We start from the raw sequence: 144,179 nt of genomic DNA on the forward strand, positions 1-144,179 counted from the left end.
CGCCAGCCCCAATTAAATGTTTTCCTTTAGAAGCGTTGTTATGGTCATGTTGTCTCGTCATAGCAATAGAACACTGACTAAGACAGGGTTTCAAGACTAGATTCCAACAGCTATCATGGTTTTCGAGTGAAACTGGGACCAGTGATCGTTCATAGCACACCAGATTCCTTGAGCTCAATCGTAGTGGTTAAGGCTGATTTTCAATTGGATAGAGTCTAGGCTCACCCAGGAGACAAACCTCAGAGCAGATCTGTGGGTCAGCTTTTGTAGAGGTGGGTGTCTTAGTGACTTTTCTGTCTTCATAATAAAGGATGACCAAGGTAGTTTATAAAGAAGGCATTTAACTGGGGGTTCACAATTCCAGAGGATTTGAGTCCATAACTCTGTTGGAGAGTTTTATGTCCACTTGACACAAGCCAAAGTCATCTGAGAAGAGAAAACCTCAGTTAAGAAATGCCTCCATAAGATTGGGCTGTAGGCACTTTCTTAATTAGTAATTGATGACTCCTAGTCCATTGTGGGTGGAGCCATCCCTGGGCTGGTGGTTCTGGGGGTTTTAAAAGAAAGCAGGTTGAGCAAGCCAGTAAGCAGCACTCCTCCAGGGCCTTTGCATAAGCTCCTGCATCCACATGCCTGCCCTGCTTAAGTTCCTGTCCTGACTTCCTTTGATGACGAACAGTGATATGGAAGTATAAGCCAAATAAGCTCCTTGCTTCCAACTTGCTTTTTGGTCATGGTGTTTCATGACATCAGTAACAACCCTAACTAAGACAAAGACCACCACGGTGGGGAACATGGCAGCAGGCAGCACGCAGGCACAGCACTGGAGCGGTAGACGGAAGCAGAAAGCTCACTCTGATTCACAAGCATGAGGCAGAGGAAGAGAGAGCTAACTAGGAACGGCATGGCCAAAGCCCACCGCCAACGACAGATCTCCTTCAGCCAGGCCACACCTCCTAATCTTTCCCAAACACTTTCACTAACTGTGGACCAAGCATTCAAATATATGAGCCCACGGGGGCCATTTTCATTCAAAACACCATAGTAACTGTAGGTGGCACCATACCATAGGCTGAGGTCTGGGAGAAAAAGAAAAGGGAGAAAGCCAGTTGAGCATCAGTGCTCATTGCTGTCCCCTTGCAGGCTTTGGATGCGATGCCACCAACAGCCTTATTCCGGCCCCATCAGGCCTTTACTGCCTTAACAGGCACTTCCTGTTCAAAGTAAACTTTTCTTTGTGTAAGCTGGTTTTGTCGGGGTCTCTTCTGGTGGAGCTGGGGTGCTGCTGGTGAGCCATCAGCATTGCATGGAGGGGAGCAGTGTCCCCAGGCTTGTGGAGACAGGGGTATCAGTTGTTCCCAGCTGTGCAGAAGAGGGAACCACAAGCCACAGCTACTTGGTGTCACTTCCTTCTCTGTTTGCTCAGTAAGGAGAACTCCAGTCCACTGAGGAACTCCAGAAAAACACATTCCAAGTGTTGCGCAATGCCAGACTCTGCAGCTCCTGAAGGCACAGCACCAGGCAAATCCCCCTGGATGTCCTTAAGACATTCACCGCCTGAGAGAAATGCAAGCTCTAGCTGCCCAGCTCTAAAATCACCAGTGGATGCCTGTGTTAGTGGCCAGGATAAGGTGTCTGGGGGCACACAGGGGGAATAGGATGCTATGGGAGGGATGACAAAAAAGCTTCCTGGAAGAGGTGACATTGGAAATGAGCTGAGTAGGATAGGGATTTTGCTGAAGCACCAGCAGAGATTCTGGCTTTAGGTCAGAGGCATTTAAAAAGCGCGGGGCTATGAGTTCCTGAAGATGTGCTTTGGAGATTATTATAAGTGTCTGGCTCCTTTCTTCGTCTCCAAGCAGGTTCTTTCTTTCTCCTTTCTCTCCCACCCCACCCTACTTGCACCTAGGACATTTATCATTCTTTGCTCCTTATTCCCCGCCCTCCCTTCTTTCCTTTCTTCCTCCCTCCCTCCCTCCCTCCCTCGTTTTTGAGAGGGGGTCTCAGGTAGCTCTGGACTTGGTCAAAGACGACCTTGAACCCTCATCCTCCTGTTTCCCCCTTCCATACTGCTGTGGTTACTACCACTGCGGTTTCACTATGTGCAGGGGATGGAACCCAGGGCTTCCTGCAATGCTAGGCAAGTCCTCAGCCAACCAAGCAGGTCCCTGGCCCCTCCTTGTATGTAAATTTCTTAAAAGATTCTTTCTACTCAGGTGGCCTTGTTTTCCAATGCAGTTTCTCAGAAAAGTTTGTTCCACCAATCAGCAAAATCAGAACTATCAAGATTCCGAGTAGAAATGCCAGTTCCTGGACCCCAATCCAGACTGACTGAACCCAAAACTTGGGATTTCATCTGCAAATTCAAGCCAGGCAGAGGCAGATTCAGAAACTGGGAGCCCTAGGGGTTGTTTCAAAAGTTCTGAGCCAAGAGGGGTAGCCCACGGGGTTCCTGTTTCAGGCTCCAAGCCCACAGTGGGGCACACAGCTCGGACAGCTCTGCAGCCTTCAGGACCGAGCGGTCTCGCTGACCTCTTGAGAGATTTCAGTAAGATTCTTTCCCCTCCCTCCCGAGGGAGGGAGGTCAGAGACACGGATCAAAGATCACCCTCGGGTTTTTTTTTTTTTTTTTTTTGTCTCACAGCAGACACACCCGGAGTCTTGGCTAAGCAGATCAGGTCTGGCTGGGAAACAGAACCAGGGCCGGTAAAATGCCATGGCTGGCTAGTAACGGACTTCCTTAGTAGTGCACCTGAGTGAGGCAACCTTCTCGGGGGTCCTTAGGCAATCAAAATTCACCAGACCCAGCCACGCCCAACTCCCCGGTGCCCACAACCGTCAGTCATCTGACCATTCTGGTCTTGGTCAGGTGACAGGGGCGGAGCACATTTGACAGAAGACGGAAGACCGGGAAGTGCTACGCCAGCCTCCGACGGAGGCAAAGAAAGTCAGGGGCTGTCCTGGTGTCACGCGGGTCCCAGAGGTTCCCCCATGCTAATGCGCGTGCGCCTGGCACTCCTGCTGCCGCTCCTGCAGCTGCTACCGCTCCTGTCACAATGCAGGACCACGAGTCCCCCGCGGTACGACCCCACGTGGGAGTCTCTGGACAGCCGCCCTCTGCCCTCCTGGTTCGACCAGGCCAAGTTCGGCATCTTCATCCACTGGGGAGTGTTCTCCGTGCCCAGCTTCGGTAGTGAATGGTTCTGGTAAGTGCATACCCCTGCCCAACACACACCCTGTTCTTTGTGTCCACCTAGGCAATGGCAGTCAGTAGCCAGTCCACCTGGCGTTGAGTGCTGCCTGCTTGTCACTGTTTTGGTCGTGGGTCGGTTTGCAATTCCAGATGTTGAATACATAGTTTCTTGACTGGGTGTATTGGCATGGAATATATTTGCTTCCCCCGAGTTCCTAGGCACACTGTAGGTGGGCCTGGCTGTGCCTGTGTGCATAGGGTAGTGCCAGTCTGAGAATTAAAAAAAAAAATGCTTCAAAGGGGCTGGAGAGATTGCTCAGCGGTTAAAGTCACATACTGCTCTTGTAGAGGACCAGAGTTTGGTGCTTAGCACCCGCACTGGGAGACTCACGAACGTGTAATTAAAAATAAGACACAATCTTTTAATAAAAACAAGTGCTTCATGGATCAGGGATGAAATTAAGATCTTTGCATGCTAAAGCAACAAAACCACAAAGCAAATAAAGGGGTAATAATAGAGGTGCATTACATCACCTTATCTTCAAAGTCACATGATGGTAGATGGGCATTAACTCCTTTAACCAGTTTCTTTCTTTATTAGAAATCCCCAGAAACGCCGGGCGATGGTGGTGCAAGCCTTTAATCCCAACACTCCAGAGTTCAAGGCCAGCCTGGTCTACAAAAGCTAGTTCCTGGACAGCTAGGGCTATTAGAGAAACCCTGTCTCGAAAAACCAAAAAGAAAAAAAGAATAAAGAAAAAAAAGTTCCCAGAATCGCCAGGTGGCTCACAACTTTAGTCCCTGTACTTGGGAGGCAGAAGTAGGCAGATCTCTGAGTTTGAGGCCAGCCTGGTCTACAGAACTAATTCCAGGACAGTCAGGATTACACAGAGAAACCTTGCCCCATAAAACAAAAACAACAAAGAAGGAAATCCTAGAATCTGTCTGATCCACTAGCCAGCATGGGTCGCTGTGATGGATGCTCGTGAAGTTTGTGTATGCCTTTGGGCCAGGCACAGGACATGCTGCTGCGGTCTGCGAAGTCCTTTGAGTAGTCTCAGCCACACAAAGCTGCTCTCCCACTTTGGGGAGGCAGTGCTGATTGTGGGTTTGCTCAGCCTATGGAACTGCTTTCCCCGTCTCCCCAAAATGTTTTCTGGTAATGAATATGGTAGACGCATGTTATGTTTTAGGCCTGATGTCTTGCCTTGAAATCTTAGCTGATTATGTTCCAGTGAGCTAATGTATGAAGGGAAATATTATGTCATATGACTCAAGTGAAGAATTAGGAGAACCAATGGCTGGATAACCAGAGGACAAGATGGGGAACGAGGCGAGAATATTGGTTTGCATAAGCTGCCCTCAATGCAAAGTCACACTGGTAAAGAGATGACAGAGAACCTGTCATCATAATCTGTGTGTTGGGGGGTGAGCTGCCACGGGGTGAGCCCAGGCATTTCCTTCACTCATTTATCTATGTGCTCTTTCTTTCCCTCTCACAGGTGGTATTGGCAAAAGGAAAAGAGACCCAAGTTTGTGGATTTTATGAACAATAATTACCCCCCTGGTTTCAGATATGAAGATTTTGGAGTACAGTTCACAGCCAAGTATTTCAACGCCAACCACTGGGCAGATATTCTCCAGGCCTCTGGTGCCAAATATGTTGTCTTAACTTCCAAACATCACGAAGGTAAGCAGAGCACATACAACATCTGCTAACCATGGTTTGGGAATGTGAGGCCCTTTTTTTTTTTTGGGCGGAGACATTAAAGTAAAGAATCACAGGTAGATAGATGTTGAGTGCCGCTTACAGTTTAAGGATCACCTATCCCACTTCAGTTGGAAAGCATGATGCATCCAGACAGCTAGTCCATAGAATGCAGGGAAAATGAGCACAGGTTTTTGTTTGTTTGTTTGTTTTGGTTTTTCGAGACGGGGTTTCTCTGTGGCTTTGGAGCCTGTCCTGGAACTAGCTCTTGTAGACCAGGCTGGCCTCGAACTCACAGAGATCCGCCTGCCTCCGCCTCCCGAGTGCTGGGGTTAAAGGCGTGCGCCACCACCGCCCGGCGAGCACAGGTTTTTATGTGCCCATTTCACCATTTAAATAAATAATCAGATTTATTTAAAGCTCTTTGAAGAGAATGAGTGCAGCCAGTCAAGTTTACAACTAAAGTCACACTCTTCTTTTGTTTTGCTTTGTTTTGTTTGGAGACAGGGTTTCTCTGTGTAGCCCTGGCTGTCCTGGGACTCCTGTAGACCAGGCTGGCCTTGAACTCAGAGATCGCTTGCTTCTGCCTGCCTCCCAAGTCCTGGGATTAAAGGCGTGCACCACCACCGCTGAGTTCCCTTTCTCTTCTTTAATGCATTCTGTAAAACCTTCCTGGGGCTTATGCTGCCTTAGTCTTGACTCCACACACAATTGACTTGTACTTTGGGCCGACACTGGGTTTGCTGTTAGTGATAGAAAGAGAGAGACCTCGAGGGAAAAGAGTTAGTTTTATAATAGTGCCCAGAAATACCAAAAGAATAAAAGGTAACACAGGAGTTGTGAATCAATTTGCTGCAACCACTCAGTGTCCTGAAGACCAGGGAAGCACCGGCTAATGTCCCACACTCCTGTTAATGCACAAAGTAGCTTATTTTACACAGTCTTCTTTATCTTGAAAAGCAGCCTTATTATGTTCTGCAGGGGTGGGAAGGAGGCAGATGTGATGAACCCAAAGTCTGCGGTTATTTATCTTCAATATTTTCCCCTTCGGCCACAGTCAGGTAGCTGCGCAATTTCTTCCTCTAGATGTTTCTCCTGATGGGAATGTGTCATTTTCTCGCTGTTTAGGGGATTTCCCAAACTTTCTGACACAAAGTGAGTTAATTGAAAAGAAAGCCCAAATACCACCGGGCGGTGGTAGTGCACGCCTTTAATTCCGGCACTTTGGAGGCAGAGGCAAGTACATCTTTGTGAGTTCGAGGCCTAACAAGAGCTAGTTCCAGAGAGAAACCCTGACTCAAAATACCAAAAAAAAAGAAAAAAACCAAAAAAAAAAAAAAAGAAAAGGAAAGAAAGCCTAAATACCTTTCGACTAGTGGTTCTCAACCTTCCTAATGCTGTGACCCTTTAACACAGTTCCTCATGTTGTGGCGACCCCAGCCATTAAAATTATTTTCATAACTGTAATTTTGCTACTGCCATGAATCATAATGTAAATATCTGTTTTTTTTTTAATGGTCTTAGGCAACTCCCATATAAGGCTCATTCTACTCCCCAGAGGGGCCATGACTCTCAGCTTGAGGGCCACTGCTTTAGACTATGAGAACAGGATGCAGACAGTATGTGTTCGGGTTCAAGGACCCATGCTGACATTGTTTAGGCAGACCTTAAACACTGACTTCAAGCTTCCCACAGACATCCTTAGAGAAAGCGCAAACAGTTCGGGGACTGAATTTACAGAGTCCTTTCTCAGGCTCGTCCTGACAGAATAGTGAACTGAAGGGCAAAGGCGTCTTGCAAAGGAAGTCTGTCCTTCAAGATGCTTTAAGACGTGAGTGAGACAAAAACAAAGCTCTTAAGGCATGAGCTAAAATTTCTGAGTGTTTTATGCCATTTCTTCAGCATCCCAGTTTAGATATCTCTTCTAATATTTTATACAGAATGGTGATCAGTCTAGATGACAGTTCCTGTTGAAGTGTGAATTATTTCAGACATTTCAGACTGTTACACTGCGTGTTATTTTTCATACCCTTTTAGTTGTTAGAAAAGTCATTTGGGGGCACTTTAACCCCATTCATGGCTTTAGAGTAAGCTGAGGGAGGTCAGAAGTGCCGAATTGCTAGATATAGCATATCTTCCCACTATCCATGTAAATTAATTGTCAAACGCCAGAGGTTTGCTTCCTGTCCTCGCCAGTATTCTGAGATTCATGCTGTAATGTCATCCATCCAAGCAACAGAGCTTCCCCATCGATTCAGAAGACACACGCAAATCCCACAGAAGATACATCTGGGTCTTCATTCCAAATAGTGAAAATGATTGTTCTGTGATAATGCGTGTCTCTACTAGAGACCATCCACTACTATTGATTATATATATTGCATTAGATGTTGTGCTAACAGTTGGCAGGAGTGTGTAGCTGAAACCACTACGGACACCATGACACCGTGCTGTTCCCCAAGAACCTCAGATTCTGTAACTGGAGACAGAGTGTAGAGCTTTTACAGTGCACCCTGAAAATTGCTTTGAAAACAGCAATCCCACATTATTTATGTTCTCCTCTGTTTGTTTAGATGAGTACCAGACAGACTGCAAAGTCTGCCAAGGGATGGTCATTTGGAGAAACCGTGAATTATGTGTGCCATTTGAATTGTTTCATGGGATGAAATTTATTAAGGTTAAGGTGATAATGCTCCCAGGGGTTTCCTGCTCTCATTTTCCAGGCTTTACCTTGTGGGGTTCAAAGTATTCCTGGAACTGGAATGCCGTTGATGAGGGGCCGAAGAGGGACATCGTCAAGGAACTTGAGGTGGCCGTCAGGAACAACACGGCCTTGCGCTTTGGACTGTACTACTCCCTGTTTGAATGGTTCCACCCGCTCTTCCTGGAGGATGAGGCCAGTGTGTTCGAGAAGCGGCACTTTCCCACTTCTAAGACGTTGCCTGAGCTCTATGAGTTGGTGAATAAGTACCAGCCCGACGTTCTGTGGGCGGATGGAGATGGGGGCGCACCAGATCACTACTGGAACAGTACTGGCTTCTTAGCCTGGCTGTACAATGAAAGGTCTGTACCCTTTTATGCACTTGGACTCGCCTCAGACACCCCTAAAGGAGATATAAGCATTTAGCTTTCTGTGGTTTTGTGCACATTTGTGGTGTGGGTGGAAGAAATCATTATAAACAATGTTTATTAGCTCGGTCAGTTTTAGCAATCAGAAATAAAGAAGTCAGGAGTCAAATACAACCAAACTGGTTTTGTAATCAATTAAAAAAAAATCATCATTGAGAAACGATTGGGACCATCCCCTTCTATTTGGGAGTCAAACTGCCTCGTGAGTGGAGCCCTGCCTGTTCTTTCTACTTGATCCACCACACAAAAGAAATTTGGGGATTATATTTCACGTGACGTCAACACTCAATTTTTCAGAGATTTTCCAGTAGTAGGCACAAAGCATAAGAGAAAGGCTAGGATGTCTAAGGCTATTTAGTCTTGGGGGAGAAACCTGGTCTGGAGTATAGATTGAGCTTAGTCTACCATTCATAGCAAGAGAATGGGAACCTCGGTGCTATACAGTGCTCCATACAGTGTCTATACAGCGCTCTATACATTGTCTATACAATGCTCTATACAGTGTCTGTACAGCGCTCTATACAGTGTCTATACAGTGTCTATACAGCGCTCTATACATTGTCTATACAATGCTCTATACAGTGTCTGTACAGCGCTCTATACAGTGTCTATACGGTGTCTATACAGTGCTCTATACAGTGTCTATACAGCGCTCTATACAGTGTCTATACGGTGTCTATACAGTGCTCTATACAGTGTCTATACAGTGCTCTATACAGCGCTCTATACAGTGTCTATACAGCGCTCTATACAGTGTTTATACAGCGCTCTATACAGTGTCTATACAGAGCTCTATACAGAGCTCTATACAGTGTCTATACAGTGTCTATACAGAGCTCTATACAGTGTCTATACAGCGCTCTCCTGCGCATCCTCCTCACTGGACTCTGGATTATATGCCTGTTATCTGCATTGTAACAACAGTGAAGGAATTCATTCTTCAGAGGAATTTGCTTTAGGCCTGGAAGCTGGAATGTGAGAGTCAGTTCTCCAGTCACCACAGCTGTGGTTGGCCTCAGACACAGAGGCTTTCTGACTTCTCATGGTCATTTGCTGGGAGTGGATGTAAAGAAGATCTATTTGGCGTGACATTTCCTTTTGTTTCAAGAGTGTTTTTTTCTTGAAGAGAAACTCTACTTTTCATTTCAGCCCAGTTCGGAACACGGTAGTCACCAATGACCGCTGGGGAGCTGGTTCCATCTGCCAGCATGGCGGCTACTATACCTGCAGCGACCGTTATAATCCCGGACATCTTCTGCCCCATAAATGGGAGAACTGCATGACAATAGATCAGTTCTCCTGGGGCTACAGGCGGGAAGCTGGAATCGGTGATTATCTTACAATTGAAGAATTGGTGAAGGTAAAGTAAAATATGTTGTGGGGGCTATGACTCTGGAATGTTCTTAATGATGAGATGTGACAAGGATTTTTTTTCTTATGATTGGGATAGTATAGTGTAACAGACTCAGGACATTATTCTCTGTGTTTGTTTCTATGAAGTGATTTAATATATATGTATGTGTGTGTATATATACATAAATATATATATATACATATATATGGATAGACACACGGGAGATGAGTTATTTTTTTTCTATCTCAAACTATATTTGTTCTTCACTTATTTTTCTTTTAGCAACTTGTGCAAACAGTCGCGTGTGGAGGAAATCTTTTGATGAATATCGGTCCCACACTAGATGGCATCATCCCTGTAATTTTTGAGGAGCGATTACGGCAGATGGGAGAGTGGCTCAAAGTCAACGGGGAGGCTATTTATGAAACACACCCTTGGAGAGCTCAGAATGACACAGCCACTCCAGATGTGTGGTAAGTTTTCCTGATTGACAGGTGCTGTTTGGATAGAGGAAAGCGCTTACTATCTGAGCTACACACACACACACACACACACACAGAGAGAGAGAGAGAGACTTAGTGGCTGCTACCTGTACCACACATGTTCCACCATGACTCAAATACAAAGAGAAGGGATAAGAATAAGAGTGTCATTGAACATTATGCTTATTAAATTCTGCTTAAATCATACCTAGATATCCCCTAATGGTGGGCAATGTTTAGCTAAATTGACGCTTACAAAATTGGAAGACGTTTAGATAAGAAAAGAACACCAAGCCGGGCGGTGGTGGCGCATGCCTTTAATCCCAGCACTTGGGAGGCAGAGGCAGGTGGATCTCTGTGAGTTCAAGACCAACCTGGTCTACAAGAGCTAGTTCCAGGATAGGCTCTAAAACCACAGAGAAACCCTGTCTTGAAAAACCAAAAAAAAAAAAAAAAAAAAAAAAAAAAAAAAAAAGAACACCGAATGGTTGATGTATAACAGACTAATGTTTAATCACTAGTAAGTTTTTTAAGCCTCTAGTTTTCAGATATTAAATCCCATGAAATTAGCAAGCAAGCAAGGTATAACCAAGGGCAAAGCCAACAGTAAATTAAAATTAGTAAAATCCCTGTCTCAAAAAAACAAACAAAAGAATAGCTTTTCTAAAGAATGTGAGATGATTTCTGGTTGAGTTTCATTTACATTTTACCTAACGGACTTAATGTGAGTATCATTTCTGATGCTCACCCACTAGCATACAAATCTGGCCATCACAGCTAGTGTCTCTAGTTGGTACTTCTTATTCTACCATTTGAGACAGGGCTTGTTTCTCTCTGTAGACCAGGCTGTCCTCGAACTCTGCCTTTGCCTCTCACGTGCTGTGATGAAAGGCGTGCACCGCCACCACCAGACTTAGAATAGCTACTATGTTTTTCTTTTATTTTTTCCAGATAGACACTTCTATTTTTTGACGCTTCTATTTAAATTGTAAAAAATAATAACAAAATAATAATTCCAAACAAGAGTCACCACCAACCCCGTGACAACTCACCAGGGAAGGCCCTGTTTCACCCTCCCCCTTCTTGAAGTCCCCTGTGTCTAACCAACAGCCCGGGGCAGCACCTTGCACTGTTGCTGGCTTTTCCAAAGAGGGAGGGCATGGCAAGGCTCACCACCTTTGGAAATTGCCTGAAACCAGCTGAAACAGTCCAGTCCGAAGTCCCAACTCTTTTTTTATAAAAGTCTCTACAGGTGACACCTTGGCTTGGGGCAGGAGCGAGAAAGGTTGGACCAGAACAGATTGTGGGCTTGCCTAGCTTCTCCTGGAACAAAGACAATCTGTCGCTTGTTAGGCTTATACTGTGGCAGGTTGGAGGCTGAAGGTCTGTTAGTGCATTTAGTGCAAGTGAAAAGGGTGGCCCAGCCTGGGATACTGAAGTCCTCTGATGGCAAGGCAGAGCCATGAGAGCCCACATTCCCTGTCACTTTCTGCTGAGTAATGGGGTGGGGAGGATGTTCCCAGTGCACAGAAGCTTTCTGTGCCTGCTTGGGCCTGTACCTCGGGGCTCCTATTTTTTAAGGTACAGCTGATGATCTTGAAGAGACTGGAATTCCTGTATACTACAGTGATGTGAGAACACAAAACCACAGCTAGTATGTAGACAATATGTCAGCCCCTCAAAACGTTAGAGACAGGAATACACCACTACCCTGTAGTTCCACTTCTGAGTAGATATGCAAAAGAATGATACCAGAAGAACTATATTTCCAGAAACTGACACGTAAGAGCAATGGGGTCCATTCATGGTCAAGTTAAGTGTGTACACACGCTGCGGTATTTGTATGTTATTCAGCTTTGGAAAGGAAAGAAATGCTAAAACGCAGATGAATTTTCAGGAGTTTGTGTCAAGTGAAAAGACCAAGTCACAAAGAGGCAAATATTATTTATGAGCTACTTAGAGTAATCAAAATCATGGAGACAGGAGCTAGGGTAGGAGAGAATGGGGAATTGTTTACAGGGTATAGTGTGGCCTGCTGCTCAGGTAATTCATCATCTGTATCCTAACTCCTGAGCCCTCCTTCTCTCTCTTATACTCCTATGACAGAAGCCTGCCTCTAGCTCCCTCCAGCCATCCCTTCTGAGGCTGCCCCCTGAACTATTGGTCACATACATACAATGTCAAATTAGCTCACATTTGACTTTAAGCCCAGCCTTGTTTTCTCCCTCACATCCCAGATCCTCCAGGCAAGGCCATAGCACAGTTTGTATTTCCACGCCTCATTTCCAGGCTCCCCTTCTTAGTTCCTTTCCTGCCCACATACAGACATGTTATTTATTTTATCTTTAAAAGTTCGCCTTCATCTCCAGCTGCCTTCCCGTTCTCTCCTTTCATTCGTAATAAAATAGCTTACAGAACAGTTTTTAGTGGTTGTTTCTAGTTGGAGCTCTGTTCTCTTCCTGTTGAGCTCTCTCAGTTCGGACTTTCATCCTGCTCTTCCTCAGATGGCTTTTGTCAAGACTGCAAGTGCTCTCTCTCCCTTGCTGGCCCAGTGGCTGGTGCTCCGTTTCTGAAATTACCAGCAGGATTTGCCTCAGAGATTCAGACTCATTGGCTGTTCCTTGTTAGTCTCCTGTACTTAACCTTCCCAATCGGTAAATCTTGAAGTGTCCTTGGGCTTCCAAATTTCTTTATCTTAGTTCCCCAACTGACATTTGGTGACAGTTCTCCACCTTTCATCGATAGCCACAGATGTCTTAGTTAGGCTTTCTATGGCTGTGAAGAGACTCCGTGACCACAGCAACTCTTCTAAAGGAAAACATTTAACTGGGGCTGGCCTACAGGTTCAGAAGTTTAGTCCGTTATTATCACGGTGGGATACAATGGTGTGCAGGCAAACATGATGCTGGAGACATAGTTGAGAGTTTTACATACAGGTTAGCAGCAAGAGAGAGAGAGACACTGGGCCTGGCTTAAACATTTGACACCTCAAAGCCAACCACCAGTGACACAAGTCCTCCAAGAACACCACACCGCTTGAATAATGCCACTCCCTATGATTTTATAGGAACTATTTTCATTCAAACCACCACATTCCATTCTCTGACCCTTGTAGGCTTGTAGCCACACATCGTAATGCAAAGCTACATTCAGTCCAACTTCAAAAGTCCCCATCCATACTCTATCCCAGTCTCAACTCTGTTTGAAGGTCCAGTCTCTTCTGAGACTCATGGCCATCTCTCTTAACTGTAATTCAAAGTCTCTCTATAAATTCAAAGTCAAAAAGCTTTAACTACCTCCAACAAATAGTAGCATAGGATATATACATTACTGTTCAAACGCAAGTGAGGAAATACTGGACTGAAACAAGACCAAAAACGACCAGGGCAAACTGCAGACTCTGCATCTGCTGTCTAATGTCAAAGTGCTCTCCAAGGCAATCTAGGACACACCTCTCTGGGCCTCCATGCAGGGACTCCCTGCCAATATGTGTGTCCTCAGCTGCTTTCTTTAGATGTGGAGACAGAAAGCAGATGAAAATGTACTTGAACGAGGGGCCATGTTCCAGCCTCAGCAGAACTTGGCAGCTTTGGCATGTGGTTCTAGCTTTGGAGTCGAGGATAAAAGAAAGGGGTTGTGGACTCTCCCTCTGTGATTGATGAAAGATGCTGAGGCCAGGCATGTGGCAGGGGCGTCACTGCATGGGGGTCTAAAGAGAGGCCATTGTGCAAAGCTGTGAAGGAGAAGTCTAGATTGCCTTGGAGACCTCAATATGTTGGAGAGGGTTTCTTTCACTGTTTAAGCTTGGCTGCCCTGGAACTTGCTCTGTAGACCATGTTGGCCTTGAACTCTGAAATCTGCCTGCATCTGTCTCCCTAGACCTGAGATTAAAGGCTTGTACCACTTTATAGGGCCCTAAGTTTTCTTTAATTCCTTTTTACAAATTGGAAGCTTAACTTGGTGGGGGGGGTTCTTGCCCTTAGGGCACCACTCCCTTCATCCCGTCTAGCATCAGGCTTTTCTGTAGTTTTTCTGTCTCCCTGAACACGGGATTTAGCTGCATTAAGTTACTGGGGCCCCTCTTCGCAAACAGTACATTTTGTATTTTTGCTCAGCTTGCTCCTTTTCAATATAGATCTTCATAAGCGAGGCCACGAATAATCACATGACACGGTCAATGCTAGACTATTTTGAAATCTCTTCTGCCAAAACTGTTAATCCGTAACTCTTAAGTTTATCCTCAGGCAGATATTTGAGGGAGAGGGGGCAGGGCAGACAGCAGCCACACTCTTCATAAAATATCACAAGAACAGTCTCGCCAGGCGGTGGTGGCGCACGCCTTTAATCCCAGTACTAGGGAGGCAGAGGCAGGCGGATCTCTGTGAGTTCGAGGTCAGCCTGGTCTACAAGAGCTAGTTCCAGGACAGGAACCAAAAGCTACGGAGAAACCCTGTCTCGAAAATCCAAAAAAAAAAAAAAAAAAGAACAGTCTCTAGGTCACATACTAAAATGCTCCTTAGAAACACCTTGAGCTTGGTCCCCCAGTTCAAATAACCCTGAGCACCACTGTCTCTCATGCTCCTCACTAGTGTGACCCATTGAGCCCCACTTCCAAGGTAAACTGCTTTTCTAACCCAGTCTCAAAGTCCATATTCCTCCAAACAGAAGCATAGTCCAGGCTATCACAGCAATACCCCAGGCCCTCATACCGACTTTTGTGTTAGTTCTTCCAACAAGGCCATACCTACTCCAATTAGGTCACACACCTCCCAATAGTGCTCTGTGAGTTGATGGAAGCCATTTTCATTTGACAGCCACAACAGCCAATTCATCATCAGATCTCTTGTTTATACTTCTGAAGTGCGAATAGATTCTGGCCACATCTCCTCTCTGTGGTGGTTCATATGTGGCTCTCCACTGCCTCACCCGTGGATTATTTCAGTGCCTTCTTGACTGATCCTCTTTCTGCCCTATCCTTTGTTTTCTTACTCCTTTGGTTGGGGGTGGAGTTCAGGACATGTGGGTACTTGTGGGTACAATGTACAAAAATGCACAGCATGCATGATTCCAACAGAGGACAACCTTTGGTCTCAGTCCTCAGACTCTTCCCACCTTTTGCTTGAGCCAGCTTCTCTTTCTTACAGGGCTGGAACTTCACCACAGAGACCCAGCCAGCTGACCCACACGTTTCCAGGTCTTCTTCTTGCCATCATTGACGTTAGAGATGTACCGCTGCGTTCCGATTTTGATGTGGGATCTGGGGGTTGAAACTCAAGTCCTCACACTTGTGAGGCAAGCACTTATCCTAGCTGAACCCTCTCCCAGGCCTTCACCCTGGTCCTTTTAATGCAGTCTCCAGAGAGCAATCAGAGAAAGCCATGGATTTATGATTTATTTATTTAGTCAGCATTTCATGATGTAACCCAGGCTGATGTCATGCCTGGCTTAGAGTATTTCCATACCCAAATTCTTCCAAGGTTTCCAGTCTCAAGGGAGAAGTAAGGGTTTACAGAAGTCTCCTTGGCCTTATGCAATCCGGTCTGCTTACCCTGGCTCCCCCCACCTCCCCATCCTATCCCCCATCCCTGGACTCTTGCTGCTGTATCTGCAAGCCAAGCACACTCTGTAGCTTTTGTGCTTGTTTCTTAGCCTGGAAGACTTTCCCACATGCTTGCGTGGAGCTTCATGTTCTTTGGGTTTCATGGCTGCCGACTCAGAGGGATTGTCCCTGCCTATTCTGCTCAGTGCTGCACCTGAGGCCTACTTTTCTAACACCAGTAGGCCTTGTCTTTCTGCATGTAGTCCTGGCTAGTCTGGAACTCTCAGAGATCTGCCCAAGTGCAGGTATTGTACTGACTGATTTTGGGTGTCAACTTGAAAAAAGCTAGAGTCCTTGGAGAGGAAGGAGCCTCAGCTGAGGAAATGCCTCCATGAGATCCCACTGTAAGGCATTTTCTCATATGTCTTATATATGAGAGTGATCAATGGGGGAGGGCCCAGTCCATGGTGGGTGGAGCCATCCCTGGGCTGGTGGTTCTGGGTTCTATAAAAAAAAGCAAGATGGGCAAGCCAGTAAGCAGCATCCTCCATGGCCTCTGCATCAGCTCCTGCTTCCAGGTTCCTGCCCTGCTTGAGTTCTTGTCCTGACTTTCTTTGGTGATAAACAGCTATGTGGAAGTGTAAGCCAAACAAACCCTTTCCTCCCCAGGTTATTTTTATTTATTTATTTATTTATTTTTTGGTCGTGGTGTTTTGACACAGCATTAGAAACCCTCACCTAGACAGGAATTAAAGCCATGTACTCCCATGCCTATGTCCTTACAACTCTGGGGACTGTTTAAAGATTTCTTTTTTTTTTTTTTTTTTTTTTTTTTTNTTTTTCGAGACAGGGTTTCTCTGTGGCTTTGGAGCCTGTCCTGGAACTAGTTCTGTAGACCAGGCTGGTCTCGAACTCACAGAGATCCACCTGCCTCTGCCTCCCTAGTGCTGGGATTAAAGGCGTGCGCCACCATCGCCCGCCCGGCTGTTTAAAGATTTCTATAAATACTTTGGTGAGAAATTGGGTGAACACTGACTGTATGTTTGTCTAGAGTGAATTCCTCTTATCGTTTCTACTGTTCTTATTTATGATATGACTCTCAGGTTAAATGTGGTTTTCTTGGTAAAGAAGCCATCTGCTGTCCCTTTGTGGTGGTTTGAAAGAAAATGGCCCCGTAGGAAGTATACGATTAGAAGGTATGGCCTTGCTGGAGGAAGCATGTTACTGTGGGAGTGGGCTTTGAGGTCTCCTATGCTCAAGCTAAGCCTAGTACCACAGTTGGTTCTGCTGTCTGTGGATCAAGATGTAGAACTCTCAGCTCCTTCTCCAGCACCATGTCTGCTTTCATTCCACCATGTGCAGCCAAGATGATAAAGAACTAAACCTCTGAACCTATGGTCCAGCCCCAACTAAAATAGTTTCCTTTGTAAGAGTTTCTGTAGTCATGGTATCTCTTCACAGCAATAGATACCCTAAGTAAGACACCCTTTATTACATTGTTATGTTTTTTTTATATTGTGATTCAAAACTTACACTTTCTTACTTATAGGATTGACTGCCTTTTCCACTCTAGCCTAAGACACATGAAAACAAGAACAGTGTTTGGCTCTCTGTAGCATCCCTAAGAGAGAGCACACTACATAGCCCTGAAACTTTGAGTCAGCGGGAGTCAAGTCATGCAGCTCCAGTTAGCTTCTCTCCATACTCCATTTTCACTTCCATGTGAGCAGTTTGGATAGGGATAGTAGTAACTCATGAAGCCCCTCCCCAGAACTTCCATTCAGCCACGTGTGGCAGCATGCCTGTAATGCCAACACTGAAGAGGCGGGCGAGGCTAGTCTTAGCTACAGACTCCTTTAATCCCAGCACTTGGGGGGCAGTGGTAGGTGGAGCTCTAGATTCAAAACTAGTCTGGGAAAAAAAAAAAAAAACTAGTCTGGTCTACAGAGTGAATTCCAGGACAGCCAGGGCTACCCAGAGTAACCTTGTCTCGAAAAACCAAAAGTAAGTAAATAAATAAAAGACCCTGTTATAAAACAGAGTAAAAGTCAACTTCCTTTAATATTGGAGGCCTGGAAAAGGGTGGCACGTTTTATATACCACGGGGGTAAAGTAAGACTTTTTATATTACTAGTGATCACATTGTCAAATATATGTAAAACAATTCCAGACATAATCCATAAATAAGGAGAAACATGGGGTATAACTTATTAACTATGCTGTTTGCTTGTTTTTTCTAACCAGGTACACAACTAAACCAGAGAAAAAAATAGTCTACGCTATTTTTCTTAAGTGGCCCATCTCAGGAAAGCTGTTTCTTGGCCAACCTGTAGGTAGTCTGGGGGAAACAGAGGTAAGAAAGAATTTTATCTTCGCGATTCTTTTAAATTGCTGACTAAAACATGCAGAGGAGAACACAACTTTCATGTGATCCTCTTGTACCTAATATTATCCTATTTTACTTTAAAATTAGCTTAGACAGTGCAACAATGGCAACTGTTTAGCCATAATCTTTTGAAAATCTAAGAAAACTGAATTTACAAGCCACAACACCTCCCCGACGAATGATGTAGATTAGGCATTGTTTTTCATAGTTACTCTGTGGTGTTCAAGTTCACGCCAGGCATTGAGAATGGATTTTTCATAGAACTTTGAGTGCTCCCCCCGGACACCACACCAAGAACACATCTGAATCAAAGTAAGATGCTAGGGTTTTTCTATCATTTAAGGCTGTCCTCAGACCCAATGGAGTGCACGGGCCCTCATGAAGCTGATAATCTCTTTGAACGGAGTCATATGACTTTCCCTATGTCACCTCTCGATTCTCGATTTTCTTTCCCACACTGGAGGTTGACGTTTGGAAAGATAGTTTTTAAATCTAGTCTTAAAGCACATTCCGGACCTGGATATGGCAGCAGCTACCCTTTTTATCATCGCCTTGAATGGCATTAATTAATACAATTAAAATTTAGCACTTTTATTTTGTATTGTTCCATGTGATAAAGGGTTCAGATAACCCTTGAGTATGTACAGAACTGCTTCTGTGAATTCACTTTGTATGAATAAGACCAAGACTGTTATCTTTGATTGAATTCATATGCTACTGGCCATTGGAGGTCGCTGGGAACTCTGACAGTAGGGCCCGGCCAGGAGAAGGAAGTCTTAATTTCAAAGTGTGTGTGAGAACTGGGCAGGCCTGAACTGGGCAAATGGCTCCCAATTATTTCCTCTCTCATCCTCTCTTCAAGCATTTCCCCCGCTCTGGCACTCGATTCTCCTTTCCCAATCTCTGGACATGTGCGTTTACCTCCTGAGGGTAACATGGGAACAGGAGTAAGGTGTAAAATGACACGTGAATACTGAAGGTAAAAATGGACCTCGGTCTAGTACCTCTTTAGAAGTTCAGTCACCCCTTAGAAATGTCGCGGTGATGTCTTTGGGAACGTTTGCACATTGTCCGTGTTTCCAATTACAGGTAGAACTCCTGGGCCATGGGCAGCCGCTGACCTGGGCTTCTTCAAAGCCAAATGGGATCACAGTGGAGCTGCCACACCTAAGTTTGCATCAGATGCCCTGTAGATGGGGATGGACTCTCGCACTAACAAATGTGACTTAGCCTGCAGCTGGGAGACGCACGCCACAGGTACCTCTAACCCCAGGAAGTGGCAGGGTTTTTAACAGGAGCACTGAAGAAATCAGGGTGGAAATGATAAGAAAAAGCAAGTCATTAGGCAATGCAGCCTCCTTTCTCTCTCTTCCTAAATAGCTCATGTTACTATTTGAATATTTCTGTGCTTTCCTACGAAGTTTCCCGTTATTGAATTCATGTCTCCTATAAATCCTGGGTGGCACAGTCTGTTCTAGAGAACTTAGAAAATGGTGATACCATGGACTGAATTTTTCCCAAGTCTTATGCTTATATTGAAGCCCTAACATCCACGCTCCCACTGTGGCTGTATTTGGAAACAGAACACTTAAAGAGATGATTAAGATTAATTGAATCAGAAGGCTAGCCCTAATACAATAGGAATCATAAGGCTAGCCCTAATACCAAAGGATCTTGGTGCCCTATAGAGAAAGAGACAGCAAAGATGCTAGAATACAGGAAAGCCAAGTAGAGCGATGGCAAGAAGGCAGCCATCTGCAAGCCAAGAAGAGCATAGAAGAAACCAGATCTCTCAACACCCTGATATTGGACTTCTGGCTTCCAGGACTGTGAGAAGAATAATGTCCTTTTGTTGAAGCCTTTCAGGATGTGTTTGATCTCCCCCCACCCACTCTGTTATTGAATCCTCATATAATGCAGGCCAGTATGTGATAAATTTGATTGGATGTATGTTTCCAATAAATTGAGTAATTATCGTTTCATTGTAAAGACTTCCCTCTTATTGATAAAACTTCTCTTTGCTTAGACATTTAGCATTAGTATTAAAAATATATTAATATTTATTGTCCCAATTTGGAGACACAATGAGACTGGAGGGCTGGGTTTATTTTTTAATAAGGGCTTAAACTTAAGTTGCAAACCTAGTTGAAATTTGGGAAGGTGTTATTAGTTCCTTTCTTTTGCTGTGATTTTCATCACACCAAAGCAGTTTTATAGACGGGATATTTCCTTTGGCTTGCTGTGCTGGAGGGATAAGAAGCCATCATGGTATGGAGGTATAGCAGCAGGCAGCCAAGGCAGCTGGAGATCACATCCTCCGCTACAAGTATGAGGCAGAGAGCGAACTGAGCTGTTTACCTTTCTATTCTAGAAATTTTTCTTCCTTTCTTATTCCATGGCTAGTTGTGTGGCCGGGTGGCTGGCCCTTGGTGTCTCCTCCTTCTCGCCTCTATTTATTCTCTTTGCCTGACAGCCTTGCCTATCCCTCTCTTGCCTAGGTACTGGCCATTTAGCTCTTTATTAGACCAAGCAAGTGTTTTAGGTAGGCAAGTAACACACTTTACAAATTTAAACAAATAAAACATAAAATAATGCAACACATTTTTGGATCATTTTGTTGTTATTGTTCTTTTGTTTTTTTTCAAGATAGGGTTTTTTTTTTTTTTTTTTTTTTTTTTTGCCTTAACTGTCCTGGAACTCACTCCGTAGACCAGGCTGGCCTTGAGCTCACAGAGATCCACCTGCCTTTGCCTCCTGAGTGCTGGGATTAAAGGTGTGCACCACCACCACCCAGCCATCTTTGCATCATTAAACAAATATTCTGCAGCATGAACAAATGTAAAACATCTTAAACTAATATTCCATAACATTATCCATTGCTGAAGATCTTGCAACTATTGTTTTTATTTCCTTTTGAGACAAGACTCACTATGTTGTCCAGACTGGACTCAAAATTTTGGGGCTCAAGTATTCTTACTGCTCAGCCTCCAAGTAGCAGGGAATATTGGTGTTTCCCACCATACCTGGCTGCTACTATCAATTATTCAAAACTATGCCAAAATCGCCATGTAAAAAAAAATTCAGATATTTTACTAGAGAACCATATGTGTAGGTTTAAATGATTAAATTCTAGACAAAACAAACAAACAAACCCAAATTTAAAAAAAGGAACAAAACCAAAATCCGAATCTTTTTTTTTTTTTTTTTTTGGTTTTTCGAGATAGGGTTTCTCTGTGGTTTTGGAGCCTGTTCTGGAACTAGCTCTTGTAGACCAGGCTGGTCTCGAACTCACAGAGATCCGCCTGCCTCTGCCTCCTGAGTGCTGGGATTAAAGGTGTGCGCCACCACCGCCCGGCTTCTAGTTGTAAGAATCTTACTACAGGTGTTGAGTCATCCGTTTGAAAAAGTGTTTTGAGAGGGGAAAAATGTGAACTGCTTAAATTTTTAGGCTTCTCATCTTTACCTGATACAGTTGAAGAGGAAAGGAGAAAGTAAGATGCCTAACAAAGCAATTAGCAGATGAGTGCATATATTAGCTGTTTCCTCACTGCGGTGATTACACACCTTACAAAACAATATAGAGAAAGCAGCATTCATTTTTGGCTTGTGGTTTGAGGTTACAACAGTCATCATGGTGGAAACCATGCAGCCGGGGCATGAGACAACTGATCCTCTGCAAGTCAGGATGAAGAGAAATGAAAGTTTGGGCAACACTTGCTTTTTCCTTTTCCCTCTTTTTATTTTTAGTTGGACCCAGACCATGGAATGGTGTTACCTACATGGAGGGTAAGTCTTTCTACTGAAGTTGAATCTCTTTGTAAATGTCCTCACAGGTATGTCCAGAAGCATGCCTCTAGATGGTTTCAAACCCAGTTAGATTGACAAGGAAAATTAACCATCACTGTATACTCCTTGTAACTTGACAAACAAATACACTGCTTTTAACCCTGACATTCCATCCCTCGTCCCCTGTTGTGTGATAACATGCCCATTTACCCCATGTAGGAAACCCATTTGAGGGGAAGGTTTCCCCAAATGGAAACATTGCAGCTCTGAAGGGGAAGATATTCTGGCAGTCAGGAGCCAAGGAATACCACAAAGTCACGTTGTACAACAAACTTCATGTAGGAGATTTATTGGGGAAGACAGAAGGGTGACTGCCTCTGTTCAAGTGAGAAGGGCAGGGAGGGACTTAAGCAGGAGACAGGCTTCTAAGGCATTTCTTCGGGGTAGAGCTCTCTAGGGTAGAAATTCCCGGGGTGGGGGGGGGATTGGTGGGATTTCAAGTCCTGAGTTTGGGCAAGCCCAGGGATTGGTGAGTTTTGAAATCTGGGTATAAGCTTGAACCTGTCAGTTTCAGGAATTTCCTGAAGCTATTATGAGTTGTTCACTTTCCTGCCTAAGGAACTTTCTAAGGGATGGAATGTTTCAATATCTGAGGAAATTTACACATCCCCATATGTTCATGGCTTACAATACAGGCTGCAATGCACTCAGCCCAAATTTTAGAAATTTCCATAGTCTTACCAGTTTCAGCGCTCTTCAAAATCCAAAGCTGACAACCTCTTCCAAGACTCAAGGCAATATTGTTTAACTATGAACTACTCTGTGTAGTTGGAATTTTCCTTGGGCTGCTAAGCAGCTCTCAAATAAAGACATAAAGACATAAAAATAAATAAAGAGATTTATTTTAATTATGAATGCTCAGCCTTAGCTTAGGCTTGTCTCACTAGCTCTTTTAACTCAATTTAACCTGTTTCTACTGATCTACATTTTGCCATGGGGCCTTTTACCCTTCTTTCATTCTGTATGTCCTACTTTCTCGCCTCTTCTGTATCTGTCTGTTTGCCTCCTGCCATCTCCCTGTCATCTCCTTTTCTTTCTTTTTTATCCTAAATTCCTCCTTCTTACTCTTTTTTTTTTTTTTGGTTGTAAATAATTTACTGAAGGCACTACTGATAACAGCAAACTAAGACTTGTTGCCAGTAAGAGATCCATCACTAAAAGTAACAATGACTTGGAGGAATGAAAGCTAGCTCCTTCTTACTCTTCATGCCTCTCCCCTTGCATTGGCCATTCAGCTTTTTCTTAGACCATAGACAGGCGAGGTAAAAGAACAACACATCTTTACATAATTAAACAAATGCAACACATCTTTACATAGTTAAACAAATATTCTGCAACAAGTATATAATCAAAAACCAAGTTACAGATTTCCAGCATACAAGACGGAGAACATCCGTGTTTTAAAAGGGATGAATGGGGTATGGTAAGGAAAGATTGGGTCAGAGTAAAACTGGAACCCAGCATTGGGAACTGTCCAATCATGAAGCTCTACGTTCAGCATCTGAGGATTTTAATATCATCACATGGCTCCAGCAGCCTTGTGTATCCCTGTCCCTTGAGTTTCATCACTGTAGCCCTTGTAGCCTGTCGCACAGTCTAACTCTACTTCCAAGTTGTAGCTTTCCTCACTCGGTGTCCCTTGTAGCTGACATCTCCAACATCTTGAGGTTTCTATTACCAGAAAGACTTCACTTTTACAACTGCAAGCAATGGTCTTCAGTGGCTCTTTCAAGGTCTTCTTGAAAGAAATCCAATACTGCCACACACTGCCAGGCCTTAGAACCTTAGAAGCTTTCTGGAACTGTGCTGCAAGCCTCCATGACTTCCTAACACTTGCATTTGGCATGTTTGGAAAAATCGTATGGATGTTGCTGTTTGTTCTAGAATAGTCTGGCTTCTTTCTGCCCCATCTCTGGTGGCCTCTTCTTACCTTGGTGTCTGAACCTGGATTTTTGTTTGTTTGTTTTATTATAGAGAAGCCCTTTAAGGTCGTTCGTTCTAAGTATAGGCTGTCACCTTTCAAATTAACTTGTACTTTCACAGGTTGGAGTCCTTGATAGGTGGAGCCCTGCCCTCAGGACACTGATATAGATAGCAGCACAGAGGGTGCAATTTGATAGTACAAAACGTAACAATTGCAGTGAATTTCTTCATACCTGCCCTGTCTGAAGCTTTAAATTCATTCCTCACTAAACTGAGTTTTGTTTACCATTCTGCTCTGACTATAGAGTTCAGAGCAGCAATAACCCGCCACAGTTGCTGTTCCGATCTCTTAAGGTTTTCTCTGCCAAAGTTTTCATTACTTTAGAATTCAGCTCCACTTATATTTTCAGACCCCAAGCAGAAAGTAGCAAAGGGGGACTTTGCTTCCTAAGAATCTTCATCCCATCTGAAGTCTGAGTTGGGACGTCATTATACTCGTCTTGGCATTCTGACTTTCTGAATTCCCAGTACACTGGCTCCTTAAGTCCTAACTATGCATGCCCTATATCTAGTGTTTGTTCAGCAGGAAGCAAACTCTACAGTAAACCCCTGCAAACCAGTTCTGAAGGTCTATGAACCACATGGTGAAGTTTCTTATATCAAAGGCCACACTTCTCAGTAACAGTTTTCTGTAGACCTTTTTGTCTGGCTTTGAATACCTAACAAAAGCCACTTAAGGGGTTTTTATGGCTCACGGTTTAAGGGTTCAGCCCATCAACGTGGGGAAAACATGGGGGCAGAAGAGTGAAGCAGATCCCACCAGTCAAGAATAAGACCATTACCACATCTTAACGTCAAATTTGAAGCAAATTTAAATAACGGCCAGGTAGATAGGTTCTAGCCAGGTCCATACCGAGGTTCCCAGGAAATGACCCCCAGAAATGTTTTGCAGGGTTTTAAAACAGCAAAACCCACAAGGTTTAATATCAGCACTTGGGAGGCAGAGGCAGGCAGATTTGAGTTCGAGCTTAGCCTGGTCTACAAAGTGAGTTCTAGGACAGCCAGGATTGTTACACAGAGAAACCCTGTAACCCACAATTCCCTGTGTTTCCTATGAGGTCCAATCAGGAGCAAGCATACATCCCAATCTACTTCTTGCTTGCACGCCTCCTGCCTACATCCAATCATCCGCAAGCATATATCCTGATGCATTTCCTGCTCTCAAACATCCCACCCACCTGTGATCAAGCACATAAATTGCAGATGGGTCCAACAAACTTATTTAGGAGAGTGAAAAAACGTGTGGCTTGTTATCTCCCGGAAACAACAGCCTCCAGCATTTCAGGAACCATCTGTCCTTGGGCCGGGGGCTTGCAGAACAGAGGCTTTTTGTTTCGTGGCTCTCTTAGGCATACCATTTAAAACTTAAAACTTTGGCTTTCACACAGGTGGACTCGTCAGGAAGCTGAAAGATAAACGCTTGTGCACCATTAGCTCTGTTGAGAGAGCCAAGGAACCAAACCAATGCCATGACAGACTCCAGGCGTGCCAGGGACCAGGCCAGTTTCGGCTTACTGGAATTGAACAAGCAGTTCTTGGAAAGACCACAGCTCTGATATAACCAAGCAGTAAGCGCTCTGCAGCATTATGGAAGCTCGAGATAGCTAAAAATAGCTTCTCCCACCCTGCTGCTGGAAAGTACCTAACCACTGAGCCACCAACCAATCCTATACAACCTATAAACTTTGTGTTTAAACCCACCAATCAGCCCCCAGACAAACCTGCATGCAGGCATTTTTATTCTCAAATTAAACATTCTTGTTGATTGCATACGTGACTGGTGGTCTTTTTGTGGGGCTTACTACCTAGATATTGAAGGCAAACCAAACTAGATTACTGGGTTGAATAAAATAGGGACTGATGCTGGCTTTAACAAACGAAATAGATGAATTTATCTCATTTTCTTATGAGTGCCATACAGAGGCAACACAATGGTCCTAAAGGGTCAGAGTACTCAGTTATGAATTAGGAAAAACTTCATTTTACTTTTGCTAAGTTAAAAACACTACTAGATAAAAATTTTCCAGCCTTATTTCCAAGTGAAGTAAATGCCTTTCAAAGTTTTATACATGTGTAATATCAAGTATAGTTATTAGGTCTTAACGGGGAAACAAGTAGAAGCAACTTAAAGTCCACTTAGCCAACGCACTATTAGCTGATGCTCTTTCCTGCTGACCATTGTCTAGGATAAGCAAAGGTTTTCCATGAGTGGCACACCCTGCACTTCTCCCGTGGGTAGTGTTAACCAAAGATTAGTTACGTGGCTGCAATGTCCCTCTCAAACCTCTAAAACATGATCTTGGAAATGAAATCTTTATTAATATAATGAAGTTTTGAAGGCAGCTCATATTGGATGGAGGATGGACACTATCCTTAGAACTTTGAAAAGGGCACAGACACAGAGTTAGGGTTGTATTTCTACGAAGGGATGGCACCACCAGAATCTAATGGAGGCAAGCAAAGCACTCAAGGATTTTCCCCACAGCCTTCAGAGAGGAATAATCCTGGGATATCTTGGTGTTAGATTTCACACCACAAGTGAGAGAAAAAAAAAGTTTTGATGTTTCAAGTAACCCAATTAACAATCTGTTACAGCAGCCCTAGGAGAGCGATACAAATGAATTTTGCCAGTGGAACATCTTATTATCCTGACTGTGCAAGACAGTGACTGGAGAGCTGCAGCTTCCTTGGCAGCTAAGCTGACTCTGGGATGACTAGATGAACGAGTGTTGCCTTTAAACAAAAAAATTTAAAATAATTAAAAAAAAACCCTATTTGTTTAATGTAAGTGAAACAGTACTAATAGTACTAAGATATGGGGAAGTATAATCAGTAGATGTACTTGAAAAGTGAGACGAGACACTAGGGGAAATATTTGCTAATTAAGAGTGTTTGGATTTTAAGTTAAAATGTCTAAGGGTTTATGATAACCTGTTTTAAATTACTTTCTAGGTTAGCCAGACTGTTCCAACACTAACAGAAGCAAATTAGTAATCTGCAGTGCCAGTTCTTTACACACAGCTTAATTTATTTCCTTTCTTTTAAACCGTGCCACCTCTTCCATGGTCTTGACTCTTCAGATAATTTTGTGCACAATTTTAAAGTTTTCCTGGTGCAAACCCGGGGCATTTCTGGAAGAGATGCATGCCCTACTCCACATACACATTTCTAAGGTTCCAGAATGCATTTTTCTTAACTAGAAAGGAGAATATCAGTATGTCTTATCAAATTTTAAAGATGTGTCCCCTCCGACATCTTTATACACGGTTGTTTCGTTATAGAGCTCAGTTAGGCTTTAGGAAGCCCTTCACAATTCATTTTCTACCATCTCCTGCTCAGCTATGTTATATTATGTGGGAAGGACAGACAACTCTGTTCTGCAGTCAGTCCATTACTGGGCTTAGCTAATCCACTGCTGATACTTGATGCAGTCAGTTCTGCCTTCATGCCCCTCTAAAGGAAGAACCACAGGTATACTAGAGACAAGGAATAATTTACTTTTATTTACATTTTTTTTCTGGAAAAAACAGAAGAAAGCACCAACTGTATACTAGTTAAAACTTAAAACTAGCATGCTCTCTTTATTACCAGCTAACAAATAAATTAATGGCTGAAAAGTATTAACTGAACAAAACTATATTGTATTAAAATAGTTTATTGCAACAGGTTATTGTACTCAAAATCAATACAAAGTTATTAAAATGATTTATACACAAATGAACAACTCTGTAATTAATAATTGTGAGTAAACATGAACATAACATGAACCTGCAGATTTTGAGGGCTGCTAAGAAAGCTTTAGAAAATGCTGCAAATAAATAGTGAAGAAAATATAGCAAAGGAAAAAAGTTGATCAGAGGTGTTAAAATCCACTGATTTCTAGAAGATGAGCCCTCTGTCAAGGTCTGTGAAGACAAATCATTGACTGGAGAGAATCCGGTCTGCTCTCGCTTACTTCAGATTCCAGGAAACTTCATGATTAGTTAAACAGTATATTTTCAGAGTTCACACATCCTAGATCTACTTCTCAAGACAGATTTCCCCTCATTTTATGTGTGAAAGGACACCACACTCCATTACATGTACGTATAAAATTATCTATTTGGTTTGGATCTGCTTTCCAGGTTGTAACAGATCATGGATGAGCCTGACGTTTGTAGTCTGTGCACCAGTGAGATACACCTGATGAAGTAGACTGTTGATGAGTTAAAGATACAGTAAGGTGCCAAATGAATCTACTTCATTATGAAATAACTTTGCTTAAGAACATACTTTATTAGGCATTTTGGTTGCAAACTGTCACTTCTGGTATAGGTGACTTCAGTACTTTTTAATGTAGATGACTCCCGCGCTAGCTTTTCTCAAAGGAAGACAGTCATTTCTCCAGTTGTTGGGGGGTACTAAAAGCTTCGTACACATTAGCAGCAAAGTCTTTTACTTGCTCCATCATCAAAAGGTCCTAGCAAAAACAGTAACAGTACAGTTTGTAAGGCATAAAGACGTGTGCAATTCATTTCGATGAGCAATAAGTCTGTCTTGAAGCTTTGTGTACTTAAGAATGAGAAGAGTGTAAGGAAACTAAACCATAGGAAATACTGGTTAGTTTCTTATTTCTACAAAATCTGCCAAGATTCTTGGCTTCATAGGATATGTATGTTTTATATAAACACGTATACACAAATCATGCACGTCAGCTTTATGTCAAAGGTTCTCAGTCTCCTGATGGGAATATAAAGCTGTGGGAGGAAGTTACTTTCTATTTTAATGAGCTGAAATGTCATGTTTCCTTTAAACAGGACCAGAGGCCTCAAACTTCATCAGTATTAAATGAAAAAGGGGAATCTGTATGCAATATAAACCAGACCCCTTAAAAATTTCCTATGACAGTAGTGGAAGTTATTAGAACTTCCATTCATCTTGTCATTTAATTTAGAAAGAACTCTCCTAAATTTATTTTAAATGTATTTTGAAAACTATGTAAGTGTTCTCCTTTAAAATGACAGGACTAAAATGGCAGAAAGCATGTGTTCCTGTCTGCACTTGTTTGTTGAGGTTGCTTCTGCACTATAGTAGCAATGCATCTCACATGCCCACGGACCTCTTACAAGTGTAAAATAAAGTCAGTACTCAAATACTAAGATATTTTTGCTTGGGTTTCGAAATAGGGTCTTGCTGTCCAATCCAGACTGGCCTAGAATTGGTGACTGCTCAGCCTCTGAGCACTGGGGTCAGAGGTGTGCAGCACACCTGCTGGGGCTTACATTATTTTTATGTGCACTTGAAAAAATATGTAATGTCTTAAGTGTAGAGCCTTTCCGTAACTAAAAGTGAAAACACAAGCAGGGAGCGACAGTTCCTGAAATTCCAGGGACTCTGGAGACTAACAGGAGAATTACATGTTTGAATGCATGCTGAACTACTCACAAAAATAAACAAAAATCTGCATTACCATTAAATGGAATCTACTCTACAAAACCCAACACACAACTAAAGCCAATGGTTAATAATTTGTTGATTTAGTGTGAATATGGAACTATCTTGCTACTAGCACTCATGTTTTTACACATCCAACCTGCTTCTACACCTGAGTGCCTGGTGCTCATTAAAAATCAATCTGTCCCAACTGATCTGGGACCATTCCTCTGTGGGAGTGACCTGAGTGCCTGGTGCTCATTAAAAATCAATCTGTCCCAACTGATCTGGGACCATTCCTCTGTGGGAGTGAGTTATCTGACTGGACCGTCACATGAATGATTTTCCTGTTGCTGGTTTTTTTCATTTCCCTGTAGCTCTCCTTAATCCAACAGGACAATTGAACACTTCCTGGGTCAACAAGAACACACACATAAGGACAGATATGTGCCCTAAATTCAGGGACATTTTAATCTTGCAATAGATCCTGTGTGGGTTTGAGTTTTCTAATTCCATAGGTATCAAATAAACTTTCCCCTCAACCTCTTGGACTCCTGCAGCCATTTCTATAAACCCTGAAGAAGCATGGATTCAAAGGACGTTTCTTAGGGCAGCTGGACTGAACATCTGAAGCTGAGCATGTCACAGGAGAATGCGGGCCAGGCTCAAGGCCTGCATCCCTCATTCTCAAAGAGGCTTCAACCTCTTTGAGATGGATCCATTTTTAGTTTGGTGAAGCCCATGGATCCTCATTCAAAATCATGACTACAAATTCTGACAATAAAACTTGAACTTTTTTGTTTCGTTTCGATTATTTATCAGTTACACAGGCTTAAATGTATAACCGATTAAAATGTAATATACAAATTTCTCAGGCCTTAAAGCTATGGTTGCAGTATTATATATATTCTGTTGTATTTCTCATGAATTTGTCAAAATGGATGCATCCAGGTTATACCAAAGATGATGGCTTGCACTTCAATGACATGCCATCAGCCTTCTTTACTGTTTTTTCTGCAGTGTGAATGGCCAGCTGTTGGGTGGGAAGAATGACTAAAGGGAACAGAGCAGGGCCACCTGGATGTAAAGAATGGCTTCTGACTGGTCAGGGCAGGAAGAAGCTCAGTCCTTAAGTGTGGGCACTCTGCACTGTGCCAAGAGGGTAAAGTCTACACTAAACTGTTTGAGGCCATGGCACTAACAGACTGGCAGGTGCACACGGGCCTTAGACTCTGCACGGCACGTCACTGCAGCATTTTGCTACTGAGGCAAACCGTAACACATTCTAAGCTTACAATACAGTCCCCAGTTTGTCACTGACTGAGAACAGGACATAGATTCAAAATCATCCTTTTAATAAAATGTTTCCCAAATAAAGTTTGAAGAAAAAAATGGAGCTGTAAGTAGTCCGATGAAAACTTTACATACCTTGTGATGTTTTCATTAACAGGCTACTGGAGCACTATCAACAACTATTTTTATTAGATGAAAACACTTTACTTTGCCACATTTTTTTCAGTTTCTTTCAAACTGTGAAGAACTGCAATGTTAATGCAAAGCATAATGCTACACAGATTTGACCAACCCTCAAAACATTTGCACCATAGAGCAGTCTAGCTAGAGCTGGGCGGCATGGGAAGGTGTTGCTATGAGTTTACTGTCAAGCGCTGCTACTCGTGCAAGAGTGCTATCACTCTGAATATGGTTGCAAGCTTCTGTTTTAAGCAAATTAACATGGCAGGGAATATACTTTTGTGTTGGAAACAACCACAGCATGAACACAGCTTCCTGCTTACCTGTACAAAATGACTAGGTGTTTCACTGCAAACCGAATGGATCTGTCCATTTACTATGGGAATTATCTTAGCTAAAGGCAGGCTGACACTGGATAGACTGAAAAACAAAAACCCACATCATCACAACAGTTATTTTCTGAAGTTACATCATATGCACTTAACATTTTAATTATAAAAGTGCACACACATCGAAGAATATTTACATAAATATAACTAATATATTTATGAAAACTAAAATATAATTTCCTCATCTAAAAAAATCACTATAGTTGACTTCATGGATATTTTCTTCTAGTGACTTTTATACATTTTTATTATTTTTCAACTTAAAACCCTATCAATCATATTTTTGCTACAAGTCCTCTTCATAACATATACATCTCTGTTGTTTTCAATGGTTAGATGGCAGTTCATATGAGGTATTACAACGTCACCAGCTTCTTAGAGCTGGCACTGAAGTTCTTGCCCAGCTTTTCTTAGTATTTAAGTGTTTGTCTTAACATGGAATTTCCATGTATTACATGCAGAAGGTCTGCAGTCTCCACCGTCAGACAGCTCTGGCCTCACTGGTGTGGAACTCCTGCACCATGATGCCTTGTCCTCATCACACACTGGATTTCTGCTGACTGACAGGCAGAAATATCTTTATTTCTGTGACGTCTCAGTCCATTGTCTGATAGACACCTTTACCATCACTTGACAGGGTTAATGCCATCAAAATAACTGTCTTCCAGTCTCCAGTGGGGGTATCAATAGAATTTTGACTAGATTTGTAGATTAATTTTAGGAGAAGAATTTAACCTCTTTAGTTAATCTTCCTGGGTTTGTGAATATAAAGTTTCGCATTAAAAATGATCTTATATTTGGAAAGTTTATGCTTAACTTAGGAAATTAAGAGTCAACTAACAGTTTATTAGTTGTCTATCTTAAACACAATACAGGAAAATTCAATGGTGTTCCTAAATTCTGGTCTTCAAGATTGGTCTTTTCTTAGCCTTGTCACATTCATCAGAAAGAGCAAAAGTTCAATGCTGAACATCCCAGATGACTGTCATGCTCTTTCTGAGTTTAATAAAAATCAACCTGTTTAGTCAATAAGTATATTTGCTTTTGATTTCAATTTTTTATTGTATCAAATCTTATTTATAACAAGAAGCAATAAATTTCTTAGTCTATGCCTTTTCAACAACAGTAAAGATGATTTGTGTCCTGCTAGCATATTTTTATTAATAGTTTATTTATTCAGTGTACATATGTTCCTGTATGTGTGCATATGTGTACATGAGAGTATACAAGGGAAGTTCAGGGTACAACTCAGCGGAGGCGATTCTTTCTTCACACCAGTAAGTTACAAGGACTGCACTAGGGTCAGCAGACTTGGCAGCAGGTGCCATTACCCACAGAGACATCCCAAAAGCCTTGTTTTATTAACATTATGTTATAACTGACTGTGGTAGTTTTCCTAACACTTTAACCCTTCTTTCATTCCTAATACTATTCCTAATCAGTAATGATTTTGAAGTATAACTAAAATTCTATATTCTGACATCAGTCAGAAGTTACTGAGCATTCAGCTTTCCTAGACTTTAGAAATAAAATATTTTTTTTCTTACTTATCAATTGAAAAAGAGAAAAATCCTAAGTTTCTTTAAGACTTGTCTAAGGTGGGAGCCGGAGAGGTGGCTCAGAGGTTAAAAGCACTGGCTATTCTCGCAGAGAACCAGGGTTGATTTCCAGCACCCACATCAGGGAGCGCACAGCCATTTGTAACTCTATTTTCTGGGGTTCCAATGCCCTCGTCTGGCCTCCTCAATGACTGGCACACATATGGCATATACTCTCTTACACACACACACACACACACACACACACACACACACACCCAAACACTGAACAATTACAAAAACTGCACTACAACCACATCAGCTCTTGATCACCCAGCCTTCTGAAAGCCTATGGTATTTTCTGCCCTTTCCTGTACAACCAACACTTGCTACACTGAATTGGACCTTCACCTCTCAGCTATATTTTGTGTCTCCCCTTAGTGGCCTTGTGTTCTCTCACTTAGCACATACTTCATGTTTCCCATCCATGCTTTTCTATTTCATATCAATAACCAACTTTATACTTCAACAGTTTTAGAGACATTTCCATCACATCATCTGTCACTGCTGTTGCATAACACGGTACAGAAGTTCTAGCCTTCACAGCCATTCACGGAATAAGAACTAAAGGTCAGGGAGATAGTTCATGAGGAAAGGTGCCTGCTGCCAACCTAACAACCCACATTTGATTCCCAGGACAAACATGATAGGAAATAATCAGCTCCTGAAAAAGGCCCTCTGTCCCCCCCACCACACACACAGATGCACACACAAATTAATACAATTTTAAAGATTTTTTTTGAGATAGGGTCTTACTATGAAGGCCTGGCTGGCCTAGACCTACTGCAGTTCTAGTCCCGAGTATTGCAATTCTTTAAACTTGGGAAGTAACTAGCACTCTGCTAAATACAGGCTACACTGGAAATTCATTAGTTTGAGTATCTTGACTACAGATATTATATGAGTAGTCCTCAGATGAAATTTATTTAAAGCTGAGATTTAAGTTGTTTAGAGAGTAAACCTTACTACTATGAACACTCCAAATGTGCACCATTAATAACAAATTATACTTCTCTAAACAATAAAGAAGGATCCCTGAAGAAATGAATGGCTCAGAGGTTAAGAGCACTGCCTGGTCTTCTGAAGGTCTTGAATTCAATTCCCAGCAACCACATGGTGGCTCACAACCATCTGTATTGAGATCTGGTGCCCTCTTCCAGCATAGAGGCAGAACACTGTATATATAATAAATAAATCTTTAAAAAAAGAAGGATCCCTGAGAACTGGGCAAGAAAAATGCCTTGCTAGGCCTAGGCTAAGAATTCCATTAGAAACCCCACATCTACGTTACATGCCAGTTACTGTTTCTTTAAATTTTAGCAGGTGCATTTACAATTAATCAGTACTGATTTAGTAGTCCACTGTTTTCAAGTGTGATGTAAAACCAGAGGTTCTTAAAGAGTGAGGAGCCTGATGTGAAACCAAGTATCCCTGTATCAAAGTGACAGACACAATGAAGCTTTTAACAACATGAGTCCATTAAGTAGCAATAGTCAGAATTGACAAATTACAATAATTGAGTGAACTAGGTATTCCCAATTCTATAATGATATAATATATATAAGCATTTTTGAAAATGATTGTTTAAATATAAGCTAAATATGGCTATATGAAAATAATTCACCAAACAAGAATCTACAAGAATGCCTGGCTATTACCACAACCAGACCAATGAATTTATATAGGCCAATAATGGCTACATTATCAGCTTTTTATTCTAAACAATTTTTAAAAATGGATTTTGACTAAATAAAAAGGAAGTTTCACAATGTAAATACTATAGTACCAAAGATGTGGAGATAAAAAAGCATTATTAAATTCAGAAGAAACTTATGTCAATAAAGGAGTCATTGGTTTAGAAGAGTTTAATTTGCTGAAAACTCAGGGTATAATTTATCATTTAAGGTTTCTTTTTCTTTGGTATGAAAACTTAACTATATCTAAGTCATCACATTTCAAGAGCATTTGGTCATATTATATTGTTTTATATGCCATCTTACCTATTTATGGAGTTACCATGTTGCAGGTCCTGTTCAGTGGGCCGAAAAAATTCTGCCATGTTGTCTAGAAGTCGACTGAACCCTCTGTTTAAACAGGTATTTAAAACTGTACTAAAATCTGGACTAGATAAAATAAGAAATATTTCTTTTTAGATTCCCAGCAAACAAAGAAAACAAACTCAATAACTATGTGGTTACTCTTCAGAATCAGTAACATTTCCAGTTACAATCTGGTTTTCATAGCATGAAAAACTGTCGAAATTTATCATTCAGTTTTTCAAACTCAGTGTAACAATCAGTTGCATTGTTTTGCCTGACATGATGAGACTATTTGCCAACTGTCACATATTTTTCATATTAATATGTATTTTTTACAATGTTATCTTAAAAATATCAGCTGGCAAGAACACAAATGAACCTATCCACTATAGACATCAGTATGGAGGTCCTCAAATACTAAAGCAGACCCATCCTGTGTTCCAGCTATGAAAGCCACTCCTGAGTTTTTATCCAGTTGGGTCCAAGTCAACACATCAGACGTACTTTTGCACACTGGTGTTTACTGCAGCATCATTTAAGATGGCTCAGCTATGCAACCAAACCTAGGCGTTCATCAACAGAGGAATGAATACAGAAAATGTAAAACACATTGTAATGTTTGGAGGAAAAAGATGCACCTGTAGATAATCAAGTTTTAGAAAGACATGTACATCATTTTCTTCATTTGTGGGTTCTATATTTTATGTAGACACATAAATTATGTATTTACATAATACACAAAAGAAGAAGCAAGGCTGTCTAGGGGAACAAATGAAACTATTGGTTGGGGAGACGGGAGATAGAGGAGAGGGCAGAAAGGCATGGGGGATATAATTCAAGTACACGACAAGCTTGCATGAAAATGTAAGACAGGCAATCCCACTTGGATTGGAAGGGAATAGATTACAATTTTAATTTTCACAATATTATATTGCATATTGGATCAGGAGCATTGGAATATGGCCTTACTTGCACTGAAAGTACAAATGCATTTCTATGTACTCTACATACCTTTCCAACATGTCTCTTGTCTCATTGAGAAGTTTAATAGTGGTGATATCTCTCGGAGAAAGCCCATAGGCCTGTAAAATAAGAGTTCTAGATATCAGTGTTTCAAATACTACCAAATCATGAATGAAGTAATCACATTAAAAATTCAAGGGTTTTGGAAATCTGGATGTCTCTACTTTATCAACAACCAAAACTGCCAAATTAAAAAAAAATTATCAAGGTTTATGTAAACATGAAAGTAGTATTTAAAACATAAATTGAGGTATACTTTCTAAGGCTTTATTTATTTATTTGGTTTGTTTTGGATGTTTCCAGCATCTATAGACAAAGAAAAATAATAGGTAGTAAGACTAATAGGGCAGACTGGAGAGATGGCTCAGAGGTTAAGAGCACTGACTGTTCTAGAGGTCCCGAGTTCAATTTCCAGCAACCAGGCAATGGCTTGCACTCATGAATTGAGATCTGGCGCCCTCTTCTGGCAGGAATGCATGCAGGAAGAATACTGTATACATAATAAATAAATCTTAAAAAAATGACTAATAGGGCTGGGGTACTGGCTTAGTGGGTAAGAGTCTTTGCCTTGCAGGCCTGGGTGTGACTCCCTAGTGCATAACTCTAGCAGTAAGGAGCAGGCATAAGTGGATCTCAGAACTTGCTGGCCAGCTACCCTAGCCAAAATGTCAAGCTCCATGTTCAGTGAGGGCAGTAAGGTGCAGAGTGACTGCCTACACATGCTTTTACAAGGGTGCATTCACCTACACCCTGACATGGATGCCTCACACACCTACACTACACAGATGGAACACAGATCAACACACACCAAACAAAAGCTCTTTCTTTTCTTGTACTATTGAGAAATTCTATCAGGATGTGTGAGGTTTTTCTCCCCGTCTTTCCTTCTATTCAAACTATTGTGTGTCGCTTTTATCTACAGTTTCTCTCTCTCTCTCTCTCTCTCTCTCTCTCTCTCTCTCTCTCTCTCTCTCTCTCTCTCTCTCTCTTTTTGGTTTTTCGAGACAGGGTCTCTCTGTAGCTTTGGAGCCTGTCCTGGAACTCCTTTTGTAGGCCAGGCTGGCCTCGAACTCACAGAGATCCGCCTGCCTCTGCCTCCCGAGTGCAGGGATTAAAGGTGTGTGCCACCACCGCCCGGCTAAGATTCCCTTTCTAGATTACAATTTTTCTCTCATTTTCTTCCTCCTTTCCTTGCATAATTTTGAATCTAGAGCCTCTCAGCACCCAAAAAGATAACCATTAGAGTCCCTAGGGGAAAACTCTTAAACAATGAAAACTAATTTAAAAGTAAGTTATACAACCTGAATGTATAACCAGAAAGCTTTGGGATTTGTACTTTCTTACTGAGTATCTATAACATCTGTCAGCACACCTGCCAGAGCTGGTGTTATAACGGGCCTTGTTTGCTTCTTGAGAGCTCAGAAATTTCTTCAGGCTGCTGCCCCAAAGTCACTGTTCATTTTTTTAAATAAATACTTTATTTTAAATTGTGTGTGTCCATGCTCAGGTGCATGTACGTGCTGGTGCTCGAGGAGACCAGAAAAGGGAGACAGATCTGGAGCTGAAGTTCCAAGTGCTTGTGTACTATCCACACACGTTCAGATCTTTTATAAGATTGGTAAGTGTTCTTCACTGTGAAGCCATCTCTCTAGCCTCTTATTTTCTTACATCTTTAGATAATAATTTCATTATTTCCCCCCTTTTCTCCTTCTAATACCTCCCATGTACCCCTTCTACCTTGTTCTCATTGAAATTCATGACCTCTTTTTTCCTTTGTTACATAACTCTGTGTGTGTGTATGTGTGAGACACACACCTGTCACAATAAAAAAAACAGGCTATGAATTTAAGCAAACTTGAATGTAGCCCTAGTTTCATTAACATTTAATTCTGTAAACTAAAGCAGAGTCTTTCTATCTAGATACACAAAGCTCGTCATGATCTTGTCTCCAGTATGATCTTCCTCCAGGTTCTCTCTGCTCCTCTACAAACTCGCTAGCCATACTGACTAATCTCTTCAGTTCCCGAGTGTAATGAACTTGTATTCTCCTTTGGATTCACAGCATATATCACAGTGCTTGAAACCTAACTATGATGTGATAAAAATTTGCTAAGTACTCAATAAGTGCTATAATAAATCAGATTTATAGTTTTTCTAATGAATAAGGCTTTATTTAAATTGCTGAAATACAAGACTTAGAAATCTATATTTCAAGAGAGAGTAACGGATTTATAAAATATGGAGTAAGAGTCAGAAAATATAGAAATGAGTACCTGAGCTGCTAATGGCGTTTCTTCATCTGGCATCATGTACTGGCACAGTGAGGACCTGGAGACATCTTTATCAGTCCAAGGAGACCTATGCTGCTCCACAAGAATCCTGATTTCTTTTAGTTTTTGCTCCAAGTCCAAAAGGGACAAGGAATGTTTAAGAGAAACACTAGAACAGAGAAAGGAGAGTAAGTAAAAGGAAAAAAACACAGCACCCTTCACAGTGCTCCTGTCTTAATAAGCTGGCATCTGAAACCTTGCTGCATTTAGTTGGAACTGATGAACTGGGAAGGACTGGGAAGCCAGCCGCCAGGTGAGGGCCATCAATACAGAGCCACAGTAAGCTACTGCACAGATCTCACAAGAAAAGTCCTGCCATAATTACAGATCTTATTATTAGTGTAAGGGGGAGGTAAGCAGATTTTTAAATATCTTTTCTTACTCTCATGACTCTCCCACTTCACTAGGTCAGTTCTATTTTCTGTCCCCCTTTCCTCTGACTACTGAGAAACGAATGTGAGACCTCAGGCATGCATGCAAAGCAAATGCTCTATGTAAGCCCAGCCGGGCCCCACTTTTTTCTTGTGTTTAAATTTGAAGACAGAGGCCATTACGTTGTCTAGGCCGCCAGCCCTCAACTCTACCTGCCAGCTAAGCCTGAGCCTGGGATCCTCCTGCTTGGGCCTCCTGAGGATGGGAAGACGCAACTGTGCCACCACAACCAGCTCTCCCCTCAGTTTACTTACCAGAGCCGAGAAGTCAGAAGAGTCAAAGGGGAAACAGCTTACCTTCCTAAAATCCTCTGTACAGCCTGCTTGATGACAGTGACCAGCTCCGTCAGGCCTATTGGAGGGAAAGCAGAGCCATGTTCCCTTAACACCGTCCACAACAGCATAAACACGCACGCTGCCAACTGTGGTCTTACCGTCTCCGAGGAGGTGTTGAATACTTGACAAATACTGTTGCTGTACATCCGGGGGAGCAAGAACCGTCTACATGGAACAGAATTAGAGTTAAACGAGCTAAGCCTTTATAGGAAAAGAGTCTTAAATGTGCCAAATAGTCTGCTCTCCCAAGACAACAGTCAGTCAGGAGATAGAAAAGGCAGGTCTGGTAAACTTACAGTGCCATTTTTGCCAACTGTTGCATTATCCAGGTAAATATATCCACCAATTATGTTTAACTGGACTCGTAAAAGAACGACCAGCATACATGTGCTATATACGGCTACAATACTTCTTGTGAAACCTTCAGAGAGAAAAGAAATTTTTTGACATTGTTACTAAAACACCAACAAAAATATAAAATCATGACCTAAGCCTATGATTACTTTTAAATAGCTGATTTTAGCAAATACATTTGTAAATGGAGCAAGTACAAAAATAGATCAATTTAAAAACTTTATCTCTTTAAACCTGTTTAGAATAATTATGTCCTCTCCCTACTCTCCTCCCTAGCCCCCCCCCCCCCTTTTTTAGCAGGACCTTACTAAGTAGACCTGGTTGGCCTTGAACTCAGGGTCCTTTTGTCTCAGACTACTAAGTGCTAAGATTTCAGGCTGTTGTCATTATGATGGACTAGGTATAATTTCCCAATTGAAGTCCTGCCCAATAAGTGCTTATTAGTAAAAGGAATTGCAGGTTAGAAGCTGGAAAAGGAAAGCAAAGAAACTTGGGTATGTGACTCTGGTGGTTTAACTTCCTAGTGTTCACAAGGCCCCGGACCTATCTCGAGCATGGGCACAGGGTTGGGGCAAGGCAAAGTCAGACCTGACTAAGCTGTGTCTTCAGAACTCAGATGTCCAGAGAGTTGAGGTAAAGGAGGGCTGAGCACGGAAGACTCCTGCTCTGTGTCAGGTAAAGGAAAAGAGGCCCAGCAAAGAACTGGAGGATCAGAGAGGACAGGGAAACAGGAAGACTTTGCCCTCAAGGGCACAACACAGTGTTCAGGACCGAGAAGGGAACACAGGTGTCCACTGTGCCAAGAAGCGTGTTGAGTCCATAGCCCCAGTGGACTGGACATCAGAGATTACTTCTGATGCCTATGAGGACTGCTTGGGTAGAAGCAAGAGCAGAAATTAGGGTGCTGCATCAAAGAGTGAGTAGGAGTGAAGAAATGGAGAACGAAAATGTAGAAATAGCTGCTCCCAGGGCATGTGAGGAAGGACAACAGTTGAAAGGAAACACAGGAACTTAAGGAGTTGGATTTGTCTTCCAACTAGGTGAAGACTTAGGCATCATTATTCAGTGGATATATTAGCTGAAATGAAGAATCAGGAGAGCGTGCTGGTATGAAGTTTTGATACATACATATACAAGAGCCTAGGAATGTTCTTTGATTCAAATTTTTATCACTATGAAATTTTGCATATAATAGCAATGTAAAGTTGGCACTACTTGGGTTAGATAATTTTTTAATACAACGTTAAAAATATAATACCTAACCAGCACACTAATATCACCATCAGACAATTAATATAGTCTAGAAACAGACTTTGATCTCTCTGCTTTATGAATATTTATATTTAAACCTGACTATTTGATGAGGCAGGGAAAGAAGAGTCATGTACATACTATGGCATAAAAAGTTTCTGTTGCTGGGTGGTGGTGGTGGTGCACACCTTTAATCCCAGTACTGAGGAGGCAGAGGCAGGCGGATTTCTGTGAGTTTGAGGACAGCCTGGTCTACAAGAGCTAGTTCCAGAACAGGAACCTAAGCTACAGAAAAACCCTGTCTCGAAAAAAAAAAAAAACAGAAAAAAATAGTTCCTGTTATAAATATCTTAAGGATGTGCTATTATAAAAAATACGAAGGCTTACTTATTATCTTTAGGTCTTCCCATATTTCTAGCTTGTTTGAAGGCCTAAAGAAAAAAAATCAGAAAATAATAATCAATATAAGCAAATATAACTTTCAACTACACAGCTATATTCCCTTTAAATATTAAAACAACATACAAATACTGAAGAAACAAAGCCCATAAGATAGCAAAAGTGCAATTCTTTTAAACAATGCTAACAATCACTTTTACCAGTGTACATTCTTCCAATCCTTTTCCTCTGAGCACATACATGGAAATACACAAACAGTAAAGAAAACCAGGAAGTTTCTTCCCTCTGCTTATGTTACACATAATCAAGTAGATTCTGTGATCATTCAAAGGTAAGTACCACTGTTTTGTTGCTTTGCAGCTTCATTATAAGCACATGAATTGACAGGCATATTTGATGTGTACCAAACTGAAGTTATTTCCCTTTTGCTGTTGAAATCACCACTGGAGGGCTACTTAGGCTGGCTTTTAAGACTTTTGGCACGAGCCCACTACTCTTTACTTTTTAAAAAGAAAAGATGTCCTGAGTTGTTCTAAGCTTGCTGCAGATCTGAAACTATGCATTTCTTTCAGAGTCCTAGTTCGTCATGGTGGGAAATGTTAGCGACTACATGACTCCTGGGTCAGGTATTATTTCTCAACATTTTCAGTGTGCTCAGCTGGTGCTATGGCTTGGCTTACTGTCCTCTCCAACGACTGTATATGAAAGGCTTAGCAGTCAGGCTACATAACTGGGAAGTAGAAAAACCTTTAAGAGTTGGAAGTTACAGGGAAGTTCTAGGTCATTAAAGACAGGCCTACCAGGGGATATGGAGACCCTGGCGCATCGAGTATTATTCTTTGTGCGTTTTTGGTCATTAGGTGGCAGCTTGTTGGCCCACAACTGCCATCAGAGACCCAGTGCAGCCTATCTGCCTAATCTGGACTGGAACTCTAAAAATTACAAACCAAAACAGCCTCTTGCAGGAATTTTATTGTAAGTGAAAACTGATGGATAAGCTGTTAGATATGTATACATTTGTTGACAGAGGTTTCTGTCCCACCCAGTCCCACAGCCATTCAGCCCCAAAGGTCTACATTGATCATAAACTGATTGGCCTAATAGCTCAGGCTTTCTTTTTCTTTCTTTCTTTCTTTCTTTCTTTCTTTCTTTCTTTCTTTCTTTCTTTCTTTCTTTCTTTCTTTCTTTCTTTCCTTTCTTTTTTTTTTTTTTTTTTTTGGTTTTTCGAGACAGGGTTTCTCTGTGGCTTTGGAGCCTGTCCTGGAACTAGCTCTGTAGACCAGGCTGGTCTCGAACTCACAGAGATCTGCCTGCCTCTGCCTCCCGAGTAGCTCAGGCTTTCTTATTAACTAACTTTTATATCATAGATTAACCCATTATTCTTGTCTGTGTTAGTCATGTGGCTTGGTACCTTTTATCAGCGAGGCATTCTCATTTTGCTTCCTCTGTGTCTGTGTGAAGACTGCAGAATGAGCCTTTTCTCTTACTAGAATTCTCCTGTTCTGGTAGTCCTGTCTATACTTCCTGCCTGGCTACTGGCCAATCAGCGTTTTATTAAAATACAAGTAACAGATCTTTACAGGGTACAAAACCATTGTTCCACAGCACTTCCCCCTCCCCTTTTATTAAAATTCAAAGCAAGAACTCTGAATCCAATCTCATTGCTTAGCTTTTTCCTGATCATTATCAATAACAACTTGCAATCAACATTCCAAACAAAGAAAAATATCCATAGTCAATTTTGGGGGGGGAATAATGGGCATAGTTTTCCAGGCTACTTCTTGCTGATGGGGGCACTGATAATCTTACAGGAACCTAAAAAAAATTTGATCATCTCAGCCAGCAGTGTTGAGGCTGTTCTGGATGTAGAACTCAGACATCTGGGCCATCTGCTCCTATTGGAGATTTCTCAGGCGGTCTTCTTGATCAAATCTGATTTTTCTTAGCCCAGAAGGAATCCACAGCCTCTCATTTCCTGTGGCAAAAAAAGCAAAACCTCTTCTCCAAACTAATATACCTTCTGACTTAAATTTTTAAGCCAAGGCATTTTCAAAATATATATGTTGGATTAATCCAGCAGCATTTATAATCAAATGTCTTTTTGCAGTTTTTGCTCCTTTCTCAGCCATCAATTTAAAGATAACACAATAGCATATAGTATCCAGACTCTCTGTGTATTTTACATCTTTATGTGGCTTTATTGTAAACTCTATTTCTTTTACTTTTAATATTTGGCTTTTTGAGACTAGGTTTCTCTGTGTATCTCTAGCTGTCCTGGCACTCACTCTGTAGACCAGGTTGTCCTTGAACTCAGAGATCTGCCTGCTTCTGCCTCCCAAGTGCTGGGATTAAAGGTGTATGCCACCACATCCAGGTTCGTTCTTTCTTTCTTTCTATCTATCTATCTATCTATCTATCTATCTATCTATCTATCTACCTATCTACCTACCTACCTACCTACCTACCTACCTACCTACATACATACATACATACATACATATTAGGACTTTATCCTTTTTCTTTTCTCTTCCAAGCCTACATATATTTTTAAACACACTCTAAACCATTCAGAGGCTTTTTCATTTGAATCTATCTTTACCTTATATTTCTCTTTTTTTGACCACATGAGTCTTTAATTTGCTAAGCAATATGGCTAGGATTAAAGCCGTGGCTTTGCTGGCTAGATCCACCACATTCCTTAGCTTTCTGAGAATCTAGCCTCATGGCAGAGGTACTGGCTGGAGCCATGTTTATTGCCACAACTCTTATGGAGTTTCAAAATCCCTGATGCCACCAAAATGCATGCTGTTGGCTATTCATACACACTTTTTAAATGGCTTGTGATAGAGCCGCTTAAAAGGGCTGCAAGGTTTCTGCAGCTAAAGTGATGCCTCTCTTTAATGAGATGCATTTGCCTTTAGTAAATAGAGCCCACCTGAGAAAATGCTGCTACCGAGAAGCCATGCTTAACTCTGTTCTTTTTGTGTTTAGAATTCCTTCCAAAAATCTCTCAGGTTTTAAGAGAATTCAGTTGTCCACGTTAGGGCCATTTGTTGACTGTTTTGAAAAAAAAGGGGGGGGGAGTGCTGTGGGACAATGATCTTGTATCCTGTAAAGATCTGTTACTTGTATTTTAATAAAACACTGATTGGCCAGTATCCAGGCAGGAAGTATAGGTGGGGCAACCAGAATAGGAGAATTCTGGGAAGAGGAAAGGGTCAGTCTGAAGTTGACACAGAGGAAGCCAGACACAAAGGAAGCAGGACGAGAATGCCTCGCTGATAAAAAGTTCCAAGTCACGTGGCTAATATAGACAAGAATACTGGGCTAATTAAAAGTTAATAAGAAGCCTGCGCTAATAGGTCAAGCAGTTTATGATTAATTTAGACCTCTGTGTGTTTCTTTGGGACTGAATGACTGTGGGACTAGGTGGGACAGAAACCTCTGCCAACATATATTATTTATACACACATATTTAAAGATATATTATGCCACAAGCTTATAGTTTAAGTCAAAGTCGACTTTATAAGATGTTAGCTTAATTTTATTCATCTTATATATGCATTTGTTTTGGCCCACACTAGAAATCAGCGAAAACAACATAGTTATTAATCCGCTTCAACCATCAGTTCAAGAATAGAGGCCTTACAATAGTGTTTCAAAAGGGGCTAAAGTAATTAAGTTCCAGGTAACAGGAGTATTTATTCCACTAAGGACATTTAATTAAATTTCTGATTTAAAGACACTTAATACAGTTTCTGTCTTTGTGGTTATAGTATCAACTAGAAAACATTCAGGTTATTTATTTTACTATAAATATTTGATATCACTTAAAAATTAAATATAGTAATAATTACAGAAAACACAGGGTTATAAAGTCAAATTGATACAACCTTGTATGTTGAGTATCATTTTTCTCTCGCATTCATAGGTGATTTAAATATGCTTTCTTCTACTGTACTGCTCTATATAAGCATGTATGTATTATTCAACACATTTCAATGAATAAATTGTTATTTAAATAAATGCAGACATACTACATACTTTATTTTCTTAAAAATAAGATAGCAACATATCCAGGACATTAGTCCATAGTAGCACAAAGGCACATTTGTTTAAAAACATATTTATAGGCCAGCAAAATTGTTCAGTGGGTATTAGGTGCCCACTAAGTTTGATGATTTTGAATTTGTTTTCAGGACTAACACAGTAAAAGGAGAGAGCCAACTCCTGAAAATTATCCTTCAACACACAAAATAAATAAGTACAATGCAATAAAAATGATAGAGTATTTAAATGCGGCGTAGCACTGGAGTGTGTGACTGTGCTAGGTAGATAAAATGCAGTGTTTTCCAGAGCACCTGTTTCAAAGGACTGGGATTTTTACTATTTTCAATTTATCATAAATATTCTTACAAAATATAATAAATATTATTTACTAGAACACAAAGATATAAAACACAGGCCAATTATGCTTGTTATATCTGAACATAAATTTGCGTTTCAATGGAGAGATGGCTCAGAGGATCAGAAAAAACACTACTGTTCTTGAGGACCTAAGTTTGGTTCTTGGTACCCTCATCACTGGGTGGCCTGTAACTCCAGCGGCATCAGATGTCTCCAGGCTCCACAAGCACCAGTATTCAGATTTGTGTTATGTGCGTGTGTGTGTGTGTGTGTGTGTGTGTGTGTGCGCGCGTGTGCACAAATAATAAACCTTAAAAATTCAGAGTTAGTATTACAATTGAAGCTGAGCCAATATAACAAGACAAGATGAACTTAGTGGCAGCAATCTGTAAAAAGACAAACTGAAGTCATACTTGCTGAACCATATTTCATTTGGGGGAATCTGGTGGGTGAGAACAGAGTGAGCAACCCAGTAGTGCCTGTGTATTGGCAATCACCCTAAGACTGTATCTGTAGTTTTAAGCTCAGTGGTAGAAAGAACCCTTGCCTATCATGTACTCCTGGTTCAGACCCCAGGATTACAAAACAACAAAACGAAAATGTGCACACACACACACACGCACACACTCATAATTATCTTTTTAGGAAATCCTGATTTCAAATCGCATAGGTCAGGGAAAGTACCTTCTACGTGGTTTCTGTTCAAAGGGACTCTTCAAGTAGACATCTAGTCCAAGTTAAAAACAACTCGACGTTTCAGTGTTACTAAAATATCTACCTAAAACTTTGGCCAATGTGTGCTAAAGCATGCTGCTGCTTGTGATAAGGGCGTGTAAGAGTCTCTACCATTGGTGGTTCTTTACCACGCACCTGTCGAAACAAAGCTATCAGGTCATTTGTTCATCCCTTATCAGTTATGAACAAACTAGTCTAAAAAGAAGACCAACTTGCTTGGCAGGTTTATATGAAATCAGAGATGACTGGATTCTAATATAAAAAAAACATCAAATTGTAGATTTTGTTAGTCCCTTTTAAACTTTTTCTTGTGTATTAAGTCAAAATTTCACATTGTCTTGCAAAGCCAATCTTTTTCTAAACTCCTACATTCTCCTTTAGTGTTTGTTTTTGCCATGGAATTAACATTTTTGAATTGTACTATATTTAACCCATTCCCCCCTTTTGGCTATCAATTCAACCTTAAACTTAGAGCTATTTTATTACATTTTTATTCGTCTGCTTTTTGGTGTTAGAGATTGAGTTGAGGGCCTTAAGAATGGTAAGCATAGGCTCTACCACTGAGTTGTACACTGAGGCCTTATCTCAATCAGTGAGAATCCTTCTAAGCATTTAGAATGAAGGGCTTTATGGGAAACAAGCTTGCCAAGGGGGAGGAATATCACCACGTTTACCATAACTCTTATCTATCCATCTATTTTTTTTTTTGCTTTGTATCTGGCATTTTTTTAGGTGTTTGTTTTTTTTTTTATTGAGAATAAGAAAAAAAAAGTTTCCGCCTCCTCCCAGCCTCCCATTTCCCTCTCCCTCCCCCACTCTTCTCCCCCTCCCCTATCCATCTATTTTTTAAAAAAATAAAATAAAAGTCCTATTCACTTAATTTGTCTTTGCTTCCTAAATAAGATTGAAGGTTATGGCAATTAAAATCTACTTTTTGTCCTTTACTATGCCCATGTAAGAAGTGACTAGATATTTATTTGAGATTAATTTGTCCATATATACCTTCCTGTATAATTATACAGATTACTTTGTAAGTCACATTTTACACCTATAAAGCAGAGATTAAATTCAGTCTACTTCTGAGAATGAAAATCATCTGCCACTGGTATTATATTTTAATCAGATATAAAGTTTTAGCATAAGTTCATTGTTATTTTGGGATGTGTTCTCTGGATACCAGTTTCAAAGAAAGCTGGGACTGTAGTTCAGTGACAGAGTGTTTGCCTTATATGGGTGAGGCTGTAGGTCCACTATAAAATAAACAAGAAAACAAATTTGTCAAGTTTGTTGTCAACCTGTCCAAGTATTAAGTTTCTGTTTGCAAGGCACAGATGATAACATCTGCCTCACAGACGCATTGTGAAAACTGCATGAGAGCATGCACGTGTGGGAGGCACCTAGCGCCAGGGCGGCCACAACCTCTGGACAGCACTTCTTCCCCACGACTACATGGAGGCTCAGTACAGCCAAGCAGATGTTCACATTAACCTTGTTACTAAGACTTACTTTGTTTGGGGTGTAACTCAATGGTCAGCATGTACTTAACATGTACAGGCTGCTGGGTGTGGGCCTCACCTGTGTCTCGATCTTCTTCTCTCCTTTCTCCCTCTTCTGTCTCTCTCTCCCTCCTCCTCTCCTTCAGTCACAAAATTTGCTTAGTGAAATCATCACTGCCCATATTTTGCTCATCAAAGGAAGCAGCCATTTGTTTTCCAGAAGTCTCCTCAAACTAATAACTTCTAATGCCTGCGTGTATATCATACGCCACATACTAGGTCATAAATGTGGGCAATGCTTTCTACTGCCATAATAATTTGTCAGCATTACACATTCATGTTTTGTATATCAATTTGTCAGTTACTTATAAATATATGTACCTTATCCAAAACAGTCTACTATATACCTAACACTATGAGATGCATGATATTGACCATAATTTTATTAGCTTTACATTTCTCGTGCAGGACTATATTCTATAAACACTCAATAGGTAATCTGCTGAATAATGTAAAAATTATATAAAATATTCATATAAAACAATAATACTATTGTCCATATGATTTGTATAATGAGGCAGAGCTAAAATAAAGTTAAATATTGATTAAGTAATATAAGCATTTGTTTTTTTAAACTGAGCCTATGCAAGTTTTAACTGAAAAGTAAGGAAACAATCACTTATTAAAAGTATTTATTTCATTCTGTAAACTTTGACTGCATTCCAATAAGGCAAAGAACGTAACTTGCTTCTACCTGTTTTTCAACAAGGCTGTTAGACTCTCGGAATTGAGCTGCTGCATCAAGGCCTCCCTCAGGGTCGGCAGCATGGAGAGCACTGTAACACAAACAGAAAAGACAGACGCTCACAGATGACATGGACACGCTCATGGAGATAGTCCTAGGTTTTAAGCTCTATGATAATAGTGGCAACTAACAGGAGATGGGAGGAACCATCCAGGTTAAAGAATTCCAATTAATTATGTCAAACTAATAAAGCAAGCATTTACTTGCATTACCACAACAACACTTTATCATAACCAGAGCAAGAACACGCAGAAGACAGAAAGGGAAATTTTTTCCTAACTGTTAACAGTGGGGATGTCTGGATGATGGTCTATGGATAGCTCCCTTTCCTTCTTTCCGATACTTCAAAATTCTCAATGTTAAGTTTACTTCTGGCATGATGAAAGTGATCAAAGCCAAGGTTTTCATATTCATATCCTTTGTTTCAGATATCTAATTCTAGAAAAATATTTGTTAAATACAAGACTATATTTACTATAATGTATGTGAGGGTGCCTTTATCTACCTCCTGAGTTTCAGTTTAAGTTTTGCTAATGGCTGTGGTATTATCTATCATTGCCAGGAATAATATGAAGACAAAGGGAGATACAGAACTCTATGGGGGAGAGTATACACAAAAGTCACAGGTCTACTGTGCCTCTACAGGTAGTATAAGAAATGCACACACAGAAATTAAGAGGAGCTTTTAGCACAAGACTGGAATGATTAAAAAAAGATCAAGAGATTATAAATACCACCTTCTAGAAGGTAAAACTTGGAAATACATTTTTTTCTTTTCTTTTCTTTTTTTTTTTTTTTTTTTTTTTTTTTTNGGCTGATGTCTGATGTCTGATGTATGCAGCAGTCTCCGTCACGATATTTTTTGGTGTTTTTTATTTTTTTTTTTGGAGACAGGGCTTCTCTGTTGCTTTGAAGCCTGTCCTGGAACAAGCTCTTGTAGACCAGGATGGCCTCAAACTCATAGAGATCCACCTGCCTCCGCCTCCCAAATGCTGGGATTAAAGGCATGCGTCACCACTGCCTGGCACAATTTTTCTTTTTTGATGAGACAAGAAAATCCATTCTTATATAGGAAATTTCAGGCTCTATACTGCTCAATATTGTACTTTAATCTTGCACACTCTATAGTTTCAGTAAATGTCCTCAACCTGCATGTTTAGATCTTCTTATGTTGTTGAGATCGTTAGCTAAAAAAGTGCCTGAGAATCTGAGTATCTTGGCTTTGTGTAGGTGGTACATAATTCTACTCTAAAAGGTTAGCCCCCTGTGTCAGTGACTTTGCACCTATAGATCAAACAACTGCATATTAAAATGTTCAAAAACTGTGTCTGTACTAAACATGTACCTACTTTTTTCTTACTACTCCCTAAAAAATACCACTTATATTTCATTACATAATCAAAGTACTCTATAAATGATTCCAAGTGTATGGAAGGATGAGTCTAGGTTATTGAAAATACTAGGCTACTTAATGTAACCGTTTCACATCCTCTGATTTTGGAACCAATTCTTCCTGATGGCTAAGGGAAAATATGTTACTTTACAAAGAAAAAACAAGGCCCTAATCCCACATTAGAATGGCGCTTGTGGGAACTACTTTAAAGACTGTGGGATATAACAATCTACTTTGAAGAGTCTTCTTTGATTATTATTTATTATTTTATATATATCTACTTATATATCTATGTATATTTTATATATTTAAATATATACTATTACATATTATTAAATTTGATAATTCTTTGATAATTCTATTCTCTTCTAGCCACCTGTAAGAAAAATGAATAAGTCTCTGTATCTTTAGTCATCTGCTTTCAACAAAATTTTTTGAAAAATTAATTTACCTCATATGTATTTGCATGTGCCTGATTGTATGTCTGTGTATCATGTGCGTGCAGGAGCCAGAAGAGGTCAGTTCTTTATCCAAACCACATAACTCATTACTATAGTCCAATTATTGCAGTCAAATAATAAGTATTTCTAGAAGTCATAGTGTACTGTTTGTTCATAACAAGTTTATGATCCATTAGAATTCCCAATCTTTATTCAATATTCTGGATTATTGTGTATCTGTAAAATTGATTCATCATACAGAAAAAATTGTCTATCACAGTCCAAATAAAACAAGAATATTTTGTAGTCTGAAACTTTTATTAGTGATATCAGCTATGAACAGAAGCAAGCATTATGTCATGTGTAAATCTAAACTCACAAAAACAATAAAGCAAAAGGACAAAGCACAGAAGCATCCCATTATCTTATAACACTCAAGGCAAAGACCTTTCATGTATGCAAACTAAAGTCCTTAGTGCCTCTGGATATCACTAAAGATTTCTATGATAAAAATGTAATCACATTATTTGTAGCCTCCTTGTAGATAAATACCAGAAGTTAGTTTGTCATGTTTTTCAGGGAATGTTTATTTTACCTCCTAGTGATCATGATATGCTACTTTTAATTGCCTGTAGTCTGCTGAGGGTTGTAATGGCCATGGGCATGTGCCAGCTACACCGTCTAAGAGTGGCAGAATTAACCTATAGATTCATTACTAGGTTTGCATTGCTCCTAGGCAATGAGTACTCGGGTGGGGACTCCTACCAGGGAACTGGGGCTTGTTGGCTCCTGTTAACTAGCTGAGCTTCCTTAAAGCTGTGGCAAGTAGTCTCACGCTTTTAATTTTTTAGACTTGGTCTCACTATAGCTGTCCTGGAACATGGTTAAAAAAAAACCACGCTGTCCTTGAACCCATAAAGAACTGTTTGCCTCTGTCCCCTGGGATTTTAATATTGGGATTAAAAGTGGCATCACCATGCCTAGCTTAGGGCTCTTCTTACCTACAACTCCTCCCTTCCACAAGTGTCAGAGATCTTCCTTAACCATCCTGCTGCCTCTCTATTATTTTTCATAGGCATTTCCACAAGAAATTGCTCACACATCTCATGTGATTCTGGGAGGCCCAATCTGACTCAGGATCCTGTCAAGCTGAGATATATTTTGAGATCCCAAGAGTGACCTTCTATCATTTTATGAAAAATTGCATAATAATCTCAGACTATTAATATTCGCAAAAAATTCACGGAAATGTCCTTAGCAGTACCAGCTAGTTCAATGAGATCTGTGAGGTCATAATTTGCTGAGGACCCATATGCCAAGCACTTTAAGTCCATTAACTTGTGATTTCCTCATTTTTCTTTTTAAAGCAGGGATGTGCTATATGGCACTGACTGGTCTAGAACTTGCTAGCCGAGGCTGTCCTCAAACTTGAAACAATCCTCCTGCCTCAGGATCCCAAGTGCTAGGATGCGAATTCAATTCAGAGCTTCATGCATGTATGGGGGCACTTTCACCCACTGCAATACATACCCGGTCCCTCACAAACCATTTCTGAAGTAAGTTTGAGATTAGAGTTTTATATAGAAAGCGCTGATGCTTACTTAGCTCACAGAACACAGATAATACAAATCTGAAATTAGGCCAGCTCAGCCCCTCCCTAGAGACTCTGTCATCCTGGGCTGTGCATGAGAGAGCTGTCATTACAGACAAGATTTCTGACTAGGGTTTCACAGACTGGAAGCATATGGTTAGATAGGATTACTTCAAATAGAAAACTCATACATGGCTGTGAACTATCTCTTCTTTTTGATCTTAGCTTCTCTATCTATGAAATGAGAAAAGTGAGCTAGCAATAAAGTCCCTTTAAATCTAGAGAAAAGTCCTACATGTAAGCTGAACAAGAAGCCTGGTAAATTCTTTCTAAATTAGTTATTCTTGAAGGAAATGTTAGAGAAAAAAAAGAGCTTTAAATAGTGAAAAGAAAAGGCTTGACATACAACTGAGAATCTAGTTTTCAACTGGTAGTTTTCTAACTGGTGTAATGCTCTTGCTCTCTCCAAATACGAGCAGGCTGCTTTTATTGTGCCATTTTCCCAGGAGGTTTCTAGCTCTGGTAGTTACATTATTACCATTAATTAAGCGATTGAGCAGATGCCATTATGTAATGCCCACATCCTGCAGTGTCCTGCTGCAAATGTAGCAAGGAGACTTATGACTCCTTGCTGTGGCCTTCGAGGCCATGTGGGTCTGGCCTATCTCTGGAGCTCTGTTTCCTCGCACCCATCCGTTCCTCATGCATTCCAGTGCTGGTGTGCTGTGTCTCCAATGTCACAAGCATGTTCTCATCTCGGGCATCTGCTCTCTCTATTATACTGTGAGTCTTCTCTACACACAACATCTGGTCAGAGGCAGGAGCCCCTGACAATACTGTCCAGACAGGTGCCCACTCCTCAAAGTTTACTTCCCTTACTGCATCCACCACTACCTAAGGTTATTTATTTGCTGCTCTTATCTTCTTTCCACCAGAACATACACGTTAGAGGTCAGGGAATTTTACTTTACTGCCTACTTCCTCAGAGGTAGGCACCACAAACATCTCTGAATGAATAAATGAGTATTTGTGCTGGTTTTAAAAATTCACATTGAAATTTTATGTCTCTGTTAATACAATTAAAAGGATTTGGCATCTTTTCTTTGTCTTTCCCATAACTTGAGATCTGAACGTATGTGCACTATTACAAACCAACAAGCACTTTTCCACATAAATATATCTATATCTCTGCTTACCTGTCATGTTGCAAGTCCTCTGGTTACTTTCAAAATGATACTGTCGCCGAGCCTGGGCAATGTATTCTGCAGCTTCTCTTTCTTGTATTTCTCTAATTTTTTTCTGTCCATATTTTCCCAGGATATATACTCCTAAAATCATTAAAAACATACTAGTATATTAATTAGAGTACTAAAAATCCCAACTAATTTTTTAGGCATTTTTGATTAAACTATAAGGTTTATATTAGGGACACTATTACAGTTCCTAAAAAACTTTTATTAAACAATTGAAAAAGGAAAGGAGACTGCATATTTTACCTTCTTATTTATTTTACATGTATAAAATGTATTTTATTATGTCTAGCAACAAGAGAAGTGACTGGCAGACAAGAAGCAGAAAGGCACTGAATCTATGAAGTCTGGCAGCATCTTTAATAGTTAACTGGAGGTATTCTAAACGTCCAGCAACAGAGAGTTATTTAAATAAATTATGATCTATCCACATAATGGTATCTTATGTAGCTATTAAAAACCACATTGCTAAATAGTTAATGACTGAGGAAATATCTACCTTACATTATTAGGTGATAGAAGAACAGCCAGGAAGTTTGTATTATAATGGAAAAGAAACAGATAAGTACGTGGATTTAACTTCTAAAGTAAAGTAAACTAATAATTGTGGCTTCTCACTTTTGTTTGCTTTCCTCTATTTTCCATATTTTCTTCAATGAACAAATAATTTTAAAAGTCTCTATAATAAGAGATTTAAAGGAGTGAGAGAAAGGTATATAGTTGGGAAGTCATGTGTTTATCCACCCATTTATTAGAAAAAACTGAGAAAAAGAGACTATAACTGATATCATCTAAAGATTACTCAATATAAGAGAGCAGGAGGACAGCGCCATAACACAACACTGTAAACTATGGCAGTATCTTGCAGTCTTCAGCACAGGAAGCATAGGTGATACAATATAAGTGGGTACATGTTTATCTATAGTCCGATGAGCGGCCATTCACTTTCTTAACTGGGAATATGATGAACACCTACTGTTAAAATCTGATCAACTCCACATATGTATACAATCCATTGAGATCACAGCCACCACTACCCCCATTACCCGCTCTTACTTCCCACCCAGTCACTTCCCTCCCTCTCCTGGATATCTACATATCCAGGAGATATCCAGGATGTAGATGGTCTGGTTTAACTGACCATCTCTGGTTAGCATCAGATATTTTGCTAAGTAGTTCAATGAACAGCAGAACTGGATTTTCATGGAATACATAAGTAGGTGTTCTAGACACAGGATTAGCTGAAATAATTTAGAACCATTTCTGTGAACATGAATTTGCAGGCCTTTCTCCCCCGGGATGGCTTAACCTGGAACCCAGAAATGTCTTCCAAGTCAAATGAGTCACAGCAACAATAGTGTCGCCTTTGTTTTAGGTACATGATTTTGCCATAGTGCCAAAGCAGAGCAGAACTCAGCAAGCTTATAGAGCAGGCTGTGCTACTGTTTCATCTTTGTTTGCTAATAGATGCCTGTGCGTGTGCCAGAACTTGATTTCATTATAATCTGGCATCAAGGGTAAAGGGGACTAACCATTTCTCATTTATCTCTACTGTTTGTAGCTCACAGTATCTAATAGAGGGATTATGTATGACCTAGGTAGCTGGATTTGTTTCTCACAATCAGGAACTGCAAAACAAACACATCCTAAATTATTTTCACTAAGATAGATGTTGTGATGCTCTAAGATGCTACATATCCTTAGATGGTTCCGTAAAATCGTGTGCTAAATACAAACAGTGTATGATTATTGCTAGTGTGTGTATAAATACAGGCATAGTAATTAAGCTTGAAGAGAAATTCATAAAAGCTGCTCAATGGTTGTGTCTTCTGTAACATCCCAGCAGGACAGACACAATATCATTAGAATAAGAGAGACATGGTGGCTCACACCCATAATTCCAGCTGAAGCAGGGGTATCACCATTTTGAGGGCAGCCTGTGAGAACATATTCCCCTCTCCCCACTAAAATCCCAAGAGAATGAAGAAACTGACCCTCCAACAGGCAATTCTAGTGCAGCTAGCTCTGAATGAATTGCCTGTAGCTTATCTCCATAACACATTACTGAAAGTTACATACACAGTGATTATTATCTCTCAAGTTATATTGTAAACTGATTGCTGATGTGACAGTCTTTGCATAGATCATAATTTTTCTGGAACAGTGGTAAATTTGATTGCCCTGTGTATTTTCTTGGGGAGATGGCCTGTCTCTTTCATCATATTCTTAATAAATCTTATTTAAAAAAGTAAAACCTTAGGAATTCTGTATTTACTTGGGAAGTGCAGTATACTCTAGCTAAAGCTAAAAAGGGAAATGATTTGCTACAGGTTGAATTTATCCACTCCCTCTTTGCACCAGATTAGTATATTGACAGCTGAAGCACCTTGGAATGTGAGGTCAATACAAACTGAAATCAATGGGCCCCAAAACAACATGATCAGTATCCTGTAAAAAAAGTGAAATTGAGACGGATATGCACAGAGAGAAGGCAATCGAAGGCTCCTAGAGGATCTCTGTGGCTTTAAGGCAGTCAGACTTCTGTTGTAGAAGACCGTGGAAACAAGATGGCCATATGACAGAAGGAACACCCTCTGCTGACACCCTGATAGGGGACTATTAACTTTCAAAACTGTAAGATAAATTTCGGTTTCTTAAGGTACTCATCTTGGAGGTCTTCACTGTGGAATCCCTAGAAAAGTCACACGTGAAATTAGGCTTAAGCTCTAGACCCATTGTTTTCTTTTAGCTAGCACTGATATTCATTCCTATTCAAGGTCTAGCTCACTAAGATCTCATATACAAAATCCACAAATTGACTTTTTCAGATGTTTCTCTAGAAAATATTAATGAAAGAAAACATATCATGAGTTAAGCTATAACACTCAGGCCTATATATACTTCACTGGCAGCCTGACTCTTGAACTAGAAAACGACAGCAAGTGAGGGGATTTGGAGCAGGTGACTTTTTCTCTCTGGGCATACATCTGTGTAAAATCAAGTAGTTTCAGATTTCCTCTGTAACTATAACCTTCTTTATTAGCAATGAAAATATCTATTAAATGCCCAAAAAATAAGTGAAAATGTTCTGACATTTCCTTTCATGGCTAGTAAAGCATGGCTAGTCTTTGTATAAATCATCTGTTTTAAAACCACCTCTTAATCTTGTCTTTCAGGATAAAAATGACTACAGCACAATTATTTTCTATAACAATCTGAAAATAATTAACCAGTATCACTTCTAACTTGGCAGATCCCCAAGTTCCGATGTTTGGGTTCTATTTCACTTTTTTCTCCAGTGCTGACTAACAAATTTGTCCATAGTAGGCAGTGCTGTACCACCTGGTGGCATCTCAATGCCTCCAGTATGAGGCGTTCTTGAACTGTACTACATCTGAAGAACTAGAATCTGAAGGGCAGGGTTCTATATTCTTCCGAATTCCTTCAATGGTTTCATCCATAGTAAAATCTGAAAAGTAACCACACACACAATCCTCCTACAGTATACACAGTGGCATAGTTAGGAAGGCTTTTCATACTTCATACTGCTTTTGCTTATTTCTATCCCTATTTTCCAGACTAGATCATGAGTTCAGAAATGCTGTATTATTCCTTGTACAGTCAGAGCCCAGTATAGTTAGAGCAGGCCTTGTTCTTATCCAAATGTTGAGTAAATAAATGACAAAAAAAAAAAAAATAAGAAAAAGAAAACCAAAATCCAAAGAGGTTAAAAATTACAAGGCTTAAGATACAGCTCAGTGTTCTGTGCTTTTTTTTTTTTTTTTTTTAAATCAGTAAGGCAATAAATATGTATCTAGCTCCTTTGGTCTCTAACACTTTCTCTTGTACAATGGTTTTCAAAGTATGGTCTAAACATCCCTGGAGTCGGTTTAGGTATCTCTAAGGTCCACAATACTATTGTCATACTAAAATGCTGTCACTGGCATTCTACACTCTTTTCCTGATGGGGAGAATTTAGAAGCTAATTAATGGGTGGTTTCACTGACTACAGAAGGTACGCAAATTTATTTTGCAGCTAAGCCAAACTAAATAAGGAGTTTTGCAATTGTAAAACAATACCATTCTTATCTGTGAAGATGTCTTATGCTAATATTTAACATGTTTATTATTGTTATCACAAATGGGCTAATAATTACTTTAAAACCATCTTATATTTGATGTTAAAACTGTTAATAGATACAGAACTTAGGTATCTTGGAGAGGGGCTTAGTTTCTAAGAGTACAAAGGAGACTTCCTATCAAACAGTTTGAGAACCACTGCTCTTGGCCTGTCTCAAATGATCAAACTGCATAGACAGGCATGAAGCAATTATCATCCAAAATACAGGAAAACAGAAATTCTAACTTTTGAAGTCACGCTACTCAAAGTTCTGCTTGCCTGTATTTTTCCATCACTCAATATCTGTACTCCTTTGAGCATGTATAACACCTTAGTCAGCTTTCAAGTCTGTCCAACTGTGCCACTCTTGTGAAATCCTTCCTCACTGTATACAATTCCATATTGCTACATATCAGTATGTTCTGTATTTAACTCTCTCATGGTCTTTTAATACAACGGTCTTTCACTTATTTCTCAGTTCTTAAAAGATCAAAGAACCCACAAAGGCAGAGTGGTAAAGTACAGAATAATAATGTGCATTGGGTTCTAACACATCTGGGGCTGAATTCTTACTTCCTTGTAACTCAAACCCTTGGCAAGCTTCTTAATTCTATGTGCTCTCGTTTCTACATTTTAAAAATGGCGTAAATAACTATCCTGCTCTAGTTTCCATTGGCTGGAAAGAGCTTAGCATAGTGTTCAACATACAGTGGGTCTCTAATAAATGTTAATGATTAAAAATCTGTAACTTGTATACTACTTCCAGCAGTACACTCAATTAATAAACATTTCTTAAACTGAAATACAGATAGGCATTTCCTCATGACACTGAAAAAATATGATCTCTTTACAAATCAAAACTAGATATGCTGAACTTTTAATATTTTCTATTTTGCTAGAAAGTTGCAGTGCTTCTATTATGCCTCTAAGTATTTTCTCCTTCCTTTCTTTTTTTTTCTTTCCAAGACAGGGTTTCACTATGAAACTCTGGCTGTTCTAGAACTCAACTATGTAGACCAGGCCTCCAACTCAGGAGATCTGCCTGCCTCTGCCTCCAAGCGCAAGGATAAAAGGCGTGTGCCACCACACCCAGCTTTTTCCTTCCTCTCAATCTGCAATTATAAAGATCTCCACAGAGCTTCAAAAGAAAATATATTACCATATTCATATACTCTTTAACTTCTCCTATGAATTTTTCCGATCTTCCATTAAGGGGTAGGCTCTCCCCTCCAAAATTGTGAGAGACAATTTTTTTTCCCTTCAGCAGAGGAAAAAAAAATCTCTATTTATTTATTTATTTATTTATTTTTGAAAATCTCTACTTATATGTCTTCTATGAGACACACATCTTTATCTTTCACATATGTATTTTGTAATATTGGTGTAATTTAAATATTGCTTAGATAGTAGAGGCTGAAGGAGTATTTCTCAAAGGTGATTATCAGTCACTATCCAATGAGAAGCAGAGACAAGCAGAACGTGACTATTGCCATATCAGTGACCTACTATTTTAGAGTAAGTGGATAGTGATGACATTTCTTAAAAGTCAAGTTTTAAAAAAATTCTTTTAAAGTTCCCAAGTTTCCTTTTTGTGTAACTCAAAAAATTTTCTACTCCCTTATTAAAATCCCAGAATTATGAACTGTGTGTTTTACGAAGACAAGGGATTGAAAGTGGTGCCTGTGTACTACTGCCTGAGATCTAATGCAGCCAGCTGAAGAAAGCGCTCTATCACAAAGCCACAAGTCCATCATCTAGATTTTGTTTATCCTACGTGTTTCTAACTCTCCTCTCAGTCAGTAATGAGCAACAATGGCGTTTTGTTGATGCATAATTGGTATTTTGAAACTGGAGAATAAAAATACCCCCCCCCCCATTTATTTAGGGTATCTTACAGCAGCATGTTACACCTGTTTTCAAGTTAGCTTTAAACACTACCCCAAGTGCAGGCTTAAGCTAACTGCCCCCAGAATATTTCGAAACTCCTGCGAAAGGTTAAAAGCCAGAGTACTGGTGCCAAAAAGAATGAAGAAATCTAACAGGAAAGCAACAGAAGATATAATAGGAAGGCAAATGTTATCTGTATAAGAATGGAGCTTCGAAAAGAAACTTCATTGGGGTAGCTTTCCAAAGTCCCGTGGGGGGGGGGGCGGGAAGAGAAGGGGGACAAGATGAGGGGCAAAGGGCACAGAGAGAGGAGATAAAAGAACCCCAGAGGTTCTTCTTTGACGGTTGAGCCAATCCCTCGACTAGGATCGGTGGGCCCTGCCTGTTTGGGAAGTCATCTCTGTCCCTCCTTTCTGCCAAAGTCCCCTTCCAAAGCACACTGTCACTCACCTCCAAGAACTGTGCCCAGGAAGATGCATTTCTTTTTGTGACGTTTCAGAAAATTCCACATTGATCTCAGCATCTTCAGACCCTGGGTGTGTGGGTTACCTAGGGGAGAGGGGCTGCCTCACCAGGAAACCGTGTCTTCGTCTACCTGGGCCAGACCTCCGGCTGGAGCGCGGCGGCGGTGCTGGGTGCTCTCCTGAAAGCACAAACGCTTCTTGGCGCAGAGGTTCTCGCCGGAGCGGAGGAAGGGGGCGTGGACTAGAGCGGAGCAGCAGCGCTTTCGGTCCTCCCGGCGCCGCCGCTTACTAAGGTCCGGGACGCCTGGGTCCGTCCACAAATAGCTCCCGGGTGTCTCGCCCTTTTCTGTCTTCCCGGAAGCAAGAGCCCGCGCCCGCCGCGTTCCGCTGCTGTCCGGTCTCCTCCGGCTCCACGGCCCGGGTGTCTGACTGACGGCACCATGGAGGAGAAGGTGGACTCCTCCACTGCTCCAGACGGCTCGTGCGTGGTGTCGGCACAGGAGACCGAAAAGTGGATGGAGGAGGCGATGCGGATGGTGAGGAAGCCGGCAGGTGGATGATGAGGGCGCAAACTTTCTCCCGGCCATACCCTGACCCGGGTAGTTGAGCAAATGTGGCTGGCGCGCTTTCTCATCACCTTTGCCTATCGGCTCTCAAAATATCTAGATCAACCGCTTGTTTTATTCTCGGGAAATTTTCTTTAGCTTTGTCTCATAATAATTGGGGTTGAGGGAAAATACAGAGAACGGTTGGTGTGCCATATGTAGTACATGTAGCCCTAGCTGCTATTGTACCTACCTGTCTACTTTCCTCTCCATGGATGGACACAGACTTTCAGATCCACACAGCCACCTTATTATGTGCTTTGCTCTCGACACCCTTGAACATTTAAAACGGAAGGAAGCTGAAGCTGTTTCTGGTAGAGAGTCATATGAAAACGTGTACAATCCTCACCTATCATTCGCTTATTTTTTTACAATACTTTTCTCTGCCCTTGTATTTCCTTTCTTCGATCCCTTTAAGGATTGCTGATTATGGAGGGCTCTGGTCGTATTTACATCTTGTTCCAAGCTTTATCCATATTGATGTGTGCCAGGGATAGATGTGTGTGTGTGTTAGGTTTTCATTCTGTGAACATTAAGAAATGTACTTAACAGGGATCTAGGTGGTATAGCCATCCACACACCGATTTGTTCTCACCTTTATAAAGGCCTTAGAACTGAGCTCAGCCATTGATGTTGGAATGTTCTTTTTGCTTATTCTTTTACAAAATTAAAATATTTCAACTTTTCTTTCTAATGTTTATAAAAGTTCACATTCATAATAAAGTCTAGAACATTTAACAAGTTATGCAAAAATTACTTAAAGTCCTGACCTCAGAGATAGCATTGATGACATTTTGTGAGCATGCTTCAAGTGTTTCTGTCCTTGTGAATACAAAAGCACACATTTTTTTCATATAATGGAATAATATATTCTCCTTTTTATTATTGTTAACACTTTTTTTGTTATCTTTCTCAGAACCTGGGATGGGAAGAAGAGAGCTTTTTCTTCAGTTTTGAAGTTGAGAATTTGTTAGTTTATGGAAGATCAAGTGGTCATTTCAGTGGCTGAGCTTTGTCCTCTTCCAAAGAAGTCCAGCTTCTTAAGTTCAAAGCTGTCTACACTATTAGACCTGTTTTGCTTGAACTCTTTTGCACAAGTGACGGGAGGAAGGGAGTGGCCAGAAGAGGTGGGAGGGGCACTGGAAAGTCTGAGATAGGATGGAGTGACATGGATGTCCGGCTTTCGTACAAGTTTTGAACTTGTCAGTAGAGGAAACGTGTGCGCACTTTCATGGAAATGTATTGGAAGACAGTGCTTCTAAACCGGCTCGCACAGACTTTGTATTCTAAGCTCCTTTTCTCTGGACTGCCATTACACCCACTCTCAGCATGGCCTACAGGGCCATTCCTTATCAGCAATGCTGTTTGTCTCTTTTAGGTCATTCCTATCATTTCTAGGGAGATAAACTGACTGGGAGGAAAAAGAGAGGACCCAGAGGAACTAGATACCATGACGCCCAGTCCTCTCTTGACCTGGTGGCAGAGAAAGGCTGCCAGACAGCAGTGCTGTGGGCCATGTCAGGTGCACAGTGACCAGGGCTATTGGCTCTCCCTATCTCTTTCCTCCCACCTAGGCACTTCCTTTACTTGGTTGGGGAATTTAAGAAATAATTTAATGTGTGTGTGTGTGTGTGTGTGTGTGTGTTGTATATGTACATGTGCATGTGTGTGCACACGTATGTGCACAAGTTACACATGTATAAAGATTAGAGGACAACTTTTGAGGGGGCAGAGTTTTCTCCTTCCTTTGTGGGATCCAGAGATTGAACTCAGGCCATCAGGCATTCACAGCAAGCCCTTTTACCTGCTGAACCATGTTCCTGGCCCTGTCTTTGGTTCTGTTCTGTGTGTTTGAAGCTCCCCCTGCCATTGCCGCTCCAGTTCTTCATGTTCTGTTCATCCTCTTACAGTTTTTAGTCTCCAACTCTCCATGTTTCTCCCTCTGACTCTGCCCACTCCTTTTGGCTCTTGACCAACTCTAAGCCCCAAACTGGATGAAGTGTCTGATCAGTGAAATCGCTGGTGATGCAGAGAACCCAGCACCTGATGCTAACAGTTGCTCCAATAATCTGTGAAGTGTGTAAGGAAGAAAGTCAAACTTCCTAGACTTTCATTACAAATCTCTCAGATGGCCAAGGCACTTCCCGGTGCCTCAGTTTCCTCATTTGCACAATGGAGATCTGTGTCCCTATCACTTTAGGATTATAAACGAAAAGGGATTGATAGTTATGAAGTGTTTAAATAGTCCCAGATCAAACCACACTTGCAAAACAAAAGAATAACTTAACTTTCAACCTCTCGGGATAAGGTGTAGACACGGTGTTGCCTCTTAGGAGAGCTACTGGGAAATGTCCACTTGGAAGCTGAGAATCTGAACTACAGGAAATCATTTTTCAAGACAATGCTTTTTTTTTCTGCCATTCCATCTAAATTACTTCTGTCACTGGTCTGGCCCAGCTGATACCCCTTCCTTTTTGGTCTGTCTTTTTCTATTTTTCTTCTGTAACAGTCAATAGTACGGCCTTCCCTCAATAGGCTTGCTAGACTCTTATTTAGTTATAGTTACTGTCTTTTCCTTCTGGAATAATTTTACACCACAGGAAACTGCAAAAAAGGAAAAATGTACATAGAGAGGATCCACTTCTGTAGTTTTCTTCAGTGTTACAGCTTTTCTAACCGCGGTACACGATCAGAGCCAGGGATATCTCGTTGGTATTCTCCGAAGAGCTTATTAAAGTTTCCTAAGCTTACTGTGTAAATTGTGTGTGCTTCTGTGCAATGTGGATCATAGATTTTATGCATATTGGTTTTTAAAAGAAACGTCCAAAGTATTTTCCAAGTGTATGCCATGTTTATATAAAATATCCCTAAACTTACATGTTTCTTAGAAGTTGTTGGACGGAACGACATCCACTCTGGTCCTTTTTATGATATTGGTACTCCATGGGATCATTTCTTCTTCTTAAAGAAGAAAAAAATAGATATATTATGTATTATCCCACCTCTTTGTAACTATACGTATCATGTCTGAGAAGGGGTGGCTTTGGAATTTTAAGAACACCAGTCAAAAGCCATTGATTGCCTGTGCTACCAGTGAGAGAAAAAGAGGCTCAGGGCTTGTGAAGGGAGACATTCCTGAGTCTTCTTAACATAGACACCCTGAAGAGAACACAGCACCAAGACACCAGACCTGAGAAGGGGAAGCGCAGGCATGTTTTGTCTTGGTCATTATCCGCGCGTCTGTTCGCTCTTTTCCTCTTTTGCGTAGGCTTTCAAGCTCCACACCTAACTGTTGTGGGATGTTTTACTCTTTTTTTTTTGGGGGGGGGGGCCTCCATCCAGCTCCCAAATAAATCACACATGGAGGCTTATTCTTAGTTATGAAAGCCCGGCCTTAGCTTGCCTTGCTTTTTGCCCATTATTCTTAAATTATCCCGTTTACCTTTTGACTCTGGGATTTTATCTTTCTAACTTCTGTATACCTTACTTTCCTTCTTACTCCATAGCTGGCCAAGTGACTGGGTGGCTGACCTCTAGTGTTCTCTCCTTTTTCTTGTCTCTTTTTCCTCATTTCTCCTTTCTATTCTCTCTGCCTGCCAGCCCTGCCTATCCTTACTCCTGCCTTGCTATTGGCCATTCAGCGCTTTATTAAACCATCAGGTGTTTAGACAGGCACAGTTACACAGCTTCACAGAGTTAAACAAATGCAGTGTAAACAAAAGTTACACCTGAAAATAGTATTTCCCAACACATCACCACTGAGATGTTTCCTCTTTGTGTTTCAGGCCAAAGAAGCACTTGAAAATACTGAAGTTCCTGTTGGCTGCCTTATGGTCTATAACAATGAAATTGTGGGGAAGGGAAGAAATGAAGTGAATCAAACAAAAAATGTGAGTTGAGCAATATCGATGCAAAAACATAATATAGCCATGGCAGGGGCCAGCTGGCAAGACAAGACCAAATGTGTCCTGTGGGTCAATGTCTCTCCCCATTGGTGCGGGAGAATTGTCTGTATTCTGTCAATCATGTTTTAAATAAATGCTGATTGGCCACGCAGGAAGTATAGGCGTACACCTTTATGTGTGTGTGTGTGTGTGTGTGTGTGTGTCTGTGTCTGTGTCTGTGTGTCTGTGGTTGTGCAGGTTGAGGTCAAGGTGCCTTCCTCTATCACTTTCCACCTTACTTTTTGAGACAGGGTCTCTCACTACACCTAGAGCTCATCCATTCAGCTAGGGTGGATGGTTAGTGAACCCTAGGAGCTCCTTCCTGCATCCCTGTTTCCTTTCTTCTACACTGGGGTTGTCTGTGAATGTGCGTGACTATGTCTGGGTGTTCACATGGCTGTTGGAGGTCTGAGTTCAGGCCCTTATTCCTCCCCAGCAAGCACTTTACCTTCAGAACCATCTCCCGGCCCTAGGTACTTTTCCTCTCCTTTGTAAATGTTCATTTTCCTGATTATAACAGTGATATAGCCAATGATTTCTTAAGCTAATATTCAGAAAAGTTCAATGAAGCTATTTTTTCTATTTCTGCATTTGTGATCTTAGCCAAAAAGCTAAGAGATGTTTTTCATTTGTTTTTTGTTTTGTTTTTGCTTTTTTTTGAGACAGGGTTTCTCTGTAGCTTTGGTGCCTATCCTGGTACTAGCTCTTGTAGACCAGGCTGGCCTCGAACTCACAAAGATCTGCCTGACTCTGCCTTCTGAGTACTGGGATTAAAGGTGTGTGCCACCTGCACCCGGCTGTTTTGCTTTTTATTTCATTTTGTTTCCCTTTAACACTTGAGTGAAACCCAAGAAGGAATTTTGTTACATCAGAATGTCAGCGCATGGGAAAGGAGTCCACATCCACTGTAACAAATTCAACCTGAAAATTAACCTTTTCAAAGGAGATCCATTTAACTTGCAATGCACGCCTTTTAGTTTCTTTAATTTATTTTTTTCCTAAAGGGGACAAAAGACTCTCAATGTACAAATTAGAGGGAAGCATGAAAGGATTATATTGGAGAAAACGTTTTTGGATAGTCAATGGGATAGGGTCTTCAGGATGGGCTATCTTCAGCTACATGCCTTTCAGCCTCAGTGACTTGTTGACGTCTTGTGGTCAGACTGGAAGGTCCACGGTCTAAAGCAGTGCTTCTTAAATGTGGTGGCACATCGGTGTGTCATTGTGGACGTGCATGGGAAGTGGAAGTAGGTGAAAGGGCTGTGCTATTTTTTTCGGGTTTAAAGTGTCAGGTGGACTGACGGATAACATAACTATAATGCCGTTCCCATGGACTTTGATCTTCTGTGCTTCCGCAGCATAGACCCGTCTACTGTCAGCACTGGGGCTCAGAGCCTTTAAAGTTCATCCATTATAACCTCAAAGTTTAGCAAAACTCATGTAAAGTAGGAACCCAGATGCACACAGCATTTATGGCAGCATGAAGGCTTTGGAGGCAGATCATACACATGCTGCAGGTAGAGGCTATGTTGATACTTACCTCCAAGTTCTGTTTTACATAATTGCCACGGTGTCTACATCATATTGCGTGGTTTGATATCATGTGTTTCACACGAGAACTCATGACCTAATCCCCACTGACTGACATTTTAGACACTTTGGAATTAACCAAGGTTATTGCTCTGTCAAGTCTCGTAGACTCGCCCTTTGAATGCAGCATAGGAAGGCCCTGGACTCCAGTGTGAGTGAGGAGCCCAGAGTTCTGCTTTGGGCTGTGATATCAACCCTGCTCTGTTATTCTCCATCCTCTTTTTCTGTGTGTTTTCAGTGCACGGTAAGACAGCTTAGCTTGTGTTTCTTTAGCAGTAAAAGAGCAATTTGGTGATTTCAGTTCAACTGGTATTTATCAAGATCTGTGAGGACACCATCTCTCAGTGAATCTGAGCTTTAAAGACTCCATTTGGAAGAATCTTTGGTGTTAAGTTCTCTTGCTGTCTTGGTATGCAGCCAGAACCATACCCTCTTCTATAAAGTCCTTCTTTCCCCGGGTTTCTGGTTCTGTAATCACCCAGGCTAGCTCCTGTCCGCCACTGGCTACCACAGCATTGTGGGCCCCTGCCAGCTCTTTCCTCACTGTGCTCCAGGTCACAGGAACATGAGTACCTTTCTTTCAGCCTTGCTCAGTGGTGTGCTTGTTGAGGACGGAATTTTTTTAGTCATATATAGAATTTAGTTAGCCTGTATGAAGTTAGCACTCAGTATCAATTGTTGATAAATGTTATTGCCAGATATTATAAATTATTGCATAGGTGCTTTACATTAAACTGCTTTTATTTTAGACTGTTTTGTTAGTTTTCTTTTAAAATTAGTTGTGCAAAGTAATACTTTTTTTTGTTTTGTTTTGTTTTAGATTTTTATACATGTTCTACAGTGGCCTCTTCCCAGCCCTTATTTCCAGTCCCTCTCCTCCACAGCCAGCTAGTCCCCTTTGTCAAAGGTAGTCTGTTGCCCTCTGGATGGTTTTGTTTTTGTTTTGTTTTTGATCTGTTTGTTTTTGTTTTGTGGGGTTTTGTTTGTTTGTTTTGCTTTTGTAGTTCAAGGATTTCTCTGTTTAGCCCTGGCTGTCCTGGAACTTGAATGTGTAGACCAGGCTGGCCTTGACCAGCCTGCGGCTGCCTTCAGCACACTGGGATTAAAGGCACCACTACCACCCGGCTGCTTCCTCTTTTTCATGTCTTTTCCTCTGCCCCAATTCTCTCTCCCTTAACAACTCTTATTTTCCTTTCATGGTTTTGTGGTCTGTGCCCTTACATATATACATATATGAAATTTTAAATCTTTGTTCCATCTTTGAAAGAAAACATGCAGTATTTTCTGAATCTGGGAGACTTTGTGTAAGATAAAACTTTTGGGATTGGGAAAATGTGGTAAGATTACTTGCTGTGCAAGCACAAGGTCTCTGAATTTCAGTCCCAGAAACCACATAAAAAAGTAGGTGAAGCCATGTCAGTGCCTGTATCCCCAGAGCTGTGGGAGGGCTGGATCGGAAGATATTGGAAGGTATGGAGGTATGGAGGATTGCTGCAGCCCTGCCCGGTTCAGTGGGAGACTCTATCTTAAAGGAACAGGGCGCAGAGTAATGGATGGGACGTCTGAGATTCTCTTCTAACTTCTATATGCATGCAGATGGGTGCACATACCTTCACATACAAACACTTGTGTGCTTTTAATAGGAATGTCCCTAATAGGGTCAAATATTTGAATGCTTGGTTCCTAGTTGGTGAACTGCTTAGGGGTGATCAGGAGGTACGGCCTTTTTGGAGGTGGTGTGTTAGTAGGGTGGGCTTTGAGGTTTCAAAAGCCCAGGCCAGACCTAGTCTCTCCACCCGCCTGTCCCCCCTTCCCCCCACTTCCTTGTGCTTGTGGATCAGGATGTAACTTTGAGCTGTTGCTCCAGCACTATGTCTGCCTGCCCGGTGCCATGCTCCCTGCCATGATGGACTAACCTTCTGAAACTATAAGCAAGGCCCCAGTTAAATGCCTTCTTCTGTGAGTTGCCATGATCATGGTGTCTCTTCAGAGCAAGGTGTAGCTGGCAAAAGTTCTCTCCCACCCTGAAGCCCCTCTCTTCATTCTGCTTTTAGTTTTCCTTGCTGTGCAGTGGCTCCTAAAAGCTGGCAGTTTTAGGAGTTTTCAGAAAGTTTCACTTATACCTATTAGTTTCCAATTTTCCTCCAGGGGCTAAAACATTTCAGATTTTATATTAATATCTTTGATGTATTTGACATTGATTTTTGTGTGGGGTGAAAGAAATGGGTTTAATTTTATTCGTGTATGTGGAAATCCATTTTCCTCAGGACCATTTGTTGAAGAGGTTATCTTATTTCCACTATATGTTTTACACTTGTCAAATATAAGGTGGTTACAGCTATCTGGATTTATTTTGGGTCCTCTATTCTACTTTACTTCTATATGTTTGTTTTTGTACCAATACTTATTATTTTATCACAGTGGCTCTGTAGAATAATTTGAGGTTAGGTATTGTAATATATTGCTTCAGAATTGTTCTTTTTGCTTCAGCTATTCAGAGTCTTTTGTGGTTCCATATTAAGGTTAGAATTGATTTTGTTTTATAGTTTTGCAAAGAATGCCATTAGAATTTTGAGGGGACTGCATTGACTCTGTAGGTTGTTTTTGGTAGTACAGCCATTTTCACAATATTAATTATGCTAATCCATGCTCATGAGTGGGCTATTTTCTATTTTCTTCAATTTCTTTCTTGATTATCTTAAAGTTTTCATTGTAGTATAGAGGTCTTTGACCTCTTCAATCTGATTTACTTCCAGATATTTTTAAAAGTTATTATGAAGGTGAGAATTTTTCCTGCTTTCTTTCTTGGATAGTTTGTTATTGATACATAGACAATTGGCTGATTTTGTCTATGCTGATTTTCTATCCTGTCACTATGTTGAAAGTGTCAGAGGTAAAGGTTTTCTAGTGGAATCCACAAGACTCGTGCCATCCAAAACTGAGAATTTCACCTCTTCCCTTTTGATATAGATGCGTTTTATCGCTTTCTCTGGTCCTACTGCTCTAATTAAGACTTTGAACACAGTTTTTAATAAGAGGAAAGAAAGTGGTCACTCTTGTCTCATGGTGTGATTTTGTTTTAAATAATTTTGTTTTTCCTCATTTAGTTTGTTGGCTGTAGCCTTGCCATATACGGCAGTTGTTATATAAGATTTAGTTTCTTCAGGACTTTATTTTAAATCATGAATGTATGTTGAACATTGTCTAATTCCTTTTCTGCATCTATTGAGACGGTCATACTATTTGTGTCTTTAAGACGACTTATAAAGTACATTGTGTTTTATAATATACTTATAAAGTATATTACCGATTTGTATATGTTGAATCAACCTTGCGCCTTTGGAATGATTCCAGCTTGATTGTGATGTGCAAACTACTACATTCTTGCATTAGGATTGTCAGAAGATTGAGAAGCTTTTCATCTATGTTCATCAAGAAGGATGAGCTACAGTTTTCTTTCTTTGCGGTACCCTCATCTGGTTTTGATATCAGAGGAGACTGGCATTGTGCAGTTCAGTAGTGTTCTTTCCCCTGTTATTTTGTGGAATAGTCTGACGAATATGGGTGTTAGGTCTTCCTTAAACGTTCGGTAGAATTTGGCCATGAGTCTACCGAGTCCTGAACTTTTCTTTGTGGGAGACTTTTGATTATTGTTTCAGTTTCATTACTTACTATATCTTTAACTTGTCTACATCTTCTTGACTTAATTACCTGTGTTTAGGAGTTTGCACTACGTTATTTTAAAGCTTTATTTTCTTGTGTGTGTGTGTGACACTACTCTGGGGACATGTGAACAAATGCTGACCTCAGATAGGGAACCAGCAACTCACCAAAAATAGGGGCATCACCAAAGCTGGGTGAACCTATTAATTTGGTTTGGATTACTTACAAGAGCAGAAAAAATGACTTGTAACAGCTCCACCACAAAGCTTGCCCAGCCTATTTGATAGCTCCTGAGAGCAGGAAACCTTAAGGCTGCTGGGCAGGTGGGAGAGCATGTCTTTCAAGTGCCTCAGGTGTTCTGAGCTTCTTCTAGGTAGTATGGCTGCTCTAAAAGTCTTGAGTCAGTCTCTTTCTCTCTCTCTTGGTTTTTTGGAGACAGGGTTTCTCTGTGTAACTCTGGCTGTCCTAGAACTAGCTTTGTAGAACAGGCTGGCCTTGAACTCATAGATATCTGCTTGCCTGCGTCCGCCTCTACTGCCAGAGTGCTGAGATTAAAGGCATATGCCACCACTGCCTGGCTTTTAGAGTGTCTCTTATCAGCCCTCATTGCTGAAGTGCTCCTGAGGAGGGAGGGGCAGTCTAGTAGTTTCTGGGACTTTGTATTGTTTACTTTCTGAGTCTGCAGAGCTTCCCAGCAGGAGAGAATGTTTTACCTGCCCCTAGAACAGTAGTTCTGAACCTGTGGGTCATGACCCCTTTGGGGGTCAAACAACCCATTCCCAGGTGTTGTCTAAGACCATCAGAAAACACATTTACATTATGATTTATAATAGTAGCAAAATTACAATTATGAAGTAGCAAGAAAGTAATTTATGGTTGGAGTCCACCACAACATGAGAAAAAGGATTGCATCATTAGGAAGGTTGAGAACCACTGCTCTAGAGCATCCTGTGTCTTAAGGAACTCATGTCTAAAATAGAAGGCTTTATCTCAGGAAACCGGGACTTGAGACAATGTGTGTGTATGCATGTGTGCATGCACGAGTGCCCGTGAGTGGATGTATATGTACCATGTGCCTCTGCAGGTGCCTTCAGAGGCAAGCAAAGGGTGTTGGAGCTCACTGGAATTAGGGACAGTTGTGAGCCACCCAGTGTGAGTGCTAGAAACTGAACTCTGGTCTTCTACGGAAGTAGCAAGTGCTCTTAATCTTTGAGCTGCCTTTTCTCCCCTGCTCTAAAACTGTTTTAATAAGGGGGAAAGAGATGAGGAGAACCTAAATAGCATCAAGCCACATTGTGCCCGGTGAGACTCAGATTGCTCTAGGAGCTGTAGAGGAGATAACAGTAAACTCGAGACAGAGAGGATCCAACGCTTGAGACCAAAAGAGCGTGCCTGTCAGGATTCAAATGTCAGTGTGATTGATTCCACATGCTGGGTGGTTTCTCCTGTAGTACGCTGTCTCCCACGAACTAGCTGAGATCTCAGGTCTGGGGTTTTTATGGAGCCAGTTGTGTTAGAAAATCTCATCTCCTGCTGTGCACATGATGATATTCTAGTGAGCTCTGCCGTGAAGTGAGCTCAGTTGAAAATCTGTCTGAAACGAGAGCACAAGCTTATGAAAATTTCAGTCTTCCCTTCAAATATTCAGAAACCATAAACATCTCTTTTTTTGAGACCTATTTTCTCTATGATATTTTAATGAAAACTTTCCCCCAAGGTACGTGGGAATTTCACTAAAACCGGAGCAAGGTTTGTATATTATCTCGGATTAGTTATCCCCATTGGTGAGGTTAGAATATGTGAACTGGGGAACCACGAATGTTCCAGTTCAGACAGAATGATAGGAATGCTCTCTGAATTTCTGTTTTGCTTGTTTTAAAGACATCAGTTATGAAATGAACAATATCAATACAGGTCTCTCTCTTTCAAGGCTACGCGGCATGCTGAAATGGTAGCCATTGATCAGGTCCTGGATTGGTGCCATCAACACAGTCATCCTCCTGCTGACGTATTTGAACACACCGTGCTGTACGTCACCGTGGAGCCGTGTATCATGTGTGCAGCTGCTCTCCGCCTCATGAGTATCCTTTGGCTTCTGAGTTTCCTGTCTTTACCTCGCCTGTCAGAAAGAAAATGGCCAGATCCATAACATGTCTTTTCTCTTTTCTCTGTTTGATTTTCTTTTCAGTGGTGAGGATTGAAACCAGGCTCTTGCTCGTGCTAAGTGTATGCTCTGTCATGGAGCTGTGCTTCTCCCCAGCTCTCGGCTTCTTAATGTGTGGAAACAGTTACGGAACACATTGGAAAGTTCAGCCAGAAACAGAAAGGAGGATTTTTACACAGTGAAGTTACCTCTTCTTTCTCTGTATCAATAACCTTAAAACTATTGAACCCATCTGCTACAGAAACCAATGCTTGGAACTGACTTAAACTCTTGTGTAAGGATGAATCCAAATTACGTTAGAGCACAGGACACATTCTGAGGAACATGCTTTGCCCTTGGAAGACAGATTATGGGTAATTTAAATATTTTCTGTCAACCTGCTTTTGTCAGGAATACCTATCACAAAGTACAAAAAAAAATTAAGTTCAACTTAAGTAACTAAGTAATTAAGTTACTTAAATAATTAAGTAACTGAGGATTGGAAATGTCATCGGATGTTATTGTTGTACACGCATGGACATGCGTGAGCTAGTGTTCCGTGGCTGGATTGTGTCTTACCTAGAGTGAGCAATGTGTATGCTGACTGCAGTCCATCTCTACAGTTTGTTTATTTTATGCCCCCGAGAGCCTTGTGAATGCTAGGCAAGCTCTCTTTATTCGTGCGTCTTCACTCGCTTTTAAAATTATGTGCAGTTTTATCACTTAAAACTATGCAGAGGGCCTCTTGGGTACAATAAAGCATACTGTCTCTGTGTGAGAGGAGTTGTTGACACCATTATTAGAGGAGTTATTAGGCCATTTTCCTCATCCTGCCTTGCAGAAAGAACAGGGAACAATACGACTGGGTCTTTGGCTTTTGTTTGGGTGATTATTTTGGTTTGACTTGTTATTTTTGTTTTGAGACTGGTCTCACATAGCCCAGGCTAGCTGTCATGTAGCCCAGTCTGGCCTGGCACTCACAATGGTGGTTGGCCTAAAGATGCTGATTCTCCACCCCCAAAGTGCTTGGATATAGGCACATACCACCACCCAGGCTACCATCCACCTTTTTACATTTTGATTAATGTTGTAGGACCTGTGGGCTGTATTCCTGCTGTCCCAGCTCCCAGCTGCCTGGCTAGCTTATGCTCCAAAATAACAACACACAAATTGTATTCACTAAACACTTCTTGACCCATTATATCTAGCCTCTTCTCGGCTAACTCTTGCACCTGGACTAGCCATTTCTATTAATGTGTGTAGCACCCCAAGGTGCACTTACTGGGAAGATTCTAGCCTACGTCCATCCTGGGTCGGAGCTTCATCGTGTCTGCCTCAGAGAGCAGAGCTAAGGCGTATGAGCTCACTTCCACTTCCTCCCAGCATTCTGTTCTGTTTACTCCACCCACCTATGTTTTAACCTATCAGGGCCAAGCAGTATCTTTATTATTTAACCAATGACCTTCCTCCATCAGATTAAATTTATTTATTTATTATGAGGGGCATGGACATGCCATGGCATTTGTGTGGCAATCAGAGGACTACCTTTAGGAGTCTGTTCTCTTCTACAGTGGGCTCCAGGGATTAAACTACATGTTTTAAAAGGTGAAATCCTTGAATTAAATTTCTAATTCTACAATGATTCTGAAAAAGTGATTTTGGAAAGAGCAGAGAATTGGCTAAACTGCATATTAAGTAGAAACACTTAGTTTCTGTTCTATTTACAATAGCCAGGTTTTCATCTTTTGTTGACATTATGTTTGTTATTATTATTATGTGGGCAAACACATGCCATGGCATGCATGCAAAGTGAGAATCTTGAGGAGCTGGCTCTCTCCTTCCACCATTACATGGGTTCCAGGTATCAACCTACATTGTCATGCTTGCATGGCGAGGGCTTTAACAGCTGAGCTGTCTTGCTGACCCACACATGCTAGATTTTGGTTTCTCAATACTTAAAACCCCTTTCTCTTCATTTGTACAACTGATTTGTACTATTTTAAACCATGAACTTTAATTGTTTTGAAGTCTAGACAGTTTTTGTAGGTAATTAGCATCAGCCTATTCTTTGCCAAGATTCTGCATGCTGTGACAGACTTTAATTCTGTACCATAAATCCCGCTGGTCGTCTATGGCTGTCAGAACGAACGGTTTGGTGGTTGTGGTTCCGTCCTAAACATCGCCTCTGCTGACCTACCCAATACTGGGAGACCATTTCAGGTAATAGAATCTGCATATGCCCTCTTTTTGTCCCTCCCTCCCTCCCCTCCTCCTTCCCTCCTTCTTTCCTTCCCTATCTCCACCCACTTTCTTCTGTTTATTCATCTCCTGATGGACTTATCGATTGTGTATGGTTAGTATTCCAAACAGCCCTGGCAGCATCCGGCAGAATCTCGGGGCCCTGGCTTGACTTCTTTACCGCTCACTGGAGGAAAATGTGTGTCCCTTCTCCATTGCCAGAATCTGTCCTGCAGGACAGTCTGCAGCTTCCTGAACTGTTAGCTCCTAAGGGGCTTCACCGGCACCTTGTGTGGGCTTAGAGACTCTCTGTTGGAGCAAATACTAGCTCTGTAACTGTGATGATGGAACTCGGCCTGCATCAGCAACCAGGATGCTGTTCACAACCAACATTGTTTAGGCACAAATTCCATCACTTTGTCACATACCATGATTACCATCCAGTCATCATTGCAATTTCATTATCTTAGATGTTTTTAGTGTTGAAACCTCCCCAAGACCAGAGAACCCACATGTCTTTAGCTGTTAAAAGTTCTACTTTCCTCTGAGCCTTTATCACACTGTTGGAAGCTCAGTTGTTGCAAATGTGAGCATTAGGAACCCCCATATCGGGATGCATACCCAATTCTCTCTAGTGGTTCATTCTCCAAGATGGAAGGTCAATCCCACAGCATTTATACTAGAAAAAGAAAAAGATTCGGTAAATTCTTGAAGATCTCACGTGTTTGTAGGCTGTGGTGAGGACTTAGAGAGCCCTAATCCTACACAGAGCGAGTCAGATAAAGCATCCTGCCTTGAGTTTTCCAGCTGAGTGTGAGCTTTCCCGGCTACTGTTGTGTTTAAGAACAGACGCCTTTAACATCACGTCAGGAAGAGGCTGTAACAGAGTGATGGGGAGTAAATGAGGCTGATTATTAAAGACGGCTGCAGAGTGACTTCATTTTTCCAGCTGTTTCTAGGAGCCGCCCGAGCACTGCTTATATAACCATGCATGGACTGCTGGCTCTGTACGTGCGGCACTTCCTCTGTGAGAACGGCCTAAGTAATTTCTCAGAGTTCTGGACAAAACTAAGATGTGTCCTTGGGGATGAGACATGGGTGGAACATTATTCTCTAAAATGTAGGTGAGGAGACAGCTCAGTCGGTGGGTAAAGTGTTTGCCATGCAGCACGAGGACCTGAATTAGGGTTTCCAGATCCCACCAGATGCAGAAGCAGGTATCTGGAATCCAGCGGTCCTGTGGCGAGGTGGGATGCAGAGGTAAGGAGAGTCCTGGCCTGCTAGCCTGCTGTACTCGGTGACAAACAGCGAGAGACTCTGTCTCAGCAAGGTGGAATGTGTGAGCAGACACTTGAACTTGTGTTCTGGGCTCCACTTGCCTGCTAGCCTGTACACACACATGTGCACATCACACACACACATCACACACACACACACACAAATAAAAAGAATGTTGGTGACATGAAGTCTTGAGCAGTTCTCTCTCTGGGATCTCAGTGCAGTCAGTCTTTCTCAACCTGAAAACTTAATTTACAGTTCATCTATATGGCCATACTGGCTCAGTGGAAAATGAATGCCCATGGTTTAAAAGCATGGATCAAAGCTTAATGCCAAATTATGTCCTAAGGAGCTCTTTTGACGTGCTAAAGCCAGGCTTCTGGATGCTGTGTTCTCTTCCTTTTCTTTGGCTGAACTCATGGTACAAAAGGGAGGTGGCATCTCACATCAGACTTAGGGATTCTTTTCATATAATGCTGTGTTATAAGCAGCAAAAAATTCCACAGAGAATTCTGTGGAACTATTGTTTTAAAAAATGGCTATTCAGTATTCATTTTTATTACCTCTTCTGTTCAAAGCATTTATTTTTATAAGAATATTATTTTTGATAAAAGCCACACATGGGCAGCTCTGGTTGGTACTTTAGGATACCTTCTTACTATCTAGACCCATAGTTTTTATTATTATTTTTCCCACTTCCGTGTTTGTCCATGTTTCTCCTTGGACCACATGTTGGAATCTCCTGGAAGGGTTCTGCATTTCTCTGTGCTCAGACCCTGGATCAGATGAACAAAAAGGTGGGGAGGAGCATCTGTGCTCATGGATGTTGCCCACGTAATTATACTGGACAGCAATGATGGAGAAACAGTGCATTACCAGTCCCTGGAGAAGAGAGCCTGGTGGGCTCAGAGGGACATTGGCACCAGCCCCCGCACACCCTGAGCAGCAGTGGTTAGCATGGCAGACTGAGAAAGCAAGGGAGGATGGGATTCTAAATGAAACTTGTGTGTCCAGTCATGACGTGACCACAGAGCTGGGGTGGGAAGGAGGCCATGTTTGCATCAGTGAGTGCCTTGTGATGCCTGGGAGGCAGCCACAGTGGAGTCTTGAGAGCATGAGATGGTAAAGATGAGAGGAAGAGGAAATGAGATGGCCAGTGAAGTCTGGAATGTTCTGAGGACAGAGCTGGGCCGTATTTTGGAAGCAGAGGGAGAAGAAGATTTTTGTTACCATGGGGGAAGATCCCAGCCAGGCATCAGCTGAGGCTCCAGGAAGGGTTGTGCCTTCTCAGCAATGCCCCAGAGAGGTCTGCAGGTGCTTGGCTGGGCACCACTTTGAGGGATGACTGAATTGTTCCATAAACTTCAGAGGATGGGTTAGAGCCTTTCCAGTCTCTCTAGCCTAGTGCCAAAACCCCTGAGCGCTTGGCGCCATCTCAATGCCTTTGATTGCTTTCCCCTGCCCTACCAGGCCCTTCAGCCTGCGTCCACACACACAGCCCATGCTTCCCCCACTCTTCCCAGCTGCTTCCATAATGTCCAATTCATCTTCATCTTCAAAACGCCGTTCGTTGCTCCTTGCAGCTCTCACTTCTCCTTTGGTCTTCCACACATTGTCGTCTCCTCTGCCCAGATCCCAGAGTGAAAACAAACTCCGCCGTTTTCTTAAATCCTCCATAGCAAAACTTGAAAAGTGTTTCCTGTAAATGACCGGATAGTAAATATTTTTAGCTCTTGTGAGAAACATGTCTCTGCCATATAGTGTTTTGTTTAATAATAATAATAGTAGTAGTAGTAGTAATAGTAATAATGATAAACAAACTCTTAAAAGTATACACGGTTGCTAGCTTGTCATTCTCAACTGTCGCCTGGATTTGTTCCACCAATAATAGTTTGCCTGCCCTCGGTGAATAGCAGCCCATGCTTGGTGAAATGCTAGAAAATAATCGCAGGTGAAAATAGCTCACGCTCCATGAGCACCTGCTGAGCATCTCACGTGATGAGTACAGCATCCCTCTGCAGTCTCTACATACCGTAGTGACCGATTGAGAGACATGGGGACTAAATCTGGGAACCATTCTTTTGGAAATGGACATCTTTATCCATGCTAATATATCTGGTGTATCCTTGCTTATTTGTCCTGAGTAATGAGCAGCGTGTGGAGTCTGCTCGTGTCGTAATTGTATACGTTACTGTTGGGTCACTGCCGACGCTCACCTCATGTTCCTTTCTTCCTCAGTGCGTCCCCGGATACCGTGCTGAGGAGGCCGTGGAGCTCCTAAAGACCTTCTACAAACAAGAAAACCCAAATGGTCAGTTTTCTCCAGGTGCAGTGTCCCGCCTTAAAACAATCCGGTGTGAACCAAGTCTGGCATTCCTCATTTCCTGCTTCTCCCTCTTTTTTTTTTTTTTCAGCACCAAAATCGAAAGTTCGGAAAAAGGATTGTCAGAAATCCTGACATTCTGATGAAAGCCACATGCCCTTAGGAGACCTGCAAAGAATTCTCAACCGAGAGCTGTTGGCATCGCTGGCCATGTTTATATGTTGTTTCTGTGTGGGAAAACGGTGTCTCTCGTCATGTCATTTGCTCTGTTAAGGGAACAAATGAGCCCTTCTTAAAGTCTGACAAATGTAAACAGCTATTAGCTCTTCCCAAGCTGAAAGAGTGTTTCCGGAAGGGGAAGAGGAATCCAGGCTTGAGGTCAGAGATCAGCCACAGCTCCAGCCCCATCTTAATGAAGCTCTTGGTGGGTTGGGGTGATGGCTGAGTGACAGAGTACTTGCCGTGCAAGCAAGAGGCCTCAGTTCCCAGCACCCATAAATTCCTGGGTGGGCTTGGCAGCCTGCCTGTAACCCCAGTGCTTAGAAGGCAGAGTTGGGCTTCCAAGATCCCAAAGCAAGCTACTAGTTGATAGTGAGCCCTTATCGGTGAGCTCCGTGTTCAGATGAGAGATCCCACCTCAATGAGTGAAGAGTGATCTAGGAGGACCCCACAATGCACCCCCAAGCACAAGTACATACACACTGACACCACACATGCACACACAAGAAAGCAAACAAACAAAAGACAAGTCTTCGGAAGATTGAGCAAGACCCACAGAGGAAGAAGAAAGAAAGAAAGCCTTCAGCTTTTTACTGAGTGTATTCAGACCCACTTCTGCCCACAACTCCCATAGGACATGGGACCTGGGCTCGTGCTAGTTTGTAATATGACTTTATATATGCATATGACCGTGCATGTTGGGGGTTCCTGTGTGGGTGTGGAAGCAGAGGATAATCTCAGGTGCCTTTCCTTTCCTCAGATGTAGCCACCCTCCTCCTCTTCCTGCTGTCTGTCTCTGTCTCTCTCTCTCTCTCTCTCTGTCTGTCTTTCTTTCAGGATAGGTTTCTTACTGGCTTGAAATTTACTACTCAGTTAATCCCTGGCAGGCTGACCAGGAATGCGCAGGGTTCCTCCTGTGTCCTCTAGTGCAGGAGTTACAGGCGTGCACCACAACACCCTCCCATCCCCTCCCTCCTTTCTTCTAAACCTAAGTTTTGGAGGTTGAACTCCAGTCCTTCTGCCATTATACTGACAGATTTCTCTCCAATTCTAGACCATTTTTTAGAAGTACTTAAATAAAATTGATGCTTTTAAAGGCAGTGCCCAAGGGTCATGTTTGAATCCTAGCATATTGCTACAATAAAATTGTGTTCATGCCTTCTTTGAAGAGGAGTGGTCTTAACTAGTGGGTGCTAGAGAGGTGGCGCAGGGGTGAAGGATAAACACTGCTCTTTCAGAAGATACAGGTTCAGTTCCCAGCCCTACACTGGGCAGCTTACAACCTCCTGTAATTCCAATCCCAGGGGCTCCAATACTCTCTTCTGGACTCCAAGGGCACACTTACGTGTGCACACATTTCCATACAATTTACACACACAATTAAAAAAAATTTAAAGCTAAAACTGAAAGTGAAGTCGTTTCTTATAACAGAGGAACTATTCTGTTAAGATCCGTATCTTTCTGGAACAGAACAAAGATGTTGTACTCTCCAAACCAAGACCTCGTGTTTTCAGAGACGAGTGAAAAGTGACGTGACTTGCTGGAGAATGATAGGTGCGCTGGGCTAATAGTACACACTGTGACCCCAATACCGGGGAGGTCGAAGCAAGATGATACTTGGAATAAGAATGCAGGAATGACGGTTATGGGATTGAATAAGATGATCCATTTAATCCGAAATGACAAAGCCATTACTCTTTGAAACACAGCTGATAAAATTTAAATTGAGTGGCTAAAAATTTAACCTTACAACAAAATCTCCCAGAAGGATCACCGATGCCAGGTGCGGCTTTTCTGAGCCTCCCTGGGCGCAGTGCTCGACTCTGCCCAACAGGGGGCCTCGCCGTTCCACCACAGGGCCTGTGCCAGCGCCAGCCACAGTGCCAGCGCGAGCCCTTGATGCAAAGCGGCTGTGTTTGTTGACTCTGCCATTTGAGCGCTGTCTCCGACTTGTTTGTTTTGAATTACATTACAGGCAGGAATGTGATTGTGGCGGTAGTATTTTTATATTGCCGGGGGGGGAGCAGCTAATCACAGTTACATGCTTCAGAGGATTTATAATTGCGTGGTTTTGTGCGTGTGTGTTTTTAACGGCATTTCAGAAGGTTTATGGGCGAAGAATACGCACGATTTTAAATTTACTATAATGGTCTGTGCACCTTCTCTTCGGTTCTATCTACTTTAAAAATTGTCTTCTCATTAAATTTTAGTGCCCTGACTAGTGTGCTCCTTTTTTCAGTTGGCCATAATTCACTCTGGCTCCTGTGCCTTCCCGCAGGCAGACATCGTCTATTGACTTCATATCATTTTCTGGGTATTACCTGTAGGCAAAGCAACCCGGGATCTTTCCTCTGTAGAGTACCACTGGGTCTTTCTGGCTGTGGCTTTATGGTAAGCTTTTAATGAAGTGAGTAGTTTGAATTTAGAGAGAAATTCATAAAAAAAAAAAAGACTAAGCTAAAAGCATAGGGCCAGAAATAGTGTGTGTGCATTTTATCCCAGACACAAGCCCTGCTTAGGAAGCGAAGAGATAATACCAGAAAGTAAAGCCGTGAGCGTGTTCTTTTCTCGATTTTAGCAGATGGCTAAGTGACATTTCCTGATTCCTAAGCAGGGCGGAAAGGTTTAATTTCCCTTTACCACCTTTAACATTCTCTGTCCAGTCACTGACAAAGAGCTTTTGGACACAGGCATAGTTTCCTATGGGAAAGATCACTTTGGATCTGTTGTAGACTAGGAACCAGCACTGCCACTGCCGGGCAGTGTCGCTAGTATGTCATAGCCACCACATCTGCAGAATTCAAAGGCAATATCCCCGTGATGGTGAGGAACTATAGATGTGTATTTAGGGAAACAGTCTCTAGGGCTGCTCTCTCCAGCAGTCTTAGCCATATCTTAAAATATTAAGAGAGCAGCTCAAAAGTTGATACCCAACAGAACCATACTGAAAGAGTCGTTCTTTGTGCATGAGATGGTTAGGAAGGCACAAGGCACAGGGTAGCTGTAGAGCCGCTGTCCTGTTAAGAGGAATTAGGGAGAAATGGTTACATCTAAGCTGCTGGAATACCCAGCAAAAAAATAAATAAATAAATAAATAAATAAATAAATAAATAAATAAAATTGTAGCAAATTTTGAGAATGGGCGGTTATGTCATGCTGTGACAGGCTTCGATCATACATGTCATTGACGAAAGGTCATACATGTCAAGATATCAGTACTTTTCTTCCTGTCATATGTTTCAAATATGGAGACCACAGTCTCAAATGTAGGCAAGGTTGCTTGTTTTTCTAAGAATCCCTTCCCTGCTTTGTGTTTTGTTTCCCTCATAGCACAGGTTGGCCTCAAACTCACTGTACAGCTGAGGGTGTCTCTGAATTTCAAATCCCCCTGCCTCTACTAGAGAGCTGGGATTATAGGTGATTGCTGCTGTGGCAGGTTTGTGAGGGCCAGGGAATCAGTCTCAGGGCTTCATGAGGGTTAGGCAAGCACTCCAGCTCCATCCACAGCCCTCCCTTCAGGTTGCTTCTGTTTGTTTGGTTGCTTTTGGTGGCAGTTGTGCGCACATCCTCAGGGTCCTTTACCCCTAAGCGCTTCAGTTTTTAAGCATGAAGTGCTCTCGGTAGGGTGCCATCATCACACTGTAGTTAAAGATCCCTCGAGGTTATCTTTCTTACGCTTTCACCCAACGCAGCAGCGTTGGGTCACTTGGCTCAGCTAAACCCTGGAGAGGATTTCCTTCAGCCCCCTAACCCTGGGCCCACCCTAGGGCTCTGTGTTTTCATCTCCTTCCAACCTAGAACATTTCCTTTGCCTTTCCCATTGTGACTGTTTTCGTTCCTCAGTGCTACACAGGCCACAGGGGCTGCCTGGGCCTTGTGCACACTCCGGCTCTTGGCTGAACCACGCCACCCTCGCTGACTCTGACTTTTTTTTTTTCATACCTGTCCTGCGCCTGTCGCCACAGCTGAGGTTTTGTCATTGCTACCATCTTCTGGACAACAGCGGTGTCTTTTTGTTTGCTGTGTTCTCAGGTGGAGGCCCACAAAGACCAGCAGACTCTACAGGTGACATTAGTTTTGGTCACTTGGTCAAGATGTCTGATGAATAAATTCACTGTGTACTCAGTTTTTTTCACTCTTGGTTGCGGTGAATGAGCAGTCTCTGGGGAAAAGAAGTTATAACTTTTTTTTTTAACAAAGTATGTTTGACCCTGATGGAAGGGAGGGAAGGAAAATTAATTATGTAAATCCAAAAGCAACTGTTAAATTATCTGATTTCATTTTTTCCTCTTCATTGTATGTCCCAAAATTCATAAAAAAATTTTTTTTGGTAGGGATATTTTAAACAACACACTGTCAATGAAAATTAAAAGGAAATCTCAGGGCAAAGTACTCTAGACTCCTTTTTCAGTAAAAGAAATAATTACATAATTTCCATTATAACTAATAGGGTTGTGGGAAAATGGTCCAAGGTATTGCTGACATCACCGATGGCCTATGGTAATACAATAGGACGTTGAAGTCTAGGCTGATAATCACCTGGCCATAAAATATAAGTTGTGTGTATGTGTGTGTGTGTGTGTGTGTGTGTTTCCATAGAGACATCTTAACTTAAAATGTTTTAAGCCCCACCACTGGCGGGTAGGTAAAAGCAAAAGCTGCAACTCTAAAAACCTTTCTCATTTCTTTTAAAAAGCAGTGTAGATTCTCTCTCTTTTTTTTTTTTTTAAATAAAAAAAAAAAAGGCCCTGGGGAAGCCAAACCCTGTCTTGCCTGGTTGTTCCACATCAGCTGCCCTCGAGTAGGCCTGAGGAGAAGAGACGTCAGCAATTGATTTCCCTGCCTTTTGGCAAAGGAATGAGACTGCATTGACTTCATCTGCGCCGACCACTGCCAGCTATTTCCTTACTCCACAGGGCGCTAATTGTGAGTAGTGAGGAAAGGCCTGATGGGTGATGTTGTTTTTATGGGTCAGACGGGCATGAGTTGTGGTGAAAGTTTGACATTTTTAGGATCCTACATTTTTGTGTGTTGAGCTAATAAACACAGGCTTATGTGATCGTCTCTCACCTGATTTTCACACGCTGGACACCGCCTATCAAGGACAACTAGCTAGAAACCTTTGATTTGACGAAGGCTGTCCTTGGCCAGGCTTTGGTCAGGTTCCAAGACCTCTTAAACAGGCCACAACACCGGCCCCATTGCCTGCCGGGTCTGCACAGCTTTTTATAAGGGTCCTGTTAGCTCTCCTTAGAGGACCCTTTCCCCCACTCTCAAGAGGAAGCTCAGTTTTTCACCCCCACCACTGGTGTAGGTGATCTTGTCTTCCCTTCAGCAGGAATCTGTTTCCTCTTCCCCCTCCCACCTGTCTCTTCTGCTCTCCGGTTATAAAGTCCCTGTTGTTTTGCTCTCTGGGCTCGAGCGCAGTCTCACACCACAAATGCAGCAGTGTTGATAGCGCTCTAATCCCGAATGAAGTTGTCTTTCCCATTTTCACAAGTGCCAGGATAAACTTTGCTTTTAACAAGTTGAGAGCGCTAACTAAAATCTAGAGAAGGAACCCACAATGACGGCCCGTGGACCAAATCCCTCCTAGTGCCTGTTTTTGTATACTCTTCCGTTGGACAGGTTTTTACATCTCTAAGTGGTTGGGGAAAAAAATCAATTGAATAATTAATATTTAGGGGCTTGTGAACCTAAGATGAAAATAAAATCGCATTAAATCTTCCCGGGGTCACAGCAGCTCCCATCTGTTTCTGTCTGTGCTGGCTCTGGTGCTACAAGGACACACACAGCAGTAGGGGCAACTCTGGTCACAGGGTCTAGAATAGCGTCTGGCCCTTCGGAAAGCGTTTCCTGTCTCCTGATGGAGGGTGGGAAAGGTGACGAGGCTGGATCTCCGCACCGCTCATTCAAGTTCCATGATTCTGCAGCTGGGTTATGTGGCTCAGAGCGCAGCTTTACCTCGTTACCATGACTTCTTAAAAGTTTGTTTATAAATATCGAAGTGAGATTGGAGACACTGAAATATTTATTTTGGCTTCAACCATGTTATTTCTTTATATGCTACTTTTAAAGACTAGCAAGGAGAAACGATAATGTACCATTTTATTTGGGTTTAGAACATGCATTTTACTTAGAGTTATGTCAAAAGATTTTCAAGCATTTGCCCTCTTTAACGACAGTTACTATAGTGTCAAATCGTTTCAGCTTTCTTCTTTCTTTCTTTTTTTTAGACAAATTAAAAGCAAACCAAAACCATTCCACACAGCGCTCCTCAGATGGGATTTTCTCACATAATGCTCATAATTTATTTAAAATATTCTGATGAAGGCAAGTTCATAATTAAAGGGAAATAAACTATTGCTACTTCCATTAATTAATTAGATCGAAACTCACACGTTAGCTATGGGAAATTCTTGGAGCAGATGAGCAGATGGACGCTGGTTATTCTCGTCCTTACCCAGGGTTTTACCCATTTTCTCCCTCTTCCCCTTTGCCCTTTGGGGAATGACACATCCTGACTTCGCGGCAACATGCCTTCAGCTTTGCCTGCAGCCTGTGCTGGCATTGGTAGGAAGTCATTTCCTTCAGAGGTATTTCTATAAGAGAAGCTAAATAAATTATGGATGTGATTTTTTTTATATCAGCAATGTCACCATTATGGATTCAAAGGATAAATAGTTTCAGGAGAGATTGTATTTCCTTTTTAATTTTGTTTTAGTTTCCTGTTTGTCCGTGTTTATCTGTGTGTTGGCGTGTACACCTGCGTGCAAGTGCCCACAGATTGGGTCCTCTTGGAGACTGAGCTGCAGGCAGTTGGGAGTCCCCAGTGTAAGCACAGTACAGGATCTTAACTGTTGAGCTGTCTCTCTGACTCCCCTCCCCTGAACTTCCTTCCATCTTCTTTGTAAAGAGGGACTCTGGCTGGGTACCAGGAGAGCCAGCATCTACCTTCCCTGATGGGTCCCTTCCACTTTACTCAACACCCCACCAGTGATCTTTTATCCCAAGCCCCTTTATCAGCGGTGGAAACCTCAGCATTATGGTGTTATTTTTCTCACAGGCCTGCAATCTCTATGAGCTCTCTCCCAAATACCCCAGCCCACTGTGATCATTGGCTTCCAGCTCCTCCTTACTGTCACAGAGTTTAATACTCAATTGGTCTGTAATTACAGTAATTAGATTGTAAGCTGCTCAAACTCGAGGATTTAGCCCAATACTAGGCCCAGAGGCAGCTTCAGTAAACGCTTGCTGAGTGATGGATTTGCATTTTTGGATGGTTTCCAGGCAGTAGGACAAACGGGTGAATTAGCACTACCAGAGTTTGCTGTCCTTTTGGATTACTGGGCAAGCCCTCTCTCTGCCTAATGCCCCCTTTTCGCAGAGGCCACCGCTGCCAGACAGCTGGGCAGCCGAGGTAGCATGGCTTAGATTCCAGATGTTCTCCAGTTCGTTTATGCTCATTGGAAACCTACATGCAGGACATGTGTTTACTCACTCACATTTTCACCTTTGAGGCCCCGGGAAGGACAATAAGGAGAATGGGACAGAGATGCGCAGTGCTTGTTTCCACCTTGGTAATTTTCCCATGAGACAATTAAAAAAAAGAAGAGGGGGACCCTAGTGAAGAATTCCCGTGCTAGGTATTTATATAACTCTTTTGCTAACTTCGTTCAGAAACTGGATTGATATTTTAATCATAGCCTCTGGAGAGAGAAATTCAGCCAGTAAAATTGCTGGGAGGTGACATGCCAATCTACATAGAAACCAAATGTGGTTTTGGAGACCACCATGGAAATAATAACTTCAGTCATTAAGTGGAGAAGGAGAAGGAGAAAGAAACTGGATAGGTTTTCCAGGATTGAGAAGTTATTTTTATTATAAACTAACCTGAAGGCGGCCATAGGCGTTGTTATTATTATTGTAACATTTAAATTTGAATACCAATGGCGTTATCTCTTCGAGCTGATTGCTTTTGGCAACAGGGGGGAGCAGGCAGCTGATGGCGCAGATCATCTTGAGTCTTTGCTTTGAAGTTGCCATTTAGTGCCTAGAAGCCCAGATGTGTGGGCAAAGCTCAGCAAGGAGCACGTGGCACAATTCGTGTATTGATGAAGATACTCTCTTTCACCCACTTGACTTCCCGAGTCTTGAATTCAGACAGTTGGCACAATCTCCATGGTTGGATTCAGTGGAAGGAATTTGTTCCCTTCTTCATTTGTTCCCCTGAAGACCTGGACACCCCCAAATCTGCTATTGGCCCTCAAGTAGAGATCTGGTATATGACCTGTGCTGGGCTCTAGGAAAGTTTGTCCTGCTTGGGAACTGTCATCAGATGGAAATCAGTGTTTAAGCTATGAACTAGAAATGGCTTTGTCTTCTGATTTTGGGGGGGAGGGAGTGAAGGCTGATGCTGTGATAGTCTCGTGTGTACTTTTGACCTTTAGGTATGTTAGAGAAGAGAGAAAGGAGATGTGGGGTTGAAATAATCAGTGATTGGCGGTGTTAAGTCTCTAGTCTAATTACACTGGCAAGCAGCCTAGCGCACAGCTGCCAGAGGCCCCTAGATTCCACCAGATCCCCAAATGCTCTCTTTGCCTGTGACAGAGCCAGGGAGGGGAAATAGCAGAGCCGAACTCTGGACCAAGGTTTGCCTGTGGGAGCAGCAGATTGAATTGATAACGGGAGAAAGTTTGTATTGTTAACTTTTATAAGGTGGCAGTGATTTCAGGAATTTTATAGTGTTGGCATGGGATGTGGGCCCCGCTTTCATCTGGTACTCATTGTTCGTCCTGTTGGGCTGTGGAGCATTCGCTGAGCAGGATTCAGAACGAGAACTGGCAATATCTGTGGCACTGTCATTGATGTCTTGACTTACTTGAGCATCTGGTGACCACAGCAAGAGAATTTGCTAAAGCCCTGAGAGGTTGAACAGTCATCTTCTTGATTGGGGGGGAGGGGGGTAGAGAGATGCAAAGACCAGGATGAAGAAGAAAGTATAATTTGGTGGCGACCCTTCTGAGAAGAACAGCGACACGAAGAGTTGGTCCTAGCTCCAGTTATCAGTTTCACTAAATCAGTGAGAGAAATAGTTCACAACAGCAAGGCCACTGGTCTATCCCCTTGCCTGGCTGGCTAGGCGAAGGTCATTTGATTTGTCTGAGTGGTAACAGGCACTTTTTGCATGAAGTTGAAAGTCTCTTTGAATTCCTCTTTCTTCTAAGAGGCTGGGTGAGATGACTGAGAATCCATGAAAACAAAAGCATCATTCTTGACATTTATCCGAATTCTCCTTGGCCCTTTCTCCTTTTATGCCATTGCCTAAGGCTCTTCCTCTGCTGGACTCTGAAATCTGAAGTGAGCACAGTGACTGCTCCAGTGCTGGTGACCTGTCTGGAATCAAGTCCTTTTATATTCATCTAGCATAGACAGGAGTGGAGCCCAGAGAACCTAGCACAGCTCACAATGGAGCTGCAAGACCTCAGACTCCACAGCGGAGTAGTTCGTGATCACAGATATTTATTGACTGTTTATTGTGTGCCGGGCACAGCTGTGCGGGCTTTGCAGCTATAACTTTATATGAGCCTTGCAGCAACCTGAGGAGGTTCCTGCTTTTATTCTCATTCAAGGAATGAAGTAATCCAGGTCCCGAAAGTTTAACCTGCTCAAGATCACAGAGGGGACAGAGCCAGAATTTAGGCTCCAAAGCTCCCATTTCCCATCATATTAAACCACCTTAAAAGGATTGCCCAAATAGGCAATGAGGAAAGAAGACGGTGGTAAACATTGTTTCCTGCCCATCCCTCCCCTACAGCACAATCCTCTAACTCAGGTTTAGTCATGAAACCAGGCCCTGCTTCTCTTAGTAGACTGTGGGTTTGAATGTCTTTGTGGGGTGTATGCATGTGTGTGTGTGTGGGGGGGGATATTGGTTAGTTTTGTTTTTAAAAATATTTAACATATTTAATTAAACATATAAATTAAAAATATTTAATGTAAATCTTGTAGAAGGAAATGAACTGCTTGTAGACAGAGTTCTGGGTATCTATTGGTTTAAAAATATAACTGAATCTTCTTGGTCCTTCACAAAAACTGGTACATGACATGTTTCAGAATACTTGTCTGTTTTAGATTCATAGATGAATTTCCCATACATTTGCATATTGTGTAATTGTTCATTGAAAGAAATAGCACATGAGTATTACTCTTATTATGATGTAGATGCAGAGTTAGTAGTTACTACTGTCAGATGTCAGTGATTTACCATAACACCAATCCTGAGTACCAAAAAGCTTATAGAACCTTGTGGCCATATGTTCAGTAGGCTACTGCAGAGGTATAGGCTCTGCTCTCAAGCTCTGAATAATCTAGTGATACATTCCATCCTTTTCCTTGTCGCATGCCTGTAAATATCTAACTAGCTAAACAAAGCCACATCGCTAAGGCTTAGAGTGTAAGTAGCTTAGTTGCTTGATACACCCTCCCACTAATTTCCTTGGAGAAGAACTGGAAAGTAGCATGGCGGAAGAATGAATACTGGCAAGGCTGGGCTCAGCAGTTTAGAGCAGGCACTGCTCTTGCAGAGGACATGAGTTCAAATCTCGATGACCCACACTGGATCTGTAACTCTGGCTCTGTAGTAGAAGGCTGCTTGTTTGTTTCCAGCTACTCAGCCCCAAAATAATCACTCAGAAACCATGTTATTTGCAATACTCTTTGGCCAATAGCTTAAGTGTATATCTTAAATGAACCCATCTCCATTAATCTGTGTATCGCCATGAGGCTGTGGTGTATCGGGTAAAGTTCCAGTGTCTGTCTCTGGTGGGGCTACATGGCTTCTCACTGACTCACCCAGCATTCAGTTTAGTTTTTCCCCATCTAGTTCTATTCTGTCCTATCATAGGCCAAGGCAGTTTCTTTATTAACCAATGGTATTCACAGCATACAGAGGGGAATCCCACATCACAGCTCCATGACATCTACCATCCTCTTGAACTCTGGAGGTAACTGCATACACACACACACACACACACACACACACACACACATTATATACATGATTAAAGGCAATAAAAATAAATAATAAAAAGAATGAATACCAAGAATGGTGAACAATTCAACTATTTTTTTTTCTTTCAATCTCTAGCATATTTTCACTTTGCAGATAAAGAAACTGAGACTTCCATAGTTAGGTGACCTTGCAACAAGAGCTATAGATTGCAGGGCTGGATTTGAAAGGATGGGTTTGCCTTCCTCAGACTAGACGCTCTTAGTTATGTGCATCAAATGAAGGTTTTGGAAATTGACTTTTCCTCCAACTCCTTTCCAGGTAGCAACTCCCTTTCGTACCTTCACAAATGGAGACGGCGTCTGTCGCTTGATAGTGCGTGATGTGAATGCTGCAAGGAGCTCTTAGCGATGTCTCTGGAAAAACATGATGGTGAAAGAGGTGCACAGAATTTTCATCACCGCCCTTCTTCGTTTTGCATTTTGCATCTTTTCAGCCACCTCTTACATGTGGTAGTTCAGATATGTAATGTGTATAAAATCTGATGGCTTCTTTTCTTTTTTCTTTCTCCAGTCAGTCATCTTAGCAATTCTCCAATGCATCCATATTAGCAGTATCTATACACAAAAAGGAGACACTGCACAAATTGCTCTTTTGAAAAAAAAGAACGATAGCAGCATCCTTCAGTCAGTCTACAATGCTGTGCATTTCGTCACTCGATAAAGGCAGGATTCTGAGCTGATTGGAAGTCCAGGCTCTTTATCAAATACTCTTTTTTTCCTTCAGATCGGCCTTGAACATTTGATCTTTCTTCTTCTAATTCCCTAGATCTGGCACCTTGAGCATATGCCATTATATTTATCTTTCAAACACCCTTTCTGCGAGTGTCCTAGTATAGTTTTGCTGTATAACTTGCCTGCTGTACTGTTATTCTTTTTTTATTAGGCTAGTTTCATGGTACATATTCTGAAGAAAGTTGGAATTCTTTATATACTGCTGTTGACCCTAGAGGCAAAAAATAGCATAAACTTGAGCATATTAAGATACATTGCTTGCCCAAAGTGTATTTCTAAGGAAGAAATCCACCATGCATCCTGTGGTGTTCGTTTGTCTGGTCCTGTCCTGCAGCGTTGACAATATAATAGAGACAACTGTCTGCTTCTTCAGGGGAGGACAAATTTAGCAAGCTTAGTAGACTGCCGAGGATCTATCAGGATCTTCGAGAGTGGTCTGCGCCTAAGGCAGTGTCGGGGATCTCCTCTGACTTGCAGAGTTGTTAACTTAAAATGAAGGGATGCCACCTGCAGAACGAGGAGGGAAAACAAGGCCGATCAGTTTCAGCCAGTGTACAACGGTTGAGGGAATTCGAGAAATTCAATTCTGTACCCTGGTGGCTATAAAAACATTGGGGCCACTCGAGTGTGTTGCTGCGCCTGCGCATCCTAGTTTCCCGTATCGCATAGCACTGGCCTGCTCTTCCGCAGTTAGGGCAAGAGCTGTGTAAATCTGAATGCTTTTACTGTCTGAAGGTGGCTCAGTGTGTTGTACTTGGCACTCGCCGAATGTCTGTTGGCCAAATATACAGAAACCAGCTACTGCCTCTGTTGTCTTCCTCTCGCAGAAACTCAGAGACATCCTTCGCCTCGTGCAGCCGGAGTGCCCACAAGTTGAACAGTGTGGGAGATCAATAAAATACAATTCCAATAGTTAACTGCATCCCAAAGGAAAGCTTACTGATTATGGCGAAGGAGAAATAGCATGGCTATTAAAGGGCTTTCCTTCTTAGTGTAGTCTGGTTTGGATCCCGGTCACGTGACTCACCAGTAGTTTCTCCACGTGTGTAATCAGCATAACAACTGATATGCCATATCAGAAAATGTTTCAGAAATAAAAGTTCCAAATTAAGTCCAGGTGTGAACGATTATGTAAGAAACAAACTGCAAAAAGCAGCTCCAGATAACTTAAGGAAACTCTACTCAAGGCAGAGCAGGGACGGATTTTTGCGTCGTGTATACAACTCCAGCCCGTCAAAAGGTGGGGCTGAGGCTTGGATGAAATTAGTGAGGGATCCTCACCAGCAACAGAAATTAGTGAGGGATCCTCACCAGCAACAGAATTATGAAAATCATCTGAGGTAATTAGTCCTTTTGTTTTATAAACGAAGATTTTCACACTTATTGTGCACTTTATAGGAACTGCATAAATTGTTGTGTTGCTCAAGATGGACTTTAACTGAAATAATAGTGAATATAGTACGATTTGCTGATTCAGTGAAAATTTATACCCTAATTCTGATATACATAATTTACATAAGGCAGAGTTCTTCTACTTAGGAAACTTACCTTGGTGGTTCACAAGGCACAATCAACCTTTTCTCTCTCAAATGAAACTGAACAACAAACACAAACAGTACTAACAAACAAGTAGAGAGTCTTGTTGGGAGTCTGAAGCAGGAGGATTGTCACAAACTGGAGCCCATGCTGGGCTGAAAAATTAGTTTCTGGCCTACCTGGGATACATAACAAGACCCTCTCTGAAACAAGCAAACAAAGCAATAGGTAGAATAAAATGGAACAAAAAGACAAAAGATGATAATCAGGAAAGCAAGGGACCCACTGGAAGAAGCTTCTAGTCTTGAAATTTAAAAACCAAGATGAAGGTGAATCTGAAAGTCTGCTGTTTCTGAGGCTAGAGTACAGAACCAGGAGGTTGGATGGCTGTGGCGATGGGGGGGGGGGGCAGCAACAATTTAGATGGTACTGGCTTGATCCCCTGGATGTTAGCTACAGTTAGAAGTCCATTCCAGGCACATAGAGGTGCTTTGGAATCCACCATCAGAGCACAGGGATCAACAAGGACTCAGGGATTAGAAAATGTCTCTGCTTAGGTTAAAATTAGCATCGATTTGACCTTCCCTTCTCGGGGACTAGATGGAAACTCTCTTTGGTTAATATCCAGAAGGGAGGGTTTCTAAAACCTTAGATCAGATTTGGAAGATAAGAGGATTTATTCAGGAATTTAGCTTTTGTTCTTAACCTTAAGTTGTTATTGGAAGTATTTACGAGACAGCGGAGTGGTTTGTTATGATTGTGATGGTTTGCACTCCTTATTTACAAACGGACTATTTGCCATGGAAGACCCTTGATCTTCCGTCCTCTTCAGGAAATGAGTGCATTGCTAGAAACACCAGACATTTCAGTGTTTGACTTAGCACCGAGGCAGGATCGTGTTTAGCCACACTCACCCTTCTGTGCCTGCTCATTATTTATCCTGGACTTACCTCAAAAAATGGATAAAAGGAGAAAGCATGAACCTGCAAGCAATCCTTAACCTCAAATATTTGATCTATGTCATCACATTTGAGAAGTTCAGAGTCCTGCTTAGAAAAGGCAAACCAGGGAGTTTGGCTTCTCTTTACCCTTCTGAAGGGGTCAACGTGAAGACTTAGTATTAAGCCGGAGTCTCCACAGGCTTAAATGACCCAGTGGTGGCCCTTTCTAAGTCGGCTTAAGTCAACACATAAACCGTTGTCCTGTGGCAGGGATCTGTCACTCCAAAATGAAAAGCAAACCAGATGCTGTAAATCAGAAGCCTATAAATCAGGTTTCAAGAAACATAATCAACTTTTGGGAGTTTTGTAAGTTCAGATGTCCACCTATGGTATTCAGTTACATTGAGGTACCTCAATATATTAGAAGTATAATTTATGGGTTATCTCTCTGGCTTTGAGAGACCTGCCGGCTCAGTAGGTAGTTTGTTTATAAGGAATCAGCTGGTCGTCGACCACAATCACAATGACAACTGCTAACAATTCTGCTGGCTAAGCTTATAATAAGTTCCTTACAAATATTAGCTATTATAAATAATCATCGCATAGATATAAATATTGGCAGTAAGAATGACTCCTATATATTATGTGTTATTATGACCACCCTTTCACAGGCACGGAAACCGAGTCTTATAGAGATGAACTAGCTAGCCTGCATCACAGAAGGCCTGAGTCGAGCCTGCGTCTGGACGCTTTCAAAGCCCATCTCATCCCCGGACATGATTACTTTCTTACTTACTAAATAGCCCCATATATACCATTGTGCTAGATTTTCAACAAGAATTTATTCTCCTTGCTGTTGTTTTAAGAATTTAAAAATAGAAATTGAACCTTTCATTTTAAATGAGTTTTACTCATGTAAAAAAAAGTCATACAAACAGTAAACAGCTCCTCAAAGGTTAACATCTTGCATAACTACAGTGATTAAAACCAGGAAATTAATATACAATTTTTTTTTTCCTGGCCAGCAAGCCTTACGCAAATCTTCTCACTTTTCCCGCTAAATCCCCGGATCTCAGCCAGAATGACGTGCCCCTGTCAGGTCTTCTTCAAGACCCATCCTGCAGTGCTTGGCCTTGAGCACGAAGGGCCCCTTCAGTCTTCACCCTGGCTGCTTTGCTCACTCCGGCTTTTGCTGAAGTCCAGAAGGCTCCTTCAGTCTTCCTTTGTCATCCACGACTCTTTTGAAAATTACTGGCCAGGTTTTGTTTCATTTTGTTTTTTAAACCATTTTTATTTTAATTTAGGTTTGTCTAAGGTTTCTTCATGAATAACTTTGGGCTGGGCCTCTGTAAACTGCTTCTGAAGTCACGTTAGGAGTTTCTTGCTGTTTCGGAAGACTTGTCCAGTGTTAACTCGTCCAGTCTCTACTGCTACTGCCCATGATCATTTGGTGAAAGTGATTTCAGCTGCATTTCTCTGTTGTACAGCATTTCCCCTGAACTGGCCAGTGCTTGTCGGGCACGTATTTTGAGGCCCTGTGACCGTCCTGCCTTCTAATTCTATCTTTCATTGACGCTTCTTCCTAACCCCTCGAGTGCTGGGGAGGGTTTAAAGATACTGGTTTTCTGCCTCATTGTTTCTGCACTTACTAATTAGAATTCCATTGTGCGGGAAAGCTTTCTCTTATCTATTGCCTTAAAAAAAGTTATTTCTGGCAGAACAAAATCGTGGATTTGCGTATTTTTGACACAGGGTCTCACTATGTACCCCTGGCTGACCTGGAACTTGTTATGTAAACCAGACTGGCCTTCCAACTCAGAGGTCTGCTTGCTTCTGCCTCCCGAGTGCTGGGTTTATGGCATGTATCACCATGTCTGGCAACATTCCTGGATGTTTTTATTCTGTAATATCCTATTCTTAACCTTATGCTGTTTAAAACCCCTCATATTCAGGATACAATAATCCCTCAGGTGTTCCTGTATCGTTTTGATATTTTCTCCATTACGTAAATGTTTCTGAGATTATATCTAATAAAAACATTTCCCTCTGCCCTTTCTTCCTTCTAAGCCCCCCATATGCCCCTCCCTTCTCTCTTTCAAATTCATGGTCTCTTTTTTCACCAATTGATATTGCATGTGTATATGTATATGTATGTGTATATACACAAATGTTCCTAAATATAACCTGTTGAGTCCACATAATGCTGCTGTATGTACCTTTCTAGGGATGACTCTCTGTCACTGGGAAGACTACTTCTTCCACTCCTGGCTTTCCTCAGTTGCCCATAGTTATTTATGTAGGGTTGAGGTCTCATGGGCTTTTCTCTGTCCAGTTTGGCCTGTTCATCGGTGCCATCCTTGTTCAGTTCATGTTTGAGCAATCATGTTGGTGAGACTTCATGGATGTAGCTTCTGATATTGCTACAAGACAAAGTCTCACAGCAAACTCCTTGATCCTCTGGCTCTTAACAATTCTTCCACGACTCCCTCTTTTTCAGTGTTACCAGAGCCTGGGGTGTGTGCGTGTTTTGAAGATGTATCTATTAGGAATAGGCTCCATAACTCTGTGTTGTGTTTGGTTGTGGTTTTCTGTCGTGGTCTCCATCTGTTGCAAAGAGATTGAATTGTCCATTTTGTCGATTTGCTCAGTGTTTCACCCTTTTCCTTTAAGCGTCATATCCTACTGAGCACAGCATACATCACAGAATACTTATCACGTGTTTTTCAGAGCTGCATAGCACTTCGTTGACTGTATGCCTGTATGTGGAGTTTATTCACCTCATCTCATGAATATCTGAGCCGTTTCCAACCAATACTGCAAAGAATAAGTTGCATATGTATTTTTGGGAATGTATCTTCAGAGGAGATGCCTAGAAGTGGGGTTCCTCATTTGAAAGATAAGTGTGTGAATCGTACTGTTAGTCACACTACCAAATTCCCCTCCGAAAGGGCTAAGTTGACCTGCATAAGTTATCACACGTGGCTGTCCCCACATAGTGCTTCTCTTTAGCCTTGCCAATTGAATGTGTTGTCATAGTTCAAATTAATTTTGTTTGCCTGATAGGTGAGGAAAACAGCAGTATTTATATTATATAGCTTGTATTTATTGCACTAAATGTCATGTATCCTTTAAAATATATTGAAATTGTCCTTGCATGATATATTATTTTTCTACTTATTTTGATGGTTCATTAATTCTCTTTTAGATTTCTTCATTTTTCCTTTCATTGAAAAGAAATTCTTTTCCCATACAATATATCCTGATTATAGTCTTCCTCCCTCTACTCCTCCAAGTTCCTTCTCACCTCCCCTATCCTCCAGATTCACTCCAATTCATCTCTCATTAGAAAAGAACAGGCTTCTAAGACACACCAAGCAAACATGACAAAATAAAATAAAAGATAAAGCAAAACCATCATAGTGAAGCTGGACAAGGCAACCCAACATAAGGAAAAGAGTTCCAAGAGCAAACACAAGAATCAGAGACCCACTCATTCTCACAATCTGAAGACCCATAAAAATCCTGAGCTGAAGACTCATATATACAGAGGACATGGTACAAACCTGTGTAGGCCCTCAGCTTGCTGCTTTGGTTCTGGTGGTTCATGAATTCTTATAGTCCCTTGCCTGTGGTACATGTTATGAATAGTTTTTCCTTATTTCTTTTGATTTTTTTTGTACATGGTCTTTTTCGTTTTATGAAACCCTAGTTTTCAGTCTTTTATTTTTTTTTCTAGATTTTTTTTTTTGCTTTTTATACCAAGGTTAAAGAGGAACTCACCCTTATTTTCTTCTGGTAGTTGTATCCACTAATAATTATGTACAGATTTTTATCTGCTCGGAGTTTATTCTTGTATTTGGTGTGAGATCCACATTTTACCTTTCTTTTAGTGGTTACAGAGTTTCCTCTATTTTATCTTGGCAATTTAAGAGGACCCTTCTATCACACACACACACACACAAAATTTCTTGATGACTTAGATTTCCTTGGAGGATTTTTACTCTACCCCACATCTCATCATATGGTCAATACCAGGTGTTTTAAGTGTGGAAACCTGACAATAGTCGTAGATCCGGTTGAATCAATTTCTTTTCATAGTGCTCTCTTTTAAATTAAAAAATATATTTTTGCAGTATATATATGAATTGTTTGCCTGTATATATGTCTATGCACCATGTGTATGCTTGCCATCCATGTAGGTCAAAAGAGTGCATCGAACCACCTAGAACTGGAGTTACAGACAGTTTGAGCCACCATGTGGCAGTCAGGAATCTGGTATGGTCCTCTAGAAGAGCAGCCAGTGCTCTCAACTGCTGAGCCATCTCTCTTGCCCCATTTATTTCTTTAAAAAGGTTTATTATCTGTTCTTTTCTGTTTGTCTTCCTTACAGTGGTTCTTTGGATGAGTATGTGCCCCACTGTCTCCTGTCTTTGAGCCCTTAGTCCTCAGCTGGTGGTGCTGTTTGGGTATAGAAGGTGTGGCTTTGTTGGAGGAAGTATGAACTGAAGGCAGGTTTTGAGAGTTTAAAGACTCCTATTGTTTCCTCTTGCTCTCTCTCATCTGAAGATGTAAGCATTCTGCTCCAGCTACCAAGCTGCCTGATGCCATGCCCTGCAGTCATGGTGGACCCTTATTCCTCTGGAACTGTAAGCCCGAATGGATTTTTCCTTTTATACATTTCCTTCTGTATGGTGTTTTTGTTGTTGTTGTTGTTTGTTTTGAGACAGGGTTTTTCTGTATAGCTTTGGTCGTCCTGGAGCTCACTCTGTAGGCCAGGCTGGCGTCAAACTCACAGAGATCAGCCTGCTTCTGCCTCCTGAGTGCAGAGATTAAAGGCGTGCACCACCACTACCCAGCATGTTCATGGTGTTTTATCACAGAACAGAAAAGTAACTAATACCCCCATTAATGTTAATAACAACTTGAATTAAACCTTCATATAATTCAATTGTGTGATGCTAAATTTGAAGGAAGCTGCTGTTGGGTTTCAAAAGCACATTTTTTTTTAAATTAACAGTGACTAGTTAAACCAATGGGAATTCAGTGTTAGAGAAGGAAAAGGGACCAAACATCAGTAATGCAGATACAGTGAGGGAAACCTCAGAAACAGGAGGCAAACTCCAGAGAAGTTCTTTATCCTGAAGTCACGGTTGGTTGGAGAATCAAGATTAGATGAACAGAAACTGTGGCCAGGCCTAGAAGGACAAGAGAAGCAGGATCTAGAATTATGATATTCAAGTGCCAGCATGCTTTTTGTAGGAGCACACATATTCTCCCTTCAGGTGAGATACATTTGGAAGAAAAAGTTCTCAATCCTTTGTTCAAACTGCCGGCAACATGACCTTAAAAGAGTTTAAATGTGGAGTCAAGAGAGATGTTTCAGCACTTAAGAGAACTGACTGCTTTTCCAGATATACCAGGCTCGATTCCCAGCACACACAGAGTGGCTCACAATTGCCTGTAACTCTGGTTTCAGGAGATTAGATACACTCTTCTAGCTTCTTTGGGTACGAGCCATACATGTGGCACACATGTGCCAGCAGAACACCCTACATACGTAAAAATAAAACATTCAGTGGAGAGTTTAAGTATGTTTATGCCTTACATATTTCTTAAGTATGGCTTGATTTTATTCCTGAGAAATCTAAGTTCCTTCTTGGAGAGCTTAACAACTTGAAACTAAAAGTTTCACATACGTTTTAAACAGCCCCTTTCCTTTCGCTGCCCACACATTTACCAAAATAAACAAGGGTACCCAGCAGGCTCCTCTCTGATTTGCATAGGGCCGAGAGTGATGCAAATGCTCACATTTGGGTTATTTCAGCCCTTGGGGAGATGATGAAGGGTTCCTTTCCTCAAATACCCTTCAGCATGCTGTCCCTGCCAGAGATTTTCTCTAAAGTTCTGTGGCTGTTAAGCGAAGATATTGAAGGAATGAATTACAATTCTGGCTTTAAAAATTGGGGTGACAGTTTCAGCTTTAATTTTTTTTTTAATAATAAGAAGCCACCCTAGTCCTGAGTGAAAAGCGAGGACCTGTAGTTTAGCATCAGCTGTGGCTTCTGCCTCACTCCCACCCGACTCCTGGCTCGTGGGGCTCCATCAATCCCACTCTTGACTCAAACTCTTGCATTTCTCCTCTCCTCACAAGAGAAGCAGACTCAGATGTTCCTCTCCAGCCTCCTGTAGCAAAATCTGTGGAATGACACTTACTGGGTTTGCGCAGAAGCCAGCATGTCATGTGGTCATAGACAGGTGTATAAAAACCTCTGGTCTCCCGTGAAGGAAGCCCACTATTTCCTTAACCCTTTGCATCATTCCTCTTGCTCCGAGCCCAAAGCAGCTAGGTCATAAGTGATGCATTCCAGATCATGTGCATGGTTGGGTTATCAAGGATTGATGCCGGCAGATTAATTGTAGAGAGAAGTGGAAGAACGGGGAAGGGATCTTGGTCTGCAGAGCCCTGGCTCTCTTAGCTGGCAGGCGTGATTAGCCCTTGCTTCAGGTAATGACTATAAGACTTAGGAACTGCACAGGCACACAGCTCTAAAGCGATGAGTGATTCAGGGTTGTTCTCACTTCTCTCTGTCCCTGAGCTCATGATAAATTAAGGTGCTTTTTTATTTACTTGGCAACTAGAACAGCAAATAGTGCCTAGTAGATGCCCGAGGATTGCTTGCTCATGTGACATTCAACCATGGACTTTCAAAGACTCAAAGTATGACCCCTAAATAATTATCTTCAAAGTTTCCTAGAACAAAGATACTTTCTTAAAAAAATTTTTTTCCCATCATGCATGAAATGTCTGACCCTGAATTATGTTTCTACGATTTCTTAGATTTGTTTCTTCCCTTGTCTGTGTCTTTGGCTGACCCCATGTTGAGGAACCCTCATAGTGGAGCTTGGTCCTATCATCATTTTCAAAAGTCACTCTATCCCTGAAGACTAAGCAGATGCTATCAAAAATGCCAGAAAAGTCTAATGTCATAATATCAAATCTGTTGATCCCCAACAGAAAATGCCACTCATATGTCTTTTAAGGATCCTTCTCCAACCTCAAGAGGAGACTTCTAGAGGGAGGCACATACACATGACCCACACTTTCCCTCCTAAACGATTTGGGACATGCTGATGAAAATTAAGGCAAACCATTGCTGGAATACCTCGCATATAAAAGATTAATATCTAAAGTCAGCACAGATGTGTGAAAAGTCACATACTTTTATTGTGATGAAAATCAGTAAACATTGTTAGATGTTTAGATAATAAAGCCACTAAACTTTTCTTCTTTTTTTTTTCAAAGATTTATTTATTTATTACGTATACAACATTCTGCCTCAATGTATGCCCACACACCAGAGGGCGCCAGATCTCAGTACAGACAGTTGTGAGCCACCATGTGGTGGCTGGGGATTGAACTCAGGACCTCTGGAAGAGCAGCCAGTGCTCTTAACCGCTGAGCCATTTCTCCAGCCCACCAGTAAACATTTCAAATGCAGGCATTCACTAGCTTTAACGTTTGCTTTCTCTTGCATGCTGTTTGAATCTTTCTGTTCTCCCTTTCTCCCTTCTTCCTTTCATCCCTTCTTTCTCTTTTCTAAACTTCATTATCAACATTTCTTTGCTGACACTCTTTAGAAGTCTTCCTAGCAGCAGCCTGCTTCCCTTAGTGATGCAAAGCCCTCTACCTGCTGCCGTTTGTTTCTTTTATTCTTGCTTTCTCTGCAGCACAAAGTACCTATAAAGACGTTGTCTTTTTCAACTTAAAGGAATTTCCTGAAAGTTCATTTATCTTACTTTGAAGGGAAAGGAATGAGCAGCACCGACAGCAGCCTTAAGTAGGCTGGCTCTGCCGTTCTTGGGTTGTGGAACTGGGCCTCTGTAGCACCATGTTCTTCGTCCTCCCCTTTCTGGTACCTGGACCTCTTCTCTTTAATTGAAGATCCAGGACTGCCACCTTACCTAGCTGTGATGTGGCCTCAAGCCTTCTTACTCAACTTACTTAGCCAAGGCCTTAGAACTTCTAGAAAATTCAGCTTTCTTGGGGTGTGTGGCTATTTCTCTGTTTCACTGAAGATAGGTATTTGTTCCATGAGTCTTAAGAGAGGAATGTAAGTAAAACAAAACCCCTGCTTCTTTTACCATGTTTAATTGGAAGTGCAAGTTGGAAACAAAACATTGTAACTCTTTTGAAATTATAAACAAAACATTGTAACTTACTTGAAATTGTCTTTTGCTTACACTTTTTTTTTTCAATGCTTGCTTGCTCATCACTGGCTTGGTTAGTCATCCACACCCCAGAGTAACATGTACTTAGATTGCTAAATATCATTGGAAATTAGTTTTTTCCTTTTCTTTCTTTTTTATTTCCACAATGTTCCCATCCATTCTTGGTTCTTGTACTCCCTTCAGTGTTCGTCAATGGACTTTTAGAGTTTTCATAGGAAAGCAACTGTTTGGGGAGACAAATAGACAGGTTCAATGTTCGAATCAGGGAGTGAGCCACACCTCCCATCAAGAACAGTGAATGTTCCGTACTTGTTTCCCGAGTGCCAGTGATGAAGACAACCTTTCTAGCCACACTTCCACTTGGTGGCAGGATTGATGGAGTGTCTAGAGTCAGGCTGCTGTCCTGTAATGTATACACATGACAAAAAGGTTGGTGGAAAACAGCAACAGTACTTGGTAAAGAAAGACAAGTTCTGCTGGAGAATTTTTAATTGTTTCCAATTTTCACTTCACTTGGTAGTTCATTCCAACAGGCTTGGCTGCAGAAATAAAAGTTAAATGTGGACTACAAATCATTTGGAGCCATTTAAATTTTTCTTCTGCTCTCTTCAGAATATTAATTGTGCTGTCCTGGAGAGTTGCTTTTGTTTGTAGGCAGACATAAATGCAGAGGTCCTGAGCCTATTTCTTTCTAAAGGCACACATGTTCTCAATCCCATGACGGGCTCAGTTCCTGCCTCGTTCTTCTTCTCCTATAGGGCACGGCAGCACACCAAGACACAGCTCCCTGTCTTGTCTGAAGCAGCTACTTTTACAGACTTCATTTTGGTGTTGAGTTTTCTATTCTTAACAAACAGCTTCCAAAATGAGACTGGACTGTGCCCAGGATTATATAGTATTTTGTAACTTTGGTGAGAGAAACAACTTACTCCTTAACAGATATCATCTTTCTTTAAAAATTACTGGTGCAGGCCACTTATCTATATTCTGTCAATTATGTTTTAAACAAACACTGATCGGCCAGTAACCAGGCAGGAAGTGTAGGTGGCACAACCAGACAGGAAGTAGAGGCGGGTCAATGAGAACAGGAGAATTCTGGGAAGAAGGAAGCCCATTCCTCTGCAGTTGTGAGCCCGCCATGGAAGAAGCAAGATGTGACCTATTCCACTGAAAAAGGTATTGAGCCATGTGGCTAACACAGATAAGAATAATAGGCTAATATAAGTTATAAGAGTTGACAAGAAGCCTGAGCTAATGGGCCAGTTTATAACTAATGTAGACCTCTGTGTGATTTCTTTGCAACTTAATGACTGCAAAAACCGGGCAGGACAGAAACCTCAGACAACAAATTACATCTCTGTTCTTGGTTTTTTTTTTTTTTTTTTTGTGGTGGGGGTTTGTGTGTGTGTGTTTTAAAGATTTATTTATTTATTATGTATACAGTGTTCTGTCTGCACGTATGCTTGCAGGCCAGAAGAGGGCACCAGATCTCATTACAGATGGTTGTGAGCCACCATGTGGTGGCTAGGAATTGAACTCAGGACCTCTGGAAGAGCAACCAGTGCTCTTAACTGCTGAGTCATCTCTCCAGCTCCCCATTCTTGTTTTTGAAAACTTTGCTAACTTGTACTTTCATTTTTATTTGAGTCTAGAAATTTTTAAATTTCACCCACAATTTCTTAATGATCCACTAGTCATTTAACAATGTATTGTACAAGTTGGGTGTGATGGCATACATCTGTATTCTCAGTATTTAGGAGCAGGGGATGGGTAGTTCAGGGCCAATTTTGACTACATAGAAAGTGTGAAGCCAGCCTAAGATATCCAAGACTCTTTCTTAAAAAGTCAAAAGCAACAAAAGAAAGAAAAGAAAAATGGTGCATTGTTACATCTCTAGCATGTGTGACGTGTGTGTAGTTTCTCTTGTTACTGATAAAGCATTAAGAAATTTCTTTTCTTTTTTGTGTTTTGAGACTTGGTTTGTGGACTTTAATGTGGTATGTCTTATAGAATGTTCCATGAGCTTCTGAGAAGAATTTGTATTTTGTGACTGTTGAGTAGAATATTCTTCAGATAGCTGTTGTCTGTCGGCTCTGTAGTGTTCCTTTACTAGAGATAGTTTGAATGACCTATCTAGACATGAGAATGGGATATAAGTCACCTGCTGAAATTTTGAATTAGTACCCATGTGATCATTTCTTCTCATTAGTGTGTGTGTGTTTACAATTGTTTCAGCTTCCTAATTCATTTGTCCCTTTAGTAATATGTAGTGGTCTTTTTAATTTCTTCTGAAAAGATTTTGTTTGGAGTCTTTCAGATATGAAAATAGCTATAATATAATAGTTTTATTCTAAGCTTGTTGGGGCATCTATTTATTAACTTAATTGTGTGACTTCCATCCTTTGACTTTCAGCTTATGGATTTTTATTTTTAACCCATAAGCATATTTCTTGGAGACAATAGTTGAAGTTTTTTTCTCAGTCCAGGAAGTCAATCTGTGCCTTTGACTTCTGAGTTGATACTATTTGTGCCTAAAACTATAATCAAGGAGGGCTTGCTGTTTCCTGTGGTTTTGTTGGGTGTTGTTGGATATATCCAGAGTTCTTGGGTTTTGTGGTCATACTCACTCTTTTCTGGATTGATATTTGAATATACCATGTCTTCAAATGCATCTTTCAGCTGGATATTCTTTCTTTTGCTTGACTGATCTTATTGGTGATGCTTTCCATTTGATTCAGTGAATTTTTTAATTAAAAACTTTTATTTATTTTACATACCACCCACAATTTCTCATTTTTTCTCTCTTCACATCCCCTCCACCTGCCTCCTTTCTGCACCCCTTCCACTCTTTATCCAGAAAGAATAAGGCCTCTGATGAGGAGTCAGCAAAGCCTGGCATATCAAGTTGAGGCAGGACCAAGCTCCTTCCCCCTGCATCAAGGCCAAGTAAGGCATCCCGTCATAGGGAATGGGCTCCCACAAGCCAGCTCATGTGTCAGGGACAGATCCTGGTCCCACTGCTAGGGGTCCCACAAACAGACCAAGCTACATAACTGTCATCCACACACAGAGGGCCTAGGTTGGTCCTGTACAGGATCCCCATCTGTTGGTCTAGAGTCCATGGACTCCTGTGACCTCAGGTACACTATCTCTGTGGGTTTCCCCATCGTGTTCTTGATCCTTTTTGCTCATATAGTTCATTCTCCCTCTCTTCTACTGGATTCCCAGAGCTTAGCCCAATGCTTGGCTGTGGATCACTGCATGTGCTTCCATCAGTTACTGGATAAAGGGTCTATGATGACAATTAGGGTGGTCACCAATCTGATTACAGGAGAAGGCCAGTTCAAGTACCCTCTCTTCTGTTGCTAGGAGTCTTTACTGAGGTCACCCTTGTGGATTCCTGGAAGTATGTATCCCTTCCTCTAGGTTTCTCTCTAACCTCATAATGACCCCCTCTATCATGATATCTCTTTCATTGCTCTCCCTCTCCATCCCTCCTCAAAGTCAATCATCCCCATTCCACATTTATAACATTTCTGGTGTGCTTTTTTTCTTTCACAATTCAATTTCCTTTCTAAATTTTTCTTTCATGCAGCTGACTTTTCCATTCATATTACTGATTTTCTCAACCATTTTACCCTTTTCCTCTGTGTTGCTAATTTTTCCTCTGTAAGTCCAGGTTTGAATTGCTCTAATTGTCTGTGTCTTCTTTGAGATCCTTGGTCCAAGTGCAAAAACAGTTGACTGCAAAATAGGGCAGAAATTAATGAAATGGAGACTATAAGAACAGTACTTAAAATCAATCAAATAAAAGAGGGCTATTTGAAAAGATGAAAAATATTGGCAACTTTCTATCCAAACTAACCAAATTAAAGAGAGAGAAGACCAAAATTGGTAAATCTGGAGATGAAAAGAGGATGTAATATATTTTAGTAAAATGTAAGGTACATTGAAAAAGAATCTGAAAAATTTTGCTGGCAAATCTCAAAAATTTAGAAGAAACAGATAAAATTCAAGGTACATATGACCTAAAAAATAAAATTAATGTCGACAGTGCTGTAGATAATACATATTTGAGTCATAGACCATAGAGAAATCAGCTGGTATTGACCTGAAAGCTTCATCCCTACTGGATGGCTTTCATAGTTCTCCAAGGTACAATGCATGCTATTGGAGAAAAAGGTAATTGGACATATTACCCAGTTATGAACCCCCCACCAAGCTACAATAATACCTACCTGCTAAGACATCCCAACTAATGCAATAGAGCCACAAACACCAGGGAAGTAGATAATCACTTTCAGACTGGATTGAAGTCCCACTCCACAAGATGAAATCCATACCTGGTACCATTATTAGCCAAGAACACATAGGTAAACATGTCATAGGCTCTACGTTGCCAAATGGATATAGTATTAAAATGACTTCTAATGATCTGTCATTGTACCCAAAACTCAATGCATCTCTTAGACCTCATCTGAGAACTTATCTTTGCAATAGATGGTGATTAATACAAAAGTCTCACAACTGTCCAGGATGCAGATGATAAGAGACTGCAGAATGCTCAGCTTGAAAGGGAACTTATACCCTGCACCTCCTCCTCCCAAGGCTTAGGAATCATTGTGGAAGAAACATTTCAAGAGCTGGAGGCGATGGATAATTATAAGGAAATAGTGTCCTTTGGCTGCACATAAGAATTCACAGTATGCACAATACCTGTGAAAATCCAAGACCTACCAAATCCCAGCATAGAGTTGGAGCGGGATAGTGAATCCTTTCCATAACCATGTAGCTTTTGGAATCTGCTAGCTTCTGGAAGGAGAGCTAATTTTCGCTAAGTGTATGGTCCCTGGTAAGTAGACATGCTCCTGCGGAAGATTACACATTGAAGATTATTTGGGCAATACAAATTTGGGTAGTCTTGGTGGGTTAAGAGTTGTAAAAAAGGGCACAAAGTTATATGGAGTGAGAAGAGAGGATGGCTCTGGAAAGAAATGAGAGAGGGGAGTATGTTATCAAAATACATTCTATGAAATGGTTAAATAGCCAATAAATATATATAAATAATCATAACAAATGTTTAAAATATTCTCAATAGAATGCTTGCAAATTGAATTTAAGAACATATTAAAATCATGACCCATGACCAAGTTAGTTTCATCTCAGGATTCAGCGTTAGTTCAGCAAATGTTAACTAATTAATGTGATACAAAATTAGATATAAGCACAGAAGTCACATGATTATCATTAAAAATAGAGAAGACCTTCAACAAAGATCAACATCCTTTCACAAAGTCTAAGGGAACTAGGAACAGAAGGCCCACATCTCAATATAGTAAAGAAAATGGGGAAAAACAATGATCTCTAGTTCTAAACATTTTCCTATAAATGTCATAGTTTCATTTTCTTTTATGGCTGAACAAAATTCTGTCGTATATGTGTGCCACATTTCTTTATTCGTCTGCTGATGGGCACTTAGGCAGCTTTCATTTCTTAATTACTGTAGATAATGTGGTGTTAAAATCTTTCTCGTCAGGACAGCCAGGTCTCCAGTAATGACACAGAGACTTATTATTAATTACGATAGCTTAGCCAATGGCCTAGGCTTATTTCTAAGCAGCTCTTATAACTAAAATGAACCCATATCTTTTAATCTATGTTCTTTTATGTGGCTCAGTTACCTTTACTTTCTAGTGCCCATGCTGCTTGCTCTGCTTCTTCTGGTATGTCCTCCTTCTTCCCAGCATTCTCTCTGCCCCCCAAATCCTGCTTGGCTCTTGGCCGTCCAGCTTTTTATTAAACCAATCAGAGTGACACATCTTTACAGTGTACACAAAGATTATTCCACAACAGTGTGACAACAGCCTTGTGTGGACATTTATTTCTGTGGTGTGTTGGATGCATCCTTTGAATGTATCAAGAGTGGGCAGTGAGATCACGGGCTTACACCGATTTATGTGTCTATCTGCAGGGAATAAAGATTCCTTCTTCTCCACATGATGCCATTCTATTGTTTGTTTGTTTTGTTTTGTCTGTTTTGGCTTTAATTTGTTTTGCAAGACTATACTGACCAGGATGATGTAATTTCACAATTTTACTGTGTAAAAACCAATGTAGTTTTACTTTGCATTTCTCTGATGGCTAAGGATGCTTTTGCAGGTTTATTCACCATTTGTATGTCTTCTTGGGAGAATGCCAGTTCTGTTCATTAGCCCATTTGGAAGATTTCTTTTTTTCCTGTTCTTTTTTCTACAATACATCCACTACTCTAGATATTAACCCCCCCTACACACAGAGATACACACACACACACACACACAATACCTTGTTCTAGTTGGCAATGATTTTTTTCCTCATTTTGTAGATCACCTTTTAACTTCGATGAATTGTTTTTCTGTGCAAAAGCTTTTTAATTTCATGTAGTATCACTTGTCAATTATCAGAAGTTGCTTCCTGTGTGATGAGAGTCCTTTTCAGAATGCCCATGACCATGTCTATGTCTTCAAGTGTTTCCTGTATGTTGTACTGTTATGTTTCAAGCTGTCATTAAGGTTTTTGATCCATTTTGAAGTGATTTTTGTGTAGAGCTAGAGAGAAGACTCTAACTTCATTCTTCTACATGTGGATATCTGTTTTTCTAGTGTTATTTGCTGAAAAGACTCTTTTTGTCCAATGTAGTTTCTTGATATCCTTGTAAAAAATTAAGTTTTTTAGCTGTGGCATATTTCTGAGTCCTCTGTTCTCTTCCTCTGGTGTTTATGTCTGTTTTATGTTGGTATCGTGTGATTTTTGTTACTATGGCTCTATAGTATAATTTGAGGTTAGGTGTTGTAATGTATACAACATTGCTATTTACTGCTTAGAACTGTTTTAACCATTCAGGGTTTCCTGCGTTTCCATATGAATTTTAAGATTGTTCCCAGATCTGTGAAGAATGTAATTGTAATTTTGATGTCAGATGCATCAATTTCACAGATGCCTGTTTTTGTAATAATTCTGTCAATCCTCAAGCAGGAGTGCTGTCTCCATCTTCTAGAATCTTCATCAAATACTTGTTCAATCTCCAAATTTTTAATCATAGAAGTCTTCCACCTGTTTGGTTATATTTACTTCTAGGTATTTCTAAAGCTATCGTAGGTGATACATTTTTACTGGTTTCTTTCTCACCAACATCACAATTAATTTGTAGAAAGGCTACCAATTTTCATGTTGGCACAAATGCATGCTTATCTAAATTTACATTCTGCATATGAAAGAAAACATAGTATTTGTGCTTCTGAGTCATACACATTTATATGTATCTGTTACATGAGTGTATGCACTAAAGGAGAGGCTGTGTCAGAAGAATCTCTGGGACATTGTGACCAGAGAGTCTTCGGTGAGAGACCCTATCTCAAAAACAAGACAGTGAGTAATCAGTGGCTTCTACTACAGTTTGGATGTCCTCTCAAAATTCATGTATTGGCTAAACCCATGTAGTCATATGTAGGTGGCATTTGGTGATGGGGATTAAGATTAGACTATGATAGGGTGGGACCCCATCATAGCACTGGTGGTTTCACTTGAAGACAATAACCTGATCAAGTGTGTTTCACTTTCTCCAAACCTGGGTGGTATAGTCAAGTGCAGCATCAGAGCCTTGAGCAAGCACAAAGCAAATGTCACCTCAGTGTTCTTGCATCCCCAGTCTCCAGAACCATGACCTCAATGAAACCATTCCTTATCATTTCCTGTATTTTAGATGTTTATGATAGAAATATCAAATGAACTCTGTCCAAGGTACTTTAAATTATTTTTACTTTTATTTTTTTCACCCACATGGAACCGCAGATACTTCTCTATTTTTATTTTAATCAAAACTACTTTTCATGAGGAGAAGCTTTAGATCTGTAATGTCACATTAACAACAATCAAAAGCTCAGTATGGTCGGTGACAGTCCATACTGAAAAGAAATTCCTAGCAGAAACAAATCACTCTACGAGGAGAAGTTGAGAGCGCTGGCTCACGGGTGTTGAGTTTAGGAAGGACATGGGAGAGAATCAGTCTTGACATGAAAGAGTGTCTAAATGGAGCTGTCACTGACGTGAGCGTAAGTTAAGTGTTTATAGCTTTGGCACTGTATTGAAGGAATACGGAAGTTAAAACAGTCCCCAGGTGCTAGCAGCTTTAGAATGAAAGTGAGGAGCCAGCCCTGGGGGGGGGGGGACTGTCTGGGGATGGATGCTCAGGGACCACCTGTCACATCTTCCCTGACAGGATAGCTTCTGGGATATTACTGAGGACGGGTGCATTCTCATCTGTGGGTGACAGCCTTGAGCAATGCAGTCTTAGCCGCTATGGTCCTGTTAATGAATAGTCTTGCCAATCTTGATAGCATGTAACACACAGTCTCTACAAATCATGATGGACAAGATAAAGGCACTTCCTATTGAATCAGGGATTTCTTTAACCTCAGTTGTGGCATTATGTTTTTGACAGAGTTTGCCAGGTCATGGAGCCTTGTTAACCAGCCCGAAAGGCCTTCTTTTGCATACTGCTTTTGGGCTGCACTAGCGGTTTGTTTAGCTCTGTGGTGGTATCCATGAGAGTGGCCCCCATAGGCTCATATATTGAATGCTTGGTTGTCAGGGAGTGCAACTATTTGAAAGGGTTATAAGGATTTAGGAGGTGTGGCCTTGTTGGAGTAGGGTAGCATTATTGAGGACGTGTGTCACTGCTCTATGGGTTTTGAGGTTTCAAAAGCTCAGGTCTGGTCTTAATCTTTGTCTGCAGCCTGGGTATCAGGATGGAAGATTCTGGGACATTCTTAGCTATTGTTCCAGTGCCATGCCTGTCTGTTTTCTGCCACAACGATCACGGCTAACCTCTGGAACTGTAAGCAAGCTCTCAATTAAATGCTTTCTTTTATGAGTTGCCTTTGACTTGATCATGGCATCTCTTCATAACAATCTAATAGTCACTAAGACTAGCCACGGCCAGCGGCTCCTAGCCCATAGGAATGCTGATTCCCTTTATTTCTTTGTAACTCTCAGTCCCCTTGGAGCTTGAAAATGCTTCAAACAAGCTTTCAGAGGTTATTAAACAGGAATCAATCAGAGACTTAGTGCAAACATCCACAGGGACTGCTATCATCTCTCATGTGGAGTAAAAGCTGTGTTTGTATGACTGGTGCTTTTTTTTTTTTTTGCTAGCTTCCTGATGTCTAGATACATTTTGCGTAGCTATATGGAGGGTTTTGGATAGTATACTTTAAACCAGAGGATGGCTTCAAAGAGCATGACCTTATTGTAATTTGCATTGGGGAATCTCAGTATACTGCAAGCATAGTGAGGGGCAATGTCCTCTGATTTTTTTTCCCAAGTACCTGAGCACTGGCAGATTTGTGGTTGAGTCTTAGGGAGGGGGGCATGTGACTGTGAAACCGATTTACTTGGGTGGCTCCGAATTGGGTGGAAACATAACTTCCTCTCCTGATTCTAGTGTGACCTCAAAAAGAACTGTCCACTTCCTTGAGTTTTCTTCTTGTTATTTTTAATAGATTGTACATTTGGAACAAAACATAAGATTTCTCTAGTTTAGCCAGGCAGGGTGATATATGATTGTAATTCTAGTACATAGGAGGCAGAAGCAGGCAGATCTCTGTTATCTGGAAGCCTGCTTGGTCTACATAGTGAGTTCTAGGCCAGCCAGGGCTACCTGTCACAACAACAATATTTAGGCAAGAAACTGCTCTTTCTTGGACATGCAGGACCTGCAGAGAAATGATTGCTAAACATGCCTAAAGGTGAAATGATCCTTCAGGGTTCCTGTTTTATGAAAGAGTGTGTAAGACATTCTGCAGGATACAGAAGAAAATGACTAAACTGTCTTTAAAATTTCCTGCTTCATAAAAAAGTCTGCTGGATACTATGGGCCTGTAGGCTGAAGATGGATACTCCAATGCTACAGAAAAACTTTGGGTGACTGTACAGGCAATGAAATGTCTCTATCAATTCTTTAATTTTGGAAGTTGCTTGCAATGTTCTTCCTGTTTACTTAGGTAATATTATATCCTTCTGGAGTCTTTGATGGGGTTGAAGAATGGATAGTTATTATTATTATTATAGTTTTCCTCAGTTATAAAAAGATAAAATAGATATAAATATTGTAATTGTAGTTTTTCCTTGATACCTGTTTTGTTATATGTAATTTTACTATGTTAAAGTTAAAGCTTTCCTTTTTGTTTAAACAGAAAAGGGGAAATGGTGTAGGAGTTCCTTCTGTTTGTGTGTTGCTTTCATTGGTTAAGGAATAAAGAAACTTCCTTGGCCTAGTTGATAGGGCAGAACGTAGGTAGATGGGGAAGACAGAACTGAATGCTGGCAGGAAGAAAGGCAGAGAAAGAGAGAGACATCATGGAGCTGTCAGAATCAGACATGCCAAATCTTTCCTGGTAAGCCACGTGGTGATACATAGATTAATATAAATGGGCTAAATCAAGGTGTAAGAGTTAGCCAATAAGATATTAGAGCTAATAGACCAAGCAGTGATTTAATGAACACAGCTTCTGTGTGGTTATTTCGGGGCTAAGCTTGCTGGGCGGCCGGGATGAACAAGCGTTTGCAACAAACAACAAAACAAACAAAAACTCATATCCTAGCTTAACACTCTGAACTGTGAGTTTCTGTTTAAAACACTTTAAAATGCAGGACCTGTGGCAGATGGCCAACTGGTAGATGCCAGATTGAGTGTGAACTAAGATCAGATGTCAGGACAAGAGAAGTCAAGTAAATTACCTGGACCTCTCTCATCAGCACCGACGTGACCGAATGAGACAGGTCAAATTATCTCTACGCACCACCTTTCTGGCCCTATGACCTTTTGTCCAGGCACTATGAGACAGCTGAAGATGGGGAGGGGGCAGCCTCTGCTGCTGCACAGAACGCCTGCAGACCGACCTCTGAAGAGAATAATTGCAGTGCAGTCTCAGTCAGTCAGGCTCTGGTTGGCCTTGTCCTGTCTGGGTCTCATAGTCCCCTTCCTGGTCCGAACATATTAAATACCATTCAGCACGCTCCCTGCCCCTTCAGACTCTGCCATCTGCACATCGAGGCATGCCGGGATAGTTAACGCATCCTCAGAATCTCCAACAGATTTTGTTGTTAACAAAACTGACAATTCCATGCATTTTAAAAGGAAGAAGGATGGGGCGGGCAAGCATACATTTTGCTTTCAACATTTTGTCAGAAGCAAGTGCGACGCAGACTGGAGATGAAAATCCTGGCTGTGAAGAAAGGGACTTGGTACCCAGGATTCTGTACTGTCACAGGAATGGAAAAAGCAGGCGGTTTCTTTCCAGAGTTCCAGGGCCTCTCCGTCTGACTGGATTGGAATAAAATTTGAGATTCCCCCGTCTCCTTTGGAGATTGTCTGCAGCATACACACACCAGACGTGGTATTTCAGGAGAAGCACCGAGAGTGTTGTATGCCATATGGAGAATGCATTGCATCTTAAACTTGGCCATCGTTCATGACCACACACATGCTTAGGAAATGGAATATACACGCACGATTTGGATAGTCACGGCACAGCATTATGCTTGGGGAACTATATGTATAAAAGGCAATAGTCTAAGGGAAGACCCCAAAATTCTCAGCTAGGTGTGTCCATTTAAGAAATGCCAGCTACATACCTTGTTTTGATTAGAGCTTATCCAATAACGAATATCACAGGTGTTCTGAGACCTGGGAATCCCACCAGGATCGAATACATCCCCTTTAAAGTTTATTTCATCTTAGTTCCTGCCTTGCTTTCCTATTAAATACATCAATAAAGTTCAAATACTTCACTTAGAATTATAAGACTCCCTATTACCAGGTCATTCTACATCTCTAGATTGCCCTTTCTAATGTTTCTCCCCCTGAATCAAATTGTCACTATTTTCTTTCTTTCCCTCCCTCCCTCCCTCCCTTTCTCCTTCCTTCCTTCCTTCCTTCCTTCCTTCCTTCCTTCCTTCCTTCCTTCCTCTCCCCCTCACTTCCTTCCTTCCCTCTTTCCTTTCTTTCATTAATTCATTCTCCTTTTTTATACACAAAAGGACATATTTTCTGTCAGGTGTTCTTCACATGTGTCTCATTTAAATGAATCTTTTATAAAAAAGATTACAATAGACAATTTTGTTGTCCTTATTTTTCACTTTTGAGATTTTGGCTCCAACATTTCTCCCTCCTATTTTCTCCCAACAAACCTTCCATATACCTCTCTCTGCTCTCCTACAAATTCATAGCCTTGGCTTTTTTTTTTTACATTGCTATTTCATGCATACATGTATATCTACACATGGACTCCTAGATATAACCTGCTCAGTCTGTATACTATCGCGAAACCCGGGATTGGATGACCATCCTGGTGGTCTGTGCCAGCCTGCTACCCGAGGATGGGCCTGAGGAGCCTTTCACCACAGTAGCTGAGGGCGGCAAGATTTAGTCAGCTCATCCTTTCTCTCGTCTCAGAAGGAGCAAAACTAAACAGCCCTAAGCAAGCTGAGGGCTTTGACGAGATGTCTATGGGCTCTGTTTGGCCTTTGCTGTGGTGTTGAGGCATCAACTGGCAAGACAGGAAGTCAGTGGTTGGACCAGTCCAGCCAGGATCCTCAAGGCCCCAAACCAGGCAACAAGGCCTGTCTGCATTCCTGCTGATTCCACGGAGGCCAAGCGTTTGTGTGAGTCCAGTGATTCTCAGCAGACGCTCACACTGAGATACTGTGGCAGTCAACCGGTGCAGGAAAACGTACCCAGTACACTCTCCTAGCAGGCTGCTGCTCCCCTCCCCACGTCCTGGTGCTCTGAACCTGGAGGTTTCGCAATCAGCCTCACTTGGTGACCCATTCTTTTTGATTACGTAATGATGCAGGGATTTAGAGTCTGCTGTGTCCATACTTGTGGGGTGCTGAGCTGCACAGCACAGGAAAGAGGATGGAGCAGAGGCCAGCAAAACCCCCTAGAGCGTTGGTTCTCAACCTTCCTAATGCTGCGACCCTTTAATACAGTTCCTCATGTTGTGCTGACCCCTAACCATAAAGTGATTTTAGTTGCTACTTCAGAACTGTAATTTGCTTCTGTTATGAATCCTGCTATAAATATCTGTGTTTTCTATTGTTCTTAAGTGACCCCTGTGAAAAGGTCATGAGATCCCCGAAAGGGTTGCTACCAGCAGGTTGGAAACGGCCGCTCTCAACAGTCACTTCCTCCCCGGTGCCCTCATATCTGTCTTAGCACACCCTTGCTTTGTCCTCACTGAGGATTCATAGCTTAGAAAGTAAACATGAGCGCTCAGGAGAAAATGTGCCTGGAGTGTGGGATGCTGGACAGCCTTCCATCTCCTGTGCGGGACTCACAGAGCAATGAGGCCTCACAGCTGCTACCATGGGGACATCACCGTACATAGGTCAATGACAACATCTGGCTGAGCCAGCTTACACCTGGGTTGGTGGATTTACGTGTGCTTTTCATGTGCGGGTATGTGGGTGTATGCAGGGAGGAGCATGTGGGGAAAAAGGCTGAAAACTCAACCTCCAAAGAGGATGTTTTAATTCAAGAGACTTCCCACTGAAGAATCCCAGTACAGAGCTAGAGACAAACACGTCGTTTTTGTCAAAAGCTGTTGCCAAGAAACATGTCAAATCCTGGTGCTTTTCATTCAGACTTAGCGTTAAGTTGCAGCTAATGCGCTCATTAAGACTGTTAAATAAGATTCCAGTCAGCTCGACATTAAAAAAAAAAAAATCTGCCGGGGTGGCCTGTCCCTGGCTTTGTGACCACTGTTTTGATGGCAGTGCAATGATCCCCGTCAACTCTGAACTTGCTGTTGCCTGTCCACTCCCTTCCCCAAACCATCTTATTTAAAGGGTAAGGGGTGGGGGGTGGGGTTGGTGAGATGTCACCATTGTCACCAGTGGCCCTGGTGGAAAGTCACAGATCCACTTACCACCACGACACATAAATAGCAGCATGACAGAGCCAAGGTTGTCTGCTTTGCTGAGTGACAGGTCAGAGGGAGCAGCCACATTACCTGCAACCTCCAGCTGCCTTCTCCTTTCATGCATTTCCAGCCAGACTTTGCAGCCTTATTATTTTATCGCTCATTGCGAAAGTGATTGCCAGGTCATTCTTGAAAGCCTGGGTCTTCTCGCTCTTATCTGTCAGCTCAGCTATTGACCGGCAGCTTACATTCTCCAGCGTAAGAGGAGGGGTAAATGAAATGGATCTCCAATTTACTCCCAAGAATAGATGGCATTTTTAGAGTGATTTGGATCAATTTAGAAATGAACGCAGTTGCCTTTTCAGTTGCTTTGCTAGTTAAGAGAAAGAAGTATCTTTTAAACCAAGATAACCCTGGATCCATGGGGTCTGGTCAAGCCCAGTGCTGTGGACTTGAGTCACTACAGACATCTCTCAGTCCTTGGTCAAGGAAATGGAGTCACCGTGATGACCTGACCCCGAATTCACCTCCTTTCTTCTAACTTTGTCCTGGTCCTGCTCTTGACTTTTGCACAGCAGAGACCTATGTGTCCCGAAGGAGGAACAGCACCAGGGCTGGTGTTGGGGGTGAACTCAGGACAGACTCCGTCATCGCTCTCGGTTTCCTAGGTCTTGTCACTCTAAGCCAGATGCTTAATGCTATTTTAATGCAGTTGTTTTGTGTGTGAATAATATGTTTCTGCTGCCAAACCTCAAAGCCTTGGAACTAAGATCTCATAAAAATGCCGAGAGTCCAAAGCTAATAGCAGTTATTCATCTGTTATGGGATAGAGCCTAAGTACTTTTGTGTTGATGCCCTTTCTCCTCTCCACGGAATCGGGTGACACAAACCTGTGTGGCTGAAGTGGGAGATGCCCAAACACCTGCTGTGCCCCACCAGTTGGCTTCAGATCACTCTTCTATCCCCATGACTCTCTGTCTTCAATCCCAAGGGGACGCTTTCTCTTTTGGGGTTCCTGACTCTGAGGACAGCTTCCCCTCCTATCCACGTTAAAAGTTTTAGAAGTCATGGTTAACAACCCCCAACGCCATCTCTTCATCATTTTAGCTATTATTTACACACTCATTCAACAAGCCTTCCATGATACGTGATGATAAAATCCCAGCGTGCTCGTGAGAGGGAGTGTAGGGAGAGTCACAGTCAAGACTTAAGTCACATAAATGGCTTAACGTTTTTTAAATGCAGCAGTGCCTGGCATCTGATAAAGGCCGTAAGTATGCAAACAACAAAATAGCAAGGGGGAGAAAAATGGGACTTTACATAGACTGGGGACATGGCTGTCTGAGGAAAATAGCCACGTGAGCTCTGGGAACCCTGAGCTGGGGTCTGAGGACCAAAGACTCCGGAGCTCCCTTGTTCTTTTCCTAGGACCTCAGCTCCCCCTTGAACTGTCTTCCGTCCCTGTTCTCCCCCAAAGAAGCCGGTGAGGTTTTCCTAATGAGTCAGTTTGACTTCATTTTTCACGCGTCATTCTTTAGTTCTCCCTGAGTTACCCCAGGCTTCTGTCCTAACTCCTCAGTGGCTTCTGTGGCCTGCATTATTTTTCTCTTCCTCTTCCTCTTCACCTTCCCCCCTGGAACACACTGACACAGACTGTATTCCAACCCAGAGACTCCTCCTCATTTCTCTGTATGTGGCCCAATTTCTGGCTCCACTGCACCTTGGGTTTTCTGTCATTTCCTGTCTGTTCTACCTACCCGGTCCCTTGTGGATACCTATCGTTCTCCAGACCTTATTCCCTCGGGGGCAGCTTCCTCTGGGTGTACACGGGAACTTTTTCCTACCTGTGTTCATCTATAGTCTTCCCAGGGACAAAACGTATTGTCACAATCATCATCTTATTGATCTTATAGTTTTCCTTCATAAGCTATATACCTCTCAGAGGCCTGTAGGGAAGCAGAAACTTATTTGGTCTTAAGTTCATTGTCATAATTTAGACAGTGCCTGACCTATGACAGACTTTCAAAAAATACATTAAGAATCGAGCTGTGTTCCCCAACCCCTCATACATACCTCCGTACGTATGCCTGATCCCAGCCTCTCAGAATATGGTGTTCTTCAAACACTGAGTGGCTACAGCAGAGGAAATTAGTGAGGATGAGGTTGTATTGGAGCAGAATGGGTCCCTAATTCAATACGACTGAGGTGCTCAAAAATGACACCATATAGAGAAACACATGGGGAGATGGAAAATGACATGCAGGCACCATGGGGAGAGTGAAGGAAATACCCAGCTCAGCCCCCCACCCCACCCCCCACACCTTACAGAAGAAACTAGCCCCAAGATGCTTGGATCTTGAACTTCCAGCCTTCATTGTGAACTGTGATAGATTAACAGCAAATAACTCTCCTTAAGCCACCTTGAGGATAAGGTATGGGTCTTTGTAACAGCAGGCCAAGCAAACTCAGATAGCATTTCTTCAATTGCTGGGTTTCCAACACTTTTAAATGAGTTCCTATATGTAAGGACTTCGCTTGTACACAAATACACCCCAAACAGCCCCGTATTCCACAAATAGATGGAGCCACAAGAACAGCAGGCCAGGTGGCTGTTAGTCACTGTGGCAAGCAGCCAAGAGTAGCTCCCTCCAACCCCCTTCTCCCTGGATATTCCAAGAACTTCACCCAAATGGGCAGGAGAGGCGCCCCTCTTGGCAAACCTTCACAGCAGGGCGGAGTGAGTTGGTGGGCAGGCAGGTGCTTATTTTCCTCTTCCAGCTGAGAAGGAAGAAGTGGGGGGGGCTGGGTGAGGAGCAGGGGAGTAGAGGAAGGAGAGCAGGAATGTAGATCCAGAGTCATGCTCGTTCTGGACTCCAGGGCCACCCCACGGGATGTCAGAGCAGGCTGCACAGAAGCCAACGTGTCAGGCAGGAATTTCCCCCCTGCTTAAAAAAGTTCTCCTCCTCCGTTTGATTGCGGCCCCTAATAAGCAATTCTTCCACATTTCTTCTGACTTCAGAAGTTCAGAGTTTGTGGAGCTGAAGACATACCAGGCTCATAATTATGGTTATTATAGGGAATGGTGTGCCCATCACCAGAGCATCTGGCTGTAATCACACACTTAATGGAAGGCAAGATGATCCGCTCTCATAATGGACAGTTTCCGAGTCAGGCAGCCACCAAGTGCCCACCCTCTCACTTGGAGGCCCAACAGAGCAGATGTTTGATGGAAGAGAAAATGCTATGTCTGGAGAGCAAGTAATCCCAGAAACAGAGCCAGGGAAAGCAAGTTCCATGACCATGACCCTGTCAAAGACCATGTATGCTCTCTACCAATGAAGAAGCTTTCCCTCAGTGCTGGGTGCCTGGAAGGGGTAGAGCAGGGTGAGTCCCACTGTTTATCTCATAGATGGGACGCAACCCTGGGCATGGACCATCATTTGCCCTTAATAGCATCAAGCACTTGGCCCTGTTCTCCAGAAATGAAGACACTGACAAACACTGGAGAAGGCAGAATGGAAATGTTTCCATCCAAACAGTTTCTATGAAGCATAACATGCTTAGTATGAAAAGTGCTATGGGCTGGGTTCTCTGCAGTAAAAATCTACCCAGCACTGTCCTTGAGACTGGGGAAGATAAGAGCAAGTGTTGATTCTTGACATGGGATTCTCTGTATGCTGCGGTTACCATTGATTAATAAAGAAACACTTTGGACCTATAACAAGGAAAAACTTGTTAGCTAGGTGGGGAAAACTAAACTGAATGCTGGGAGAAAGAAGGAGGAGTAAAAAGAAACCATGAAGCCCTGCCAGAGACAGATGCCAAAACTTTACCCATTAAGCCACAGCCACATGGTGAAACACAGATTACTAGAAATGGGTTAAATTAAGATGTAAGAGTTAGCCAATAAGAAGCTAGAGCTAATGGACCAAGCAGTGATTTAATTAATACAATTTCTATGTGGTTATTTCAGTTCTGGGTGGCAGGGGCGAACAAGAAGCTTCCTACAACAGGTTCTTGGTGAGGGCACACTTCCTACTAGGCTCTCACACAGTAGGACCTCTACCATCATGACCTAACTCAAACCTAAAACCTTTCCAAAGACCCATTTCCTAATCCTCCATATGAGGGATTGAAACTTCAAGATATGAATTTAGGGAAACATTGAGTTCTGAAAAGAACACCAATTAGATAGATTTGTTCTGTAATAGTGTATGTCTGTGTCATTCTCTCTTACCTTCAGAGTGAAGGTTTGAGTCAAGAAACCTAATAGCTAAGCTGGCTTCTGCTGTGTGACAGTGGTCTTTTACCCTATCACTTGTATTATTTTTAATAAATACTGATTGGCCAGTAGCCAGGCAGGAGGTAGAGGTGGGGCAATGAGAACAGGAGAATTCTGGGAAGAGCAAAGATGCAGTCTGCAGTTATCACCCAGACAGAGAGAAAGCAAGATATGACTGCCTCACTGATAAAAGATACCAAGCCACGTGGCTAACACAGACAAGAATAATGGGATAATATAAGATGTAAGAAAGAGTTAATAAGAAGCCTGAGCTGATTAGGCCAATCAGTTTATGATTAATGTAGACCTCTGTGTGTTTTTATTTTTTGGGGGGGGGACTGAACGACTGTGGGACTGGGAGGGACAAGAACCTCACTCCACAGATTTCATTCCCTACAGATGGAAACCTTGAGACCTCATGCCCCAGACTGCAAGCCACCATGCTTCCTCTAAGCCCAATGCTTACTGTGCTGGGTTTTAACTGCTGGGGCCTTAGATGATGTCCCCAGTGAGTGTCTGAACACTGGCATTAAGAACCTCAAGGCCACTTGTTACTTATTTGCCAAACATCCAGCTTTGTCTGCAGTCAACTAACGTCTGGCATCACTTGGTCTGTGGTCTCTGTGCTTCTTTTTACTATACTGATCTGCTCTTGCTGCCTTCCTTCTGGGTCTCCAGTGTAAATGACCTACCTTATTTCCTCCACCAGTTTTTTTTCTGTTCTACTTGTTTCTTGTTTTTTGTTTTTTTTTTTTATTCCTAGTGAAATTTCCAGGAATTTTATTATTTTATTTTAAATACCAACCACAGTTCCCCTTCCCTCCCCCTCCTCCTGCTCTTCCCATTTCTTCCCCAACCCTCCCTCATCCACTCATCAGAAAGGAAAAGGCCTTCCATGGGGAATCAACAAATCAATAGCAAAAGATAACCAGGCTACAGTCCACAGCCCCAGAGAAGCTAGGTAGCAAGGAAGACTCTAAGAGGGACTTGCATGGATCGCTCTAGGAAGGGGAGAGAAATGACATAGATCTCGTGGGTTAACTGGAGGTGGGGTGGAGAGATGGGGGAGTGAGAGGGGATGGGATGGGGGTTGGGAACGAGAGGGATTGGTTGAGTTGGGGGAGGGATGGAAAGGGAGAGCAATGAAAGAGATATTTTGATGGAGGAGGCCATTGAGGGGTTGGGGAGATCTTTTGCTTTACAACTAATATCCACTGATGAGTAAGTACATAACTGTTTGTCTTTCTGGCTCTGGGTTTCCTCACTCAGGATGATTTTTTTTTCTAGTGTTTGTTTTAGTCAGAGTCTAACCTGATCCAGGCTATCCCTAAATTCACTATATACTCTTTCACCAATTCTATATTCAAAATTACATTGTAGCCGGGCGGTGGTGGTGCACGCCTTTAATCCCAGCACTCGGGAGGCAGAGACAGGCAGATCTCTGTGAGTTCGAGACCAGCCTGGTCTACAAGAGCTAGTGCCAGGACAGGCTCCAAAACCACAGAGAAACCCTGTCTTGAAAAAACAAAAAAAAAAAAAATACATTGTACCTCAAAGCCTACATGGTTAGCAATAAACATTCACCAGCCCTTGACCTATCCTACTTCATATAAACCTACGTCTTTTTCTATTGATTAGCTCAGGTAGCAATACCAATGGCCAATGGCCTGACTTTTGCCTGACATCCCGCCTTCCCGCTAAGTCCTGCAGTGTTCACCCTAGGATAAGGCATAGAGGAGAGCCCAGCATTAAGAGCAGATTCTATCCCCAGAATCCAACTATTTTAGGGGGAAGGTAACTGTCAAATATCTGCATTTTAAATGATCTATATTTAAATTATTACTTTTACAATGCATGCATCTTTAAGTTCCACATAGTATAGGTGAGATCAAAATTTAAAGATGATTCCCTCACATTTCACAAGACAATTGTATTGAAAATCGTGACTTGTAATTTTGACCTCGGGAGTTCAACAAGATGTCTGGCTAGAAGCTGTCCTCAAGATCAACCCCGGGAGGAGGGGTAGCCCTGTAGGCCCTACAGAGAAAGACTTCCCCAGTGTGTCCTCTGACGTCCACATGCATGCTGTGTGTGTCACTGCACTTCACACACAACAAAAATAAGTGAAACACTTTGAAAAGTTATTCAGGTGTGTGGTGTATAGAGGGCTCGATCGGTAGGAGTGCTTCCTGTTTAAGCACAAGGACACGAGTTTGATTCCAAGAACCCAACTAAAAGCCAGGCATGGGGTGCGCACCCGAAATCCTAGTGCCATAAAGGGAGGGATGGATGGCCTCCTGCGGTGTCCATCGTTTTCTAGAGCAAATCACTGTCGGTTCTGTGGTGTTTAAGACACAGCAGTTTTAGAGTCCAGATGTGATTCTGTGTCCAGAAATATTTCCGAAAGTCGCATGAAGCAATGGAACAGCTGGCTTTCCCACTGTAAATTACAGTCCTGACTATGTAATCACATAATGGCTTCATCTAACGCAGCCTTCCAAATGCTTGTTCATAACACTGTCTAACACTCAGGAGGTGTGATCCCAGAGCAAATGCGGAAGACTGCATTGGTTTTGCCAGTCTCCCTCTTCCCCCACTCCTCCTGAAGACCAAACACCTTTGGTTTTGTTTTACATATTTATTTTTGAAGCCGGTTTTTGCTATGTAGCCTAGGCTAGCCCAGAACTTTCAGTCTCCCCTAGTCATGGGATTTACAGATGTGCGCCCCCATGCTCCTGGTGACTTTTGTAAATATCCTCACTAGGATTGATTCAAGTCATGCGGGTGAATGTACCTTTCCCAAGCATTCATCTAGTGGGCCAGGAACACTGCTGTCGTAGTTTGTGCCTAGTTTAGATCATTGATCATTCCATCAATTAATTAAGACTGTAACTCATGTAAGAGGACTAGCCTAAAAGGAATCTCTAAGAATTCAAACATAAGGTGATGCCATCTCTCTTGTTGGATGATGTGGGGATGGGGGAGTCACGGAGGAGTAGTGCTTTTCACTAAGTCCCATGGTAGCTTCCTAAGTAGTTTCTCCGTCTCTTTCTTTCAGTTCTCCTTCGACTCTGCTGTTTCTTCTTGCTCAGGACACTCCAGCGGTTGGTGTCAGGCTCCTTACTACAGTTTATACTGCCCTCTTTGTTTGGATCTCTATTTTTCATAAAACCCACTTCCAGCCATTCTTTATATCTTAGCCTTTTAAATGCTCTTACATCTTAATCTGTTGGAACCTATGACTCTTACCTTACTTTAAAAATAACCCCTCAGCTATAGAGATGGCTCAGCAGCTAAAGCACATGCTACTTGTGGTGGCTTGAATGAAAACGACCTCCATAGGCTCACAGGGACTGGCTTTACTAGGAGGTGTTGCTTTGTTGGAGTAGGTGTGGCCTTGTTGGATGGAATGTGTTACTGGGGGTGGGCTCTGAGGTTTCAGATGCTCGTCAGACTTAGTGTCTCCCTCTCTTCTGAATGCCTGCTAATCTAGAAGTAGAACCATGTAGCAACCATGTTTGCCTGTGTGCTTCCTGCCATGATGATAATGGACTAAACCTCTGAACCTATAAGGCAGATCCAGTTAAATGTTTTCCTTTCTAAGAGTTGCTGTGGTTATGATGTCTCTTCAGAGCATTAGAAATACTACCAAAAACACTGCTCTTTCAGAGGACCCAAGTTTGGGGACAAGCACCCATCTCAGGTGGTTTACAATTACCTGTAACTCCAGCATGACCCATCTGATACCTCTGGTTCTGCGGGCACATATGCACATACATGTGTTTGTGTGCACACACATGTGCACACACACACACAGACAAAACTAGAAATAAACTCCCCAAGTCTTTAAGTAAAAGCTAACCTCACTGTGCTGTCTTTTCTATATGTTCTGTGATTTTATTCACTTTTCTCTGTCTTTTGCTGTATTTTATGGATATTGTCTATCCTGCCACCTTTGGTTTGTCCAAGAAACTTTGGTGGAAGGACACTATGTGATTTGTTTCCCTTACTTCATGTTTAGTTGGTGCTTAGCAGTTTAATTATTTTAAAAAATGTGCTCAAAGAACTTAATTTAGCCCATGTTTCTTGAAGACCTACTTGTTTCTTCTCCATTTCCAACTATTTGGAGAAGAAATTCCTATGTTCACTATTATATTTTACAATACACTGGGGAAATGTCAATTTTACTAGCTGGAAAGATAGGAGTCAAACTGAAGAATTCTAGGTTTCACTCTTTTCCTTTCAGTCTGGGTTTTCAGGAACTTTGCCTCAGTGTGTCCTGAGCAGGGCCCCCCTTAGCTGGACTGTTTCAGAAATACTAGAATCCAGGTACAACACTGATTGGGGCTAAAGGGAATCACCCATTGGGAGGTTCGTAAGCTGGAGAAACGTCAGAGCAGAAGGTGGGTTGAGAAGGACACGCTGGACACAAGGAAGCCACTTAGAAGGCTATCAGCAAACTGAATGAAACTCTCCATCCAGTTCTGTTCACAGGTAAAACAAGCTGAAAATGCCTCAGAGCCACTCTTGCCTCAGCTGTAGGTTGGACTTTGCCTCACGTTCCTGTCTTGACGTCTCAGTTCACTCTGCTTCTTCCCCTGGCATACCATTCTCCATCATTCTGCCTGTTCCACACTTGAGCCCACACATTCCCCAAAGTTCAGATGCGGGCTAATCCTTTCACACTTGGGTGAGAAACTAAGCCAGCCCAACCCGCCACTCCCATAATAGCATCTGCAGGTGAACTTCCTCCAAGGTGGAACCAACCACACTTTCCCCTACCTTTCTCAAAGAGAGCAGCCGCATCCTTAGAATGATGATGGGTTCTCCTCCAGAGACCTGAGAATGTTCTCTTACTGACCCATTATTTAAATTTTGTCTCTTTATATAAATGAGCAATTATAATGCTGTTCCCTAAGTATTATAATTTTCAGTCTATATGAGGCTTTGATTTGATGCTTTCAAACTATGGGCCAAGGGCTGAGTCCCTGATGTGTGAGTTGCTTCCATTTAAGTCAGAAGAAAACATATATATGAATGCAATCTTGAGACCGAGAATCTCTTCATAACCAATATTTAATATTTAAAAACAAAATCACAGAAATATATGTGGTGCAGCCCCTCCGTAAAGACAGAGAACTGATGTGAAGGGCTGTCATGAAGGTTTCGGGAGCTATAACAACCACACACTTATTGCCCACACGGGAAAATGACTTTAACATTCTTCACAGGAAGGGGCAATGTTCCCACCACCTCTCTTCCTGCTCAGGAAGTATTTGTTCTGCATTCAGAAGTCCCCACAGGTAAGTGTTCATGAGCAATGAGGCATTTCAGGGAAAGACAAAGTTAGAATCACTGGACTGGGAAGATGGGGAGAGAGAAATCATCTCTATCCAGGGAAATCACAGACTGTAGCCATCAGAGGACAAGATTTTCATATAGATTTTTTTTTAAATCTAATTCAGATCTCATCAGGAGACAGCATTTTTATGACTGAATTTATAGTGGATTGAGAGAGAATTTTCCCTGGAGTTGTAGAGACCTGGGCTCTGTGTTTTATTTCACTTCCTGGTGACTTGGTCATCCTTTAACAGCAAGAATTGGTTTTTTTTTTTAACTGTTTTTTAAAAAAAATCTAGTTATCACCGAGAATATCTTAAGGTTCCTTCTGGATTTTGTGTCCCAGTTCTGTTACCTGGTACTTGCTAGCATATGAGATCTAGTTTAGTAGTTTCATGATCTATAAACACCAAAGCAAACTACCTGAATACTATTACTCCAGTACTGAGCTGTGCAGGAAGGTTGGTGGGATACCAAACCCAGAGCCTTTTAGCTGGTCCACCTCTGCTTTGTCAGCATGGGCAAACTGCACTCTGCTCTGCTTCTCAATTTCCAAGTTTTTCATAAAGTTAATTCTCTGTGGTTGACGTTGCACAGAGAGACAGAGACAGAAAGAGGAGTGGGGGGAATCTGAGAGTGATTTGGTGTTTGGGTGACACAAACATTCAATCCATTTCAAGTAGCTAAACCTTTCATTCTATTAAGTATTGTTCACTGTATATTTCAGTACATACCCAGTATCTCGTAACTCTCTTCTAAACTGCAGTCCCCTTCGATGGAAGAGGAAATGAATTATAGATGGTTTATAAAATTAACTCAAGGACATTCAAGCAGTGATAACACCAAGACCAGAAGCCAGGGTTGCCTGCCTTCATAACTTTTGCTCTGCATGCCATGCTAACTCCGAATAGATCAAGTAACTATAAAAAAGGACAGGTCCATAACTATCATTGTATGCTGTTCTTATTATTATATTTTGTGTAAAATACATGTGGATCAAACCCCACAATAGCAAGTCTTGAGAAAACACATGTTCCATTGTGCTTAAGAGTGAAGATTTATAATTGTGTCATTTATCATATTGTAAAGAACAGACACCAAGCTGAAAATTGAAAAAAAAATGAGGTAAGTTTTTAGGTTAGCACAAAATGTGATGTGTTTGATCAGGACATCTTCATTCATTTTAATTTCTAGATAAATAACTTCATTTGGTGAATTGTATACACTCTGATATTGCTTTATTACACACAGACTTTTTTTTTAACACAGGCATAGCCAATATGTACAGAACAGATTCATTTTTAGATTTGCTTTCGAATGTTGATGTCTTTCTATTGATATTTTTATGAGATCCAGTTTAGGATCACATTTTCATCTCTGCCCTTGAGTTTGTCTCATCCATGTATTTCAATATTCAATGTCACACCTCTGCGAGTGAAGATATCTCAAGATATCAATCTGTAACTCAGAGAGAGCCCTCACCAGAACTCAGCTGTGCTGGCAACTTTGTCCTAGACTTCTGGTTGCCAGAACTTCGTCTTAGACTTCTGGTTGCCAGAATCATAAGAAATCTCAGAAGTTTATAAGCCATCAGACTGTGTTATTTTGTTACAATAGAGCAAATGGACCAAAATACTATTTAAAAATTGTGACTAACTATTCATTTCCTGTGTCTATATGTGTGGGTAAATGGGTGTTGTGATGTGTGTGAGGAAGTCAGATGAAAACTTGTGAGAGTCAGAAGTTTTTTTCCTTCTGCCAGGTGGGACTTGAGGACCTCCTCAGGTCTTCAGGCTTGGTAGCAAGTGCTCTCCCTCCTAAGTCACTTGACGGGCCATTGAAACTACTTGTTTTGTTGCAGTTTTCTTTTAAATCATGTTCAGTTGATCTGGATATAGCAGTACTTCCAGCTACTCATCAATATGGAAGATAAAAGAGAACCTTTTATCTTTGTATAGACATTAGAACAAGTTTTATCTTCTTTGAGATGAAGATAAGAGAATAAATCCTGTCAATATGAAAACTCATTGCTATGATTCTACACGTGAGGAGCAAAAGTAAATCAGTGCCTCATTTATTCTTTCTAAGGAAACTTGAAAAAACTTTTCTCATATTAACAAGGAATTAAATTGATAAAGAAGACAGAGTCCACAAAACATGAGCTCTGTTTTGGGAGAGGAGAAAATACAATTCCTAGATTAATGGGGATGAGACACTCAGGATGTCACCTGAGGGACAGGTTAGTGTCCAGGTGAAAGGGAAGGAAGTTGGGGCTTTGGGAAAGAACTTTCAAGAAAGGCATTGAAATGAAGAAAGATGAGCCCATCTATCTCATTGTATATCCTTACTGAAGACTGGGTGTGCCTTCTGGTGATGAGTTAGTAATAATTACAGAGAAAGAGAGAGAGACAGAGAGAGAAGTGGGGGAAAAAGAAAGCAAGGGAGAGAAAGAAAGTCAACATGGCTTCTATTAACTTCAAAGGAGAATTTTCTAAGAAGGTCATTACAGAGAACACCAGGTTCAACAATGAAAAGTGTGAGGATTGTCATTAAAATGTAATCACTGGATATTCAATAATTCAACAATGTTTTATTAAGATAGAAGATAGAAATGAGGGAGGAGCTAGACATAGGTCCTTACTGACTATAGAGAAAAATAGAAAGTAGAAAAAAGCAGAAATATCACAAAACAACTAAAACTTGAGCTCACATTAGAAACATGGTGTTGAATGGCAGAAGAAAGAATAAAGAGGTGAAGACCATTGCTCATACAGCAAAGCTTCAACAATAGGAAACCTGGAGTCTTATAGTGTACTTGATTTTTAAAACTAAAATTTAACATTATCCTTTGTGATGGTTTAAATAAAAATGGCTCCATAAGTCCATAGCAGGTGACACTATTAGGAAATGTAGACTTGTTGGAGTAGTTGTGGCTTTGTTGAAGAAGTGTGTCATTTTCTCTTCCTGCCACCTATGAATCAAGAAGTAGAACTCTCAACTATCTTTTCAATATTATGTCTGTCACCATGCCACCATGCTTCCTGCCATGACAATAGTGGACTAAACTTATGATCTGTAATCCAGCCCCAATTAAATGTTTTCCTTTGTAGGAGTTGCCATGCTCATGGTGTCTCTTCACAGCAATAAAACCCTCACTAAGACATCCTTGTTTTACTATGGGTCCTAAGTGTTCCCCAAAAGCCATGTGTTGAAAGCTACATTCCTAGCCTATGATACTAGTGGGAGGTGGAAGAACCTTCATGATGTCATGGCTAGTGAAATCAAGTGAGTCCCCTGGATATGTGACCTTGAAGAAGAAGGCATTGGGACTGGTATCCCTCCATTGTCTCTGTTTCCTTACCCATGAGGTGACTAGCTTCCCATACCATAACTCTCCACTACTAATTTGCCAAAAGAATCAAGTGACCATGAACTGAAACTTTTAAAACTGAACTCTTCCTTTTAGCTTGATTGTCTTGGATGTTTTGTCACAGTGATGGAAAATCGTTGTAAAGAGGCCCATTTGTTCATTTACCAGCTGCCCAGACTCCCAAAATAATTCACAAAAGCCATATTATTTAAATCATTGCTTGGCCAATTACATAAGTGTATTGCTAGCTAGCTTTCACATCTAGGACTTAACCCATTTCTATTAATCTGTGTATTGCCACATGGCTGTGGCTTACTGGGTAAAGTTCCAGCCTCTGTCTCTGGCAGGGCTACACGGCTTCCTTTTACTCCACCTTCTTTCTTCCAGCATTCAGTTTAGTTTTCCCCACCTAGCTCTACTCTGCCCTGTTAGGCCAAGCCAGTTTCTTTATTCATTAATCAATAAAAGCAATATATAGACAGAAGTACCTCCCACATCATTTCTCCTTTACTATTTAAATAAAAGGAAGGTTTTAACTTTAATATAGTAAGATTAATATAACAAAACAGGTATCAAGTAAGAATTATAGTTACAATATTTGTATCTACTTTATCTTTTATCAAAACTAAGGAAAACTATAATTATAACTATCTATTCTTCAACACCATTAAGACTCCAGAAAGATATAATGTTAACTAAGTAAACAGAAAGTGTTTTTTAAGCAACTTCCAATACTCTAGAATTGACAGAGACATCTAGCTGCCTGGACAGTCACCCAAAGTTCTTCTGTACCATTGGGGCACCCATATTCAGCCTACAGGCCCATAGTATCCAGCAGACTTTTCCATGAAGCAGAAAGTTTCAAAGACAGTTCCACCTATATTGGCAGTTTGTCAGTCACTTTCTTCTGTGTCCAACAGAATGTCTGGCAGACTCTTTGATGAAGGAAGAACCCAAAAAGACTGTCTCACTGTCTTTAGGCAAGTTCAGCAGTCATTTATCTGTGGTTCCTGCATGTCCAGTTCATACAGCATAGCATCAAGCTTTCCAGGCAAGGGCAGTTTCTTGCCCAAATGGATAGCAAACTCCGTAAGGAGCTTTTTCGATGCCCATCTTCCTCTTGAAGTAACTAGTGCTGTCAGGAACAGATGTATCTCATTGTTATGATAAGTCCTAAATTCTTAAAACATATTCTAGAAGTCTTTGAAGGAATTGAAGAATACTTGTCCATCTGAAGATATATCTGTGTACATCTAGAAAACCTATCTAACATGACTACAAGCTTGACTATTATAGATGATTATCTATTAACCTGTGTTTCTTAATTATGCATTACATTTTTAAATGAACTAGACAAACACAATACCTTAACCAAGATCAGAAATACATATACACAGTATAACAAAATTGACCTTAAATTTGTATTAATAAACCAAGTTCCATACCAATGCAAATCTCCATAGCAGAAAATGAACACAATTTTGATGCAAAAACCAAATAAACAAGTGCCTATTCATTTAAGAGACAGTTCCTATAAGAAAAATAAATTACCTCTGAGTAATTCCACCAGTTAAATTTAGCTGTAATTAACATTTTGGTGTTTTGTCCCAATGGTATGTTTTTTTTTCACAAAGTAAATATATTTGTATATACTTATCAACACCTACATATTGAAAAAATATGTTCTTTTACTAACATCATAGAGATTTCTTATGTGATTAAAATGCCTTTCTGGCCTTTTGCCAAATATTCACTCATATAAATACAGTTTGGCAATTTTTTGCTGATGGAAATTTCATTTTTGAAATGCATTGCCTCATTTATACATTTCAATAAAACTTTGAGTAACTTCTCTTTATAAGTTTTGTTTGCCAAAAGGGAACCCTGAAAAGATCACAGAGTGTTCTAAGATGAAACACTGTTTTAAGTTCTATGGAAACATTGCATTGTTTCCTCAAAATTCATATGTTAAAATTTTAACCTGGTACCTCAAAATATGACCGAGTCTCCAGATACGCTATTTAATGAGGTATTATTTTTGTTTGTTTGTTTGTTTTTGAGACAGGGTTCTCTGTGTAGCTATTGTCCTGGAACTTATTCTATAGACAAGTCTGGCCTCAGACTTATAGAGATCTGCCTCTCTGAGTGCTGGGTAATGAGGTATTAACTAATGGAGTTTTTAGGATGAGCCTTAATCCAATAGAACTGCCATGAAACAGAGACTAAGGCTAGGGAGATAGTTCAGTGGGTAAAGTGCTTGTCATGCAAGGTGAGGACAGACCTTAAGATCTCTTAAGCTTATATAAATGCCCAGGCAATTCCAGGACTCAGACATAGAGCCACAGGGCTCCCTAGAACAAACTGTTTTGCTGGATTAGTCATATTGTTAAACTGTGGGTTCAATTGAGAGACCCCCACTTCAATAAATAAGATGGAGAGTAGCCAAGAAAGACACCCCCATAATCAAGTTTGGGCCACCACTGCATGTGAACACACTTATACGTGCATTAAAACACACAGATGCACCCATGCCTACTCTCTCTTTCTCTTTCTCTTTCTCTTTCTCTTTCTCTTTCTCTTTCTCTTTCTCTTTCTCTTTCTCTTTCACTTTCACTTTCTCTTTCTCACACACACCACAGACACATTTGTGAGAGAGGAAATTAAAAGAAAGCTACAGGGAGAAAAATTTATGTGGTGCTTTGAATGAGACTTCCCTTGGTGTGGAAGTACTCCTGTATATGTGTTGCTTTTATTGGTTAATGAATAAATCTGTTTTGGCCAGTGGCTTAGCAGAGGAGAACAAGGCCAGAATTCCAAGCAGATAGAGTAGGAAAGAAGACAGAGTCACGGAGAAGCCATGTAGCAGCTGCTGGAGACAGACACTTCCGCTGGAACCTGCTAAAACTTTCCCAGTAGGCCATGACCTCGTGGTGATGCACAGATTAATTGAAGTTGGGTTAGGTTGGACTATAACAGCTAGTGTGAAACACACTTAAGCTATTGGCCAAACAGTATTTCAAATAATATAGTTTCTGTGTGATTATTTGGATCTGAGGTGCCAGGGAATGAACGAGCAGCCTCTGGCAACACCCCCTCCATAGGCACATACAGGTGAATCATTGGTCCTTGTTCATGGAACTGTTTGGAAAGGATTGGGGAGTGTGGCCTTGTTGGAGGAGATGTATTACTGGGGGGGTGGAGTTTGAGGTTTCCAAAGCCTACTCCATACCCAGTTAGAGCTCTTGCCTTGTGCTTGTGGATCAACATGTAAGCTCTCATCTCCTGCTTCAGCACCTTGCCTACCTTCCTGGTGTTACATGTCCTGCCATAGCAGCCATAGAATTTAACTGTAAGCTTCCAATACACTCTTCTATAAGTTACCTGATCACAGTATCTTCTCACAGCAATATAAAGATAACTAGGACACCATGTGAAGATATAGGCAGAAGGCACGAAAGATCTCAGAAGTCAACCCCAGGGACATTTTAAAATATCCAGTCACCCAAACTGTGAGACAATAATTTCTGTTCTTAAATCCAGGAGTTCCAGGAAATTATGTTATGAAAGTTCCAGAAAAGCAACACATGCATCTGCTTCCATTAGTCACTGGATAAAGTCTCTATGACAGTTAGGGTAGTCACCAAACTGTTTACAGGGGAAAGCCAGTTCAGGCATCCTTTTCACTACTGCTGGGGTCATCTTTGTGGATTCCTGGTAATTTCCCTAAGGACCACGTTTCTTCCTAACCCTGTAATGGCTCCCTCTAGCAAGATATCTCTTTTATTGCTCTCCCACCCTGTCCTTCCCCCCAACTCAACCATACCGTTCCCTCATGTTCTCATCTCCTCCACTCCACCCTCTCTCTCCAGCCTGCAGTTTACCCAGGAGCACCAGGCTGAGCTCTGGAAGTTCATCAGTCAAAGAGAGAGGGGAGGGATTATATGAACAAGGGGAGGTCAAGATCATGACAGGAAACCCACAGATATAGTTGATCAGACCTCCTGGGAGCTCATGGACTCTAGACCCACAGCTGAGGAGCCTGCATGGGACCAAACTAGGCCCTCTGCATGTGGGCAACGATTTTGTTGCCTGCTCTGTTTGTGGGACCCCTGGCAGTGGGACGAGGATCTCCCTGGCGGATGAGCTAGCTTGTTGAAATCAATTTAATATGGTTGGATGTCATATTAAGCCTTGATGCAGGGGGGGTGGGACTTGGTCCTGCCTCAACTTAATGTGCCAGTTTTTGTTGACTCCCCATGGGAGGGCTTACCCTTTCTGAGGAGTAGATGGGAGGATGGATTTAGGGGTGGGTAGTGAGGGGGAGTGGGAGAAGGGAAGAGAGGGGGAACTAGTTGGTTTGTAATATGAATAAAAGAAATAAAAATAAAAATAAATTAAAGCAAAAACAAGCAAGCAAACATACAAAAAGAAAACACATGTCTTTATGTCACATCACCAGAGAGGAAAAAAATTTGAGACAAAATTCCCTATCTTTCGAATCCATATTTCGGATCCCATGCTCATTCTTTGATATAATGCTCACACACACACACACACAGAGAGAGAGAGAGAGAGAGAGAGAGAGAGAGAGAGAGAGAGAGAGAGAGAGAGAGAGAGAGAGAGAGAAGAGAGATCCTGAGAAAATAACCTATCTTTATTTGGACAAGAATTATTTTTTTGATGCTCTAATCACTTCCCTTTGCTTTTTCCTCCTCTGACCTGATTTCCAAACTCTTCTGTCTCTTTCCTTTCTTCTGTGTTTTCCATAGGGAAGATCTTCTGATCACAAACACATGTTTCAGACTACCCATTGATCTCCCTGATAGCCTATATTTGTAAATACTTTCTTTGCTGCTTCCTTAATTCAAGGCACACCTGGTGGAGACCATGTCACCAGGGCTCTCAGGTCCTGACCAGGATGTATGCGGCAACAACTCCATATGATGCTGTTTTCTATAATATGGACCCACACAGATCATGGCAGAAGAAAGTCAAGCAATACAGACAGCTATTAGCCTTGATTTGTAAGTCTCACAGTGTTTAGCTTGTTCCCCTTGGGGCATTAGTTTTTTCTTTTGACAAAATGCTGCCTTCTCCAATTTCTAAGATAATTAAAAAAATGACACTTTCTGTTTGGCACAACTCTTGCCTTTATTTCAGCAGATGCTAAATAATTATAGGCATGCTTAGCATTTCAAGAGTGTGTTTCCTTTTAAGTCCCTAGAACACATATTCACACTTATGTTTCCATTTCCATGAGAAGAAGAAACAAAATAATGAAAATTGAAAGCCCCTACTCTTAACTAGCTGCTAAATAGATGTGGGGCAGGGGCTGAAGAGATGACTCAGCCATGAAGAGCACTTGCTAGTCTTGCAGATGGCTCAGGTTTGTCCCAGTACTTTACAACTGTTCCTAATTCCAGTTCCAGAGAATCCAATGTCACCTTCTGACTTCTGCGGGCACCATGTGCACACATGGTGCACATACATACATGTAGGCAGTACTTATAAACATAAATCTAAAATAAGTGGGGCGGGTGATGGGTGAAGTTACCATCCAGTGGTGATGAGGACTGGCCCCTTTTAGTGCAAAATTTACAGACTTTGTTGGGCATCCTATGCAATTGGCAGATGTATTAATATAAGAAGATCATCTATATTATGCTTCTATGTGCAAGGTTTGAGGATTTAAAATATATTAGTAATGACAATGAGGGTTACTATTACATAGATTTATTTATTTGTTTTTGGTAAAAGTTTTTATTCCTTTATGTTTTAGAATCTACCTGTTTTGAATGTCTTCAGAAATATGATAGCACCTTGCTATTCCCCAGTGTTTCCTGCTGGAGCAAAATTGAAGAGTTCCACCTCACATGTGGAATTCTAATGTGTTTGAATTTGCCACATGTTCTACAGGGCATGAGAGGATATCAACTATCAGCCAGAGGCTCATGGAAATATTAATGAACAGGGTAGAACTTGAAATGACCTTGGGGTCTGATCACTTGATTTTCTCCATGATACCTTGCATGGATTCGACCTGTTAGAACTCAAATGAAGGGTATGCATGACAGTGGAGCTTCACAAGGACTTGCTAGAGATGCCAAACTCCTCTCAACTTCTCAGTCACCCAATGTTCAATGACAGGAAACCTGTGATGGTTCCCTGAAGGGTTCTCCAGGTCTGTGACTTCGGAACTCTTAAACCCTGTAATGTGGAATTTGGGTTGAAAAGCGCCAACTAAATTTGGAGAATGACAATATTCGTTCTTTAAAAGCAGCAGATGGAGTGTAATCCTTGTTCAGCTTTTCTTAGACCCCATCTGGATGCCTGGGAGAAGAAATATGAAGGAAATGAAAATGTGCATAGGCATAGAAAATATAAACTAGTGAGCATGCTTCTTGGTCTCAATTCAGTAAAAACTTTTCACTCCAGGGGTGTAAAAGATATGACCTGGAAAATATTTATGTTTTTTTTTTCAGAGAAAGTCATATCTTTAAAAAACAAAACATAATTATATGAGGACAGAAAATTGAAGGTTTGCTATATAGAAACTTCTGAATGATTTTAATGACAAAATAAATTTACTTTTGTTAATTTGTTCATTCAGCACTTACTGCTTGTGTTTGAGATTGTTTGATCAATTAACTATATTGTCCAAATTTTGCTTTCTTTCCCCCCTAACCTCTCTCACCATAAAACTCTTGGTAGTTGTATAGGGGCCAACAGGATGACTCAGCACTCAAACACACAAGAACCAGCCCATGAAATGAACCCCGAAGAGGAGATATCTCATTTCCAGATGGGAAAACTGAGGCAGGATGGGGTCAATATTGGAATCCCCTAGTCAGTGAATAACAGCTGTGTCAAAGCTACACCTGATGGACTGTATAGACCGTTCTCTCCGAACTTTGCTCTTTTTTTTTTTTTTTTTGTTTCAGACACAATAGTGTCCTGTCAAGCGTATCAAGGTGAACTTGAGCACTCATCAATGAATGTATTTTTTTTAAAATCTGTCTGTTTGTTCTCTGGCCTTTCAACCTTTTCTTGGTTCCTGCACTTAATTATGATCCCTTCTTACAATCTCAAAGGATCTTGACTGTGGCAGTGAGAGGAAGGAGGGGACTTTGGAGGATCTTGGGGAACTCTGAGGTCCCTCATAAACAGTAAATGTGCTCTTTCCCAGTCCTCAGGAAATTTAGTTGTGAAAATAATTTTCACTTCAATTCCCACATGGCAGACAGCAGGTAAGAATGTCGGCAAGGCTGGTTAGAGGCCTGGCAGGAGTCCAAGACCACCCTGTCTGCACACCCACACCCTTGTCACTGGCACTCTTGCCTGTCATTTATCTACAGGAAAGAGGTCAAGGTTCTCAGCAGCAGGGAACACCCACTGCTCCCAGTGCCTCCCGGGAGCCTTACTCTCTCAAAGGAGGAAAATAAAAATTGTTCCAGAAGTGGTGTTGTGGACAGAACCAAGAAGCAGAGGATAAAGGGTGATAAAAGGACAAGAATAATGAGTTGAGAGTCGGGTGTGCTTGAAAATTAGTGAGAGGACAAAGGGGGATCCCTACGGAGAATGGGAGAAGGCACGAGAGAGAAAAAACTAATTGTGTGTGGCCCCCAACAATTTCAAATCTATCATGAGACTAGTTCCAAATAGATTTTCTTGTACTCTAGTTTGAATTATAATGCAGCCAACAGTTGTCCGGCAATATCAATATTTCTCTTGACTCTATCAAGACGGAGAGCCCTCACTCACCTAACTTTTGTTAGCATGTTGTAATAATCAAACTACTTCATTACTAATTATAGCTGCTAACCTTTTATTGTGCCTAATATATAAGTTAAATTTTATTATTGTGGATATGTGTACAAAATTTTATATATACTGATATATATCGATATATATATATATATATATATATATAAATTCCATATGTATGTACCATCCAGTTCATCAGATGTCTATCAAGGTTCTGAGAACCTATTCTCTTGTGGATAAGGTAGACTGCAGTAATGCCTAAAATTATGGAGCATGAATATATAAATAAAACACAATTCAATTGATGTATGAAACAAAAAATCTGTGTGAAGATACATTAAAATCAAAGCAAAACACAGGGGAAAATTAGATTATGCTAGAGAAAAATAAACTATCTTTTTATTTTATCTATTGAAAGTCACATACAAAAACAAAAACATGAAAAAGTAGCATGAGAGGTGGCAAGATTGATTCTTATTCTTACGAATAAGAATATTTGTTTTTCTCCTGGATTTTATGGTTTTGGAAGTTCTTGGCTTTGCAATACTAATGATTTGTGCTGACCAAATGTTAGAGTTAGTGCCTATTTGTTTGAGTTTGTAATTTTTATTACATCCTTTTTATTTCAACAGAGGGCCCCAAAAGAGATTGATATTCTATGCTATTACACTGTATCTACTCCCGAATTGCTAACAGAAAGAAAATAATAATCTCTGCATATTGAATTCATGTCTCAAAAATATATTCCTGAACATCTCAATATGCAAAATAAATGTTCTTTTTTTTTGATAGTGGCAATACCATTTCAAAAAAATTTTTAAACAGCACTGAACACAGTTCCACAGAATGAAACCAGCACTTCTGCATGTAGAGACACTGTACTGTGGAGAAAAAATGAGTGCTTTGAATCCTAGGGTCACCAGGGACCAGTGGTGGGCCCCTAAGAATGTCGCTGGTCCTCTCTCCTTTCTATTCTGGGATGATGAATGATGTGGATCAGACCCTTCTGTTCAGAGGACCCATCTGCTAGGCACAAAATGGATACTTCCACTTGTCAAATGATTTTTCTCTATAGTTGAGATTTATTTGCCTTGTTTTTTCATTAAACCAATATGATGAATTGACTCATTTTATTAAACCTTGTACTATGGTGATGAATGATTCTTTGTGGGATATAATCCTTTTTAGGAGATGCTGGCTTCACCTCGCTCTGTTTGATGAAGAATTCTGGGAGGGTGGTCTTGAGATTTGCTAGCATGCAGGTTTCTTTATCATATGTTGTATTTAGTTTGAGTGTTATCAGGAATGTCTTTAGAGTATATGAACTATAGAAAAATATATTTGCATATTTGAGGAAAAGCATAAACAAGGCATGGTGATACCTGCAATATCAGCACTAAAGCTTGCAGCAGGAGAATTGCAAGTTTGAGATTAGCTTGGGCTACATAGAAACGTCACCTCACAAATCAAACCACATACTATAAAACTATAGTCCTATGCAGAACATAGCGAAGATTTGGAATGCAGGTAGGGAAAAGGAACTTTCTGTTTGTTTATTATCTAATGCATGAACATAATGTCTCTTTGTGGTATTCTTCTCTTCCTAGTTAGGTCCAGGAACTACTTAGGTTGCTTCTGGGTCTCTATTGTCCAGAGTGTCACTTCTGGCTCATTTCCAATCTCACATTTTAAGAAACCTCAGCAATGCTGATTTATTCACAGTGTAAGACCTCAGTTTCACTGAAGCAGTGATCTTGACACCTCTGCAGTTCTCTACTGCTGGTCCTCACCAGGCTCCCGCTGTCTGCTGCCCAGGAACGCTGGCTTTCAAGAAGTCACATGGAAGGCTGCTACTAGGTTCTGTTATGATGGCTTCATAAGTAGGTATTTCCAGAATCTTCAGGAAACATGAATGATAATTTGCTTTTTTGTTTATGTTGAGCTTGCTGATTAGAATTTTCTATTGTTGTCAGGGTTTCGGTCCTGCCTGGTTCCCACAATTGTTAAGTCCCAAAGAAATCACACAGAGGTCTACATTAACTATAAACTGATTGGCCCATTAGGTCAGGCTTCTTATTAACTCTTACAACTTATATTAGCCCATTATTCTTGTCTGTGTAAGCCACATGGCTCAGTACCTTATTTGGAGGGGCAGTCACATCTTGCTTCTGTGGCTGGTACGGGACTGCAGAGGAATGGGCTTTCTTCTTCCCAAAATTCTCCTGTTCTCATTGACCCACCTCTACTTCCTGTCTGGTTGTCCCATCTATACTTCCTGCCTGGCTACTGACCAATCAGCATTTATTTAAAATATAATTGACAGACTACAGACCATTGTCTCACACCACTCTAGCCTCCATAAGGAACTTGCTTTGTCTTTAAAAATATTTATTTATTTTATGCTGGTGCCAATGAATCCAGAAGAAGGCACTGAATCCTTTGGAGCTACAGTTCTGGGTGGTGGTAGGACTCTTGTCCTGTGTACTGGGAACCAAAATTAGGTCCTCTGGAAGAGCAGCAAATGGTCTTAGCTGCTAAGTCATATCCCCATCCCTTATGTGGAAGTCTTCAGACTATAACAGTACATTGGTAAAATGTGTTCTCTCTCTATGTTGGCCCCACTGTTGCTGCTTCTAACACTCACACTAACAAGGGAGAGATGGATGAGCCGTAAATAGGGTAAGAAGGCAGTTTAACTTCTGCAGGGATGTCTGTATCTTTCCTACAAGATTTAAAGCTGTGCCTGGAAAGCACAAATACATAAGTCAGAAGCAAAAGAGAGTAACAACATCACAGGCTGCAGGAGTAGGGAGAGCCACTTTAAGTGAAGTGTAGAGGTAGTTGGGATTCAGTACCAAACTAGCTTTCAGATGCAAGAATATACAGGGTCAAACATGTTTGAATGTAGCATTGCAGTCAGAATATAGGTAGACAAGAGTCGGGGCCCGTGAACAACTGTGTGGCTCAAAATCAAGGCTGACAATGAACTTTGGATAGCCCCGAGTCTTTCACTTGCCTTGTGTTGACTTAAGAGAGGCACTTATTGCCTGCATGTCAGCACCATCTCGGAGAGCCAATGCTGTGCTTCCCAATCTGAGTATTACACATCATCTTAAGGTTCTTAGTAAGCAATCTGCTTCCCAGATCTCGCTTCTGGAATAAGAACCTGGCCAATAGGTTCAGAAACAACACCAGAAGGGTAAACTCTTTGTCTTGTGAGGTCATCTGGTTGATCCACTATTGTTGACCTAGTTTTCTGTCCTGCATGGTTCCGGCAATCCCCCCCCAAAATGGTATAGAGGTCTACATTAGTTATAAACTGATCGGTCTATTATCTCAGAATTCTTATTAACTCTTATAACTTAGCTTAGCTCATTATTCTTGTCTATGCTAGCCACATGGCTTGGTACTTTCTTCGTCGAGGCAGTCATATCTTGCTTGTTCTGTGGCTGGATTAGGACTGCAGAATAGGACTTCCTCCTTCCTAGAATTCTCCTGTTCTCATTGACCTGTTCTCATTGACTTCCTGCCTGGTTTTCCCACCTATACTTCCTTCCTGGTTAGTGGCCAATCAGCGTTTATTTAAAATATAATTGACAGAATACAGAGTATTGTCCCACACCACAGTATGCAAGGTATACATTCAGAGACTGAAGAGTCTAGAGCAAGGGTCCATGAAGGTCCTAGAACAAACTCAATGTACTCAACTCTGAGAGCTTGCTAGCCTTATTGACTTCTAGGTACCAAAGGGGTTTTTTAAATGTTAAGTCTGTATTAAGTAGAATGACTTTTACTTCAGGCCCAGAGATAGGGCCTAATTTTTAGGTGTACAGAACAACAGGGAGACATTATCGCCCCTCTGTTGTTCTCCTTGTTTGTATGAGGCTAGAGTCAAAATTGAAATGACACAGAGTTGTTCATAATATTCTTATTTTGCGATTAATATCTGTAATGTTTCTTGGATCGTGCATGTAGGCATTCACTCTTAACTTTGGCATTTTGAAATGCTGTGATAAGGTATGGGCACATTTATGATCATTATCTTCTTAAGGGGAGAATCTTCTGTCTTGAGGACAAAAGCCTTTGTTGTGAAGTTATCTTGTCTAGTATTAAAATAAAAGAACACTTGCATTTCTTCTCTCCCATTCTTTATGCAGCTTGACTGTTTGTTTCCAAAGCATCAAAAAAATTTATACGAAATAAAGGGATGGCATATATTGGGAAAAATATATGCTGTAAAGAGTAGCAGTGGGCCATATGAATGAGAGTACCCAGTACTATCAAGCGTAATGGTAGTCCTTATAAAACAGAATACTCAAGGGTTATTATTATTGTTGTTGTTGTTGTTCTTATTTGAGGCTTATTTTTACAAATTTCAAGAGAAGAAGAAATTGGAATGCTAAGGGGTGTTATTTGTTTTGATTGACAGACTATTTTCATCTATTTTAAACACGAATAAATTGCCTTTTTTCTCTCAACAGTCAAAAATTGTAGTTTTACCCATTCCTGCATAAACTTACTTGTATTTAAAGATTAGATGGGTTCCCATGTGAATTTTTGGGGCCCCTTCTCCTCTTGAACTGTGTTTCACAGATTCGAGATCTCCCTGAACTCCATGGCCCCATGAGTCATTGTTACTGCCAGGTTCATCTGTGCTACAATCTGGAAATTTCCATCAGGTAGAGACCCAAGGCGTACTAGTGTAATTCCCTTGCCTCAGTGCTCTTGTCTTAAGCAGCTGTTGACCAATTCTTACAATTATTTTTAAAACTTCTTCTGCTTATTTATAGATGTGTGTGTGTGTGTGTTGTGTGTGTGTGTGTGTCTTGGTCCCATATCCTATTACTTTTTCTTTGAAGAAAGCCAAAATTCTCCAGAAACAACATGTTTTGAACTGTGTCTCAATATTCTGCTTTGAGACCAATCACCATGGCTTGCTGCATTCCTCAGAAATACTAAACTTTATTTATTCTTATGCTTCCTCCCTCAATTCTACTACCTTTAATTCTCAGAATTCGTTTACTCAAAACTTTTATTTTTGTTCTCAATACACTATCTTCAAATTTATAATTTAATTAATTCTATGATTCTTGTTTCAAATGGAGCTGGTTTAAATGGAAAAAAAAAGCAACCCAAAAAACAAAGCTTGCTTCTTGGAGGTGTAGTGGCTGTGGCTTACTGGCTAAAGTTTCAGTGTCTGTCTCCAGCAGGGCTACAGGGCATCTCTCTAACTCAGCCACGTGGCGATACACATATTAATAGAAATGGGTTGAATTAACGTGTAAGAGTTAGCCAATAAGAAGCTATAACTAACGAACCAATTAATACAAGTGATTTAATTAATACAATTTCTGTGTGATTATTTTGGGGCTAAGCATCTGGAAACCAACATGCAGTCTCCTACTACAGATGTGATTTTTTTAAATAAAGAATTTATGAAGAATTCCCAAGGCCTTTTGCCTTGCTCTCCCATTGATTCTCTCAGTTGAGGGCTTGGGAGTCAGGGCTCAAGGAAGTTTTCCTTTGTCTCACTCTCTCCTCTTGGCCTCTGTCTCCTCCACTTCCAGAAAAAGCTGTGGGAAAGGTCTGTAGCTGGGAGAAGGGTTGCTGATGGTTTTATAGGGGAAAGAAAAGACCCCATGCAAGCTATGTTCTTTAGTTTGACCAGCCATGATGAAGGCCTATTAGGGAAAGTATTTGGGACTTGTGTAAGTGGCAATTTCTGGGAGGATTTCTTGTTGCCATGGTAACGAGGGAAGAGGACTGTGTCCATGTGAGTCCTTATGGAGTCACAATCTCATCTCTTTTCAGAAGCCATCATAGTCTTAGTAATGGACCAAGAGTCAGAGAAGGGATTTGTCACCTTCCATTCTTGGAAAGCCTAGACAGTTCCTCCTCTTTCCTAGGCATAGGGAATAGTCAGGGGGGACAGGAAGTTTTGATAGCTTCAGTTTCAAAGGCATTGGATGAATACTAAACCTGAGGGGTATGAAGAAATATTTCTGGCCTAGTCAAAATGCATAGTTGATGCTTCAAATTTTTGTGATGTTTGAAAGCGGATAAAGTTCATTCTTACATATATTTATGTTGAGCCTGTTTAATCAAACAATGTGCTTGTACAAATATGTAAAACCAAACACAGCACTGAAAACTACTTCTACTGTGGTTTGCATTACATACTTTCAAAATTCTCTTGAGAGAAGTTCCAGGATTATTGCTTTGACTAAGACTTTAAAGATATATTTTTTGATAAAAGCTTGACCTGACCGTAGGATATCTCCCTCTAGCAAAGCTCCTTTTAACGAGCATAGACATTTGCCATTACTCTAAAATGCTCTGAATTGTTCTCAAAGTTAGGGTTATCTGTCTCAAAACTTTGCATTGCTTTGCTGGGGGGATGGACAGAGAAGCACTCATGTGCCCTTGAACAGCAAACGCTGCTCAATGAGGAATTCTTCAGTGATCTCAGAACTTCCTTTCCAAGATGATTCTCAGTGAGAATTCTATAGTTTGGCCTGTGGATGATTAACAACGCTGGCCACTCAGTGAGTAAGAAGTTCAGACACACAGGTTTTTAAAATCTTAGCCAGGAGGCAACTACTACTACTTTAAATGTAGCACAAAACTAAACATTTTTAATGATATGAACACATTTTTTCCTCAGTGCTGCTATTAAAAACAGCAGTGGGACCTCGTGTAGCTGAAAATCTTTTGCATGGCAAAAAAACCATCATCATCTGGACAAAGCAGAAGCCTGTAGGAAAAAGGTTTTTACCAGGTACACATTCAAAAGCGGGCTAATTTCAAAAACATGTAAAGAACTCAAAAAACCTGAGTTAAATAAAACAAATAACCCAGTTTTAAAATGGGATACGGCTCTAAACAGAATTCTCAAAAGAAGAAACTCAAATGCCTGAGAAACACTTAACAAAATGTTCAGCATCCTTAGCCATCAGGAAAATGCAAATCAAAGCTACCTTGAGATTTTATCTTGTACCTGTCTGAATGGCTCTGATCAGGAAAACAAGTGACAGCTCATACTGACAAGGGTACGGAGTAAGGGGAACATCCACCCATTCCTGGTGGTCATGCGAACTTACAGAGCCCCTGTAAAAATCAGTGTGGCGGATACTCAGAAATATGGGAATCCATATACTTCAAGATCCAGCTATGCCACTTTTGGGCATATACCCAATGGATACTTCATCCTATCACAGGGATACTTGCTTAACCATGTTCATTGTTGCTCTACTCATAATAACCAGAAATTAAAAATAGCATGGATGTTGTTTAATAAAAGAATGAAAGGAGAAAATATGGTACATTTGCACAATAGAGTACTACTCAGCTGTTAAAAAAAATGAAATCCTGAAATTTTCAGGCAAAAGGATGGAATTAGAAAAAATTTGTTGGTCAAAGGGGTCCTCCAAATCACCCAGGCTGTTGCCAAAGACTATAGGTTGCTCTCCACAAATGGATGGCAAGTCTCCACTGCTAAAGATAACACTTACAGAACTTCTGTTTGTTTTGTTCAATTCCAACCTGTTAGTTCTTGTTTTATCTTATCTTACTTTATTACTAACCCTTTGACGCCTGTTTATTTTCTAATGAGAGACAGTAAAGGGGTGGATCCATATTAGAGGGAAGGTGAGATGGAACTGGAAGGAGTAGAGGGAAGGGAAATAGTAATTTGTTGTAAGGAGGTTGTTAGTTAGTTCCTGTCTGCTTAGCCCCAAAATAATCACACAGAAACTATATTATTTAAATCACTACTTGGCCCAGTATCTCTAGCTTCTTATTGGCTAACTCTCACATGTTAATTAACCCATTTCTATTAATCTGTGTATCACCACATGATAGTGGCGTACCGGGTAAAGTTCCAGTGTCTGTCTCCAGCAAGGCTACATGGCTTCTCTTTGACTCTGCCTCCTTTCTCCCAGGATTCCAGTTAGTTTTTCCTGCCTACCTAAGTTCTACCCTATCAACAGGCCAAGGCAGTCTCTTTATTTGCCAGTGGTATTCATAGCAAACAAAGGGAAATCCTACATCAGTAATTAGGATATATTATATCAGAAAAAATCCAATGTTCAATAAAAGGAAAAAAATTAAAACAAAGTAAGTAACCTAAATTGTGAATGTTTTTAACCAACAAGTTTGGAGGTCAGAAGCTGAAAATCAAACTGTCACTAAGAGGGTATTAGCTTTGAGACCCTCACGGATAATTCACTTCCCTGCCTTGTGAGTTTTAAAGCCTGCTGGCATTGTTCTGGGTGACAAGATTAGGGTCCTTTCTTAGATATCAGCCCCTATTTTTGGGACAGCCCCTCTCAGTGCCAAGAATGTAAGCATGTGCTACAACTCTTGGCTGTTTATTACCTGGGCCCTGCTTGCAGGCAAGGACTTTACTGAATGAGCCATCCCTTTAGCTGTAATCTTTCCATTTTAAGGTCCTTGACTTAATTACATCTATGGTTCTCTTTTGCTAGTCACAAGTGTCAGAACGTGAACATATTTGGGGAATAGGAAGTATTTGTTTGGGGAATAGGATGTATTAGCAGAGCATATTTACTCAAGTAAACAGAAGTAGTATGGGTTTCAAACATTTTTAAACCATGCAACATTTTTGAGCTATTTCCCCTTCCCAGGGAGAACTGGGTATCTGCCTATGAGCTCTTCTTGTCTTTCTGGGTTTATGGATTGAAGCATAGTTTTTCTTTACTTTACAGTTAATATCTACTTATGAGTGAGTGAGTGCATATCGTGTTTGTCTTTCTGGGTCTGGATTACCTCACTCAGGATAAGTTTTTTCTAGGTCTATACATTTGCCTTCAAATTTCCTGGTGTCCTTGTTTTTAACAGCTGAGTAATAATTCATTGTGTAAATGTGCCACATTTTCTTTATCCATTCTTCAGTTGAGGTACATCTAGGTTGTTTCCAGGTTCTGGCTATGACAAATAAAGCTGCTACAAACATAGTTGAGCAAATGTCCTTGGCATGATTGAGCATCCTTTGGGTATATGTGCAAGAGTGGTATTTCTGGGTCTTGTGGTAGGCTGAGTCCCGGTTTTCTGAGGAACCACTTTACTGACTTCCAAAGTGGGTGTACAAGTTTGCACTCCCACCAGCAATGGAGGAGTGTTTCTCTTACTCCACATCCTCTCCAACATGAGCTCTTACTTGTGTTTTTTATTTTAGTCATTCTGATAGATGTAAGATGGAATCTCAGAGTCATTTTGATTTCCTAATGCTAACCCTCATGGCCAAGGATGTTGAACATCTCCTTAAGTCTTTCTCGACCATTTGAACTTTTGATGACAATTCTGTTTAGATCTGCACCCCATTTTTAATGGATTATTTGATTTGGTCTCATCTAGTTTTTTAAGTTCTTTTTATATTTCAGAAACCAGCCCTCTGTCTCATGTTGGGCTGGTGAAGATCCCTTCCCATCCTGCAGACTGACATTTTATCTTATTGACAGTTTCCTTTGCCTTACAGAAACTTTCCAATTTCATGAGGTTCCATTTATTAATTTTTGATCTTAGTGCCCATGCTATTGGTTTTCTCATAATCACTTTTGAAGTGCTGTATATCTACATGTGGTTAAAATGGTCTTTTTTTCTTTTCATAAAATAGTTTTTTTTTTCACTTATTTCCACACCATTTATTGAATATTTTATTATAACCTTATTAATTCAAAATGCCAT

At 41.3% G+C, this 144,179-nt stretch overlaps 3 protein-coding genes across 3 annotated transcripts; 2 read left to right on the top strand and 1 right to left on the bottom strand.

The window, feature by feature from the left end:
- Window positions 1–2,701: 2,701 nt before the first annotated feature.
- Window positions 2,702–25,390, top strand: Fuca2 (alpha-L-fucosidase 2). The gene is made up of 9 exons (XM_050122237.1): window positions 2,702–3,206; window positions 4,696–4,883; window positions 7,625–7,964; window positions 9,180–9,390; window positions 9,667–9,857; window positions 17,650–17,758; window positions 18,881–19,048; window positions 21,539–21,577; window positions 25,009–25,390. The coding sequence occupies exons 1-7, from the start codon at window positions 2,992–2,994 to the stop codon at window positions 19,019–19,021; spliced, it is 1,395 nt and encodes a 464-aa protein (XP_049978194.1). The 5' UTR covers window positions 2,702–2,991; the 3' UTR covers window positions 19,022–19,048; window positions 21,539–21,577; window positions 25,009–25,390.
- Window positions 25,391–27,094: 1,704 nt separating this feature from the next.
- Window positions 27,095–59,546, bottom strand: Pex3 (peroxisomal biogenesis factor 3). The gene is made up of 12 exons (XM_050122229.1): window positions 59,230–59,546; window positions 52,719–52,850; window positions 48,048–48,129; window positions 40,644–40,687; window positions 38,948–39,072; window positions 38,750–38,816; window positions 38,613–38,667; window positions 37,828–37,993; window positions 35,543–35,613; window positions 34,493–34,615; window positions 30,829–30,925; window positions 27,095–28,079 (listed from the first exon to the last, which is right to left on the bottom strand). Exons 1-12 carry the CDS (start codon window positions 59,300–59,302, stop codon window positions 27,996–27,998), a joined length of 1,119 nt encoding a protein of 372 aa, XP_049978186.1. The 5' UTR covers window positions 59,303–59,546; the 3' UTR covers window positions 27,095–27,995.
- Window positions 59,547–59,617: 71 nt separating this feature from the next.
- Window positions 59,618–78,414, top strand: Adat2 (adenosine deaminase tRNA specific 2). Its single transcript, XM_050122230.1, has 6 exons — window positions 59,618–59,779; window positions 63,634–63,738; window positions 70,976–71,126; window positions 73,302–73,408; window positions 76,943–77,015; window positions 77,119–78,414. The coding sequence occupies exons 1-6, from the start codon at window positions 59,684–59,686 to the stop codon at window positions 77,160–77,162; spliced, it is 576 nt and encodes a 191-aa protein (XP_049978187.1). The 5' UTR covers window positions 59,618–59,683; the 3' UTR covers window positions 77,163–78,414.
- The last annotated feature ends 65,765 nt before the right edge of the window (window positions 78,415–144,179 follow it).

The sequence above is a fragment of the Alexandromys fortis genome, unplaced genomic scaffold (genome assembly GCF_014885135.2).
Source record: "Alexandromys fortis isolate MF-2015 unplaced genomic scaffold, M_Fortis_MF-2015_v1.1 scaffold_215, whole genome shotgun sequence".
Classification (NCBI taxonomy): Eukaryota; Metazoa; Chordata; class Mammalia; order Rodentia; family Cricetidae; genus Alexandromys; species Alexandromys fortis.

Coding starts and splice junctions, on each gene's coding strand:
- Fuca2 (XM_050122237.1), top strand. CDS start 2,992: ATGCTAATGCGCGTGCGCCTGGCACTCCTGCTGCCGCTCCTGCAGCTG. Junction 4,884..7,624: donor AACTTCCAAACATCACGAAG/GTAAGCAGAGCA, acceptor CTCATTTTCCAG/GCTTTACCTTGTGGGGTTCA. Junction 9,391..9,666: donor CAATTGAAGAATTGGTGAAG/GTAAAGTAAAAT, acceptor TTTTTCTTTTAG/CAACTTGTGCAAACAGTCGC.
- Adat2 (XM_050122230.1), top strand. CDS start 59,684: ATGGAGGAGAAGGTGGACTCCTCCACTGCTCCAGACGGCTCGTGCGTG. Junction 71,127..73,301: donor AGCTGCTCTCCGCCTCATGA/GTATCCTTTGGC, acceptor ATTCTGTACCAT/AAATCCCGCTGGTCGTCTAT. Junction 73,409..76,942: donor ATACTGGGAGACCATTTCAG/GTAATAGAATCT, acceptor TTTCTTCCTCAG/TGCGTCCCCGGATACCGTGC.
- Pex3 (XM_050122229.1), bottom strand. CDS start 59,302: ATGCTGAGATCAATGTGGAATTTTCTGAAACGTCACAAAAAGAAATGC. Junction 52,851..59,229: donor CCTGGGCACAGTTCTTGGAG/GTGAGTGACAGT, acceptor TAATGATTTTAG/GAGTATATATCCTGGGAAAA. Junction 34,616..35,542: donor ACAAGAGACATGTTGGAAAG/GTATGTAGAGTA, acceptor TATTTTATCTAG/TCCAGATTTTAGTACAGTTT.